This window comes from Homarus americanus, unplaced genomic scaffold, assembly GCF_018991925.1.
Source record: "Homarus americanus isolate GMGI-L3 unplaced genomic scaffold, GMGI_Hamer_2.0 scaffold53225, whole genome shotgun sequence".
In the NCBI taxonomy this organism is placed as follows: domain Eukaryota; kingdom Metazoa; phylum Arthropoda; class Malacostraca; order Decapoda; family Nephropidae; genus Homarus; species Homarus americanus.
The window spans coordinates 1,179,015-1,320,051 of record NW_024750875.1 but is presented as its reverse complement, the minus strand read 5'-3'; the positions used below and the strand labels follow the sequence as shown (position 1 = coordinate 1,320,051).

General features: G+C 40.1%; 8 protein-coding genes across 11 annotated transcripts in view; 6 read left to right on the top strand and 2 right to left on the bottom strand.

Moving 5' to 3' along the window:
* Nucleotides 1-1,008: 1,008 nt before the first annotated feature.
* On the top strand, nt 1,009-4,612 carry LOC121854451 (the record flags this gene model as incomplete). The annotated part of the gene is given in 4 exon segments (XM_042349125.1): nt 1,009-1,190; nt 1,545-1,683; nt 1,894-2,009; nt 2,471-4,612. Coding segments are annotated over 4 exon segments (635 nt in total), but the record flags the coding sequence as incomplete, so codon positions are not given.
* A 4,915-nt stretch (nt 4,613-9,527) lies between these two features.
* Nucleotides 9,528-16,688, top strand: LOC121854473 (putative uncharacterized protein DDB_G0282133). Its single transcript, XM_042349148.1, has 5 exons — nt 9,528-9,632; nt 9,680-9,865; nt 11,767-13,537; nt 14,220-15,822; nt 16,667-16,688. Exons 1-5 carry the CDS (start codon nt 9,528-9,530, stop codon nt 16,686-16,688), a joined length of 3,687 nt encoding a protein of 1,228 aa, XP_042205082.1.
* Nucleotides 16,689-21,197: 4,509 nt separating this feature from the next.
* LOC121854462 (probable serine/threonine-protein kinase DDB_G0282963) lies at nt 21,198-28,140 on the bottom strand (the record flags this gene model as incomplete). The annotated part of the gene is made up of 4 exons (XM_042349135.1): nt 27,872-28,140; nt 27,204-27,438; nt 24,224-26,374; nt 21,198-22,640 (listed from the first exon to the last, which is right to left on the bottom strand). Coding segments are annotated over exons 1-4 (3,834 nt in total), but the record flags the coding sequence as incomplete, so codon positions are not given.
* Nucleotides 28,141-32,548: 4,408 nt separating this feature from the next.
* LOC121854471 (MATH and LRR domain-containing protein PFE0570w-like) lies at nt 32,549-41,496 on the top strand. The gene is made up of 5 exons (XM_042349147.1): nt 32,549-33,205; nt 37,225-37,447; nt 37,940-38,109; nt 38,831-40,940; nt 41,249-41,496. Exons 1-5 carry the CDS (start codon nt 33,065-33,067, stop codon nt 41,494-41,496), a joined length of 2,892 nt encoding a protein of 963 aa, XP_042205081.1. The 5' UTR covers nt 32,549-33,064.
* A 1,935-nt stretch (nt 41,497-43,431) lies between these two features.
* Nucleotides 43,432-58,034, bottom strand: LOC121854450 (endoplasmic reticulum membrane-associated RNA degradation protein-like). 3 transcript variants are annotated; one of them, XM_042349123.1, is made up of 8 exons: nt 58,015-58,034; nt 55,064-55,287; nt 53,350-53,501; nt 52,705-52,815; nt 49,699-49,788; nt 48,559-48,759; nt 46,163-46,305; nt 43,432-45,144 (listed from the first exon to the last, which is right to left on the bottom strand). In XM_042349123.1, the coding sequence occupies exons 2-8, from the start codon at nt 55,236-55,238 to the stop codon at nt 43,734-43,736; spliced, it is 2,283 nt and encodes a 760-aa protein (XP_042205057.1). In that variant the 5' UTR covers nt 55,239-55,287; nt 58,015-58,034; the 3' UTR covers nt 43,432-43,733. The 3 variants fall into 3 exon arrangements, with proteins under 3 accessions (XP_042205057.1, XP_042205056.1, XP_042205058.1); XM_042349122.1 differs by having other exon boundaries at nt 57,920-58,026; XM_042349124.1 differs by having other exon boundaries at nt 52,705-52,785; nt 57,920-58,026.
* A 1,643-nt stretch (nt 58,035-59,677) lies between these two features.
* On the top strand, nt 59,678-69,813 carry LOC121854470. The gene is made up of 2 exons (XM_042349146.1): nt 59,678-59,982; nt 68,015-69,813. The coding sequence occupies exons 1-2, from the start codon at nt 59,832-59,834 to the stop codon at nt 69,811-69,813; spliced, it is 1,950 nt and encodes a 649-aa protein (XP_042205080.1). The 5' UTR covers nt 59,678-59,831.
* A 16,721-nt stretch (nt 69,814-86,534) lies between these two features.
* On the top strand, nt 86,535-96,173 carry LOC121854449. 2 transcript variants are annotated; one of them, XR_006086546.1, is made up of 4 exons: nt 86,535-87,677; nt 89,764-89,936; nt 91,739-94,071; nt 94,149-96,173. XR_006086546.1 is itself a non-coding variant. In XM_042349121.1 (3 exons), the coding sequence occupies exons 2-3, from the start codon at nt 89,765-89,767 to the stop codon at nt 93,106-93,108; spliced, it is 1,542 nt and encodes a 513-aa protein (XP_042205055.1). In that variant the 5' UTR covers nt 86,535-87,677; nt 89,764; the 3' UTR covers nt 93,109-96,173. The 2 variants fall into 2 exon arrangements, 1 of the variants encoding a protein (XP_042205055.1); XM_042349121.1 differs by having other exon boundaries at nt 91,739-96,173.
* Nucleotides 96,174-106,919: 10,746 nt separating this feature from the next.
* LOC121854469 overlaps nt 106,920-141,037 on the top strand; it is an 88,779-nt gene continuing 54,661 nt past the window's right edge. Inside the window, exons 1-33 of the mRNA XM_042349145.1 lie at nt 106,920-107,248; nt 110,953-111,104; nt 111,349-111,454; nt 111,791-111,859; nt 113,819-113,979; nt 114,363-114,466; nt 114,952-115,093; nt 119,812-119,964; nt 120,547-120,739; nt 121,779-121,924; nt 122,832-122,950; nt 123,072-123,206; nt 123,853-124,069; nt 124,820-124,953; nt 125,843-126,009; nt 126,808-127,029; nt 127,750-127,859; nt 128,055-128,210; nt 128,620-128,748; nt 129,411-129,598; nt 130,166-130,348; nt 130,460-130,745; nt 130,947-131,088; nt 131,918-132,091; nt 132,485-132,663; nt 132,831-132,974; nt 133,748-133,894; nt 134,750-134,843; nt 135,494-135,639; nt 136,257-136,442; nt 137,072-137,256; nt 140,060-140,149; nt 140,700-140,833. Of these exons, the coding sequence (XP_042205079.1) occupies nt 107,203-107,248; nt 110,953-111,104; nt 111,349-111,454; nt 111,791-111,859; nt 113,819-113,979; nt 114,363-114,466; nt 114,952-115,093; nt 119,812-119,964; nt 120,547-120,739; nt 121,779-121,924; nt 122,832-122,950; nt 123,072-123,206; nt 123,853-124,069; nt 124,820-124,953; nt 125,843-126,009; nt 126,808-127,029; nt 127,750-127,859; nt 128,055-128,210; nt 128,620-128,748; nt 129,411-129,598; nt 130,166-130,348; nt 130,460-130,745; nt 130,947-131,088; nt 131,918-132,091; nt 132,485-132,663; nt 132,831-132,974; nt 133,748-133,894; nt 134,750-134,843; nt 135,494-135,639; nt 136,257-136,442; nt 137,072-137,256; nt 140,060-140,149; nt 140,700-140,833 (4,939 nt within the window). The 5' untranslated portion in view covers nt 106,920-107,202. The remainder of the gene's footprint in view (nt 107,249-110,952; nt 111,105-111,348; nt 111,455-111,790; nt 111,860-113,818; nt 113,980-114,362; nt 114,467-114,951; nt 115,094-119,811; nt 119,965-120,546; nt 120,740-121,778; nt 121,925-122,831; nt 122,951-123,071; nt 123,207-123,852; nt 124,070-124,819; nt 124,954-125,842; nt 126,010-126,807; nt 127,030-127,749; nt 127,860-128,054; nt 128,211-128,619; nt 128,749-129,410; nt 129,599-130,165; nt 130,349-130,459; nt 130,746-130,946; nt 131,089-131,917; nt 132,092-132,484; nt 132,664-132,830; nt 132,975-133,747; nt 133,895-134,749; nt 134,844-135,493; nt 135,640-136,256; nt 136,443-137,071; nt 137,257-140,059; nt 140,150-140,699; nt 140,834-141,037) is intronic.

Here is a 141,037-nt window from a genome sequence, read left to right as displayed (position 1 = left end):
GAGAGCTCACAGCCCTTGTTGACGTGTGACGGTGCGCACGGTGGTGGCAGATGACACACACCGCTCCTTCCAACAGTCACGGCCTAAATTAATTTGACTGAAAACCCAAAGGAAAAAAACCATCTCACGAGCCTAAAAGACATCTTACAGTTCCATTGATTTAATAAACGTATAAGTTAAGTAATGAAAGAAATAAGCACAGTACTTACTGTGTCCAGCTTGAAGTGGGATACCTCCTATTTCTTCATTTTCTCTTCAATATATTCCTTTTTGTCTTTCTTTAGAGTTCTTCATATGTTTTAACACTTACACTTTTTTGTTAGTATGTATGACACACTTTATCACGAAAATTAACGACAAAACGAGTAATTTATCTGGACACTGTCGACTACCTGTGTGTTGTTCCGCCCGCCGCCATCAGCTTCTGTTCTGGCGGGAAATTGAACACATTGATCTTGATAATATAATCGTTAAATAAAAGGCTAATACTATCATACTATATCATAATAATAACATAATCCCATCATTATATCATCACAAATACGAATCATTCAAAATATATCTGATCTTAATTACCGATAATAATTCCGAAAATTAGCCCTGAAAACATTCAATTGGTGACATAAATTAAATTACTCAACATTTATTATCAATACGCGCAATATATTGGGAAAAAGAACAGTTAGGGGAAATATTTTAATTGCAATAGATATTTGATATATATAGAAAATGAAGAGGAAATATTTATTTTTATTATGAATCGTATATTTCTGTTATTATTTCCGGAGTATATAGAATCAAAAGCAAATATTTATGTTTTGTTATAAATCGTCTAATGTTTCAATTACTATCATTTAATATTTTAAATAGATATAAAGTGTTTGAAAATGTTAGTTAGAGTCAGGTTGAAGCATGGCTGTTTGTCAATATACCTTATCCCCTCTTATTTCTCCTTATTTTCCCTAATCTCCCTTCATGCAGCCTAATCTCTCCTCATTTCCCACACAGAGGCAGCGGAAGAGGCGGCGGGGGTAGCAGAGACTCAACTAGCATCAGGTAATGAAGGAGTCGACCACCGCCAGCTCTCCAACACCGTGGTCCGTCTAGACGCCTTAGAGCGCATGCGCGACGCCATCAGACAACTGGAGGAACTACAACAAGATGAACACCCACACGCTAAGAGGAGTGGGGTGAGTGGGGAGGAGGGGTGTAGGGGAGAAATAACATGAAAGATAGACAGACAGAGAGAGAGAGACAAAGAAAGAGACAGAGTGAGTGAAATGAAGATAGAGAGGTCGAACAAACATAGACAGAAAAACACATGAACATCCAAACACACAGACAGACAAACAGACGAAGGGAGATAGACTGACATAAAAACATATAGACATACAGACAGACATAGACAGACAAACAGACAGAGATAGACAGACAGACAGATACACACACACACACACACAGACAGATAGACAGAAACACACACACACAGACAGACAGACAGATATAAGAAGATTTAAAACTCACACTGTAATTATTATGGACAGGGAGTAAGTGAAGAGGAGAAGAAGCGATCCCAGGACTCAAGAATAACTAAGAGGAGGAGTGTGAGGAGGAGGCTGAGAAGAGGAGAAGAGGAAGAGGGAGAGGATCTTCACGACCTGTTTCTCGAGAATACCAGGGAAGGTAAGGTTACCCCCCCCCCCTTATACCTGACACCCATTAATGCTGTTCTATACTGCCACCCATTAATGCCTCCCTATACTGCCACCCATTAATGCCGCCCTATACTGCCACCCATTAATGCCGCCCCTACTACTCCCACCCACTACTCCCACCCACCACTCCCACCCACTACTCCCGCCCGCTCACTAATGCCGCCCACGCCGCCCACAGAGTGCCCGGTGCTGGACAGGATCCTGGTCAACTGTATGGGCGTGAGTGAGGTGGTGGGAGACAGAGACCAAGCCTTCCTCAACTCCTGCCTACGACACGAAATCTGCTATATGTGTGTAAGTATTGCCTGTGTGCACCTGTGTGTGTGTGTGTGTGTGTATGTACTTTTATTTGTGTATGTGTACCTGTGGTTGTGAGTTTCTGTGTGTACTTATATTTGTATATGTGTATCTGTGTGTGTGTGTGTGTGCTTTTATTTGTGTATGTGTACCTGTGTGTGTGTGTGTTTATCTGTGTGTACTTATATTTGTATATGTGTACCTGTGTAATAATAATAATAATTAACGGTTTATTGAAAAAGTTCTGCAGCCCGAAGGCTGTGTGTGTGTGTGTGTGTTCATGTGTGTGTGTGTATATGTATGTTTGTGTGTGCGTAAATACGTATGTGTGGCTTCATGTACGTGTGTGGCATCATGTACGTGTGCAGTATAATGTACGTGTGCGGCATTATGTACGTGTGTGGCATCATGTACGTGTGTGTATGTAAGTAATCAGAGGAGTACCATCTACCCCACAGGGCGCTAGCTTGGCAGTGAGCCGCCATGAGTGTGATGCAGTGTTGTCGTCGTCCCTGGAAGCTGACTGCGCCATTAACCTGGACTGTAAGAGTGCCGCGGGCAACACCTTCAACCTCCTGAGCAACGACGGCCGCTACGACGCCGAGGGCACCTGTACCCCCGACCCCTGCGTCAAGCGGCTCCTAGAACACCGCTGAATCCTTCACCACCTCCCACCCACGCACGCGGGGGGACGTGGTCGGTTCAAATGGGACTTTCTTCTTTGACTCTTGGTTGGACTTGTGGGAATAAGGGAAGATAAGGAAGGGACTTTTTATGAAACCTTTGCCCAAGACGGAAACAAACTCTTTGGCCTTTGGTATTTTGGACTTGTGGAAGGACAGATTTGACTTGTTATTTGCCGTACAGAAGGGACGTGCCCATGTCAGCTAGGATTGTTGTTACTTGTGTTTTAGACTTGTGAAAAACTGAGAAGGACTTTTAAGTGATGGTGGAAGATAAAGATGGACTTGTATGACCTTCGATGGGACTTGCTGAAGGAGATAGAGAGGGATAACAGATTGGACTTGTACTCTGACTGGTGACTTATGAAGGACTGTTGAATTACGGACTCATTTTTTTTCTCTTCTTTTGTCGGACGTACGAGAGACAGGGATAAATGAGAGACGTTGGATTTCTTAACATACGAAGTTTTTGATGTCGTGTTGAGATAGAGAGCGAGAGAGAGAGAGAGAGAGCGATTTTCAATTTATCGTCTGGGTCCCTTGAGAGTTGAGGCAGTGACAGGAGTCTTAGTTGTGTGATTATCTTTCCACTTAAGAGGTCTCCCGTTGACGCTTGTTCTTAGGGGTAAACATAAACAGTGCGTTGTGACGTTTAGTGAGAATGATGGAGGAAGTCTGGAGCAAGCGAAGAGTTTGATCGTGTGAAGTATAGGAATGTTTTTTTGTTTTTCATCCTCTCTTTACCACTGAAGGTAATAAATTAAAATGAAAACAGGTTAATAATTGGTGACTGGGATAAAGGGAAGATGAAACTAGCAGAAGTAGTTGTTGGTAAGAGAACTGAAGGATAATAGGTTTTGGTGTGATGAGAAAGGTTTGTCCCGGCGACCCACCGAGTACACAATTGTTTTTCTCCTTTTCTCTTCGTCACTGAAAGTAAACATAATAACAATCGGTAATCGGGATAAAGGGAAGAGAAATGATGGACAATAGTTTTTTGACGTTCTGGTGTTGATGGTGTGACCTGTTCCACAAGTGTAAACAACTACTATATACATACATAGATACAGTCCACGACTACGTTGGTTGACGACCTGAAATATTTCTCTCCTTTAGATGAGTGTAATAATGGACAATGTTTCAGTGTCTGTAGGAATATGTGTATTATATATCCCTGATAATTCAGAATACAGAGGTCTGTTGTTGACCAGGCCTTATTATCGGTGTTGACAGTCAACTTCTTGTGAAAAGATTTCCCATCTGTATGATGTAAACTTCCCAGCAGACAATGTCCATGTTGATGTGTATGTTACTTCCTTTTCTTCATGCTGAGTCAATAATTATAACACGATGCCAAAGACCAATCAGGAAGCCAATAAAACCCTCGAAATTATCTGAAAAGAACTATGTGTTCCAATAATATTTTGGGTATAAGTTTGTGTCCAGTGTCCCAGAGATTTGTATTGTAAATATTTCTTATAACTGAAGGTGTAGAAATGTATCCCAGTTGACTTAAAATAAATAAAATTAAATAATATAACAAAATTAATAATAACATTACAATAAGACTCACTCAACTAGACACATTCACCTAACACAAGATCGAGGAAATATTTACATTACGAACTGGTGAGATTCTGGTCCCAGGAAAGTTTATTTAAAGGTAAAAAAAATAATATTTCTTATATACATCTCACACCAAAAATTACTATTAGGAAATACAAAGGAATTCCTGTGTTTAATGCATTGTTCCTTTGTTTTGGAAATTGGTGGAAGGACTTGAGCCAATGTTCAAGACGAGTGTGTGTGTGTGTGTGTTAACAAAAACAAATTGTGTTGAGTTTAAAAGAATCTATTTATTGTGTAGGACAATTATCTCTGCGATATTCTTGGAAAAAATAAAGATATCAAGTGTTAGTAAGTGTTTCGTTATCCTTAAACACAGTAAATACTCTTATTAATGGAGCTATTGGAGCATTGGATCCTGTTAAGAGGTGAATTTGGGATCACCTGAAGATTTGGAACCCCAGATTATTTTGCCTGATTGACTTACCTAACCTAACCTAACCTAATATAAACTAAACTAACCTAACCTAACCTAACCTAACCTAATATAAACTAAACTAACTTAACCTAACCAAACTTAACCTAATTTAACCTAACTTAACATAATCTAACCTAACCTAAAAGAGCCTAACCTAATTTACCGTAATTTAACCTTTATCAGGTTAAATGTATGTGTGTGTGAGTGTACGTGTGTTCATGTTTGTTGTTGAAGTGGAAACAATTAATTTAGCCAAACAAATACAGATACAGAGTAAACAACATCAACAACAACAGGACTGAGCCAAGTGGGAGCCTGAGCTCTCTTAGTGGCATCTGATATATACTGTAAGTTTATCTCAAGGAAGTATTATGTAACATTTAGTATCATCTGGATAACTGTGTGTGTGTGTGTGTGTGTCAGTGTATGCATGTCTGTGTTTTTGTCTGTGTACGTACGTGTGTAATAATTTGTTTTTGTGCGTGTATGTGTATATACGTGTGTAATAGTTCTTTTGTGTATATGTGTATGTTTTTTATGTGTGTGTGTGTGTAAGCGTCGACCACCACAACCATCACCTCTCACACTTCCCCGGAGCTTATGACGTCATAGCTGCGTCAGGGAGGGAGGGAGGTTCACACTCTGCCCTGACACTTTATACCAGTTCCAGGTTTACTAATGTCCTCTCTCCCTGATACGTGCGTTCCTCCGTGCTCATATTACCCGTACCTGTACCTGCATTTCTATCTATCTATCTATCTATCTATCTATCTATATATATATATATATATATATATATATATATATATATATATATATATATATATATATATATATATATATATATATATATATATATATATATATATATATATATATTTTAACAGGGATTAGTCCACCCGGGCACAGGTCACTGACCCACATCGGGGCCTGGGGGGGTGGCGAAAATATACTAATAATAACAATAATAATAATAATAATAATAATAATAATAATAATAATAATAATAATAATAATAATAATAATAATAATAATAATAATAATAATAATAATAATAATAATAATAATAATAATATTAATACAGAACCATAAAGAAATACAAAAATTAAAAAAAGATCAAAAGTGTGAAATGATATACGGTATGTATGTTGTGTTGTCAAAGTAAGAGAAACAATTGAGACCTGCAATTGTGTGTAAATGAGGCAGAACGTTAGATCAGCAACCTGGGACTTGGTCACAATTTTTGTGATGCCATAGAGCAGCAGGGTCTACCATTAGACGTCATGGTTATAGGATTCATATATTGGTTTTTGTTGTTATAGGATGAATTACGATGTTCACTTGTTTGAGTCTGATGACAACAATAAGTGTTGTGTTAGCCTATTAGAATGTTGCCCTCTCCCCCTGCCCCTCTTGTCCCCTTAGTGAAATCGAATGTCCTCCCAGTGAGAATTTTCCGGTGACGCTCCTGTTCTGTAAACGTATTTGTATCTCTATCTCTGTTTCAACCTGTACTCTACATGTTCCTACACCTCTTGTATTTGGAAGCCTACAGAAACTGCTCCTGAACTGGTCTCCTGTTATTACACACACACACATACACACAGCAATTTGGCAATATGAAAACTTCCTCCACCACTCACTGTCTTGTCAGCTTTCTCGATTACATATACCGCCATCTCGAGAAACGAAAAACGTCTGTAGCTGTCGCCTTCATTGATTTCACTAAAGCATTCGACCTAGTCGACCACAATATAATCATCAACAAAGCTATTGACCTCGGGCTTCGGGGAAGTCTTATACCATGGCTTACAGACTTCCTCAGTGACCGAGGGGCTGTCTCCACCTTTCAGTCACTCACCTGTGGCGTCCCCCAAGGCACCAAGATGGGACCACTCTGCTTCCTTATGCTCATCAATGATGCCCTAAGAGAAACCCCTGCTCGCTGGAAATATGTCGACGACTCCACCATTGGGATCAGCGTCAACAATTCTGCTCCCGACTATACCGCCCTTCAGGATTTATTGAATAGTCTCCAAAACTGGGCCACCAACAACCATGTCACCATCAACCATACCAAGACCATGGTTATGCACATCAACCTCTCCTCCGACATTGTCCCACCTCCTTCCATTACTTTAGGTCCGAACACACTCCAGGTTGTAGATTCCACGAAGCTCCTCGGCGTCACCTGATAGACAACAACCAAATTGAAACCACACGTCAGTGAAATTGTCAAACTTCCAGTTTCTGTCTCCACCTCTCCGCTGACTCAAGTCCCTCGGAGTTCCTGCACCCGAGCTCCTTCAGTACAGCACAACATTCATACTTCCTGTTCACCCATGCCTCCCCTACCCGTCTTCTCCCCAAATGCCACACAACGTAAACACTCTAGAAAAGTAAAAAGAGGGCATGTAAGATTATTCTCTTCCCTTCCTACTCCATATATCGCTAGCGCTCAACACACTGACCCTTTCGACTCTCACTGACCATCACCACGACCTCATCTGCAAATTTGGTAAGAAACTTTGGCACCATCCTCGACACCGGCTCACTACCACCTTGAGATCCCAAGCCCGAGAATTGCTGTTCGACACCACAACCGCATCCAGCCCATACGTGCACGAACTGATCGCTATAAGAACAGCCCAGTCCCAACCATTGTAAAAATTATCAATAACTTGTAATAAACTAGTGTATTCACTCCCAGTAAATACTACTTCTTGCACTGTCACTATGTTGAAATGCACTGTAGTTTGAGCTTTTCCCCATCTAGTTATTATATATCTTATTTGTATCACTTATGTTACATGCATATTATTTGTAATTCGAAACCCATTCCCCAAATATGTCACTGTATATTTTCAGCCTTCTGGCTGCCAAGCTCTTTCAATAAACCATTAATTATTATTATTACACACCAGGTATCCATTGACGGGACGACGGAGTTTCATTGGTTACCTCACTAACCAATGAGAGACGATTGAGTAGAAACAAACATGGCACTCTAGAGAAGAAAGACTCAAACCTGCCTCCATCCTACGTCAAATTTGAGGTCATTGAGAGAGAGAATGGGGTGAGAGAGAGAGAGAGAGAGAAAGGGGTGGGGTAGAGAGAGAGACAGAGAGATAAATGAATCATATGTCGCGTCCCACATTCCTTTTGGCACACATTACCACCAGCACCATCATCATCAACCCACGTTAACCAAGACTGGATATTCACACAGCGAGTGACCCTCACCTAGGTTAAATTTACATCATAATGTCCTCAACACTCACGTCACGAAGCACCAGTTGACGGATGTACACAAAATAGAGGTACGAGTATGTTATAAAAGCCTTGTCACCCCGTCACCTTGCCTCAGTTTACGGTGTGGTGGTATGGGTGACGTATATACCAGTTGCCCGCCGCTGCACACTTCAACACAACCTAAGTCGTGTAATGAAGTTGGTTTAGTTAAGTTTATTGTGACCTTCGAGGATATTACTGAGAAATCGACCATTTTTTTGTGGTGGTTGGTGGATTAAGTTGAGACCAGTTTTAATATAGATAAGTCTTAAGCCAGTTTTAATATTACGTGGATAAGTCTTGCCAGTTTAATATTATTACGGATAAGTCTTGCCAGTTTAATATTACGTGGATAAGTCTTAAGCCAGTTTTAATATTGTGGATAAGTCTTGCCAGTTTTAATACGGATAAGTCTTAAGCCAGTTTTAATATTACGTGGATAAGTCTTAAGCCAGTTTTAATATTGGATTGTAAGACCTCAGACCAAAAATTAATATATAAAGCAGAAGACTAGATAATAAGACTTTCTAGACCATTTTCCCAGACCTAATCTACAAGCACTAGCCAGACCTAATCTACAAGTATTGGCTAGACCTAATCTACAAGTATGGCCAGACCTAATGAAATAGTATTGTCTAGGCTAATCTACAAGCACTGGCCAGACCTAATCTACAAGTACTGGCCAGACCTAATGAAATATATTGTCTAGCTTAATCTACAAGCACTGGCCAGACCTAATCTACAAGCACTGGCCAGATTAATCTACAAGCACTGGCCAGACCTAATCTACAAGCACTGGCCAGATCTAACTAAAATGAAGGATTACGTGACGCAGATAAACAAGGAGTGACACAGATAAACAAGGAATAACGCAGATAAACAAGGAATGACGCAGATAAACAAGGAATGACGCATATAAACAAGGAGTGACACAGATAAACAAGGAATGACGCAGATAAACAAGAAAATGCCACAAGAGATAAAGTGTTAAGAAAACAGCATCAAGAACGTCACTCATGTTGTAAGTAAAAAGGTAAAGTGTTATAAGTTCACTTTAGTTGTGTTCTTGATGGCGTGACAAGTTATACAGTAGTTGTTTCAGTACAGGTGTTGAAGATCATAACACTCAGGTATTGTCAGGTGTTAAGGATACCTGCCTAATACTCATAACCTTAATTTATTTTTCTCACTTTGGTCGAGAGTTTAATCTGATGTTTACATAGAATTAATTATGGACTTAAGTACAATGTCATAAGTATTAACCTAACTAAATTAACTTAACCAAACCTATAATAATAATAATAATACGTTGCTCTTGTGCCCTGAGATGTATAGTGTTGGTCACAATGTGGTCATTATCTCTTAATACCAGGTAACAGTATCTCTCTCTCTGTCATCAGTAACAAGTGTTGTGTCCGACAGATCCTTCCTGGTGGTGGCGGTCCTGCCTGTTGTGTGGTGCTCCCTCCTGCCTCACTCCTATTCCAGCCCCCTCACATGGGAGGCCCCACCTGCCCTCCACACAGGGGGCCCCTTCACCTGCCCTCCACGCAGGGGCCCCTACCTGCCCTCCACACAGGGGCCCTCCTGCCCTCCACAGGGGTCCCTCACCCCTCCACACAGGGGCCCCTCACCTGCCCTCCACACAGGCCCCTCACCTGCCCCTCCACACAGGGGCCCTCACTGCCCTCCACACAGGGGGCCCCTCACCTGCCCTCCACACAGGGGTCCCCTCACCTGCCCTCCACACAGGGGTCCCTCACCTGCCCTCCACACAGGGTCCCTCACCTGCCCTCCACACAAGTGGATCATCAGGTCATGGCCGCCATGTTGAGGTCAGTGTTTTGTAGACACAATACCCTGTATATCTACCTAATCTAACCTAACCTAACCTAGCGTAACCTAACCTAACCTAACCAAATCTAATCTAACATTAATCTTCAAGGGATTCGAAATGTGGTAAAAAAACTTATTTGTTATTATCAACTTGTGGTATGTATGCGCACAAGTCCCGGATGTACTGACAGACAAACGGACACGTACTCTCCACCAACTGCAGGGTGGCGGGGAACAATAAGCCTTAGTGATGGGTTTGTATATCAACTTCCGCCATACACCATGAGCATACACACACATACATACATACAGATATCAGTCCCATTGTGTGGCACTACTCTTGGCGCTATACCATCCAGGATGTTGGCACTATTGTGTGACTGTGTCCGGCTCTGTGTGTGTGTGTGTGTCCGGCTCTTGTGTGTGTGTGTGTGACTGTGTCCGGTTCTGTGTGTGTGTGTGTGTGACTGTGTCCGGTTCTGTGTGTGTGACTGTGTCCGGCTCTGTGTGTGTGACTGTGTCCGGCTGTGTGTGTGTGTGTGTGTCCGGCTCTGTGTGTGTGTGTGTGTGTGTGTGTGTGTGTGTGTGTGACTGTGTCCATGTGTGTGTGTGTGTGTGTGTCCGGCTCTGTGTGTGTGTGTGTGTATTGTGTCCGACTGTGTGTGTGTGTGTGTGTGTGTGATCAGGTCTGTGTGCGTGTGTGACGGTCTGTCTGTGTGTGTGTGTGTGTGTGTGTCTAGTGTTCGCTGGCTCTGTGTGTGTGACTGTGTCCGGCTCTGTGTGTGTGTGTGACTGTGTCCGGCTGTGTGTGTGTGTGTGTGACTGTGTCCGGCTGTGTGTGTGTGTGTGACTGTGTCCGGCTGTGTGTGTGTGTGTGTGACTGTGTCCGGCTGTGTGTGTGTGTGTGTGTAACTGTGTCCGGCTGTGTGTGTGTGTGACCGTGTCCACAGTGACTGTGTCTGGCTGTGTGTGTGTGTGTGTAACTGTGTCCGGCTGTGTGTGTGTGATCAATGTGTGTGTGATCAGTCCGGCCTGTGACTGTGTCCATGTGTGTGTGTGTGTGCACTGTGTCTGGTTTGTGTGTGTGATCAAACCGGCTGTGTGTGTGTGATCAGTCTGCCTCTGTGTGTGTGTGTGACTGTGTCCGGCTCTGTGTGTGTGTGTTTTAATTCTCCTCATTACTCATTCTATCCTCACTCACATCATCAAGCCACATCTTCCCCTTACTTCCCCTCAGCCAGTTCCCTCCCTCCCTCCTCCCTCCCCCTTACCCCTCCCTCACCCAGCGGAAGCAATATTAGGGTTACCGACTCGAGAACAATGGCGCTTTTTTATGCGTGTGACTGCATTATTAAACGTACAAACACAAGTGAATGTAACTGAATAATGAGAAGAGTTGTTGTAGTGGTGATTAAAGTCTTTGTTATGTCATTATGTAGGTCGTGGGTCGTTTTGTGTTTATTGTAATTAATGGAAAGGATTCTGGAACAAGGTTGGTGGTGTGTTGACGGGAGAATGTTTGTTTTTTTATTTATTTAATTATTTTTTTAAGTTCTATTTTATTTTTTTATTGTGTTTTGTGGAACGAAAATGGAAGAGAGAGAGACCGTAATACAAGTAGGAATTAATAGTGATGGATGATAAGTATGTGTTAGGAAAGTGATAAAACAGTACGTAGAAATATCCACACACGTGTAAACTTGTTCAGATCCTTGACTTAAATACATACGATAGTTCTGTTGTTAAAGGTCTTGGCGCTCTGTACCTGCCTGGTGTTAGGTATGTTCGTGTTTTACCAGGATATGTAAACAGTGTCATTCAAATGTCACTAATTAAGTATATTAAACTGTATCCTTCATCACTAATAATTTAAATTACGTTTTCCTATGTGTTCCTGCAGGACTCTGGACAGAGGACGGCGGAGACTCACTTAGGATCCTCACAGGAGACCCACACCAGCCATGACGTCATCTACGGACGCTCTCAAGGTGATGATGACGTCATCCAGCAAAGTTCTCCCTCTCACGACGTCAGTCACGAACGTCAACAAATCGATGGCTTCCTCGGAGGCGGCGTCTTTCGCCCCGTCATCTCAGCTCTAACTGGAACTTTGAGGAACTTGTGGTTGAAAAGTTCCTCAGACGACGCCACCAATACTCCCGTAGAACTTGTGGAGTTGGAAGCTTCAAGAGTTGAAGATAAGGCGTCCATCTTACCTGAGAGACCAACAGATAACAGAGATAATGTTGATGACGGCGGAGATAAAATAAACAACATCATTGGAGGAGCAGCTGATGGGAGAAGCCGTCAAGATGTAAACAAACTGTACAAAGGTTCACAAAGTTTGACCCAGAGTGAACCACAAGCTTCGAGCACCACCATCCTCACACGTGTTCGTCGACAAGATGGTGGTGATGGTGATAGTGGGGATGATGGTGGTGGCGATGGTGGTGATGGTGATAGTGGGGATGATGGTGGTGGTGATGGTGATTATTATGTTGATGAATATTACGAAAGTGACTTCGAAGGTGATGGTGCTTATGATTACGAAGATTATGATAGTGAAGATGATCCTGGTGATGGTGAAGGTGATAGTGACGTTGTTGGTGGTGAAGATGACTCTATCGATGGTGAAAGTGACATTAGCAATAACTATGATGAGTATGACGATTATTACAACTATGATGATGATGATGATGATGAAGATAACGATGATGGTGACAATGATGGTGAATATGACGTGGATTATGCTGAAGGTGCAAGTAACAGCTCGAGTAATAACGAAGGTGATGAAGGAGGAGATAGCATAATAGACAAGGAAAGTGAAGGAGGGAATGAAAATAATGATGAAAATGAAGGCAGTGGAGATGTAAATGATAATGTTGATGATGATGATGATGAATATTATGAATATGATGATGAATATTATGATTATGATGATGAATATTATGAATATGATGATGAATATTATTATTATGATGACGAGGATGATAATGGTGATAGTGATGATGATGATAATGATGATGAATATATAACGAGCGGTAATGAAATCAATGAAACTGAAGATAATGAAGGAAGTAACAATAATGATAATAATGATGAAGTCAGCAACAATGAAAATAATGAAGTTAGCAACAATGAAAATAATGATGATGATGATGATTATTACGTTTATGACTACGAATATTATTATGATGATTATGATGACACAGACACCACCGAAGATGATAATGAAAATGGTGATGAAGAAGAAGAATTAGAAACAAGCGAACAAGAAGAAGGAGGAGGAGGAGGAGGAGGAGGAGGCGAGGAAAATGACCAAGGAGACGAAATAACAACAGAGAAAAATGAAGGAATAACAGGGAATGACACTAACTATGACAATATAGCAGATAATGACAATAACAATGAGAATAATGAAGTTAATTATGGCAGTCCTTATAACGAGGTTGTAAATCCTAATAATAACTCTAATAATGAGGTTGAAGTAAATAGTCAAGTTAATGGTAATGGTGTGGTCTACGTACCAATTATTCTCCCTTCAGGATACACAACACCTGCACCGCCTTCTACAGGAATCAACGTTAATGGATTAGGCACTGTACTTACCACAGGTCAAGTGCCACAAGGCGTTCAGGTCACCCCAAGTGCTGACGGAAACACCGCTAACACCTCCCCACACTCACGTCCCCACACACGCCACTCGCCCCCACACACACACGCCTCCCACACACGCCCCCACCCACCACGCCCACACTCACCCCACTCACCCCCACACACACCCACATACCCCCCCACTCGCCCTCCCACACACGCCCCCACCCACTCACCCCCACCCCCACTCACGCCCACTCACCGTGACCTAGGTTGGGCAGGAGTGGTTGTGGTTGTATTTTTCCGATTTTTTATTACAACTGTGAAATAAATTTGTTTTAGTTACATGAGTAGTTGTGTTTAGATAACTGTTGGGGATAGATAGATAGATAGATAGATAGATAGATAGATAGATAGATAGATAGATAGATAGATAGATAGATAGATAGATACATAGATATACAATGAACAGATATTTGTAGATAGATACAATATATGCCCTGTAGATAAGGGATAGATAGATAATTACACAGGTAGATAGATAAATAAGTGCACAGGTAGATAGATAGATAAGTATACAGGTAGATAGATAAATAAGTGCACAGGTAGATAGATAGATAAGTACACAGGTAGATAGATAGATAAGTGCACAGGTAGATAGATAGATAGATAAGCACGCATGTATAAGGACAGGTAAGCACACAGGTATGGGGACAGGTGCCATCAGCCACTAACAACACACTGTACCGTTCCTCCTACAGATCCCGCCAGGCCTCAGGTGGGTGGATGTGAAGGACTCTATCGTGGACAGGGCCGCCAGGAAGAAGTGGCGTAAAATCTTCCTCTCCGTCAGGAACCTTCGTCAGGAGGAGATGTTGAGGACTCAGGTGCTATCCCCGAGCCCGAGTGTCATTGCTGTAGACTTGGCACTGCCCTCAGCCGTGACCTTGACCTCGACACGAGACGCCATAAGTAGGATGCCCATCAATGACCTACAGAGTACTCGGAGGCGCCTCAGACAGCTGCTGACACAAGTCCGCATGAGTCAGGAGAACATGAGGTTGAAGGTGTCAGGAGGGCTGACGTCTGCCCCAGCAGGAGTGATGTTGGTCACGGCCACAGACGGCACTCAGCTCGTCACTATCCCCAACACACTCAGGTGGAACCACGTCAAGAACTCCTTCGCCAGCCCTCAAGAGCAGAACATGTGGAAGCAATTATTTGAGAGTCGTGATGCCAACAAGAGGCTGATGCAGGGCAACTTGTCAGAGATCAGGCAGAGCATCTGGGCCGTGACTGACAAGATCTCACAAACATCACTGGCAGAGAGAGGACTCGAGTCAGGGAGTAAAGGAAACAACAAGAGAAGAAGGAACAATAACAGAAGGGTTACATCAGGTGGTAATAAGAAGAGAAGAAAGAAGAACAACGGAAGAAACATATTATTATACCCTAACAAAAACAGGAATAGAAAGAATAAGAAGAAATCAAACAATTTAACCACAACAAGGAATAACAAATCAAGGAAACGTAAGAAACAGAAAGCTAAACGTCGTAGAAGGAAGAATAAGAAGAAAGACAAGAATAAGAATAAGAAGAAAGACAAGAATAAGAATAACAAGAGAAGACAGAATGACAGAATGATGGTGTTTCCCGAGACGAATAAAACCGAAGTCAACAACAACAACAACTCCAATAATATCCTGAAGACAAAGAGAGAAAGTGACATAAATAAAATGAATGAACAAGAAAAACTGAAGAAGAAGATAAACAAATTGATGAAGAAAGTACTAAAGTCTAACAAGAAGAAGAAGATGAGGAAGAAACTGAAGAAAACGGTGAATGGCAAAGTGAAGATAAACAGAAGAAAGAAGAATAAACGTCAGAAGAACAGTGAGAAGAAAAAGAAGAAGAGGAAGAGGAAGAACATCAAGAACCAAACTGGAAACAAGGAAAAAAACAATAAGAAAAAGGAGAAGAAAACGAAAGAAAATGAGAACCTGGTGAAAGAGAGAAACAAAAACCTATCGAAGGAGATGAATCAAAACAAAAACTTCAATAAACAAGAGAATAGAGAGAATCCCCAAAAGCGAAAGACGAAAGAATTGAAAAAAGTTCTTGAACCATTTAAGAAAATAAGGAAGAAGAATCCGAGGATAATGAAAAAGATGAATAAAGATGAAAAGAAAGAAAATAAGAAGATGGTGGCACTGAATAAGGCAAGCAAGAAAAGTGATAAACAAAGCATCGATGTAAACGAAAGCAATAAGGAGGAAAAGAAGAAATTGACAAAGAAGAAAAAAATGAAGATGAAGGGGAAGAAGAAGAAAATTAATAAGAAAGAAATGAAGAAGATGAAGAAGATGAGGAAGAAAGAGAAGAGGAAGAAGAAGGTAAAGAGGAAGAAGAAGAAGAAAGAATTGAAGAAGATGAAGAAGAAGAAGAAGAAGAAAGAAATGAGGATGAAAGATAAAAAGAAGAAGAACTTGGGTTTGCATGATGGTGCGTTTACCGTCGGGGCAAACACAAGCAAACAAGATAAGGGTCAAATTAACTGGTTGTCTACGAGTGCCACTGTGCCAAGTCAGACGGCTCAACAGAATAACAATGCAAAGAAGAACAAGAACAAGAATAAAGGAAATAAGAATGTAAATAACGCTAAGAAAAATAATAAAAATAATAAGAATGATAATAACAATAATAAGAATAATTTATTTTGGTTTTAAAGAAAGATGAATAGAATTATTTACAAGGATTAATCAAAGAGACGTTGAATAAAACGAAGGAAAAAATTAATTAAAATATGTGAAATAAAAGAGTGATTTTATTTAAGAGTAAAATAGAAAAAATGGGATTGTACAAGAATCTTCACTTGGTACAATTTGTCGTATGAACATAAAGTAAATATTTAGAACAACTTAACGGTAGAAAGATGTTATTTTTCCCAGACGAAGAAAAATAAAACATAACAACTTAACGATAAACAATTAAAGACAAAATAAAATGAATAAATAAAAGTTGAAAAAAGAAAATAAATCAACTTTTATTATCTTAATTTTTATTGTTTTACTGATAAGAATAATTCACGTGTGTTAAGTGTCATTCACAGAAAGTTTTTAAAAAGTTTACTAATAAAAATCTTACCTGTGTGACAGTAGTTTAATACTTATAAACTTTATATTGTGTTAAGAAACTTTATATTTTAGATGTAGTGAAAACTTTATTTAACGGACTACACGTGAGAGATTAGTTCATTATACACGACACTTCCTTTTAACGGACTTTATGAGAGATTAGTCCGTTATATAATACATGAAACCTCTATTTAACGGACTTTATGAGAGATTAGTCTGTTATATAATACATGAAACCTCTATTTAACGGACTTTATGAGAGATTAGTCCGTTATATAATACATGAAACCTCTATTTAACGGACTTTATGAGAGAGATTAGTCCGTTATGTAAAACATGAAACCTCTATTTAACGGACTTTATGAGAGAGATTAGTCCATTAAATCAAAATCCGGTATATGGGGGTGTCACTACTGTATATTAAAAATTTATTGATGAGTTTTATCTGAAATTTGAATAATAAAAAAATAAATGTATCTTATTGTATTTTTAATTTATCTCTAAGTTGTATTTTAATGTTGTTTAATGTATGAAAATTAACACATACAAGAAGACTAATATAACATTTTGTTGTAGTTGATATAGAAGTTAGTTCATATAGCTTACAGTTTATTTATATAATGCGAGTTACATTATAATATCATCAGTACTTGGTGTCTCATCTATCTATCTATCAGGCTCTATCTATCTATCTATCTATCTATCTATCTATCTTTTTCATTAATTATTTTATTCTCTTCTCTAAGGCTGATGGTCTCCTAACTATCTATCTGTATGTCTGTCTGTCTGTCTGTCTGTCTGTCTGTCTGTCAACATTTTATAAGTTAATTTTCACTGTTCAAGTTATATGATAATTATTTATAATGTCTATTCAGTAATAAATAAGCAAAAGTCCTCATTGTGTCATTATCTTGAGTCAGTTGTGAGTCGTTTGTGAGTCAGTGGTGGGTTAGTTGTATGTCAGTTGTGAGTCAGTTGTCAACATGTAAAGATAAATTTACATGACATCCTTTGACATCATCTTCTGTATAATGAGTTCACACACACACACACACACACACACACTATGAAAAATAAAAGCAGTCTTACGGCCATATTATTAAACAACATCTTCCCTTCAAGAATATCTTCATGTCGAAAGCCGTATTTTTAAAGGCGAAGAACCTTTAAGTGCAGCTCATGAAAGAGTGTGGTGGCATTAATACTAACTAATTGCACCTAACTTTGAAGAGGTGGCTATGAGCTGCTTTTCGTCACCCTCTTCATAACTATTTTGTTAGTTTTATTGAATATTTATTGTCAATATGATTAACGTACAAAGAAACACGTATTGGTTATTTTACAAATGTATTTTTTTTTATATTATTGGTTTTACGGCCCATATTATGACAGTGCTGGAGTCATCCCATCTTACTAACGCTAGTATTAATCTGGTAAGCACATTTACGGTAATTTATTAAACTTTTTAGCAGTTTTATAAGTGAGTTTCTGTCAGGAAAATATAAACTAGTGACGTTCTTGCCTAGAAATATTCCAATGGATAATAGGCAAATTTTACTGGGAGAAAATCATCTCAAAACTTTATGTTGCATATATTAATAAATTAAGTCCATTTAAGTTATTTAATGCAACATTTTAGCAGTTTTATAAGTGAGTTTCTATCTGGAAAATATGAACAGGGGAGGTTTATGCCTAAAAATATCAAAATGGGTAGAGGCAAATTTCACTGGGAGGGCATTTTCACAAGGATGGTATAATATTACATACTAAAACACCTTTCATACAGTGGATTATGATATAATATGTAAAATACTACAGGCTCTAATTTTTCATCACCAATTACATTATTTCGTTTTGGTAAACTTCCATTTGGGTGAATTAGGTGCATAATAAAACAAGTTCACTGGAAGCTGGAGTTTGATTATTTAATGAAAATGTGCCTTAAGCCAAATTAGAAGTCTCTACCTCCCATATAACTGAATTAAGTTAGTTGTCTCAGAGATTATAGTCGTATGCACCCTCTTTAATCAAACCTACTAAGCTACAAAATATATATATAGTTTTTTTTACTTACTTTATTTTAATGCGTTCCCAAATCTTCTTCAACTGTTCTTCTGTTCTATCCCTCAGCATTTAAACATATTGCAATTCGTAACCATGCTTGTTTCTTAAATGTAACAAGCTTCCCACAAGTACTTTTATTTTGCCAAATTTTCTCCTCCCCACTCAAATAAACTAAGAAATCCCGGGAGACTTTGGAGGAAAAAATATCCATGACGAGAGCTGCTACAATACTAAATTTGGCGCCAACGAAGGTAAACAAACACACCTGTATTTCCCACAAGTAAAAATTATTCACCAAAGGTTAGGTTAGGTTAGGTTAGATTAGGTTAGGTTAGGTTAGGTTAGATTAGGTTAGGTTAGGTGTAGTATCTGGACCACCACTGGGCAGACTAAGATGACGTGGACTTAATATAACTCCTTATGATATGTTATTGAGCCGTTATGATCTGGTTGTTCTAGTTGTTATATTATTTTATTTAAGAACACACCTGGTAGAGTCTATAACACACCTGATAGATAGATAGATAGATAGATAGATAGATAGAGAGATAGATAGATAGATAGATTTATTTTTATTCACTAACATTATCATACACACAGTGGCGGCTCGTGCATAGGGCTGCAGTCCCCCCAGACACTCACTGCCAGGCGTATGATTCCTTTAGAGAGACAGCTGAATAATACACTACCAACAAATATATCATTTTATATGTTATTTAATTATTTTCAATACGTTGCTAAGTGAATTTTCATTAAAATCAGACCAAAATTTAAGTTACTTTCATAGTTGCTGTCAATGCTGTACGATTCATGTCTGTTATCGCCGCCGCCGCCACACCTGAAGCAGCTCAGTCTCGTACAACGTGTGGACGGTGTGGTTAAATCGTGCTTTCTTTAATTACCCTTTGACGATGGAAAATCGAGTGAAGTATTTGCAAAACATCAACTTTTCCCAGCTGACATTAAATGAAAAGACTGAAATCAAAGCAAGAGGAAGACCTGCTGCAAAGGAGGTCTGTGACGTAATTTTGCTGCAGTGCAGAGAGAGATTCAGCTTTACTAATCATTTGGAAGCAAGCAAGTTACTTTTAGTGAATAATTTTCCAGTGTATACCAAAAATTTCCCTAGTAATGAACTTGAACAAGCAGTTGCAGCATATCCCATGCTTGAAAAAGACAAATTGAGAACTGAACTTACTGTACTGTACACAAGAGAAGATTTGTGTAAATCAGAAAGTCTCATAGACTTGTTGGAGATGATGAATGACAATAATCTACAGTCAACATTTTCAGACACTGTCAAGTTGCTGAAAATTTTAATAACAACTCCAATGACAACGGCAGAAGCAGAAAGGTGCTTTTCAACTTTGAAGAGAATTAAAACTTTTTTGCGCAGTACCATGGTGAATGACAGACTGTCTGCTTTAGCAGTGATATCCATTGAAAATAAAATGATAACAGAAATAAAGGATTTTAATGAAATAGTAATAAACAATTTTGCTACATCAAAGAGCAGACACGCCGACTTTATTTTCAATTAATACTGGTCCATCACCACCAACACTACTACCATGCCCTGGGAATTCGTGGACATCAACTACAACTCATACCTGAGGTAGGTCAAATTTGTGTATCCTACTGTTGTGTGAGGCTTGCAGTCCCTCCATTTTATTTTTCACGAGCCTCCACTGCATACAAGTATACAATTAATTCAGGTTTACATTTTGGTATTATATTTTTCAACTTATATTAATTTAATGTTAATATTTTGTAAGTTATGTTTAATTAAAATTGATAATATTTTTTTGCTATGTGTTTTTGTTTCTAGTTTATTCTTCATTTATTTAGTTAATTTGTTTCATTGCTACCAGAGAGAATTGTTATTATTCTTATTTTTCTTATTCCTTCTGTTCTTATTTTTCTTTCCATTCTTCTTATTTGGTTTCTTATTATTCCAAACTTTATTGCTATTGTTTTTATTCCACTTATTATTTCTATTGTTATTCTTAATAGTCTTGTTCGTCTGTTTATTCCTGTTCTTTTTTCTATTGTTATTTATTCTTAAGTTATTTTGTTCTTTCCTTGGACTTGCATTCATAGTTATCCAGTTAATGGGACTTGTGTTAGGAAGACCAGATGTTAACCAGTTAATTTGGTCTTTATTGGGGTCTTTGGTTGATGTTTTCAATGTTAACCAGTTAATTTGGTCTTTATTGGGGTCTTTGGTTGATATTAACAAACTTCCAGCGCCATCAAGTGACGATAAACTGTTCGTTTTTTGTTTTTTCACTTTTTTCTTTATCTTCTTGTTTACTCTGCTATTTTTTCTCTTGTTTTGTTTATTTTTGGTGAATTTCGAGGCATCAAACATTATTTTATTTTGTTTTTGTGTTTTATTGTTTTTCTTTATATTCTTGAACTCATTTTTCTTGTTTTTATTCTTACGTTTATTGCCATTTTTCTTATTCTTCATTTTCTTTAACATATTCTTCTCCTTCCTCCTCTTCTTCTTCTTCTTCTTCATCTTTCGCTTCTTCTTCTTCTTCTTCTTCTTCTTTTGTTTTTGGGATTTTCTCTTCAATTTCCTTTTCTCTCTTTTGTCTGATAGTTTCCTTTGCTGTATATTTTTCATTTGGTTTGTGTTATTCATTGTTTTCTTATTCCCATCTTTCTTCGTCTGTTTAGTATCCTTCTTTATCTTCTTAGTCATTTGTTTTTTGGTGTTTATCATCTCAGGTTCTCCTTTGTTCTTCATTTTTGTTATGTTAAATTTTTTTTTGTTCTTATTATTATTGTTTATTTTGTTCTTGTTATTCTTGTTCTTATTTCCAATTATTATGCTCTTTCCATTTTCCTTCTTCTTAATCTTTTCAATCTTCTTTATGTTCTTGTTAGCTTCTTTATTCTCTTTGTTTTTATCTTTCTTATTATTTATCAATATATTCTTCTGATTCATACGTTTATCTGTAGTTGCTAAGTTATCGTTCTTTATCTTATTCCCATTCTTCGTCTCTTTGGGAAACAACACATGACGATTATTGGAGTTTCTGTCTTTATCTTTATTGTTGTTTCCTCTATTTCTTCTTTTATTCTTCTTGGATTTATTCAATTTCTTCTTTTTCCTTCTTCGTTTGTTCCGTTTGTTCTTACGTTTCTGAGATTGTTTGTTTTTCTTGTTTCTCGCGTTATTTGGGGTTTTCTTTTTCTTCCCATTCTTGTTCTTTTTAGGGAATAATATCTTTCGCTTCTTTACCTTCTTATTCTTCTGCCGCTTGTTATTCTTTTTCTTCTTCTTATTCTTCCTTCTTTTCTTAGTCTTATTTGTATTCTTTTTTGTCTTATTTTTTCTTCTCTTCTTATTACCACCTGATGTAACCCTTCTGTTATTGTTCCTTCTTCTCTTGTTGCTTCCTTTACTCCCTGACTCGAGTCCTCTCTCTGCCAGTGATGTTTGTGAGATCTTGTCAGTCACGGCCCAGATGCTCTGCCTGATCTCTGACAAGTTGCCCTGCATCAGCCTCTTGTTGGCATCACGACTCTCAAATAATTGCTTCCACATGTTCTGCTCTTGAGGGCTGGCGAAGGAGTTCTTGACGTGGTTCCACCTGAGTGTGTTGGGGATAGTGACGAGCTGAGTGCCGTCTGTGGCTGTGACCAACATCACTCCTGCTGGGGCAGACGTCAGCCCTCCTGACACCTTCAGCATCATGTTCTCCTGACTCATGCGGACTTGTGTCAGCAGCTGTCTGAGGCGCCTCCGAGTACTCTGTAGCTCCTCCATGTTCATCCCGCTGATGGCATTTAGTGTTGAGGTCAAGGTCACGTCTGAGGGTAATAAAGGGTTCACAGGAGAGACGTTGGGGTCAGAAGAGTCTTGTTGACGCAGACGCTTCACCGCTTTGAAGATGCTACGCCACATCTTCTTGGCTTCAGGGTCCGAGATGGTGTCCTTCACGCTCTGCCAAGTGACACCTGGCGGGATCTGTCAAGTGGGGTACAAATTATTAGCGTCTGGTGTTGTGGTTAACATGGAAAGAACATGACTTACGAATTTCGGTTCATATATCTAGAATACAGTACAGTATAATGCTGGGGATAATAATAATATTAAAATAACAATAATAAGAGGAAGACAAAGGGTTACATGGTGTTGTTGCCCAGTTAATAAGAGTCAGTTAAGCAGTTTGTTAAATAATGATAATACTTGACAGAAATTTGCTCAACTTCGCTCGCTAAGAATAACAATGGAACAATGGAAGGACAGTATCACTATTTATTCAGGAGCACGAGCTAAATATAAGTGTTTGTATCTGTAGGTGTGGTGAGGGAGGGGAGCCGGGTAACACGGCCACACATTGATGCAGTTAATTGTTCTATACTATCAATATGATGGCAGTGTAGTAAACAGTAAACATTTCTGGTCATTCGAGAAAATAATTAGTAAGAAGCAAAGTCAGTAACAGGAACAAGTTAAGAATAAAAAGTAACAAACATGGAGAAGGAAGAGCATCCCCCCCTCCCAAGTTAACGTTTGGGAAGTAAACGTGACTACTGTGAGGTGAAGTTCAATATAATCGTCAGGTTAGATGAATCCGGGAACACTAGAGCTTTCCTGAACACGTTTATTCCCGTGGTTATATATTTTTTAAACTTGTGAGGAAGGTTCAACGAAGGAATTTCATGTACTGTAGAATATGTTATTTCATTCCTTTACGCTAGGATGTACGGAACAAGCACACAAATAAATAAATAAATAAATAAATAAATACACAAATAAGCACCTGAAATGTAAATCAAAGAATGTAATTTTGATTCAGGAAAACTTTTAAACAATCGTACAAAGTTGTGTCATAAAGAGCAACATTGAGTGTGTTTTCTACTGGCGCTGTGACTGAAATTAACGCCACTGAAAAATATTACCAACTAAACTATCTTAATCTAACTTAATGATCTTAGAATATATTGGTGTTAAGTTGAGTGAGGAAGGTTAGGCTAGGTTAGGTGCATTTAACTATACAAGGCATTTTTGTATAGTAAAATGTATTCACTATTGACTTCAGAATATCTCCTAATATTAAGTGCGCATGGTTTCAGAATGGCCTCAAAATGCCCATGATATTGGTTAGATTTCAAAACGCCCAACTGGGTGGACTCGGTGCGCTCGAGCATGTTCCTCCACCCACAACTTCTTGGACCCCCCTCTTTTGATATTCCTGGATCCGCCCCTGACGTTGAAGCGGGAAACAAAACACACTAAGGTGACTGTGCAGGTGAAGGTTAATTAAGTATAACCAGATTCTATCTAGATGTAACAGGTAAAGAGTATGCTATAAATTGTTCACAGAAAACGTCAGGAATATTGTGGGGGTAACTTAATAAACCTGATTCGTGCCTTTCAACTGGTTTTTAGTGGAAGTATAAAGTTAAAACAGAATCAGTGAAGCTTAAAACAATAATTTGGTTGATTTAACTTAAGTCATCCAGATAAAAGCCTTTTTAAGCCTCCAGTAACAAGAACTATTTAATGTGCGAACCTTTGTGAATCTAGATAGTTGATTATCATACCTGTATAACGATCTCTCCATTGGAACCTGTGATGACGTCAACACCAGGGGGCGCTCCACCCACCTGAAGTCCTGCACCGCTCACACTCAAGATGGCGGGCGGGGGTTGAGTGGAGAAGCCTGGGGGTAAGGTCAGAGGCACATTCACAATACCTTTACTGTTGATGTTGTTATTATCCAAACTAGTAACGACGTTATTGGTGCTGGTCGTTGAGGTGATGGAGGAACCCACAGCAGCAGTGACTATGGTGGTGGAGGAGGGGGTGGTGATGGTGGAGGAGGAAGGGTTGGTGATGGTGGTGGAGGAAGGGTTGGTGATGGTGGTGGAGGAGGAAGTGGGGGTGATGGTGATGGAGGGAGTGGGGGTGGTGATGGTGGTGATGGAGGAAGTAGGGATGGTTGAGGGTGACGATTCTGAATTTGTGTCTTGTGTGTTTTGGTCGTTAGTACCGTCACCAGAGCTCGTCCCACCTGTAGCTGTCCCTGTATCTGTCCCTGTTCCGGCACCTGTATCTGTTCCGGTGACGGTATCTGTACCTGTTCCACCTTCATCAATCGTCTCTGTTCCATTACCGATATCTCCATCCACGGTAGTATTAGTTGCCCCACCTCCACCATCCTGTTGGCTGGTTTCTCCTTCTCCTTCTTCTACTCCTCCTTCTACTCCTTCTCCTTCTACTCCTTCTCCTTCTATTCCTCCTTCTACTCCTTCTCCTTCTCCTTCTATTCCTCCTTCTACTCCTTCTCCTTCTACTCCTCCTTCTCCATCGTTCACATCATTGTATTCATTATAATATTCATATTCATAATCGCCCGTTCCACCATCCCCACCGTCTTGTTCACTCACAATATTCCCCTCATTCCCATCGTCCACAACCTCGTCATCTTCACCACCATTATCGCCCACAGTCACGTCATTTTCTCCATCAGCATCATTCACATTGACATCATTTTCATTAGTGTTCCCCTCATTTTCATAATCGTAATAATAATCTGTTCCATAATCATTTTCCGTTCCTTCTTCATTTTCATAATAATTGTAATCGTCTGTTCCATAATCATTCTCAGTTCCCTCATCCACACCTTCATCATATTCATCTGTTCCACCACCATCACCTGTGTCGTCATATTCACCATCACCTGTGTCGTCATATTCACCATCACCTGTGTCGTCATATTCACCATCACCTGTGTCGTCATATTCATCATCACCTGTGTCGTCATATTCACCATCACCCTCATAATCATACACGTCATCCACACTTTCACCAGCATCCTGACCGCTTGTTTCATAATCAGAGTCATTTTCGTTGTCATAATATTCGTCATTATCTTCAGTGACGATTCCAGTGTTTTCACTTTCTTCCAGATTAACTCCATCTTCACTATAATCATCTTCACCCCCATAATAGTAGTCATCGTCAATATAGTAGTCATCTTCACCACCAACAACGTCACTATCACCTTCACCATCACCAGGATCATCTTCACTATCATAATCTTCGTAATCATAAGCACCATCACCTTCGAAGTCACTTTCGTAATATTCATCAACATAATAATCACCATCACCACCACCATCATCCCCACTATCACCATCACCACCATCACCACCACCATCATCCCCACTATCACCATCACCACCATCTTGTCGACGAACACGTGTGAGGATGGTGGTGCTCGAAGCTTGTGGTTCACTCTGGGTCAAACTTTGTGAACCTTTGTACAGTTTGTTTACATCTTGACGGCTTCTCCCATCAGCTGTTCCTCCAATGATGTTGTTTATTTTATCTCCGCCGTCATCAACATTATCTCTGTTATCTGTTGGTCTCTCAGGTAAGATGGACGCCTTATCTTCAACTCTTGAAGCTTCCAACTCCACAAGTTCTACGGGAGTATTGGTGGCGTCGTCTGAGGAACTTTTCAACCACAAGTTCCTCAAAGTTCCAGTTAGAGCTGAGATGACGGGGCGAAAGACGCCGCCTCCGAGGAAGCCATCGATTTGTTGACGTTCGTGACTGACGTCGTGAGAGGGAGAACTTTGCTGGATGACGTCATCATCACCTTGAGAGCGTCCGTAGATGACGTCATGGCTGGTGTGGGTCTCCTGTGAGGATCCTAAGTGAGTCTCCGCCGTCCTCCGTCCAGAGTCCTGCAGGAACACATAGGAAAACTTAATTTAAATTATTAGTGATGAAGGATACAGCTTTCTCTACTTAACACAATTTTTCAGTGGCGTAATATGACTAATATATACAATTATAATATTTGCATTAATGATAGGAACCTGTACTAATGATATATGCTAATGCTTTATAACTACCTAATCTAACCTAACCTAACCTAACCCCCGTAATATCAAGGTATTTAATCATAAGGGGGGTAGTTAATCCTCAGGTGATATGGTTTAATATAAAACAATATTATATAACTCAGAATATATAATAGAGATTCACAAATACATAACGTTACTTAATAATATAGCCTGTGTCCCGTTACAGAACACATAACTCACATTCACTGTAACGCAACATTATGCTTTTGTTACCCCAATGACCCCGTAGAGTATATAAAAGCAGAGCGACGTGTTTCCTTTTGTTGTGAGCTAAATAGCCACGTGTGCTTTTGTTTGTCCGTTCTTTTTCAACAGTATGTCAGGCAGTCAGTATAGTCACAGGTCCACACAGGCGCCATTGTGACCTATACACATTGTGAGTGAGGTTAGGTTAGGTAATGTGGGTTATTAGAGTGTATTGTGTGTGTGTGTGTAAGTTGGGGTCACTGTAACACACACACACACACTCACACTCACGCAGGCACACACACACACACACACATAGTACACAATAGGCATCGTCCTGTATACGCAGTAACAGGTCAGGGTTAAATCCTTTTGTTACAACATTATGTTTTAGTTCTTTGTTTTGTATTTCTGGTTAACACACACACACACACACACACACACACACACACACACGTACCTCAACATGTTGGTCGTGATCTGATAAGCCACTTGTGTCTTGTTTTACACCCGGAGACCTGACACCCTCCTGTCCTGTGAGGAGGGCAGGTGAGGGGCCCCCTGTGTGGAGGGCAGGTGAGGGGCCCCCTGTGTGGAGGGCAGGTGAGGGGCCCCCTACATGTAGAGGGCTGGAGTAGGAGTGAGGCAGGAGGGAGCACCACACAACAGGCAGGACCGCCACCACCAGGAAGGATCTGTCAGACACAACACTTGTTACTGATGACGAGAGAGAGAGAGAGAGAGAGAGAGAGAGAGAGAGATACTGTGACCTGGTATTAAGAGATAATGACCACATTGTGACCAACACTATACATCTCTCAGGGCACAAGAGCAACGTATTATTATTATTATTATAGGTTTGGTTAAGTTAATTTAGTTAGGTTAATACTTATGACATTGTACTTAAGTCCATAATTAATTCTATGTAAACATCAGATTAAATACTCGACCAAAGTGAGAAAAATAAATTAAGGTTATGAGTATTAGGCAGGTATCCCTTAACACCTGACAATACCTGAGTGTTTTGATCTTCAACACCTGTACTGAAACAACTACTGTATAACTTGTCACACGCCATCAAGAACACAACTAAAGTGAACTTATAACACTTTACACTTTTTTACTTACAACATGAGTGACGTTCTTGATGCTGTCTTCTTAACACTTTATCTCTTGTGCCATTTTATTGTTTATCTGCGTCATTCCTTGTTTATCTGCGTCATTCCTTGTTTATCTGCGTCATTCCTTGTTTATCTGCGTCATTCCTTGTTTATCCGAGTCACAAATCCTTTCGTTCAACTCCTCGACAATACGGTAAACTAGATAAGGCTTTTATATTGATATCCACCCAGTGATGATCAAACGTGTCTAAGTGGTCCCCAGCTCACCAACACCACCCTCACTAGCCACCACCAGCAGGAACTGACGCAGGTGAGGGGATTAGAGGTATTATAAGGCCACTCTCACTACATCCGCCAGGCACTGTGACGTCACTTGATACAATGATCACACACAAACACACACACACACACACACACATACACTACACTGGATTATTCAATAGTCAAGGTAGAAACAAACATTAATGTGGTATGTGATGCTAATTGTTATAACCACTCGTTGTCCCTCGATGTTTGTGTTTATAGAGTCCCTCGATGTTTATGTTTACAGAGTCCCTCGATGTTTGTGTTTACAGAGTCCCTTAAGTTAGTGGACATGACGGCCGATGGAATACAATACAGTGTCTGCTCACATGGTGTTCTTTGGGTTGTTGCTCCATGCCCCTGGTACTCCTCCTCATCCCTATACATTTGGGGAAGTGGAGGCGGTCTAGTGCAGTGCTGGCCATGTTGGATGGATCCAGGAATATCAAAAAGGGAGGGTCCAAGAAATTGTGGGTGGAGGAACATGGCGAGCTTTACTGCATAAAAATATCAATCATTCTCACAATATGATCGGGATCACCTGAATATCCCCTCCCAGCCTATTACACCTGAAGATTAAACAACTTTACATTAACCTATGACCTATAACATCCCTCAAATAGTGTCAGGATGGGAATTCTTCAGGTGAAATAAGTTAAGGGGAAGAATCTCCAGGCGATCATTTGAAAGTTCTCTCTGGCACGCCATGTTGTTTAGATTACCGCTCCCCTCCTATTGGTTAACGCATCAGCCAATCAGATGCCGTCTTTCAGTTAATAGATACCAATGTTTATGCCATCACGGGGCCAGTGACGTTCATACTAATTTAAGGGATCATGTCACGGGTTTATGGCTGTCACTTGACTCTCTGTGTGTGTGTGTGTGTGTGTGTGTGTGTGTGTGTGTAATTAAAGCGTTCACATTGTGGCTAAGGGTTTAGTTGATTTAGAGAGATATATTTTTACAATATTCCTGAGGATCTGTTTAAGTTTAAAGTTGCCATGACTGAGGATGTAAACAACGAACTGACTAAGTTGAACTAGATACAAGAACTTGATGAAACAAACATAACAAAGATTAAGATAAGTTAGGATGGTTAGGTTAGGTTAGCGTTAAATTAGGATAGCGTTAGGGTGGTTAATCTTCAGGTGAAATAAACTGGCATAAAGCTTCAGGATCACCCAAGTTAACTTTAACAAATATGACGATAACTCCGATATCATAACGTAAACCATTTTAACTCTTACGTGGCTTATTTAGTGTATGAAGACGATATTAACACTAATTGTATCAGCTTCTTGATAATGGTAACATGTGACCTTGAGATGACCTTCAGCGATGACCTTGTGATTGATATCCTTAATGATTTATGTAAGTTAAGTGAACTGCCTCCCGTAATGGATAGTTATAGAAGGACCACAAACAGGATGAATCATTTATTTATCATTGTTCTGACAATTTCTCTGGGGTAGTTAGGTCCACTTTTACTGATCTGAAACAATGATTTTTTCCACCGTCGGGTAGTCTTTCTCCAATGTAGCTTAACACACCTAATAACCAATTTTTAGTAGCATTTGTACGTTTTTGGCAATTACCGTAAATTTTATTGTTTCTCCTGTAATGTTTTTCATTTTCTTTTAAGATGTGTTATCCATTTTCTAAAGTTACATGTCTACCTTAGTGACTAACATGGCGAAGATGTCAGCCTTCAGGTCCCCAATATTTCTTCGTTTTTAAGTGTTGCTGCTCATTTCAAACTAACTAATTACTGATATATTAACTTATGAAGAAAACCTCAAGGTGTATGTGTCACCGTGATCAGCTGAAGTTAGCGTTAGATGACAAAAGGAGTCTCGGAGACGAAGTATTTCAGCCCCGCTTCCATGCAGACGACCTTCAGAGGTTGGTCAAGTAATGTGTTGGTTTCTGTTTTTCCTCACCAAACATCCTGGTATGGTCTCAGTTTAGATTCATTAATGTTTATGTGATAATATACGAGAAGTTGTTTAAATTTACACAATTATACTGTGTTTAGGTATGTTCCTGAAAATTAGGTTGGAAAATTTTAATTATTCAACCACTGCGTTTCAGACTGTCTTGCCGCTTAGGAATATTGTTGCACTTGGTGGCTTTGCACTCTTTTTAGACCTACCACTTCTTCAAATGCTTCACCATAGTAACACCACTTCAAAAGACTTTCGTGTATTGAGAAGACTTGTTAATATACTCTGCTGGTTAACATATAGAACATTTACCAACTGTCTTTAAAACTTTATACATTCATATTAAGTTTTACAGTATCAGTTAAATCTGAAGCACATCTAAATACGCCAGAAAAACCTTTTCTCATGTCAAAAACCTATGACAGCCACGAATCAAATATTTACCGCAGTAACTTGTTTTTGTATCGAGAGATGATGGTAATTTTGGGGTAACTATAAACTTTTAACATCATTATCCTGTAATTTACATGGATATTTGAAAACGCTTAACTATATGAATGCCATGATCTAGAAATTTCAAATAGTGCTATAGGGTTTAATAAAGATGCACTTTAGACTAACCTTTACAAAACGCTTCACATTTTACCAGACAGATTGGCAGTTAGGCACCAGTAAATATTGGTTAAAGTTAGTCATGGTTATCAAAATAATTACTTGACCAGTTACAGTACTGTTTTGTGAGAGATTAATCAGATTTATTTTCATAACAGAGTCAAAGAAAAACAATATTTATAAAGAAAATCACTCCATAGAATAAAGTTTGTTTTGGGGGGATGAATACCGTAGTTAGCAATTTGTGGCGGTTGTGGTGCTTGTTTACACTTATGGCTCATTATCTTAGACTGAGAAATATTTTGATGACCCCTATTGATGACCGTTTTCGTCGTACTGCTGATGTTAATCATACAAGAGGTGATTGTTCATTCGAAACTATAACCCCAATTGTATTCTGATATTCGAGTGGATAATCCTATCACTTTAGATTTCTGCTCTCGTCAACAAAAAATTAACACATCTTCATCACCCATCAGCAGTGAAGTTGGCCGATATTCACATTAATATCCTTCCAATCTCTCTTTTGATGAGTATTCGTTCGAATCACACTGCTCCGTTGCCAGTTCCACTGTGTGTGTTGGTGGGAGGGTCAGCGTAGTGACCTATCGTCCAGGAAGGGTACAACAGATTATGCACCCTTCACCGCAAGTGTACCACGAACGGAACTGTACTATCGTGGACAAAAGTTCGCTCCTTCCCAAACTGAAGCAGTATCGACCCGCACAGCACACCCGCACCAGATAACAACCAGGGTAAGTCAGTTCGGAGACTCATTCCCGCGTCTCAGTTTCACTACAGGGAGCGAACTTTTGTCCACGATAGTACAATAAAAGTACAGTTGGTTTAGTTGTGCTCCTAATGTAAAGTACAATGCAGTATTTCCTTTTATTATTATTATTATTATTATTATTATTATTATTATTATTCGACTGTTATGTAGTTATTTAGTGGCACCTCTCTCATCAACTACTGTACCTGTACCAAAAAGGTGATGATGAATATGCAAATTTGTCTTCCGTTTGTGTGTGTGTGTATACACCACAGGTCTTACACAATACAGCTCACACAGACCCACCCACCCACCCACCCCTACCCACACATCATTCCTGGCTTTGAGTTCCGGTTCGCAATTTTTTTCCTACGTCATAAGTTATATAGTGGAGAAAGGTAACAAATTATGACTATTTTAACTTATCCTTGACATATCTTAACCAAGCCTAACATTCACTAACTCACCCTAACTTAATCTAACTTTCCCTAACTTAAGTCACCCTAACTTAACTTAACCACACCAGAATTAACATACAGGTATTTGTGTTGCTAGAGCGTTTCACATGCTAAATTCTCTGGCTGAGTTCGAAAAGGGCCAATGTCAAAAAATGCCAATTTAGACTTTGGCCCATGAAACCTGGCCTCCCCCTCCCTCCCTACCACCATACTGCCCCTCCCCACCACACTGCCCCCCTCCATTACCACCACACTACCCTCCCCTTCACCACCACACTGCCCCCCCCCACCACACACACACCTCCCCTACCACCACACCTCCCTTCACCACCATACTGCCCCTCCCCACCACATTGCCTCCCTCCATTACCACCACACTGCCCCCTCCCCTACCACCACACTGCTCCCCTCTCCCCTACCACCACAAGCGTCATAACAGTGGTGACATACATTAAGTGGGGTGCCGTCACCGTTGGCCACGGGAACAAGGACGTGTTGGGTAACCTAAAAGTAGCGGAGCGGGAGAGTGAGTGAATGTGTATACCTTCCGCGATGACACACATGTATATCCGCCTTGGTGTCAGTGTTGGCTGGTGTACCACAGTGGTTGGGTGACTGATGCTTCCGTCACTGATCCTCCCGTCTGTTGTAATCTCCTAAATAGTTCTTGTTAAGCTCCTTTAGTGAGTGAATTTGACGCCCGGAATCGAAGAAATTCAACTTGTAGCTTCAAGAGTGGACAACCCCATATGGTAGTTGTGTATAGCAGTTGTACGACTGAGTCATCTCCCCGGCAGCAGCAGAAGGCGACCAGCAGTTATCACGACCACTGACGACTAAAGATGGCGACTGAGTTCAGGATCTTAGTGTAGGACTGAACTTGCCCGAGTCAAAGGAATTCCACCTGTCCTGAAGAGGATTCTTACAGCATGCCAGAGAGACTCACGTAGACGTCCTTCGTTGTGTTGACTCAAACTGACGACTGAGCCTTTTGATGAGTGTGTTATGAAAGACTCAAAGTGGCCATTGAGTCAGGAATCCCTCCCGGTGACTTAATCCTACACGACCCAGCCAAGCAGACTTAAACACGTGTTGAGGTGAAGAGGGTGGTGATGGGTGGGGCCATCGGGGGTCCATGGTGGGTGTTGGCGGTGGGAGTACTTCTTCAGGCGGGTCCTGGTCACCTCTACCAGTTCAAGACGGGCCAGTGTCAGTCAATCGCCCCCACAGTATCCGATTTCTCGCTGCAGAAGGTAAGAAGAGTGACCGGTCAAATAGGCCCCAGTCCTTGGGCTCACAAGTGCCATTCGTAATAGACCAAACCATAACATGACCTTTAGGGCCGGGAGTCTGTCCTTAATGGGCCCGAATAATAATGGTTCGATTAAGGTAGATTGGGTCAGCCATTTAGTTAAGATTATTTTTTTAGGCTTGTCATCCAATCAATCCGTCAGTTCGCCAGTCTCGTTACGTCGTAGTCAATTAAATCAGTTAATACTGTATGTTAGTTTATTAGTCTCAGCTAGTTCGTTTGTCAGTCATTTAGCGACTCGGTATAGCCAAAATACTGTACAGTACTCTCACTGTAGATCGTTCATTTTGATACGATACTGTATACAGTATGTGTGTAAGAGTGTGCGCATATGTATGTGTACGTGTGCGCTGTTTGTGTGTGTGTGTGTGTCTGTAGGCCTAAACAACAGCGCCATGCTTTGAACCCCTGGCATTACCTTTAAATTTCTCATACTTAAAATGTAATTTAAACAAGCATGACTAAGAACTGGTCAAGGCTTCATTAAGTTACCAAACATCGCCAGTTTCCTCCTGTACTAACCTAACGCTGGACAATAAAGTTCATAACAAAGAACAGACCACCGGCTGAACTGAACGGCTAGTAAGCTGGTACCGGTAACTGGTGAAATGATGTATTAAATCAAATGCAGCGTAGAATATGGGGCGTGCAATGGACCATCATCATATTTTAAATAAAAAATGGCGCTGCTCCATCACCTCATTTTTCTAGCGCCAGTATCGAGAATTATCATATTTGGAAGGAATTTTAAATATTGAAAATAAATCAGATACTGAAATAGTGGATTATAAGCGCATGATTTGTTATTTACAGGATTCTAAGTGCAAAATAATGTTGCTCATTCAGGATAAAAATAAATTAACACATTAACACTTTTTCGTATGGTGAGAGGGGCCTTGCGGGAATGTCCAATGTCCTCCAAACTGAAGCTCTCCTCCCCCTCCACATACGGCGCCATCTTGTCAATTCCTTGGCTAAACACAACACTTTTTATGACATGTAATTGATTCTTATCTCACCGTTGCTCTTTGATGGTAACACAAGCTTATGTAATTATCTAAGAGGCTTAAAACAATTATTATGCAAGTATTCCATCGTAGTATTAATATAACTGAGATGTCATATGTGGCACCACTCCACGGGTTAGGGCCCTCACACTGACACAAACCTCGTTTTCTTTAATACTTGTCGAGGTATAACTGACTTGAATATTAAATTTACTATTTTTTACTTTACTTTTATCCTCTTCGCCACTGATCGGCTTGTTAGCCGCTTGGGCGATCGGTCACGTCTCTTTTCATTTATATTCTTCACCAAAAGATCGGCTCGCTAGCCGCCCGGGCGATCGGTCACGTCTCTGTCACGCACTGTTGGCAAATACTGGGCATGCACCGGCTCCTGAATGTACCTGAACCCGCTCCAGTGTTGGTCAAGTCTTCTCTTGAAAGAGCTCACACTCGGTGCCGTCACAACACTCTCTGGTAGATTGTTCCAAGAGTTTACAACCCCTCCGAAAAAGTTTGCCCTCACGGTTTTCTGGACTTGCGGCTTCCAATCTTGAGCTGTGACCCTCAGGGGCGAGCGTCCGCCAGCTCCAGTAAGGACACTCAACTGAGTAGTGCCCCTGAGATGCTTATACACCCTCAACTAGGTCCCCTGCCCGTCTGTAGTATAGGCAAGTTCAGGCGCTCCAATCTCTCAGGGTAGCTGAGGTGCCGAAGTGCAGGCACCAGTTTGTGGCCCTCCTTTGAACATTTTCAACCAACTGACAGTCCCTAGCATATCTCGGGGACCAGATGGGGTGACAGTACTCCAGATGGGGAAGCACTTCACTCCTGAAGATCGTCACGAGGGACGGGCCGTCTAGATATCTGAACGACCTTCTTATAAGACCCAATAATTTATTTGCCTGATTTACCTTCTTCTCACAATGAATATTTAATATTAGGGTATCCGAAGCACAAGGGGCTGTGCATAATAAGCAACATAAGTTCAAATTTCAGATATTTAACTATTGATTACGATGTTAAGTCTGGGTTTTCCGATACTATTATTCCAGTTAAGAATAATCACATAATCACGACCAATCACATAGTAACTCCGCCCACCGATTACACAGACAAATAGAAACCAATAATTATGTAAATAAAAAAGTTATAATAATGTAAATAAACTGAAAGGCAAATTCGACTGCTTTGAACCAAAACAAGCAAGTGAAGGCCCAATAGCTACTGATTTATGGAAATACTGTTGCCTATCTTACTCTTAAATACTAAATATGTTATAGACAATACGAATGTTAAGTTACTGCTTTCTTATCTATTTTATTTATTTATAAACAGTGTATAAAAGGAATAGAAAATACACCGTTTGATTACACACCATACTGGAAATACATTTTTGCGTATTATTTTTTTTATCTATTATCATTAAATTTGTCATTCTATATATTCATGATTTCATCGATCGTTGTATTATTTTAATCATAAGTTCACTATATCCTTCCTGCATTGTGTCATGTGAGTGTTTCTTTCTCCAAACACATTTTATTCATTCTTCCTTTAGTCACATTTCTATCTTTCTTCCATCATTCATCACATTGTGTTCATTTTCCGTCTCCTTCACTCCTTCATCTTTTTGACACTGAGGATGGTATCACTTCTCACTGCCACACAGGACAGAGGTTCATACACAAAGGAATATATCATAGACCAGACTTGACCAATACTGGAGCAGGTTCAGGTACATTCAGGAGCCGGTGCATGCCCAGTACTAGCCCAAGCGGCAAACGAACCGATCAATTGGTGAAGAGGATAAAAGAAAAAGAAAAGTAACAGACGTGACCGATCGTCCAAGTGGCTAACGAGCCGATCAGTGTTGAAGAAGATAAAAGTAAAAGTAATAATCATTAGCAGTATATATAGGTCAGATTCATGTGGGTTGATGTCGCTGTTCACTGCCATGCAGAACAGGTTCGTACACAAAGAAATACATCATATTCAGTAGTAGTATATACAAGTGATCGTGGGCACTTCGTGCCCGGTGGTGAGTTCGGCTAGCGCGCAACCTCAGGAAGGATGGCAGCATACAGCGACATTGTTTTCCAGCGTAAATAAAATGGTTAATTAATGCCTTCCTAAAGAAACCTTCGACATGGGACCAGGTTTGTTCCTTTCTACGATTTTTTTGCGATTTTTCCACCAAGTTTGATGAAAAACGATTGTGCCGTTTCGGCTGCCCAGAACAGACACACACACACACGCCTAGTCCTATAGTATATTAGATAGGTCAGAGTCATGTGGGTGATATCACTGTTCACTGCCATGATCTATTCCTTTGTGTATGAACCTCTGTCCTGCGTGGCAGTGATACCACCTTCAGTGCCAAGACCTGACTGAATTACTCAGAATAGGCAAACAGTACTCCAAGCTTTGTCAATAAATATTATTGAACTAAAAACTTCATCTTTTTTATTGTTTACGTTCGTGTTTCTCAATCCTGATCTCTGGTAACGTCCATCTGTTTAACATCGAAACGTCCCCAGCCAAACCTAGCTAAAACCACCTTAGGGGTCGTTAGGCTAGATTAAATATACTTGGCTAGGTTAAATTAATTATAATGTATACTTTAATATAGGTTTAGGCTATAGGGTGTATTCTTAATTAAGCTAAAGATAGGTTATATTAAGGTGGGTTAAGTTTGTTATGGTTAGGATGTTATGTTTAGCTTAGGTTAGGTTTGGTTGGTTTAAGTTAGAATATAATTGTCTTAATTAGCAAAATAACTATACTGTACTATGCAACCCACTCTCTCTGCCCCCCCCCCTCCCCACACACACAGTCCCTTCCCCTGCCACCCTCACTCTCCATTTCCCCTGCCACCCTTACTCTCCATTTCCCCTGCCACCCTCACTCTCCCTTCCCCTGCCACTCACACGCCCTCTTTCACTCTCTTTTACAGTTCCTGGGAAAATGGTATGTGATCCAGGGAACCAACGTGGCCTCAAGGTGCTATTCCCTGACACTGAGTGAGTCGACCACCTCCCCTGGCAGCTTCTCTCTGGCGGTGGACAAACAGCTCTTCTCCTTGAGGGCGGCGGGGGTGGTGCACAAGTTTCGCTACGAGGCACAGATCTTCCCCAACCCAGAGAATCCTGCCTCCATGGTGCTACGTCTACCTTCCCGTGAGTGTGAGAGAGAGTGAGTCGTGTTCTAGATACATATACAGTATCTCCCTAACACCCGAGTATTTTTGTACGTGGTAAATTTGGCAGGACATTAATTTTTAAAGCCCATTCATTCACATATCTCTATAACTTAAAATATGCTTTATAACCATTCAAATTTATATTCTCCTTTGTTATATAGGCCCTATACAAGAGTGTGTGCATTTATCTGGCCACACTCCAGTTTTAGTGTATAATTCCCATGATGATGACAGGTCCATCACAGTCTAAACTTGTCACAATTATCCATGACTTCCACAACCATGGGTGTAGTAGGTGTACGTGTTGAACCTATACCTAACAGGTTCTAATAGGGTGTAATGTGTACGTGTTGAGCCCATTTCTAATAGCTTATAACCTTTTTTTTCTATACCTAACAGGTTCTAATAGGGTGTAATGTGTACGTGTTGAGCCCATTTCTAATAGCTTATAACCTTTTTTTTTCTGTAGAGGTGTATAATGATGTGAGTCACGAGGTGGTGGGAACAGACTACACCAACTGGGCGGTGATGTGGAGCTGTACGCCTATTATGTTCGGGCACCTGGAGTCTGGCCTCATCCTCTCCCGCACCGCCACTCTGCCCCTGGATAACCTCATCGACATCAGGACCACTCTGCAGGTGACACACACTCTCCCTCTCTTACTTTCTAATTCTCTCTTCATATATTATTATCATTATTTTAACTAGTACAAGTATATAGGTGTAACGGGGAGCAACAGTGACCCCCTACGATGTAGTTAACACAGTCTTGTCTACATAGTCATTAATTAGCACATTATAAGATAAACCAGGAACAGTCACTGCTCTCCACTTTGCTTGGTGACGTGACTGACCCCTCAGAAGTGTAGCTTAATGTATGAATTGAATTTTGCCGCAGACACCAGCTTGTTTATTGTGTACCCCATACTCATCCTGTATGCGTTAGTGCAAAAAAAGGATTACCGAGTAGAAGTCACAAAGGGTGTTAATCAGACCCTAGTAGTGAGGTTATTGTGGCATTGAGTGTTATAGAGTATTTCCATTACATAGTTTATTTAATTCACTACAGTACTAAATGTTTATGTAAGAGCGCTGGTCACAGAAAGGGTATAACTGTATACAGTATAATGGAATCCTGTTTTTCCTTTTCTCACTTTTTCTTTTGTAGTTCTTACTTTTATCTCTGGCCTGTATGATGTGTCTGTGGTCTCCTGATATGATACAGTATAAGGAAGACTTTAAATCTTTTGAGAATACAGTATTCTCTTGATCTTAGTAAGGCATCTTGGGGATAAAATTAAGGGATTGTTATTTTGTCCTTTTTTTTTCAAGTGTATACTAAATAAAGACTCATTGTCAGGGCCTTGGCATGGACTTGTGGGAGCTGTCGACAGTCCAACAGGGTGACTGTAATCCAAAGTTAGGAGGTGGCTTTTTCACCCTGGAGCTGGCCCCTACACTGTCCAACACGGCTGTAGATTGGGATGTCCTTATTCCTGTAGAAGACCTTCCTGCCCTCTCAACTACTGGCTGCTTTGTCCAGGAGGGCGACTTCTACTTGTACTTTGAGGTATGTCCGCCAGGTAGCCAGAATGTGATCTTTCAGCCTAGTGAGGAAGGCAACGACGACTCCATTCCTAGAGTGCCGGGGTCTACAACGACGACATCTGGGGGGTCTGAAACAACCTCTGGAGGGACTGATGGAGGTGAGGACTTGGAGTATTACTACTATTATACGGATGAAGGAGAAGACGAAGCCATCACAAGTCCCCTGGAGAATGTGGATGTTGTTGACACGAAGGTTGAGATAAGTGATGAGGACTTGGAGGACAACTTGAGTGATGATGATGAATATTATTACTATTATGATTATTATGAAGATGAGGAATACGATGATGAGGAAAATGATGCTAAAATTGAAGAAAACAGCAGTAGTGATAAAGAAAAAGACAAAGAAAATGATGACAATGAAAATAATGATAGCAACAGTAGAAGAGGTAATGAAGATACCAATGATAATGAGGATGGTGATGAGTATGATTATTATGAATATTATGATGATGAATATTATGACGATGAATATTATGACAATGACGATGAATATTACGACGGCGACGATGAATATTACTATGACGATATTTACTACGATGATGATGATGATGGATACAATGAGGAAGACACTGAAAAAGACACTACAAAATCAGTCTTACCCTCGTCATCCAGGGTAAGGAGAGCAGATGACGACGAAGTTGATATAGAGAGAGAGGGACCCACTGCCACCCGCATCACAAGAGACGCCCGACACAACGTCATCAAGACCTCGCCTCCGACAAACGTTCACGAGGCGCCGGGAAAAGTCGTCGAGAAAATGGAAAAGTTTAAACAGATGGGAAAAACAGAGGAAAAACAAGAAAATTTAATCAAAGATACTGGAATAATTAGGAAAATTATTTGGACTACAAGAAATATTTATAAGAAGAAGAGGAGGGAGAAGAGGGACCTGAAATTAGAGAAGAAGGATACAAAGATTAAATTAGGAAGTGGGAAGGATTCAGAGAAGAGAAAGGGGGGAGAGAAGAAAGACAATAAGAAGAATGATGTGAAGAAAGATGCAAGAAAGAACACACAGGGGGAGAAAAACAATGCAAAAAAGACAACCGAAGTGATGACAAAAAATAATAAGAAAGGAGAGACAAAGAAGAATGAAGCAAAAATGAAAAGGATGATAGACAATAAGATGAAGATGAAGACAAAAACAAGAAAGAAAACCAGGAGTAGGAGGAAGAATCAGAACCCAGTGGTAGCTAAATTGATCATGGTGTCAGCACCCCTTCAGAGGTTCCTCCTGCAGCATAATGTGAGAGTTAAGCGCCTTCCCGTCAAACTCCGCTACACCGACCTCAGTGCCTTCTTCAGCGACCCGGACGAGCAGCGCCAACTACAACGGCTCGTCCGGGGCGCTGGGAGGAAGTGGAAGGTCGTACAGAGGATGAAGACACTCAAGAAGAATGGGAAGAAAAATGTGAAGCTCATTAAGAGGAAGAGGAGGAGGAGGAAAGGGCGTCCTGTGATGATGAAGACACAAAGACAGAAGACAAAGAAGATGGGGAAAGTTAATAATAGAGGAAAATTAAGAAGAATGAAAAAGATGGGAAATAATAATAACCCAAGGAAAAAGATGAGAACCAGAAGGAAACAAACTGAAGGAACGAAGAAAGGAAGAAGAAAACGAAGGAGAAATAGGAAAATTAAAAATAACAACAGTAAAGACTTAAATAAAAGGAATATGAGACAGAGGAGAAAGGGTAAGAGACATAGGGTGAATAAAAAGAGAATGGAGATAAGAAAACGTAAAACACAGAAAAATGAGTTGAATGAAAAGGATGGAAAGAGTAAAAAGGATAAAGGAAAACTGAAGAAAGGTGAGGAGAAACGTAAGAAAATTAACAAAGTAAAAGAAGAGAAGGAAAGTGAAAAGAAAGGAGGAAATATAGAAAATAGACAACTAAAGAAAGTAAAGAGAGAAGAAAGGATAGAGACAAAGAAAGAAAAGAGAAAAGAAAGGAGAGAAAGGAAAGAGAAAAAACAAGAAAAGAGAGATGAACAAAGAGAAAGAAAAGAAAAGAAGAAAGAAAAGACAGAAGAAAGGAAAGAGAAAAAGGAGTAAAGAAAACAAGCAAGAGAACGAATGGCCCAAAAGAAGAATAGTTAAGAAAAAACAACAATTGGAAGACAAACAATAACACAAGTAAAACGTGAACTTGAACTTGGGAAACAGCCAGAAGTCACAGGCGACAAGATCTGGAGAGTATGGGGGGTGGGGGGGAGCACTGGGATGACATGCTGTTTCCGAAGTTCATGTTGAACCTCAAGGGGAAGAAGATCATGGACAGAGCGGAGATCCAGGGCACATCACAGGTGTTTTCCAGCCTCACCAACAAGGACTTCCAGATCTGCTTCCAGAAGTGGGAGGAGGGGATTCAGCATTGCATTGAGGCTTCTGAAGAATATTTTAAGGGTGATTAAAGTTTCACTGTAATATATTGAAAATAAAGATTTTATGAAGCCAGTCCGGGAACTTTTGGATCACACCTCGTATACAGTACATTTACTGTATATGTAAAGCCTTGATCATTGTCACTCAGGCTAGTGTTTACAGCATCTACAGGGCATGGTGTGAAGGTGGTGTCCGTATTATTTGTTTTACCTCCACATATTGGTGTGTCTGTATGGCAACATCCCAATTTGTTTCCTCTTAGAATGATTACTGTTCCCATTATGTTTACTTTGTGGGTACAGTATTATGATTATACTGCAGACAACACTAATAAACTACTGTATACTGTAAAGATAAAATAAAACAACAAATAATTAACATGTATATATTCCTAGGCCACAGATTCAAGGGAATCAACAACAAATCTTTACTTGGAAGAACTTCATCTGCAGCTGCTCAATTTGTTTATCCATCTGTTGTCACTTCCTCTGCTTCTGGATTGGACGTCCTCCACTTCTGAGTTTTAAGTCTTAACTTCAACTGCAGAGAGATCAGGTGGTAAATATTAGGATGTTACCAACCAGAGACAGTTCATCTTCTTGTGTCAGTCCTCCAGGTGGCTGTTTGTGTGTTCTACTGTGGAGTGAGTTATTCCATTTGATGACTTGAAATTCTGAGGTCCAAGTTAGTGAGAATTGTTTTACAATGACAGCTGATGCTGACCCATACAAGTAGGCGCAGTAACTAAAGGAGGGTTCTATTTAAGTAGGCCACAGATGCTGCAGCTGCACAAGATTGCAGAAATCCTTGTGCTCATTATACAAGACTAAATGGCTGCTGTTTTGTACCCATGTCCATAGACTCTGTGAAAAGTGAAAATAGCAGGTGACAATGTAGCTTCACTGATTGTAGTGAACCTATATCTACCAGAACATGTGGTGGGCGAATTAAAATGTCTAGGTTTTGGAGCGCTTTATTCAGTAAGGTAAAGGACCTATTTTAATTCTCCCTTTTCTTGTTGGGAAGGAGAGTATATACTATTGTAGTGGAGAATGTTCAGGTATGGTGGCATTCACTGTAAACAACTGGAAAATACTCTAGTCAAGGACACGCTGCAAATGTTCCATCCATGTAGAATTTTGTCTGTGGGAATATTTTTTATCAGTCATCCCTGACATAGATCAGAATCTTGTCCTGGTCACCATTCATTCATAACAGAAACCTCTGTTTGTGTCCACTGTCCCTGCAACTCAACACTAGCTTCAGTACATTGCTGACTGCTATCATCATATCCCTGGAATCTTCCTCAAGTGACAATTAACCAAGACCATTGTTAAATAGCTCCAGGACAGAAGTAGTCTTATTCCTGGTGTCTTCTCTGAGTTGGGTCTTGATTTTCCCTCAGCATTATTTAAATTGTCTTCAGGATGATGATGGGGAATAGCTTTGATAACACATTGGAGGAAGGCTTACTGTTAGTGAAATTCTGTATATTTAAAAACATTGCTGCCCCGCCGCACACTCAGTTATGAATGGGAACATGTGAGTGACAGCAGCACACCGAGTGGCCAGATTCATGCATTTTAAATCTGACACCATGTGGATCTTGTGGTTTTGTCTTTTGAGTTTGGGATTAATGTTTTTTATCTTTGTTTTTTACCTTATGATAATAATTTATTTTTATTTTTTGGGCAATTCTGTATGAACAATTTTGTGTGGATGCGACAGAGTAAAAAAAATAAAAATACTTATAGATACAGTACTTGGAATTATGAGTTAAAATATAACAATAACAGAGCGTTGCCTCGAAGGAGGACAGGTAAGGTGATATACCTACGGTGACATCTAACTTGGCAACCTGCTAAGTCCACACAAACGCACGTTCATTATGTCGGGCCTTACTTAGGTACTTCACACGAGTGTTTTTGTCCCATGCGGGAGAAGGCATGTAATAATAATAATAATAATAATTAACGGTTTATTAAGAAAACATGGCAGCCTGAAGGCTGAAAATATACAATGAACAGAGATGATGAAATTGGGGAGTAAGCAGGGTGTGCTTTGCGAATATCGAATAGGGTATTAAAATATAAATTGCGGATCAGCGGGGTTGCAAATAGCAAGGTATTTCTGCACAGTAATCTAGGAAGATGTGAATAATCACAAAAAGTGATCAGACCACCTTTTATGTTTCTTAGTTGTTACCTGTAAACACACAAATACAATGTATACAGTATAGTAATTATGGTATTCAACAAAAGAATGTTTAAACTGAATATTTCTGTCTGATCACCTTCATGTTTTGAAGAGAGATACACATGGCTTCATCCCAACGATTAGCATTAACATTTGTTTGTGACACAACATTCTCCTGAACTTTGAGCACTGCCTTGAGCACCTTGAGTAAGTTATGGACACAAGACTTACTCAACTGATCAATTCTGTTAACAGAGAGGAAAAGCAAGTGAATAAATTGAACTGTAAGATAACAGTTCATTATTACAGTTGGGATAGCATTTAACTGTCTTCGATATGTTTCTCTTTGCCTCGACCGAAGCTGTTTTTGTACATAATGGGAATATTTTATTGCTAAATTTTCACAAATATTATCAAGTGCTGACTGAACATTTAAAATAATTCTGTGAAGCATAGATACCACTTCAATCTCTGGCTTTGGTCTGTACAGGACTTCATAATTAATACTACAAATCTGTGAGATAAATTCTTGTACATTATCAAGACTTACGACCTTGTGGGTAATATTAAAAGGAGGAAAGGTTATCATCTGTGGTAGTTCTAAACTCACACTTATCTGGCTTTCCCAGTCATCATAATCTAACTCACTACAGTCTGCCCTCTCCCATGTCCTCCACTCACTAAGTTGGGTTACAGAGGACAGCAGTTTCTTGTGAAATATAGCTGTTGGGTGGTAAAAACTCTTATACTTTTCAATGCATCCACTTAGAACTTTAACTAGATTGATTAGGTTCTCTGATGCCTCACTTACAGCAATGGAGTCAAGATTTATACCACAAACACACACATTCATTTCACAATTACCTGTACCTGCTTCTTTCTCATTATTCTTCTGTTTCATATCACAACACATTTTGTCCTCTCCAGGTTCTGAAGAATCAATATTCTTAGTACTAATACAACTTAGAGTTTTACAAATTAAAGTTCTTTTACATCTTGATCTCCAATTTCCGAGGGAGAGCACAAGCAGACTGAGGTACAATGTGTGGTGAGCTACACTCTGAGGTATCTGGTCAAATTTAACTTCCCCGTGGCTCACTCGGTCGCGCACACGAGGGCCTTGAACAAAATTTAAGAGGTCGTGCAGTGCTTCATTAAGTTTCTTCCCAACAAAATGCAATACAAGATTACTATTTAATATCTCTACCATACCAACTGTGAGCGGCGGCTTATCATGCTGCTCAGCTGAAGTATCAATGTTACTGCCACTGTTTCTATGTGATGAGTATTGGTTGTGCTGCTCCACACTTTGATTATGGATCACTTTACATACAGTAGGTTGTAGAATTTCATCCAATGTAGTATATAAAGTAGAATTTTCAGCAGTTAAGACTCTGTCCGACACTTCATTAGCATATGCAAACAGGCATCTCAGAGAACACTCCAGCATGGGCAGCAGTAACACCACACATAATCCCCATCTGGAAAGATATATTGTATAAAAAATTATAGTCACTTGATTTGCTGAAGTGGTTTGGCTACATTTACAGACTAACAAAAAGAGAGTAAGATTCAGAAGTACAGTATATGGTATGAGGCAGAGGATTAGACCAAATAAGAGATGCATTATAAATGTGAGCAAAAGAACATCCAGGAAGCAACTGTGTGGGTGAAGAACAGCAGAGCAAGTGATGAGCGATTTTAGGATATGGATGTGATGCTGGGCTGGGTGAAGCAACTGTGGTAAACCAGACAGATTTTTGGGTTCTTGTTATGGTAGGAGAAAACTACAGCAGAACACATCTGTTACAACAGTAAGTGATTAAATGACAGCAAATAAAATGGGTACATAGTTGTCTTGCTTCTAGCCACATTATGACATACTGTCGTGGGAAATGTTTTAAATGAGTGACAAAGTGAGATTATTTGAAATAAATGATGATAAATACAGAGTTGAAGTTTTATCATGAGTTACTATGTTCCAATGGAGACTGAAAATAACTGAATTATCAGTTATCTAATATTCTGCATAAGTTCGTTCCACAAACTCTTGCTCATAAATTAGTAATTTGTTAAAATGCAATACATTTCATTGAACATTAAAATAATAGTGTTTTACCTATACTGTGCAGTTCAGTATTACTAGATTTTACCCGTTATGGTGCAGGGTGGAAGGGGAGGCAATGATCCCCAGATTCTTGCCTTAACTTTTAAGTTAGTTGATGGTCCACCCATCGGAAACTCCCACCATTGTTCAGCAACTTGTAGGTCACTCCATTTCCTTGTCAGGAAGACAGTTGACCTACGAGCTACTACCATCACCACCTGACAGTGTACTGTACTCACTTTATTGCTGGGTGTAAGGGTCAGAGTGTAAGGAGGGAAACATATCTGCTATGGTTGGATTCAAACTTAGACCATCTCCTTATTTACCTTTAGTTAACCTTCTAATTTATTATAATTATATTTTAAAATGGCCAAAATATTTGATCATCTTACTTTTTAGCAGTTAACAGGTCAAGTGCCTTCATCCAGGCAGGAGTCATGATGGCTGGCACAAGGGGAGACTTAGTTATCAACTCCTCCATCACTGGTCTGGGAGGGATAGCAACCTCTTCAAATACACTGCTCAAACTAACTGCCTGAAAAGTCGAAAAAATTATTGAAAAATATAAAATATATGTATTATTAATGTTTCAAGATTATTTTGTAATGAGGGAAAAATTAATATACAATCTCTCCTCAACTTACGACGGGGTTCCGTCCCGACGACCAGGTCGTAAGTCGAATTGGTCGTAAGTCGAAAAGGCGAAAATAATACACAGAAATTCTAAAATGGGTGTCTCTTTTTCTTCTCAGCACCATGAAAACTCTCACTTTTACGCTTGCCAGCCATTTTAGGAATTACAAACGAAAATTTTGTCAGTACGCAGCGCGATCACTAACGTCAGAACTCAAAAATACGTAATGTGAAAAATATTTTAAACGACCATGGCCATCGTATGTCCGGGTTGTCGTCAGTCGAATATGTCGTAAGTCGAGGAGAGACTGTACAATTTCCGCATTCTTTATCTACATAAAGAAATGATGAAAGTTAAGGAAAGAAAATGGACCCATAAATAATTGTAATATTCCTCTCAAAATACTGCTCAGTGATCTCCCAATACCAATCTATTGCATACTCATATGTATCCCTCATTTAGTGATAATTCGCTTTAGTAAAAAATTTGATACCCTTTCTCACTTAACACAAAGTCAAAATTCTGCTTAGGGATAGGTTGACTCACTGGGATGGAAGAAAAACTGGGGGTGACGTGGCCTGCGAGATGGCTTAATAGGTTGCCATTGTTACACGTAATGAAACTATAAAAGCTGTGGAAAAATTATTACATGTACAGTCAGGGTCAAAAGTCTTGCACACTTGACAGTATTTGGCATTTAAGTACCCGAAGATCTTAGGTATTAAGAAGTTTTATCCCATTTTGTGGTTCAGGCATAATATGTGATGACAAGTCGTGTTATTAGTATATCCCAATCATAGATGTATAACTCAGAAGTAGATGCCAGATATTGTTACGTGTTCAAGACTTTTGACCTCGACTGTACAATACCGTACTCGAATGCGCTTAGAAATAAAGAGTGTATAATATAAAACTATAAAATAAGAAAACTGAAGAGCATGTGTGTGAATGTGTGGGAAGTGAACGTATGTGTGGCGGCAGTGGGTTGTAACCATGTTGCCAGCCCAGCTGTGCTTCTTCCCCAATGGCATACACACAGCACAGCAGCAGCTACACACGTCTGAGTCAGATGGGTGACTGCCTGGCTGAACTGTGTCTCTTCACCCAGAGGATAGTTTGGGTGTGGAAAGAGCTTTTTTCACATAAAATATGTGCTATTTTATGATATGCTATACAGTATAGCAATTTTATTGTTTAACATAGCAATTTTTAATAATTTTTGACATAATTTAAAATTTGTTTGATTTAGACTCACCTCGTGCTCACTAAATTGTTTAACTCTGAACCACATCCTCTATATAGAATTTTTGGTGTTAATAAATCAATCATTTAACTTCAAAACCATTTATAACAAACTCGTTTAAAGGAGGGAGTACTGTTCTCAGTGTTTATCACCCTGGCATTTGAACCTGTTGTTCGCCCTCTGTGCTTCTTTGTTATCCTTCATTTAGCGATATTTTTGCTTAACTTTAGGTTTTCTGGAAATCAACCTCACCGTTAAACGAGAGATACAATACCTGTAGTTATCATAGTTGACCTCTTATAGGAGGTACAGTGGAGCTGCAACAATTCACAAAATACACATTCACATTCTTGAATTCACAGGTACAGGTGCCTCTATTACTAACTCATTTTTAAATTTCGCTGTCAAATATTCAAAACTTCCAGCGGAACGGCAATTGCTGCAATGTTTATTTACATCATAAACCAAAAAAGTTGTGAAAATATCATTTCAATGCTTTAATGTGACTTAGAAATAAAGAAAATATAAAACTACTATAAGACATGAAAATGAAGAGTTGGAACTGAATTATGGGTGGGAGAGATGGAAGGTTGGGTGGCTGGACTGAGTGGAAAATTCCCTTCCTATGCTCCAGTAGGCTCAATCACCCCTGTGACACCTTTAAAATGACTGTATGGAATTTCATCATAATTCGAATAATATTTAAATTCATTTGATGTTATAAAATAATCCACCCCCCACCCCCATCCAAACATCTTGTAGTGACACATCTACACATCTGGTTAAAATCCACTGTTACTTGTTCACAATTCCTGTACACATGGACAGATGCACAAACAGAAAGTATGCATTCCTATGTTCCTCTCCCGGGATGACAGGAGACAGAAGACCTCTTAAGGCAGCCATCTTACCTCTGTGAATGACATCACTGGTCTACAAGGAACATTTACAACTTGGTAGTCTCTGAGGAGTCTACCACAGTCTGCAAGGATAATGATGATGGTGGCAACAAATGCTGGGTTTGCTTCACAAGGACTGAGGAAGCCATGCCAGGCAATGTTACGCAGGTTGATGCCCAACACTGAACCAAGCAACACTCTCAGTACCTGGACCTGGCAACAAAATCAAGTGTTACTACAGTTTGAACAAAAAGATATATATTGGGCCACATCACAATGTTCCTCACATTCCTGAATCTTACATTTTTACAACTGCACTTACCCTAACTGACACCTAAGGCCCCTAAAAGATGTTTCAGATAAAAAAAAAGGAAGGTATTTTTTTTTCAGAGTTGCATTCATTATCGATGAATGTAATTGTACAGTTTATTATTGTGATTAATATTTGGCATATAAATTTGACATTGTGATTTTTATATTTCATTATTCAATTATACGATACTTGTGGTGTGATGATGTGTACAGTATTTATATCTATATGTGGGTAAATGGTTTCCACACTGATGTTATTTTAGTGCCACCAACCCCAACGTAACCTAACCGACTATATTTTCTTTTTACTCAGTATATAAATAAATGTAAAAATTTTATATTATAAACTCAACAAAATCAGCTGTAAATAAAAACCATCTTAACATCCTTTACAATGAGGTCATTTGACTGTTTCACTATGGACTGGGAAGATGGGGTATTTCATATAGTAAAGTACTTGAATTAAAATTAAAACAAAAACCTGTTATTAGACAATATTATGTTAACAGATCTGTCTCTGCTCCCTCAGCCTCACTGTAGTCAAAATTGGCAGGTGGGGTGAATGTGTCTCCTGAAATTGCCCATTTTTCTGACTTGAGTGAAAAAGAAACACACAATGATGCTGTCACTCCCTGGGATTTAGTGTTTAGGGTCTCAGCAGGTATATTAATACTGTATATGGAAATTCTGTTGCTTAATTTCCTTTTAACCAGTCAAAGAGAAAGAGTAGCCAATAAATAAAGAACAAGTGAGGATGACCACAGTACTGGCTGACTGACTGTATGCTTAAAATTATTATTTATTTAAGCTGAACTAATACAGCATCATCTAACTCCTTACCCTTGTTGGCCCCAAGATCTCCTGTAATTCTTCTGTAACAAGAAGGTCTCGGAGTAAAAATGGAACTTGTTCACGTTTCGTCAGAACAAGCTGAAAGAACACATCATATTAATTATATAACAATTCATTAAGCTTTACATGTATGGACTATCAACAAAGGATGGGGGTGAGGGAGGTACCACAGGGGATAGACATGTTTACCCAGGGAGTCTAATAGAGTCAAGTAGCTTTTAGGTTTGATGAACTTACTGGTACATGATGCTGGAGTGTTGTATAAAGCCAAGAGGGGCACACCAGAGGCCTTGTTGTGGAAGGGTACAACAGCAGAAACCAACTAAGTAAGGCAATTAAAATGACAACAGATGTGGGGAGATGCGTGTTAATGTTGATTCTGGCCACTCTATGCCATCATGGGAAAATCCTTACAAGAATGAAAATGAATAAAGTTTGATGGAATAATGATCACGGTGATAATCCTGTGTTTGTGGGAAAGGTTAGTTGCTTCAAGGATAGATGAAAAAAAAATATATTAAATAAAATATATCCATCATGAAAACCTATGCAAATTACAAAGTCCTGCTGTAAAACTTTGGTAAAAATGTGTTAAAATGGTTGTCGTAAAAACTCTTCAGCTGCAAGAGACACGACTCACACCGTTATATCTTATACGACTTATATTGATTTCCAATGAATTTTAAACTTATTATATAGTGATGCCAAACCCTTTGTATGCTATGTTAATTAGGATCTTCTCTGAATATTAGTTCTAAGTGTAGATTGTTGTTCTTATAGTAACTATGAAGGGAATTGGTGACTGGTGATACTGTTATTCTACTCGACATTATGTTAAGCCTATCCCAACTGTATACATGTAAAGTAACTACTGTACTGTACAAGAGCTAATTGGAACTGATTGAGAAGACTATCTATCGGAATATGACAAGTTCAAGATACATCATCCTGAAGTCAGTACATGACACTCTGGGTCACTAAGCTACTTGTTTAGGCAAAGTTTTATTGATATTTCTCCATTTGTTAAACAGGTTCTAAGAAGATGTTTTTAAAAGATGTCCAAACTGACAGACAATGTGACAACTATATATATCCACGCATTTTGAGTTGTAGATGGTGTACTCCTTGTGTCTCTCTGTGCTGAATAAAATTGTCTGGCATTAACAAAATATTATATTACCAGGAAAGGTGATGTCCCGTAATGAAGGGGATTATAATGAAGTTAATACTGTACTATGCATTGAACTGATTCTTTTAATAATATTTTCAATGATAAGTTTAAAGGGTTAGAACACTTGTTTCATAATTAATGTTGTTATAATGTTAAGAAATTCATCTACTGTATCTCATACAACTTTACCCGAATTACTTTGTTCTGAATGTGAGAAATGATAAATTTTGTTGAAGTTGTTACTGTTGTGTTAAATGGAGCAGAAAAACTATATACAGTATACACTCCCCGGTTCATGGAAAGGTTCCAGTACCCTGTACTGAATCACAGATGGCATCTCCCAGGGGGATGCACTCAGCCGCCTTACACATAACCCTCCACAAACAGTGTTGTTACGCCGTACTGGTTACCTTCCTTAATAACAGAAACTCTTGTGCAACCTGAAATTTTTTATAATGGGGCTTATGGGAGGCATTCTGTATCCTCGACTTTCTGTAAACTGTGTGTTGTGTAGCCCAGGGAGTGTCTGTACTGTATTGCGTGGTGCTTGAATAACTAAGGTTTTCAGCATGTAACAAGGTTAGAAATTAAATTACTGTAGTCCATCAACAATTAACTCTCTGGGCGCCAGACAAATTTATCCAACTGAAGCGAACCCTTAGTCATCAGAGGATGAAAAAAATATCAAGATAAATAACTTTCCATAACAAATACTTATTATTGGACGGATGAAGACATAGATACTTACAGCTCCTCCCCGACCTAAGACCTACTCGACTTACGACCACCCGGACATACGACCGCCTCAGTCGTACCAAAATTTTGTCAAATTACGTATTTTATAGTCCCAACGTCAGTGATTGCGCTGTGTACTGACAAAATTTTCGTTTGTAATTCACTTTAAAATGGCTGGCAAGCTAAAAGTGAGAGTTTTGTGGTGCTGAGAAGAAAAAGAGACACCCATTTTAGATTTTCTATGTATTATTTAAGCATTTCTGACTTACGACCTGGATTTGGGTCCCTAACCCAGTCGTAAGTCGAAGAGGAGCTGCACATACTGTACAGTAATATCTCTGTTAGTCGGAATCCCTCAAACCCGGAACTCTCCGATAGCCAAAATTTTAATTTTCTCGGAAAATTGTTCCCAAAGCCGGAATTTTCCGGAAAATTCCGGCTTTGGGAACGATTTTCCGAGGGGCACATTTTCCGGAAAATTCAGAGAAAATTTTCCCGATACTCGGAAAATCCCGGGGATGGGGGAGTTTTCTTGAGAGATAAAAATCAGGCGCATTTTCTGGAAATGCTGAAAAAAAATTTCCGTTACCCGGAAAATTCCGGCGATGATGGATATTCTTCTGGGTTCGAGAGAGTATGTAATGGGCAATTTCTGGAACTTCTGAGAAAATTTTTTTGTTACCCGGATAACTCCGGGGATGACGGATTTTTTCCGGCTTTAAGACAGTCGTCTCGTTACCCAGAAATCTCTCATTCCCGGAAATGCTCTGCACCAATTGTTCCGGCTAACGGGGATATCACTGTATTTGTACTATACATTACCTATAATAATACAAGCACATATACAGTACATACAGGGTGCACAGATATCCGATGATGTACTGTATGTGTAATGACAAAAAACATGAATGACCACATCCCCATAAAAATCAATTGTCTATGTTGAAGAATATTGGGGCTACAAAGAATAATTTTAGAGGTCAGTGAACACAACCTTAGTGCCCCTAAGGAGGATATTCCTGCCACCTCAGGACACCTAATGAAAACAACCACTACATCTTTCCAGTCGACAGCAACTGACCACTTACATTTCCTAAAGCTCTCTCAGTCACAGCTGTGATGGTCAGGAGGGCCACAAGATGGCCACTGTTACAGCTACCTTCATATATCTGTTTCAGGCAAACATTAATGTCATCTTCCTGAAAAATACATAAATTTTATAAAATGGTTCTTCACTAACACTTGAACTCAAAAATGAAAAATAATATTTTTATAATCTTCCTGACAAGGTTATACAGTCCAGGCGGTCCCCGGGTTATGAACGGGTTCCGTTCCTGAGGACATTCTTAAGTTGGAACATATGTGAATACCGTACTTACAGAACAATGTTTAAAATCCCACTATATCCTTGCCTAAGTCCTTATATAACTCTAAAATAAAGTAATTTAAGAGAAAAGAAGAAATAGAAAGACAAAATACAGTGAATGAAAGTAAAAAATATATAATCATCAGGTAAATAAAATACTGTAAATTTCAAGTTTAACCCCGTTTGTAAGTCGTGGGCCCCATGTAGTTACTTTCAACAGCTTTTTAATACAGGTATACTGTATAAGTAGCCTTTGTTTATGCTGGGCTAAAACTTGCATGAACTGTACCTTAAATGTATGCTTTTTTATAACGTATATCTACAGTACTCTGAAATTTGATAGGTATGAAGAAATATGTATTTGTACCTGATTTGTCCACTCCAAGAATGGGGAAATATTGACACTATATTCATCTTGTGTGAGATTCTTTAATGAGTTATGGCAGTGACCAAAAAGTGAAGCCATCTTGACAACAGCCTCACAGAACCAGATTTTACTCCCATTTTCTTCTTTTATGTCTGAAAATAAAGATCTCAAGACAGTAAAGTTGATCTGGACCATGTATGAGTTGCTGCTTCTCTTGTCTCCACATGAAACAAACTTTTGAGGATTTTACATAAAAAAAAACATAAGGCTGACTGCAAACTGTGTGCAGCCACACTTTTATTGAGTATTAGTATTATGGAATTGAACATGGAGAAAAACATGCACCAGATGAGTTGTTAGATAAGTAAATAATTTTTTCTCATTCTGTTATTCTACATGCTTGCCTGTAATTTCATAAGAGAATCAACTACATTCTTAAGAATTAAAAAAAATCACCCAGTTATTGTTCCATGGCCACAATTTAAGAGTTAAGAAGTGGTGGATATGTCTTTGGGGCGCCACTTTTGGAAAAAAATATGTTATTAACCTTTACAGATGAATTAAAATATATTAGTTACACAAGTGAAAACAGTCAACATACATCAGGAGCTACCTTAAAAATAAATGGTCTTTTATTATAAATGTTGCAGGATGACAGAAGCACAAAGTTTCAAGATCAATACACCTATTTAGTCATTGAAACTAAAATTCACTTGTATTTTTTCTCCAATTTTTTTTTAGCTTTGTATTGTATGAGGTCACAGCCATTGACTGGGCACCAACCTTGACTCTAAACCACCAGTTGGCAACAGTATAAGTTCACACTGTATGGATAAGAAACACTTCATAATTTGTCCTTTGACCATTCGGTGTCTTTGAGAAGGTTACCTTTGTCATCCCATCTCTGCTGACTCGCTATGTGTTAGGCCTCTAGTGAGTGGTCATTAGGTTTTTTTTTAACGGGAATTAGCCCACCCGGGCACAGGTCGAACGACCCACATCTGGGCCTGGGGGGGGGGGCAAAAAAATAAGAACAGAAATAAATTACTGTAACACTTTTAGAAGTTATCCTTGAACATATTTTAGCAAAAAAATCTAACTCTGAAATTCAAGTACAGTACAGTATGGTACAATACAGGATGGTACAGCACAGGATGGTAAAGTACAGCATGGTACAGTACAGTATGGTACAGTACGGTACATTATGGTACAGTACAGCATGATACGGTACAGTACTTTACAGTATGGTACAGTACAGTATGGTACGGTACGGAACATTACAGTATGGTACAGTACAGTACGGTACAGTACAGTATGGTACAGTACAGGATGGTACAGTACAGTATGGTACAGTACAGGATGGTACAGTACAGTATGGTACAGTACAGTGAGATAGCAAAATGGTAAACACTACGATAATATTGTATGTAAATTCCTGTACTGTATTCATGGTTTGTCAATTAATTATTTGTTTATTTAAAGTTCACCTCCAGGAGATAATGAAGGAAATAACCAGGAATGAAATGTTTGACATGGAGTAAAGTTACAAACTAACACTAAGGAACATCCATTCTGACCACCCTGTACCTTACCTAACAATATTAAACACATAAAAAGTCCCAGTCAATGATAAGGAAAGTTGTATACAAGCAGTGCAGTAGAATTTAATAGACTATACTATATATTATATATCAGATTTACTGTAGTACTATACCTGTAAACAGTTCCTCGACTTTTTGCCAAACTATCCCACAGTCACGACGGATCCATGAAATAGAGTTTGAATCTGCCACCTGGCCACTGCTGGCAGGTGTTGCCTTCTGCAGTAGATCTTTTACCTCAGGGGAGAGGAAACTTGACTGACTCATAATCCATGACAAACGCATCATTGGAACTTGAGGGAAGCACTGCCTCTCAAGTGTCACCCTTCATTAACACCTGAAAAATATATTTATAACAGTATATACTGAATATAAATTTTTTTACGGGAATTAGCCCACTCGGGCACAAGTCGAAGACCCACAACAGGGCCTACGGGGTGAAAAAATAAGACCAGAAAGAAATTAAAAATAGAGAAGAAAAAGGTTATACGTACTGTGTTAATCTACACCATGAAGATGCTGGAAAAACCAGCTTTTTAAAGTGAGACAGATTGTATGAGTATGGAAACACAAGAAGGCAGAGCATTCCACAGTTTGGCTGTGTGAGGAAAGAAGGATGTACTATAACAGGTTATTCTAGTGTGACCGACATCCACAGAGAAACGGTGGGCACCGCAGGCAAGACGTGTGTTATGAGCCCATGGCCTTGCCGGCGGTACACAGGATGCCAAATCCACTGAACATTGCCTGTTAAAGTACCTGTAAAAGAGAGAGAGTGAAGCAACATTGTGGCCAAGAGAAAGGGAAGAAAGTTTGTCAACTAAAGGAGGAGAGTTAATCAGACGAAATGCCTTTGATTCCACCCTATCTAACAGTTGGACAGAAGAACCACCCTAGATATGAGAGCAGCACTCCAAGTTAGGACGAATGAATCCCTTATATACTTGAAGCAACTGCTCAGGAGTGAAGTAGCTACGGCATCTGTACAGCATTCCCAACTTTCGGGAGGTAGCTTTAGCTATGTTGAGGATGTGTGATTTCCATGACATATTGGAGGAAATGGTGAGGCCTAACATATCCATTTCAGATTTCGCAGAAGGATAGCATCCTGAAATGTAATTGGTGGGAGATCATCTAATTTACAAAGTGTAATTGGTAAATACTGAGTTTTATTACTATTGAACTTAACCAAGTTTCTACCTCCCCATTCAGAGATGCTGCACAGATCCGCATTGATAGAAGTAATGATATCAGCTTTAGAAAAGATCTAGTTTGAGAGTTTGGAGGAAGGGGAAAATGGGGAGGCGAATAAAGAGTAGAAACATCAGCGTAAGAATGGATAGAATTAGTTGTAGTGTGAAGTAAATCATTGAAAAAAAGAAGGAAGAGAGTAGGTCAAAGAACAGAACCCTGTGGGACTAATATATTTCTTGATACTGTGCAGGACTTTTTTTTTTAACACCATCACCTGGTCACTGATTCTTTCAATCTTCACTACAATAACACAACTTCCCTCACAAGTAAACAACACTCTTTTGTCATATTAAGAAAGGCATACAGTACATTGGTTAGACTACAGCATTTTTTGGCATGAATGGACAGTTTTTAAGTTGATGGTCATGAGGTAGGAGACATACAGTATACTTTGAGTTCGAGCATTCACTCAACACAGTGAATACTCGAGTCTCATATTAGGGGTTTGGATACATTAAAAAAAAATTTCGAGTAGCATTGGATTCTAAGTGAACTGTGTGCTCCTATGCTTCTTGTCCTTCCACGAGCCATTTTAAAATTTAACTGTAGATATGGTGCCCTGTACTGGTTATTGTTAATTGCATCACAAGTTATCTGTGCTTGTGGAGGATGAAGACAATCTGCAAGGGTACATCTGTTAGCATGAACTAGTTGGCAAGATGAGCAAATGTTCAAAATGCAGCAGAGAACTGACAGTGAAGAAGAAATATCGAGTACTGCACTGTATGTGTTTCAGTGCAACAACCGATAAACATAAAATTAGCACAATGCTGCTTCAAGAAAGTTGCTCCCATTGGTACCAGATATCAAGTAAGTTCTTTCTGCTTATTATGTGTGTATGGCGGGGGGGAGGTTAGGTTAGGTTAGGTTAGGTTAGGTTAGGTTAGGTTAGGTTGGGTTGGTTTGGTCAGGTTCTGTGCATTGTCATCTCCAATTTTGTGTTTTGAATCATGCCATTAGTATCTCCAGAAATTTTGGTCCAATTACATAAGTTATTTTTACTGCTAACTGTGTTCTCCAAATTTACTGTACCAAATAATGAGCAGTAATTATGGAGTGAAGGAAGTACCAAATAATCTATTACCGTATTTTCAGAGAATGACTCAAAATAAATGTTAGTATGATGATCCACAACTAACTAAAATCTGGGTAATCCTGGAGCAGATAGTTAACACCAGAACGTGGAGTTCAATTTCGTTAATTTTTTCCACAGAAGTTCTTTGGATGATAATGACTAATAAAAATTATATGACAATGTACAGAACCTAGTAGAACTTGACCTAACCAAAGAAACCTACCTAACCTTACCTAAAATGTCTGTTTAATATGGCTGGGGGGCAAAGCTGGCTTGGAAGTTAGGTAGATTTCTTTAGGTTGTTTAGGTCAGGTTCTATTAGGTTCTAGTAAATGTTACATATTTTAAACTAGTTACTATAATGATAAATACATCTGTGGAAAAAAAAATTAAGGTAGCTGTATTCTCGTGCATTACATGGAGTGATAGTTGTTATCAATTTTATTTACAGTTTCGTTTTCATGAGTTATCGGTTTATCAAGACTAAAGATGATGGTTACATAAATATATAATTTTAAACAATTATAATGTATTTTATGATAGTGTCTACACGTTTGGAAACACATGTTCTTTACTTTAGGACGAGACGGTTTATATAAAGTGAAACTTATTTAAAATTATGTCACTGTAATCTACACACTATTTATGTATTTATTTTCCGTCAAAAATGGATTTCATGGTTTTCATAAATTGGTGTTAAAGAGAAAGTGTGAAGCTGAACAATAGTCAACAAACTACAATAGTCCAGAGTTGCCAACTTAGCGACTTTGTAGCTAGATCTAGCGCTTTTTGTTTTTTTCTCGCGACATTTTAGAGCGATTTGCGACTTGTGGCAAATCTAGAGATATCCACAGAAATCTAGCGACTTTCTGGATACTTTTGGACTGTCCATGAAAACTCGGTTTTCCTAATTTCGAGGGCAGTGTATTGGGCCTGCTGTTGTTTTTTTGTTTCATAAATGACATGCCTGACGTTGTACACTCCCCTATACAAATGTTTGCCGATGATGGCAAGTTATTTCGGTAAATTAAGAACCAAGCGGACTGTGGAGAGCTGCAGAAGGACCTCTGTGGGCTCCAGGAATGGTCGAAGGAATGGCTGCTGAGATTCAATGTCACGAAGTGTAAGAGGATGCATCTGGGGCGTACCAACGGTAAGGAGGCGTATCATATGTCCCAACGAGATGAAGAAACTGCACTAGTTGAGACTGTGTGTGAGAAGGACCTAGGTGTGTATGTTGACAATGAGCTGAAGTTCTCGGGCCATTGTGAGAAAAAGGTAAATCACGCAAATAAATTATTGGGTCTTATAAGAAGGTCGTTCAGATATCTAGACGGCCCGTCCCTCGTAACGATCTTCAGGAGTGAAGTGCTTCCCCATCTGGAGTACTGTCACCCCGTCTGGTCCCCGAGATATGCTAGGGACTGTCAGTTGGTTGAAAATGTTCAAAGGAGGGCCACCAAACTGGTGCCTGCACTTCGGCACCTCAGCTACCCTGAGAGATTGGAGCGCCTGAACTTGCCTAGCTTATACTACAGACGGGCAAGGGGGGACCTAGTTGAGGTTTATAAGCATCTCGAGGGGCACTACTCAGTTGAGTGTCCTTACTTGGAGCTGGCGGACGCTCGCCCCACAAGGGGTCACAGCTCAAGATTGAAGAAGCCACAAGTCCAGAAAACTGTGAGGGCAAACTTTTTCGGAGTGAGGGTTGTAAACTCTTGGAACAATCTACCAGAGAGTGTTGTGACGGCACCGAGTGTGAGCTCTTTCAAGATAAGACTTGACCAACACTGGAGCGGGTTCAGGTACATTCAGGAGCCGGTGCATGCCCAGTACTTACCAACAGTGCGTGACAGAGACGTGACCGATCGCCCGGGCGGCTAGCGAGCCGATCAATGTTGAAGAGGATAAAAGTAATACATTTGAACGGGTCGTGGTACAGAAGGAGGGACACGTCTATTTCCTGATCACTTGATGTCAGCCCGTCCATGCATCTAACACCCTAAAATTGTGGTCAGAAGTGGCAAATTACAGAGATGCAACAGGTGAAAACCCTTACCATGATCTGGCTGAAATTGCACTCGCTGCCTTATCTCTTCCGCATTCAAACGCAGATGTAGAGCGCACATTTAGTAATATGAACTTTGTGAAATCAAAATTGCGCAACAAAATGAAACTATCGACATTACAGGCAATTCTTACAATAAAGTATGGGTTAAAAAGACAGAACACCTGTTATGAACTTCCTAGTGATATTTTAAGAAAGATATAGGGACTGTGGAGGCATACAGTTACAAGAGAACCTGAACCAAGCACTTCACATGCTTCCAGCTCTACAGTTGTTCACACTACGGAGAGGACTGGGATGCATCAAATTACTGAAGGGGAGGAAGGAATAATAGCTAGCGACTTTCCATGGAAGATTTAGCGACATTAGCTACTTTTAGGTCCCAGCCTAGCGACATTGGCAACCCTGGAATTGTGTTGTTTATACTGGTCACAGCAACACACGTGGATGGTCTCCTGGAGCTGTGTTGCTGTTGTGTTGTGTCATGGAGAAACAACACTGGTCAACACCCATCTGGAATTTGGATAAGAATATCCAATATAACAATAAGGGTCGACGTCATTATGTATACCCAGACTGGGGTAATGTAGGGGCCGGGTTGGAGGTCGACCCCCAGCAACACACTCCCCTTCAAGGTACAGTATAGGGGTACCAACAACTTCAGGTCATTAACAAAAATCACGTATTTTACCTCTAGTTGGAAGCCTATAAGGTTAACAACTTCAGGTCATTAACAAAAATCACGTATTTTACCTCTAGTTGGGAGCCTATAAGGTTAACAACTTCAGGTCATTAACAAAAATCACGTATTTTACCTCTAGTTGGGAGCCTATAAGGTTAACAACTTCAGGTCATTAATAAAAATCACGTATTTTACCTCTAGTTGGGAGCCTATAAGGTTAACAACTTCAGGTCATTAACAAAAATCACGTATTTTACCTCTAGTTGGGAGCCTATAAGGTTAACAACTTCAGGTCATTAACAAAAATCACGTATTTTACCTCTAGTTGGGAGCCTATAAGGTTAACAACTTCAGGTCATTAATAAAAATCACGTATTTTACCTCTAGTTGGGAGCCTATAAGGTTAACAACTTCAGGTCATTAACAAAAATCACGTATTTTACCTCTAGTTGGGAGCCTATAAGGTTAACAACTTCAGGTCATTAATAAAAATCACGTATTTTACCTCTAGTTGGGAGCCTATAAGGTTAACAACTTCAGGTCATTAACAAAAATCACGTATTTTACCTCTAGTTGGGAGCCTATAAGGTTAACAACTTCAGGTCATTAACAAAAATCACGTATTTTACCTCTAGTTGGGAGCCTATAAGGTTAACAACTTCAGGTCATTAACAAAAATCACGTATTTTACCTCTAGTTGGGAGCCTATAAGGTTAACAACTTCAGGTCATTAATAAAAATCACGTATTTTACCTCTAGTTGGGAGCCTATAAGGTTAACAACTTCAGGTCATTAACAAAAATCACGTATTTTACCTCTAGTTGGGAGCCTATAAGGTTAACAACGTATTTTACCTCTAGTTGGAGCCTATAAGCAGGTCTAAAAATAAGGTTGGGAACAACTTCAGGTCATTAACAAAAATCACGTATTTTACCTCTAGTTGGGAGCCTATAAGGTTAACAACTTCAGGTCATTAACAAAAATCACGTATTTTACCTCTAGTTGGGAGCCTATAAGGTTAACAACTTCAGGTCATTAACAAAAATCACGTATTTTACCTTTAGTTGGGAGCCTATAAGGTTAACAACAATCAGGTAAAGAAGAATGTCCAAAATAAGGCCTTGTGGGACCCCTTTGATGACTTGTCTCACAGAACTTGTAACACCATTGATAACCTTCATATTCCGGTAAAATTTTAGTTTCAGTCATCCAGGGAATCTTATAAATTTAACGATTGGAATCAGTAGTTTAGACAATTCTATGACTTTAGGGTAAATTTGCACTTGTACACCACACTCTGTTAGAAAGTCAAAAATATATTTCTCTAGTGTACCTATTTGTGTGTGCTTAGGAAAAAAATAATGGCAAAATACACCAAAAAACACTAGAAAACCAAAAACCAAACCTAACTTAACTGACTCTCACCATGAATCACCTATTTCTTACCTTATTGGCCTGGTCCTTGTTCGTCGTTGGATTCTGAGATTCTTACACAACGTCACATATGTTGGTCTTTGCGATATTTACATTCAGTCTTGCTCTTTGGACTTTACTGAGGTTGGAAGAACACCATGCGATCGAAAAATGCTATAGTGTCTTCGTTTTTTTTCCCAAAAACTCGCAATCAGCTCCTTATAATTTAAGTGACATCCATCGCAGACTTCCATGGTAGGAACTGAATTTGAATTTCGAAACATGAGAGACCCAAAATAAAACTTGAATTTGATTGGGCCGAAAATACCGCGAATTAAACCCAAAATCATTTTAATTGGTTGCAAGAACAAAAACGCTTTTTATCGGCTGCGTGACATGTACGGGAACGCATGCACGTGATGATTTATGAAGGAGACACGCCGTGAGGGAGGTGAGGTACAGTAGGCGATAATGGCGCATGATTAATGGAAGAAAATAGAGAAAATTTTGGATATATATATATATATATATATATATATATATATATATATATATATATATATATATATATATATATATATATATATATATATATATATATATATATATATATATATATATATACAGTATCTTGATAAACTCACACGGGAAAAGGGAAACAACGGAGCCTCTGAAGATGTCTTGAATAAAGACGAAAGCTAAGGTTCGTTGTTTCTTTTCCATGTGATTTTATCAAGATTTATCTTATCCATGTTTTCATTGTGGACTTTAATATATATATATATATATATATATATATATATATATATATATATATATATATATATATATATATATATATATATATATATATATATATATATATATATATATATATATATATATATATATATATATATATATATATATATATATATATATATATATATATATATATATATATATATATATATATAGTTATAAATTCATTTAATCATGTCAATTGAACTCCAGAGGGTCCTGCGAAGTGAAACCGCTAAGTGAATAACAGAACATATGGGATTAATTAATAGAACTCCAGCCCTACCCCCAAACTCCACTTTTGACGACAAATAACTATGTTGTGTTGTAGTAAAAATTTATCTTAACTTTATGGTGGCATGAAAACAAGTAATATAGGAAGAGTTAGAAGAAAAGAAGGTTAACAGTAGGTGAAAGAATAGGTTAAAAACGAAAAGTTTTAAGGAACACTCACGGTAGTAGAAGAGATGGGTCGTATACGGGATGGAGGTTGTCTCGAGGCAGAGGCAGATTATTGCCTCTTTCAGGTGAATCACTATTACTAGGTGAATTGAATATTACTAGGTGAATCAATATTTGATTGTCACTTACAGTTGCTGCTACTTCCGATAAATCCCCAAAATCACCTCTACTATCATCATCACCGCCTGGCTGGCTGTGGTGGGTTGCGGGCGGAAGAACCCGGCGAGTGCTTGGCTGACGGGCTGGCTTCTAGATGTTTCTATGATACACCGCAGGATGTACGGCTCCAGCCTGCACCAGTCGGTTATGAAGACGCCATGCTTCATCGTCAGTGTCGCGGGAAACGGCGGATCAATTTTTTCTGTTAACCTATGACACACCTCTAATATCACTTCATGACTCTAAACCAGGTTCTTCGGAGAATGACGACCTTCTTTCCTCCTCCTCTTCACTGGCGGTTCTTCTTCCAACATCCTTCGCCGCCGGCAGTCACTTCCAGGATCTCTGAGCACCCTCCATGATGTCTTCGCTGGTGGTCTCGATAGTTTTCAGCTGTAACAGTTCATGCGAGCTTCTGGCAAGGTTCATCACATTGCAAGGTTCGAACCTGACCAGTCACAGGTTCACCTCCTCTCACCTGGTATGCTATGCAACATGTCCCCCACAGCGTGATTTAAATCGTGAGTAATAGACAGCAGGATCCATGCCCACTCAAGAAGTCTATAGCTTGTTTGACGTTAAACTTCTTCCAAAATTGTTTCTGATTTATAAGCCCTGAGACGTCAGCTCTTGTTCCTTGTTCTTTCGCTGCTTATTCTCGCTGTCGGTGTCACCCAGCTTACGAACTCATCCTTGGTGCTGGTGGTAGAGAGTCGTTTCAGAGCTTGAATTTTTGCCGAAAGTATGCGTTTCTTTAATCGCCAGTAGATTAACTCCCTGGTCCATAGTAGGCTGGATTAAGGACGTGGTGTTGGGAGGGAAGAAGACCACTTTTACGCTAAGACGATCCATTAGTAGGGCGAGTGTCCAGGGGCAAGGTTATGTCGGCGACAGCACAAAATGTTGAATGGAAATATTCTGTTGCTCGTAGAATTTCTGCAATGCCAGAACAAAAAAAGTTGTCAAACCAGAAGAGGGACAGAGAAGAGGACATCCACGCCAGCCGCAGGAAGAAGCCAGTGACATTGCTTGTTCCGCGTCTATATTCTTTAGGCGGCGGTTTATGGAAGCTTGTGAATCATCATAACTTTGTTTACAGGTACCGGAGGCATTGGTGGTAAACAGGACGGTGATGCTCTTCAGATCTTCCGCCTTTTACCTTGCTTCGCAGGACTGAATAAACGAAGGTCTTGAAGGTAATTTTTCCATGAAAAGACCAGATTCGTCTATGTTAAACACCTGTCGCCAGTGTACTGTCCTTCCTCCATAATCTCACGAAAACGGAGGAAAATTCTAGCCGCCGTGACGCAGTCAGCACTCTCGCTTCACCAACAATGCTGATGTTGGTGACCTTTGTTCTCCTTCAAACCTATGCAGCCACAACTATGGAAGTATTGAAGGGTTTAGTTTCTGCAATTCCCCAGTTTACTTGTCACTGCTGCGATAGCCTACGCAGTATGCGATTTCGCACTGAGCGCTGTCCACCGCTTTACGTTGGCGCCGCGCCTGACGACCAAAATAACCTACCAGCCACGCCAGCACCCTGTTCTGGCAATGTTTTATGCTGAAGCACCTCGCAGACTTTGTGAGCTTCTTATGTGCCTTTACTTCTCGCTGTATCCTTCTTTATTGTATTTAACGGTGAGATTCGACGCCATGCTGGCTGCTTAGACTCAACCTTTGCTGCTTTCAAATTCGAACAATCGGCACTTCAGCCCGAAAGTTTAACGAACGCCGTGGTCTTTGGTTTAGTGCCGCTGTCCATGTATGGTGTTGCCTTCTGGTGGTGAATCGCCAGTCATTTTTACTTGAACAATGGATGCGCGTTATCACGGCGTGGCTTGAGGGATGAAACTGCCGCCGCCAGCTGCCGCTTCTCCCCGGTAGGCCACGTCATAATACTTTAAGCCAATTACAGCCAGGCAGCAGAGGGGTAGGGCTGCAGGCCAATCGACAGTCCGAGACGCTGGTATGACGCCAGTGATAACGCGAATAAAGACATACACTGCGCAATTCCACCGCGCGCCATTGCCCAAGGAGGGAGGAGGAGGAGAGGCAGGCAGCAGGTGAGGGCGGGGCGGCGGTGGGCGCGTGGTCAAATTCAAAAATAGTATCCGAAAGCCGGATATCACCGCGCTGCTGTGAAAACCGCGTTAAGTAGAAAGTTCAGCTTTGGCAAGGCACTGGCGATATGCAAACGTTATGGCGAAAGCGCCAAGTATGGGTGTAATATTGTATATATATATTATATATATATATATATATATATATATATATATATATATATATATATATATATATATATATATATATATATATATATATATATATATATATATATATATATATATATATATATATATATATATATATATATATATGTAACCGGTCGGAATTTACTAGACTTTATTTTCCCACTTGACTTGGGGTTCATTAAAGATTATTAGATGGTAATGGCAGTGGAAGTGCCCCTTTGAGAAAAATCCTGAACCAGCACATGTACACTTAAATCTACTAAACAAAATGAATTGTCCGTGACCCGTGGAAGGATAGCGTCTGTGACTGGGATGAATGAGACACACTGTAAAATTTAGACACTTATATTCCCTCCAACACTACAAACACAAACAAATAATGGTACACCAATATGCACACCTCTTAACTTGAACTTAAAACACTACTCTGGGGAATAAAAGTTATACATGATATAGAAATTATTAGAAACTCAGGCAACAATAAATTTGAAGTATTAAGAAATGTTGCTTGCACACATGAAACAGGCCTTAAGGGCTTTCAACAAAATAATATCCAGCACTGAGAAAATGGTATTCAAAAATAAGAAATTAATAACTCCACAATGAATAGGCCTTAAGGGCACTCAATATAATATCAGTCACTGAGGAAATGGTATTAAAAAATAAGAAATTAATAACTCTACAATGAATAGGCCTTAAGGGCACTCAATATAATATCAGTCACTGAGGAAATGGTATTAAAAAATAAGAAATTAAATACTCTACAATGAATAGGCCTTAAGGGCTTTCAACAAAATAATATCAGTCACTGAGGAAATGGTAATAAAAAATAAGAAATTAAATACTCTACAATGAATAGGCCTTAAGGGCTTTCAACAAAATAATATCAGTCACTGAGGAAATGGTAATAAAAAATAAGAAATTAACAACTCTACAATGAATAGGCCTTAAGGGCACTCAACAAAATTATATCACCCCAACAGATGCACACTTCCTAACCTAACTTAAACACTACTCTGGGAAACAAAGGTTATACCTGAGATCGGAATTATGAAGAAAAATTAGATGCATTAAAAGAATCAAATCACAGTATCACTCTGGTTCCACTTAGTGACACAAACATTCAAAAAACAATACTATCAAAATTGTTTAAGAAATATTAAACTACACACGTCACGATAATATCAGTAACTGAGAAATGGTATCAACTACACCCAAATATATTGTCACTATTATTGGTTTGTTACTGGGTCCACCAATACCCGTGAACCATGCTCCACCCAACTCAACATACACCCGTAATAAGGGAGATAAAATGTTCCTCTAGGTATCCCCTAGACTCATGGTCTCAGTGTGCGACCCTGTATCACTCAGCTGGCCTCACTTTACCCCCAGTACATCCATAAAGCGGAAGGGAGTGAGCCAATCAGACCTTGTACAGTTGAGAGAAGCTTTAGCTTCCCGTTAGCAAGAGGGTTTCACTAAGCTGCTCGAGACATGTGGGGTTGTGAGCCGAGGTAGAGGAGAGCTGATGACCCCAACGATCGTCCCGTCGTCAGCTGGGCACCCAGACGGCTAGATTCCCTCAAGAGATCCTTTGATACCCCGCTAAACAGTGACAGGCCTACACTGATCGGTCCAATGGCGACAATCGCCACCCTCAATCATCAACGGCAGTCTCAAACGGCAGTCAATCTCACGCAGTCAAACTCCGGTCAACTCCGGTCAAGTCAAGTGGGTTCTGGCGGAAACCCTGAAATGAACTCACTGTTAGCTCTAGTTTACTTTACCACTGCCCTATCTAACCCTGTCTGAGATCGAATGAGACTTACTTGTTATACTGCAATAGTGCAACACAGGTGACTAGGCCACGTGACTATTTCTGTGACGGACGCGCAGGGACGTCTTGTTTGTCTAATGCTTCCCCGTGACTGAGAGAGAGCCCGCCTCGTGTCCTCTCAAGGCGTTAGCTTAGGCCTATGTGACATATTTTCCGCCTAACTAATAACTCCTTGGGACACCCATAACATTATTCAGACTGATAAACGATCTATAATAATTTCAAATTCAATAATAGTCCCTTAACTTCATGAATCGCATCATTATTAATTCGGCAAATTACATTTAATATCATATAGGCCTAGTTCCACAACCTCCCACTATGTGCGGGGAGCGCTCTCTTCCCTCAGACGACCTTGAACGCTCAGTATCGCCTAATGGCGGGGCATTTGAAATTTCTGAATATTACAATCGACCCCCCTAAAAAAAGACAGCACTGTCCTCATGTGCTGAGAAAACATGCATACGACCCCCCTAAAAAATTGTTCTAAGAAACTGCATCTTACCCCTTTAACGTGCTAAACGCAGCATTCCCGTCTTCTCTTCTCTCTCCCGCTAACATATATATATATATATATATATATATATATATATATATATATATATATATATATATATATATATATATATATATATATATATATATATATATATATATATCATGTAGATCCACAATGAAAACGTGGATAAGATCAATCTTGATAAAATCACACGGGGAAGCCATTTAGAATGGATAGAGTACAGTTTTAAGAGCAAAAACACTAAAACACGCACGAACGCTGTGGAAGCCTAACAAAGACCGGCGACACTTGGGGACGCTCCGCAAGTGAGAGCATAGCGCACCAAGATGGGAGAGGGTGGCGACATTATACTGAATTGGCGGGACATCCAAATCATGGGTATCTAAAGAATAGCAATGTTATAACGAAACAACATTATCGGGGTCAACGTTAAACGAGGACTTACTATGCAGTACTGTACCTCCAGGTATGCTTGTATGATATATGTTTAGGTTAATTGAGTGAGTAATGTTGTTATATGTTGAAGTATGAAAAGTAAAACTTTTTATTTTTCCAGAGCAACTTTTGGAACACGACCCTGAGTCCACAAGGCAGCTCACTAAATATAGATACAGGACACAGAAGGACATTGAGAGAAAGTTCCCCTTGAAGAGGACCTTAGAGTTTGCCTATCCCCTTCTCTCACCAAAGAAAATAGTCTCTCCTAGTAAAGTGATTAATAGTAAACATTCCGTAATCGGAAACTGCTTGGATATGATGGAGTTGAACGGCATAATTTATTTGATACATCCGGTGTGGAAAAATGACCAGCAACAAGTTGTGGCCTCCAGACTCAGTCAAGGTGGCATCTTTTGTGAACCAAGTGAATCTTTGGAAAAAAAAAATTTTTTTAAGTTGAAAAAATTTGCTCATGTGTCTCAAGATGAAACTATTTCTCAAATTGTGTCAAAAGAAGTGAACAATAATGGCTATATAGTAATTCAGTCTCAAAGAAATGCAGAGCTTGTTTCTCTCGGTGAAAGACAAGAGTTTACAAGTTCTAAATGTGATATAATAAATAATTCCTTGATAAGTGATGTAGATTTGAATGACACTCTTCCAGGTGTTTGGTCATTGGCTTCTTCAAATGGGGAGATTTATCTGCATGACGCTAATGTTGAACGCTGTACATGGAGCATCAACTTAAAAAACAAATGGAATGAATCTGATTTGTCCAACTATCAATGTAATTTTGGTAGGCATCCAATGTCTCTTATGGTAGGTAATGAGTCTGCTATTTGGGTGTGTGATACACGCATCCATGTTGATGCCATTCATAAGAAGCAACACGGAGTTAATGATAATACTTTACGTACATTGTTAGAAGTTAGGGAGATGAAAAAGTATTTTGCAGATTTTGAAAAAATAAGTTCTTTCTCAAAACTGGGTGACATGCCGTATGTTTATGTAGTGGCTGGAAGTTCTGTGTTTGTGATGGATGAACGGAATTGTAAAATGCCCATCATGAATTGGAGACACATGCTATATGAAATGCCATCCTATACAAGCAGACTTAAATTTGGTGATCTGGATTTCCTTATGTTGGCAAACAAACAAGAGAAGAAAGTAAGTGTAATTACTAGTGAATGGATCACAGACAACTACAACACTTGGTGCCGAGGTGTAAGTTTACCCAAGCATTTCTCAATTGCCTGTGACACACTAAACTTTGCCCACAAACAAAATCTGTGGTTTGGAAACCAAGTGCAGGAACGGTTTGACAGCAGCTGGGCAGGTGTGACTTCATGTGTCAACCCAAATGACAAAGCTGGCATGTTGTTTTTCTCATTGTATGGAAATGGTGACATTTTTTCACAAGAATTTAGAGTTGATCAAAATGATACAGGTTTGCCACACAGTGAACCTGAAGACATCACTCAATATGGTAAGGATATATTAAGTAGATGGGAGGAGAAGACTGTTGAAGTAAGTGTAAATAAGTTACCAAACAAAAGTTTCTCCTACTACAGTGCACTACCATTTTATCAGAGAGTAACCAATAAAACCATTTCCAAGGAATTGGATGAACTGTGTGGCAGTGGACCAGACTTTGATGACATACTTGAAGGACTGCCAGATATTGAATTTGGTGACTCTGTTGATGGCAAGTCAGGCAGTAATAAGATGGAAAAAGTCAGTGATATTTGGAACGTGAACGAGTATGTTTGGAATCTGATATATTCAAGGAAAAGAAAAAATGTTGGCAAAGGGCTTAAAAATGATTTTCAGCATAAATTGTGGCTAAAAAAAATGGTGGGTGACTACATCTCAGATGACAAGATCAGAAATATGAAAGTTTTACCTGATTCTGGTTAGGGGATGAGGGAACAAATAGCAACAGCAAGGGAAAACGCAGTTCCTTACACAAGACTGGGTACTCTTACTACACTTCGCCCTTCGATATCACACAGTTACCAAATTTGCCGTCTAAACTACAGCTGGAGGAAGAAGCTAATGCCTCGGATGTTCCTGACCTGGAATTTGACGATGATGTTTTAAATAGTTCTCGGACGTCAAAAGAGGCTTTCAGATTTTCTCAGTCTCTTCCGTTACCTTCTAGGGGATCAAAGACGCCCAAGAGAAAAGCCAAGAAACAATGGGTTGATGGATTTTAAAGTATAACATGAGTAATTTTATATAATGACCATTTTACCTATACGTAGTACTATAATGTTACTGTGACTATAATAGATACAACTATTTTTATTTCTGGTCATATATAGTCTCGAGCAGAAAGTTGATCATGCTGTCCACACATCAAAGAGTTCAACAACCTAGAATACTCATGTACAGTATCTTTCTGGCTTCCTTGTGAAACTGTACAGTATTTTAAAATTTTTAATGAAAACTGAAATATATATTTTTTAGTTTTGATTAAAGTGTAATAGGGAAGATGATTATGTCCATTGTAGGGTTTTATTAAAAAAAAAAAATATGCAGTATATTCTCAATAACACTGTTGAGGGGGCCATTACTCATTAATTGTCAAGTTTGATTTGTTTATATGTAGTACTGTATCTTTTCAGCTCACTTTAGTAGGGTTTACCAGTTGTGTTCTGTATATATATATACAGGTTGACAATCCTTTATCCGAAATCCTTGGGGCCAGAGGCATTTCGGTTTTCAGAATGGTTAGGGTTTTTTTTTTTTATGTGTATTAGCCCACCCGGGCATAGATCACTGACCCACATTGGGGCTTGGGGGGGTCGAAAATATAATAACAACTATAATAATAATAATTCATAGGTCTAGGTCGTGTTTCTCACTTTTGATCTTTTTTTCATTTTTGTATTTCTTTACTGTATTATTTTATTATTACAGTATTATTGTTATTATTATTATTATTATTATTATTATTATTAATTTTATTATTATATTTTATTATTATTATTATTATTATTATTGTAATCATTATTATCTTATTTTGGTGTATTTTTATTAAAAGTTTTATTTACTATGAATAATTATTATTATTATAATTATTATTACTATTACTATTACTTTTTTGCCCCCCAGGCCCCGATGTGGTCAGTGATCTGTGCCCGGGTGGGCTAATAATCCCTGTTAAAAAAAAAAAAAAAAAAACTCGGTTTTAGAGCTTTTCGGTTTTCGGAATTTCGGATAAAGGGTTGTCAACCTGTATGTGTATATATATATATATATATATATATATATATATATATATATATATATATATATATATATATATATATATATATATATATATATATATATATATATATATATATATATATATATATATATATATATATATATATATATATATATATATATATATATACTATATATATATATATATATATGTATATATATATATATACACAGTATATGAAGTTACTGATGGTAGTACTGTAATACAATACCAGATTTTTACACAAAATCTTGAAGTGGATGAGTTTTTGTGTCTTATATTACTGATTATTGATTGTCTTTAACTCTCTCGTGGTCTTTAGATGCAAGCTGTGTTGCTGAGCACGGGAGTGCTGGTGCAACCCCATCTCCTTCAGCCATAACTCACACTAAGAGCACCCCTCCCATAAGCAGAAATGCAGGAGCAGTGGACTGACCCTATCAACCACCTAAGTTCCTCCCATTAGCCTCATGGACTGGTAGCTGCATCTCTAAGGGTGCAATTTGGGTCTAGATCACCCTACTCGATGTTTATTAAAATGGAAAATCCATTCCTGTTACCGACACAACCTGCGTCTAAAGACTGCGAGGAGGTGAGATTTCCGACCATGGCCAGGGATGCCAGAGTGTTGATGATGATCCATCAGAAATAAACACCATGGTCAGGATCATCATTGTGAAGGTCTATATCATCTGAGGCACTCTGGGCGGAAAAAATACAAGTGACAAAATTAAAATAATGGCAGAAAGTGCAATTAAAGTTTAGAAGGAAGTTTGATGGGAATAATGGTGCAATAAATACATCTTGGGCCAGTCTTGCCCTCGTCTGGAGCTCCTCATATACACTACAGTATAGGTCAGCCCTACACTGAACTAATATGTTATGTAAACCTGTACTTCCAGCATAGCTACATAGGACCATTCATTTTACCCTATAGTTATCACACTTACTTCTTGTACACAAATTGTTTTTACAACTGTAGATCATCTCTTACTCATGAGCTTTATCTCTGGCCTGGACCAAGGTGGATGATAAGGCTTGGTGGATTTATCTTGGGACACTCACAATTCACCCAGCTGTAAATGGGTACTGTACTGTACTACGGTATATATTATGGGGAAGTGAAAGAGGTCACACTTCTGACCATTGCTGCCTTCTTGTCCCTAATGAGCCATCATGACTGTGGGGCCCACTTTCACTATAAAGGCTGGGATATGATTTATTCCTTTTTAACACACCATGTTATGTGGATCTTTACTTGAGCTGGATGATGTCTTCATGTAAACAACCTAAAAAAAATTACAATAAGGAGGGAAAACATATATTGACTTAATCTTATCATTTGTTGGAAAGTGTCATATTTGATTGACCAATGGTGTAGTGAAATGTTTGTATAGGGTATTTGTTCAATAATTAGCAACTTAATCATTGCTGGTATCCATGAGGAAGAGTGAAATTTATTGTTTGGCATTAAATGAAACTTCATTGGTGTACAGTATTTATATCCTCAACCATATCCTCAGCTGATACAACAAGTTCTGATACAACAAGTTTTGCTTCATGAAAACATCAAATTATACCGAATTAACTTTTTGGTGGTTTAACTGCTGGAAAAATCTCTATCTCTCTTTTTTAAACATTGCTATTTTAATATTATAAATCAAAAGTTTCATTAATCTTTTTAAGTACAGGTACTAGATCAAACGAAAGTTGAATACAGTACTGTACTTGTACTCTACTCAACCTGACTAAATATCCTTCCTTCTAGAGACATAGTCCTGCCACTTGACATTATTAGGAACCTACCAGAGATACTGTATCATCACAAGCTGTGACCTTAACATTTGAGCCCTGAAAGTTCTAAAACATTACAGCTACAGAAGTTGTCATGGTGAAATATTATGTAATTAGCATAATACCTGATGCACAATATCCTATAAGAAAAGTCTGACAAAAATATGTACACCATAAAGAGGTCGAAGCAGCACATTACACTACACATGGAAATATGAAATATATCTTGGAAATATCATACTGTACAGTGCATGGAAGAATGTCATTATGACCTCTATTTTTTAAATAACTGCAAGTAGCCACTGTCAATTAGTGACAGGTCCCACAAGGTTCTGTTTTGGGATTATAAATGTGATTTACTTAAATTAATAACTTGCAATTCTCTTCCATTTCACAACATCGATTCTGTAGCCATCCCTTTGGCTGCTCTTGAAGCTGATACAGATCTTTCTGTAATGTGTCACAGTCTGTTGGTAAACTTTTCTGAATAGCTTAGTATTGTTTGTTAACATTAATATGGAAGTTTGAATAGCAACGAGCTTACAATTTATGAAACAAATGAATTGCATTAATCAAAGCACACTGCCCTTTGGTACACCATTTGTCATGGGTACAAATGACAATTTGTGCCATTAATCACCACATACTTTGCAATCATAAGAATGTCTCCATTTCATGTTAGGATAGTCATCCATATCCCTCTAATGTGATTTTCATAATTTTATAAGGTACACTCAGATTCCTTGGCAGAGTCAAGGTATATTACCAACATTTACTGCCAAATGAACACGAAGTGTAACAAAAATTTTATGTCCCTAATTTTAATGTAACATATTTTATGTAACAACTTACTCTTTCATTGTCTTATCAATTCTTTATATTTACTCTAACTCTATTTTTTTACTTATTCTTGCTATTCTTTCTCGGTACACTCATGAGAGGTGGAGAGGGTGTGGGGTTATGCGATATTGGTTTACACTCAGGATGGGTTAGAGAAAGGAAACTCACAATGTGCTCTCTGTATACATATTGTATTGGATGTACACTGCAGCTTGGTGCTGGGGGGTGGCAGCGTGAGTCCAAGCGTGATGTAGAGAGAGCTGGTTGGTGAGGGTGCTCAGAGGAGGACAGGCGGCATAGTCGCCGGCGGGAGCGAGGGCCACCAGGCAGGAGCGGAGGAGGAGGAGGAGGTGTTGCTTGCTGGTGGCTGTAGGTAGAAAGAGGTAGGTCACGGCCACGTGAGGTCTTATATAGCGGGGGTAAGCGTGGGTTGATAGTTGACCTACGGCGCTGGTTGCCGACCTCGACCACGAGGCGCAGGATGGGGAATTCGAAGAGGGTCGGCTACTCAGCGACAAACGGCGTTTGTAGGGGAGGAATCCACTACAAGGGTGAGGGAGGTAATTGTTTATGGTTGAGGTCGGCTGGTGATATAGGCTTACAGTTGGTCCTCCCACACACACCAGCCAGGGGAGACTTCACAGAGGAGAAATATAGGATAGTTAATAGCTATATAGGACTCACCGTATATCATCTTACACTTCATGACATTGAATCTCAGCTGCCATTTCTTCGACTATTCTTAGAGCTCACAGAGATCCTTCTGCAGCTCTTCACAGTCAGGTCAGGATATTAATGTAGTCAAGAAAATAATAAAACAACTTAACGGATATTGTAAATTAAATAACGCCCCTATTTTGATCAAATTACATTGTTGTTAGTTCTATTTGTCGTTTGACACAACTCCCTGCCTCAGGATTGGTTGGCGAGGGTTGCCTGCCATCCCTCCCAGGACGGCCGGGGGAGAACACTGGAAATTTTCTTATTTCTTTTCCAAACTCATACGAGGAACCTGAACACACGAACACACACACACACCGTGCCAATAAACAACGCTCAACCAATGAAATGAGAGCACACGTGAGGACAAAACACATGTTTACTAAGGTGTTTTTATGTTGTGTCACGTGTGTGTGGGGGGGAGGGGTCCTGGCCACTAGTCGTCTTGCCAAAGCTCTTCTCATTATAGAATGACATTGTTATATCGCAAGTAAACTCTCAATATATTGTTTCAAATATATTTAAACTTATTCTCTACCTATTTATATATTATATACTCATGGCAGCATCAGTTGGTTTGTTAGACAATTAGAATTCGTAAATGTAGAAAACAGTGAAGCAAGTACCTCACTTATCAGGTTAATTATAGGAAAAAACTGGGACATTGATAGTTTGTTTGTGGTGGTATTCTTAGCTCGCGCCTCGGCTCCTCTGTTAACCCCAGTAGCCAGGACGGTGCCTACGACCACTTAACCTAACCCAACCTAACCTTATTTAACTTAATGTAACCAAACAACTCAACCAAATGTAATGTACTTTATGTGTATACCTAGAGAGTGCAGGTATAGGTATACAAACAATGGTAAACAGTAAACCAATTCGTCCATATATAGTCTAACAAACCCACCAGATGTTTATTACCAGGATACCCTATATGTCTCTTGCTCAAACATGTCCTCCTTTCATGACTTGACTAATAATGTTTTCCCGTGAGTGAGTGTTGTTGCTTGTCCCAAATGTCCCTCCCAACACACAGTCTTGTATACAGTTATCTGAAATTTAGTGGTGTTGGGTAGGCTATGGAAGGCTATGTACCCAATGCTCGTAAATTTTACCTCATTATCTTTACATACAAACAACTACAATGTCCTTAAATGAGCACAAAGGTATGATGTCCCAGGTGAGTTTATCTGTCAACAAAAACCCACTAGGTTAGAGCTGCCAGCCTCGCCCCTGCCAACCTTCCCTCCATTAAACATTACGTCAAAATGTTGATGTTTTTAGGTCCTTTATCTGCTCCAACAACTATTAAAACTCAAGGTTGGTATATTCTTGTTGTTTAAGTCTGTATCGTCGTCCCCATCAACATTTATTAATATTTTACATTATTAAGGTTAACTTTGAGTAAAACAATTAAAGTGAACACTGGATAGATATTTTTTTAACATTAAAATAATTAAACTTTTTTTTTACTGTATGCAAGTCCTAGTTTTCAAGACCTTAACCACTCTTTTTGTCATATCTTATGCACAATACTTCATTTACTTGTTAATCACAAATTAAATTCTTAGTAGTACAGTATTCTTAAAATTCCAATAGTCCGCCAGTTTATTGATAAATTTACAACAAACTTGCCAGTAAAAGAACATATTCATAATCGCTTTAGGGGTCCAATTTTGATAACGATGAAATAAATGGGACGGTAATGAACGACAATGAATGCATATAATTACCTTCATCTAGTAAACTGCGAGCCTAAACCATTAATAAAGACTGTCCAAAAAAACCTAACCTACACTAACTTATTCCGATTTAACTAAAATGTTACAAGATCAATGAACTAGTTAGATTTGGTTTGTTTGTATCGTTAGTCGTCATAAGTAGGTTAGGTTCGCAGTCTCCCATGTTTACAGGATGGAGGTACAGGCTGCTGAGGGTTGGTCCCTCTCCAAACTTTTCACGGAATGTTCATTTCCGTCCCATTCTCCCACGGTAAGCATGTTAATGTATTACCATTACAGATGCCATGTCTGGAAAAGGTTCCCAAGCTTGCATATACACTAGCCTCCAGGTCCTAATTGACCACTGATAATAATATATCTATGGGCTGAATTTGTTCCAGCATTATCTATTATTCTAAATTATTATCAAAACTTCGTACTTGCATTTTCTTTGTCGTATGAGGACAAATCCAATTATTTACAGTCTCATTATATTATTATTATTACATAAGGTATGAAGTGCATGTACGGTTTATGGAGGCAGACCAGCAGCCAGTGAGCGTGCGAGGCTGACACATACTTGAGGTGCGATAAAAAGTACGCGACCCATTTGTAAGATCAGCTGTGAGCCATTTACAGAGCGTTACGTTGGCTGTTTACCATCTCAGGGTCACGGGGTTCCCATACCCTCCGGGTGACAGCTTGACTTTATGTGTAATGATTAAACCTGGCGAAACTGGTAGTGAACAGGGTTGGATTCTCTCTAATGTTTGTACAATATATTTCTGGTAAATGAACTATGTCACAATCCACCTGACGTTATAATATCGGCTTCAACATGTACCGGGTAACGGCCGTAAGCGCGTACATGTACATGTACTATACACATGAGCGGTAAAAGTTATGAGATATTCAACTCTCCTCTACCGTTAGACTTCAATCATTAGAATGACATACGAACATAATTCAAAGTTTCTAAGCTCTACAGTCTCCCTGAGGAAGAACAGCTGTTGCCAGATGGACACACGCGGTAGGAACTTATACTCTACGTTCAATATGAACACAGGAGCTGTTCCTCTCCATATGCTGCCGATACACATACAGTTGGTGACCTTGACTAATGACTTGTTGATCCTGGTGAACACAGCAGCTCTCGGGGTTGTCATTGTGTACACACACACATACGCGCACACACGTTATTTTTACCGCTTTGAAAGGGAAAGGAAGTCGGTAACTTGCTTAATTCCCCCATTTATCCTGAGAGGCGTGTCCTTATTTGTCCACTGTTAATACAGGAGGAAACCAGAGTAACAGGGAAAAACTTGCCACGGGAACTGAACCTGGGACGCATTGGTGAGAGGCAAGTGTGCTATTGTTCTGCCAAGACCCCAGGTGGCATAATGACAAGGAAGGACATACTGCGGACATACCGGTACTTATGTAACTGACAAGGGTTTATAATATACAGTATATATATAGATACGGCCCTTCACCTTGTACCGCGACCTGCTGGCGAGAATTTCAGGAATGTGAGGCGGGCGGTGTGAGGGTTGACAGGTGTGGATCAACAGTGGTGGACGGGCACGCAGTTGACACTAGGCTGTTTTTGTGACTGTGTGTGTGTGTGTGTGTGTTCTGTGTGTGCTTACAAAACTATTAGGTCAACTTAGAACGGCTGAACTTATGTACATAACTCCTCATGTTTGCTGGCTACCTACTGTTCTTTTGGTCCAAAGACATTAATGTTTACTCCATACACACATAATGGCCGCCCCATGGGCCACCTAGGCGTGAATTAGTTTAAGGTGTAGAAGCTGTCGCCAGCTCAACAATCACACCCCGAGTTAACGAGCTGCATGACCCAGTGAAAGGGAATAGTCCGAGAAGACCGGACGCCAACTGCACTGGCTAACCATTACCCCGGAACACGATCCGCAAATCGATTAACATCCAGGTTCCCAATCACTGCTGGGTAGACAGAGGCAAATGGCGTAAAGAAACTTGCCCATAGTTTCACCCTGCCCGGGGATCGAACACGGGTCCACTCGCTTACGAGGCGAGCATGCTAACCACTACACATACATACATATATATATACATACAGGTCCCAATCACAGTGTGGAGCCAAGAGTGACCCTCTGATATATGACCTATTAACTCTAAATATCGTCCTTAATGCCTGGGTGGTGGTGACACACGATGCCAGCGGTAATTTGGTTGCTCCTAAACACAACATGAATGTTTGTCCTGTCTTGTGTATGAAGATGGCGAGTGTTAGTTTGTCTGGCACAACTCCATTGTTGACACGAAGAAATTTAACTGACTCAGAATTACACACCATGTAGCAGAAACAAGAGTGTCAGAGAGTTGTCTTTAATTTCACTAAGTCTCATTTGAAAAACATCCCTCAAGCAGGTAAAATTATTATTAGCCAGGTCATGAAATAAGGGAATTGAACAGATTAATCACAGCCAAAACAAATGTTTCATCCATCCATTGGCAGTTAAAAAGATTAATTTCGTTTCACACCTGTAAGAAATATGTCACGTCACTATTTCATGTGTAAAATTATACTTCACGATCTCGTAATTTGTTATCGTTGTTGGACTAGTTAGTGTATTTCTAACTACTGTAGACTACGCGCTTAAAGATCTTCCTTGTTGACGCGGAGTAATACTACTTTGCTGTCACTCGGAATCAAGTATGACGATCATCCAGCTATAATACAATGATATGAGTTATTAAGGATGTCACTTTCGTTGGCGAGCTCTGAGGTGACCAAAGAGGCCGATACGGGACCAGTAGGGTCGATCACAGATGTTGCACATGTGGGGGGCTACATCTAGTGCGGGAGGGGCGGCGGTAGCGTCTTTCCGGCGTTGGTGCTTGTCTGCCTCGGTATGCAGTCGGGCTAACTCGAAAGTATTGACACCTTCTTGTGTGGTGCTCCTCCAAGCATTACGGTGTGAAGTAATCGTCTCCCAGGTGAGGGGGTCCATTTGGCACTTTTTCAGGTTTATCTTACGACTATCCTTATACATTTTCAGTTGCCCGCCAGTGTTACGTTTACTATTCGTTAGGTGACTGTAAAGTAGCTGCTTTGGCAGTCTACTGTCGTCAACATGGACTTGGGGCACGTGTGACTGTATCCGTGTGATAGTGGCTCACTTTTTAACAATATTTGACATTTGATTTTAAAATCTGCAAAAAAAAAAAAAATACAACTTGGCCCGCGAGTCACAACGCAACGCTTCGCCTGGCGTCAGCTTTGGTCGATGATGACCCACACACATCTGTAACATGTTGATATCCTGATATATTTACTACGTTCTACTCTCCTCTATTATTGTTTTTATTATTATTTATTTACATCTCTGTTTACATTTAGATGACAGTATACTCAGCTGGGAGGGAGGGAGCATGTCCATAAGGTGATGAGATATAATTGTGTTATGATGACTCGGTAATAAAGTGTTGATACCCTGATATATTTATTATTTTCTACTCCCCAATACTCTTGTTACGATTATTATTTTTTGCCTTTCTGCAGTTCACCTTTATGATAAAACTAAATATTTCTTACAGCATTACCACCGTAGGATTCGCTAGGGGCCCCGGGCGGTTGGTCTTCGTCAGGATGTCGTCGCCTTTACCGATCTGTGGTAATGTACAGGTTTTTATTGATCTTGTCTTAATAATTCCAGGTCCCCAAAACAGTATAGCGCCAATTTTGAACTTGTTATATAACCACTTGACTCTTTTATCACAAGAATAGTGGGTGAATAAACATATTTTGTTATTTTTGTTATTCCTGATGTTTTATTTAAGTGGTACAGCTTTTATGGGAGTATATTCATGATTAAATCTGTAAGTTAGTACCAGGGTGTGAGGAAGTGTGCTTGGAATATTCTGTTTTTTCTTCATATTCTTGTTCTAGTAACTTTTGTGTCTTTTTCTACACTTGTTTCGCATCATCTTTCTCCACCATTTCCCTCCTTTATCGGGGATTCTGTTACCCTTGATCCACCTCAAGTGAAAGTATAGTCAGGGAAAAGACAGGAGACAGGAGACAGGAGACAGGAGGACAAACAGGCAGTTGGTAACAGGACAGGCGAACACAACAGAGGAGGTCACGTACCAGCTATTTTTAACAGGTCGTTCAACCAGCAGTATAGAGCAGCAGCCGCCTCCCTCCCCCACCTGCACCTCCCTCCCCCACCTGCCTCCCTCCCACCACACAACCTTCCCCCCCCCCTCTTCCCTTTCGCACATAAAACTATTTCAACCTGATAAATATAATGTCGTAGATTATTAAAACAAAATACGTAAACTTTTTCAATCTGCGAAGGTATGTTTGTCCGGGTCACATGAAGATTGCCTCCCTAGTGTATTTTACCCGTGGGCTTGGCACCTTCAAACTATGGGGTGGGGTTAGGTTAGGTTAGGTTAGGTTAGGTAAGCGTATGTTGTTTTTAATCATCTGGTGAAATAAGCTGGGGTTTCTCATCTTCACATGATCCGTGTATTCTCCTAACATATTTGATACCGTAGTAAGAACTAATACACACACACACACACACACACACACACACACACACACACACCCACACCCACACACACACACACACACACACACACACAGACACACCCACCGCTTCAGCATTTTGATAAAAGTTGGTGTAGTAAGTAAAAACGCTTCTAAACCTTAACACCGAACAATAACAGGAAATGCCGCTATAGTAAGGTCAGTAAATCACAGATACGTAAAAGATATATTTACTTGGTGATAAATTCAATGGTAAAAACATGTGTCCCTGGCCTCCGACAGACAAGGCTATCCCCGTGTCTACCATTGTTTTTTTTTACCCACTTTACTTACGCACACTGCATGGACACTATAGCCCCGCGTTGTCTCTGTACATGTTAAACTGTATACCTGCATTGTCTGTATACATGCTTCCTGTCCATTAACATACTAATACTCAGGCTGTCTTTGATCACGGAACATATACTTTTAGAAAACATCTCAACCAAGTTCATTCTCTCTATTGTGTAACTCATCTTATCTCACTTGAATCTGGTAATCCGTACTTTTTTTATAATCATTGTAAGGAGTTATATGGAGTTATGACCCCCTTGGATTGCTCTTAACCTAATCTAACCTAACCTAACCTAACTTAACTTCAATAACATTAAGCGCACCATCTAACCCCGTCACAATACAAACACAATAAATGCACCATCTAGAGGAATTTATGCAAGCTTCATCTATAGGGACTTGGTGAGTGGGTGATGGTGTGCAGAATGTTGGTGTGTGTGTCGCTGCCCCAAACGCCTGGACGGTGGCCAAATTGTGGTGTTGTGGCAGTACCTCTTGTCCTTCACTGATGTGTGTGTGTGTGTGTGTGTGTGTGTGTACTGTTTTTATTCCCTGACGCCCTGAGAAAAGGATTTAGGAATGCAGGCTATCTTTCTCTGCGTCTGGGAGTTGTCAATACGATAACTTTGAACAAATAATACCATAGCTTTAGCGAATGAGCTATTTTAATTTGGCACAACGAAATCTAGCACGGGTTTGGGAATAAATTTATGTTCTTATTAGAAAGTTATGGCTTGGTGGGGACTAATAATCAGTGTTATAATTGCAATTATTATATGACGCTATCGGTCATTCTTAGCTACACATTACCTTGGGTGGTTATGTTAGCTTCGTTTAGTGAGTGTTGGTTGATGTTATCCTGTGAGAAGTTTTATTTCTCACCGATCTCTATTTCGAAACCTAAGTCGCCTCGCACTTCAACTAATGACAAGTTGGACGACGGGCGCGCTCTAGCCGCTGGATGATATTGTGTACTCATGTTCTTTTACCAATTCCGATAACACCACAGTCGTACCGAGATTGTCAATACTCGGTAAACACACCCGAATTGAACCTAATGTAACTGTTACCCCTTGAGACGCTTTACCAATTCCCCTGGGCATAGTGGGTTTTCCTTGAATACGATGACTTAAGCTCTTTAAATACAATGACCTGTTCTCTTGAGTACGATGATATTGAGGTTTAGTGTTAAATCATTGTTCTCAAGAGTTAACGATTTACTAAAACTAACTAAAATCAACGCTGAAAAGCAGTAGAGACGGCCACACAGAAATTCGTTAGATTTGGGGGCCCCGTCGCCTCAGTCCAGGAGGAAGCTTGTCGATTGAGGTACCGACGGGGGGTTTGAAGCTTCATGTATTACCAGCAAAGCCTATCGCCCTGAAGCCTCTAAACACAGGTTCTCGTCACCTGGACATAACTCTACTTTTGGTCACCTGCAGAATCTCCACCACGGCTTATTTCGCCTAAAGATCAACCTAACCTAACCTCATCCCCCTGTTAGGTGGTTAATCTCTCGGGCAGGTGCAATAACCTGGGGTGGAGATTCTTCAGGTGTTCCCTTATGTAATATAGACCGTCACCTCTCCTGCCCACAGCGTCGGAAGGGTACACGGACTAACACTCACCCGGACAAGTTAGATATCATAATAGTAACTTTAGATTAGGTTATGTTGCCGTCAGGTTAAGTTCGAGTTATCTTATGATGAAGTAAACAGAGGTGCCCAATCTTCACGTGATCTAAACCAACAATTTAGGGAATATGTAGAGTGTTCATAGTTCACATATGGCACTGTGTGTGTGTGTGTGTGTGTGTGTGTGTGTGTGTGTGTGTGTGTGTACCTTGGCAACATTAAACAGGAGATAATATCACTAAAAACAATTCAATTTAAATGTCCTAACCCCAGCTAGCACCAACCTTTCAATGATGTTTTGATGGTAGAGCGCGCCACACCCGGACGATGGCGATGAGAGATGACCCTACCATCTCTCCCCCTCCCGAGCCTGACCCCTCAACCCCAGACATTCATCAGGCAGACAAACACAAAAAACTGTATCCTTCACAACACACCCACACCACACCACACCACACTACCACACCTCCCATCACAACACACACACCACAACACCACCCACCCCACAACACACCACCCACACACCACACCCACCACACCCCACACACCCCACCACACCCACCACCACCCCCACCACATCACACACCACACACACCACCCACCCCACCACACCACACCCCTACACACCCCCACCCCCACACACACCCCCACACACCACAACATCCCACACCACACCCTACCACACCACAACCCTCCCATCACACACCACACACAACACCCACACCACACCACACCCACCACACACACCCACACACACACCACACCACCACACCACACCACACCACACACCACACACCACAACACCCTCACCACACACAACACCCCACCACACACAACACACACCACATCCCCACCCACACACACCCTCACCACACAACACACTCCCACCACAACACCCCCAGCACACCACACCCCTACCACATCCTCACACAACACCCCCACTACACCACACAACACCACAACACCAGAGTGTTTATAATACACACATACACCACACCTCCACCACACCTACAGTACAGTACAGTATGAGTGTAGCGGTCACTTGAGTTTGATGATTATGATGAGTAAATATTAGTAGTGGGAGGACACGGGTAGGTTAGGTTAAGTTTAGGTTAGGTTAGGTTAGGTTAGGTTAGGTCAGGTTAGGTTAGGTCAGGTTAGGTTAGGTCAGGTTAGGTTAGGTTAGGTTAGCTTAGGTTAGGTTAGGTTAGGTTAGAGAAACAATCTTTAAAGTATTCGGTGATGAAAGACAACACGATCTAAGATGAGGATATGACTTTGTGCGTCACTAACCAGAAGGTGAGTTACCACAACTATGAACCGTCGCTCGCTGGTCTGACATAAAACACAAGTAGAATTCCATATAAACAAGAACAGTTAATTATATCCATACACGATTATTTCTGTATCACACACGTTGAGGTCAAAAACACACATGAGGTTTATTAATACAGGAGAGAGAAGTATGTATCGGGATGTAAAGGTAAACAATGCAACTCGTGTTTAGTCGGCTATCTTAACTAGTACAGTCCACGACCCTAACACCAACTTAACACGAATAAGACGGGTATACGTAAAGGACTAACAAGGCTAACTTATGACGTAATATTACAAGGCTAGGTAATGACGTAACATGTACAAGACTAACTTATGACGTAATATTACAAGGCTAGGTAATGACGTAACATGTACAAGACTAACTTATTACGTAATATTACAAGGCTAGGTAATGACGTAACATGTACAAGACTAACTTATGACGTAATATTACAAGGCTAGGTAATGACGTAACATGTACAAGACTAACTTATGACGTAATATTACAAGGCTAGGTAATGACGTCACATGTACAAGACTAACTTATGACGTAATATTACAAGGCTAGGTAATGACGTCACATGTACAAGACTAACTTATGACGTAATATTACAAGGCTAGGTAATGACGTAACATGTAAGGAATAAGAATAACACAGAACACAACAGATGAGATTCAATGTAAAGTACTCAGTATAGTAGATGTAAACAGGGAAACCAGATACTAGATGAACAACGATGTTATTGAGAAATCCGACTGTGAGAAAGATTTAAGAGTAATGATAAGTAGGAATCTTAAGCCAAGTAAACAATGTGTATTTGCTCGAAACAAGGCTAATAAAGTACTTGGGTTCATACAAAGGAGTGTTAGTTACAAGACTAGCGAGGTCATCTTAAAACTATATCATGCGCTTGTGAGACTTCACTTGGATTACGCAGTTCAATTCTGGTCACCGTATTACAGAATGGATATAGAATCCTTGGAAAGAATTCAGGGGAGAATGACAAAACTAATCCCGGGCATTAGGAACCTTGAGTACAGAGACAGGTTAAAGCATCTTAATTTGCACTCCCTCGAGAGACGTAGAGTGAGGGGCGACCTGATAGAGGTGTATAAATGAAAGTCAGGGCTAAACAAAAGGGACATTACAAAGGTACTCAAACTATCCAACCAGGAGCGAACTCGTAACAATGGTTTTAAATTAGACAAACTTAAATTTAGGCGCGAAATAGGTAAACATTGGTTTGGAAATAGAGTAGTGGATGAGTGGAACAAGTTACCAAACATCACCATTAACTGGAACACGCTGGATAGCTTCAAACATAGGTTGGGTGGATATATGAGCGATAGGGGTTGGGTGTAAATAGGACTGTCCAGTATGGGCCAATAGTTACTGTTTCCTCCAGTCTTATGTTGGGACAGGTACTACACCACGTTGCCGCCTATAAGACACGTGCAGTCCAGAACATAACAGGTATTGGACACGTTCATCTCACACAGCATACGCATAAACGCGAACTGTACACAACTTTGGAGAATTAATAATTTTCCTTGATATAAAACACCTTGGAATATTGTATTAATAAGTTTAGGAATATCAGACCGGGAGTACATTTCATTAATTAAAAAATATATCCTTAAAAAATGCATTCTAGTTGATAAATAAATACGTATCAACTTTTAAAACTAATATAATCATAAACAAATCACAATAAAATATAGATTATTAGGAAATATTTACAATAAAACACATTTGACCTTATGAGAAAACTATATAATATTAGCGAGAGAAACTGATCTAGTCAATCGCGAATGCTAGTGGCAGAGAATGTTGCCAATGCGTAAATTTAAAACATTTTCCAGCAGCAGTCACTGAGTCAGCCAGACAGTGAGGCACACGAAGTGAAGACGAATGTGACGTTAAATTAGATGACACGAACAGTTTAGAACAGTGGATCTTAAACTTTTTTGCTTCGAGCCCCCTCCTAGATCCCACGCCCCCCCAGAACCCAAGCCCCCCCCCCCACCCCCTCATTCAACCCTTGGTTATTATAGAGTGGGAGGGATGGGCAATCGTGTACAAGACGTGTTCAGTTCCTGACCAGACTTTTCTCTCTGACCGCTCTCGCCCCCTCCCCTTGGAATCGCGCCCCCAGTTTAAGAACCACTTTAGAATGTTAAGTAAGAACGAAATAGATCGGTTGGCTGAGTAAAACGAATGCAACATGAGCTGAACAGGTAAGATAAATGAGTAAGATTTGTCTGACAGGTAAGACTGATGAGTAATGAGTAGAACAAGTAAAATAAATTAATAAGATGAGTGTTACAGGAAATATGAGGGAGGGTGTGAGGAGGGGGAAGGGGGTAGTGGCACCAGTCTGGACATGTGGGAGTGAAGGGGAAGAAGGGTAGTTACGGGGGGTGGGAGGAGGGGTGTTGGCACTGGCTGGTGGCACCGTGCCCCGGAGGGCTGCAGGTGTTTTCAGTGCCAATTCTGCCCTGGCCGGCGCCACCACGGAGCAGCACCCGGCTCGATCCTCACACACGGCACCCCCTCCGCCGCCACAACTGCTGACGAAGCTCTCGACGAGTTCTCCGTGTGTGAAGGTCATGTCTAGAGACTGAGGACAAGACCAGAGTGTTGCCACGCCCCGGGGACATATACACTCGAAGGGGACAACCAAACCTCGACCCCTTCTTCAGGATGGTGCCGCCGTACGAAGCTCTTTGTTCTCACGTGACCTTCAGCCACCTGTGGAGAAAACTGTGAACTATTTACATATAACCATCAAGTGTCTTCCTTACGTAAATAAACTTCCTTTGTTAACAAGTGCCTTTGTGATGTTTACGAGTGACCTTATAAGTAAACGAATGCCTATTGTAACGTTAAACAAGTGAACTTAAACAAATGCATTTATTACGGAATCGAGTACTACCTTTGTGATGTGTTCAACAAATAAGGAACGGGGAGAAGGAATTCGACGAAGTGATAAAAACTGAGGGTGCGTGTGGCATTTGTCCAGTGTACAGTGAAGAACAAAAAAGATCAACTCAGGAACTATAGTAACCTGATCTGACGTCATCAAGTAACTGGTGTAAATTAATTGCAAAGTTATGGGGAATGAGAGCCGTGCTGTGTGAGGTCAGGGCTGTGTACTGTGCCTCCACCATAGTATAACCCTTCAAGGGGGACTCCTCGTATACACACACACACACACACATGCCAGTTCCACACACTGAGTCAACAACACGCCACCAACCCTCACGCTGCACCTCCATTTGCCTTGCCAAGAACTCGCCTCTGAACGTCATCTCCTTACTATACACCACCACTGTCTTGTGAGATAACTTAAAACACACACACACTCACTCACACCACCACCTCCTCCATCATCTTTACACACCTGACGAAGAGGCCCTCGTGGTCAACGGTGACCAATGAGGGTGAGTGCGGAGCAAGGCCGAAGGGTGAGGGTCGTCCACGCCCCTGGCCACCTGCTGGACCCCCACTCCTCCCCCACCAGGTAGTTGTGTCCTCTACACTAGTACTGGCACTTTCCTCTTGTGCTGCTCCGACTGCTGTTGACCCCGCTACTGCCACACAAATCATCGCTGCTAAACAAGTAGGAAAGCTTCAACTCTTGTAAATATTTTATCGTTGTTAAGTAGACTAATCATCTCCCCTTGTTGACCCTCGTGACACTACTAAACATGATAGCTTCTGCCGGTGCTTCTGTACTTACTCTGGTAGATGACCCTCACTGAACCTCTTGGGCAGCTGGCGGGTCAAACAGAAAAGAGCACTTCGTGAGGGTTATATAGATTAACACAGCAATTAATCAATGAATCAGTTCCATCCATCCATCCATCCGTGCGTTTGCTATATATTAGGAACTGGAACAAAGCATAATGGATTCTCACTAGACATCATACGTAAGGGTACTGTACATCCCACGAGATTTAAAAAAAAAATATTATCTTGTGTCATTATTAAACAGAATTATGGCCCTGTGGACTTTGTTATGGCGCGGCGGGGAACATGTGGTGACAATATCTCTCTCTCACACAGTTTGGAGAAGTTATTAAACCCTTCATATCTGCAGTGATGATACACCTTATGATCTGTTGTTGCTCTACCCCAGCATCACTTAACCTAACCTAACCCTCCTCAAGTGTTCTTCCAATCCCTTCTTGATCTTTTCCCAAAATCAAGGGACTCTGTAAACACAAACATCAAGGTATTCTGTAAACACAAACATCAAGGTATTCTGTAAACACAAACATCAAGGGACTCTGTAAACACAAACATCAAGGGACTCTGTAAACACAAACATCAAGGGACTCTGTAAACACAAACATCAAGGGACTCTGTAAACACAAACATCAAGGTATTCTGTAAACACAAACATCAAGGTATTCTGTAAACACAAACATCAAGGTATTCTGTAAACACAAACATCAAGGTATCTGTAAACACAAACATCAAGGGACTCTGTAAACACAAACATCAAGGGACTCTGTAAACACAAACATCAAGGGACTCTGTAAACACAAACATCAAGGGACTCTGTATTCTGTAAACACAAACATCAAGGGACTCTGTAAACACAAACATCAAGGGACTCTGTAAACACAAACATCAAGGGACTCTGTAAACACAAACATCAAGGGACTCTGTAAACAAACATCAAGGGACTCTGTAAACACAAACATCAAGGGACTCTGTAAACACAAACATCAAGGGACTCTGTAAACACAAACATCAAGGGACTCTGTAAACACAAACATCAAGGGACTCTGTAAACACAAACATCAAGGGACTCTGTAAACACAAACATCAAGGGACTCTGTAAACACAAACATCAAGGGACTCTGTAAACACAAACATCAAGGGACTCTGTAAACACAAACATCGAGGGACTCTATAAACACAAACATCGAGGGACTCTGTAAACACAAATATCGAGGGACTCTATAAACACAAACATCAAGGGACTCTGTAAACACAAACATCAAGGGACTCTGTAAACACAAACATCAAGGGACCCTGTAGACACAAACATCAAGGGACCCTGTAGACACAAACATCAAGGGACTTTATAAACACAAACCTAGAGATTAATTACCGTAATGCTAACCTAACCTAACCTCTATGGTGACCGTCTTACAACAAGTTTGGGTTAACTTGAATTAGATTAAGATTTAATTTAGGCCAACTAAGGTCAGATTAAAATGAAGTTAGAGTAGCTTGGGTTAGATTAAGTTTAAGTCAGGTTAGCTTGGGTTAGGTTATGTTTAAGTCTGATTAGCTTGGGTTAGGTTATGTTTAAGTCTGGTTAGCTTGGGTTAGGTTATGTTTAAGTCAGGTTAGCTTGATTTAGATTAAGTTTAAGTCAGGTTAGCTTGGGTTAGGTGATGTTTAAGCCAGGTTAGCTTGGGTTAGATTAAGTCTAATTCTGGTTAGCTTAGGATAAGTTTAAGTCTGGTTAGCTTGAGTTAGGTTCTGTTTAAGTCAGGTTAGCTTAGGAAAAGTTTAAGTCTGGTTAGCTTGAGTTAGGCTATGTTTAAGTCAGGTTAGCTTAGGATAAGTTTAAGTCTGGTTAGCTTGGGTTGGGATAAGTTTAAGTCTGGTTTGCTTGGGTTAGGTTAAGTTAGAAGACCCTAACTCTACCAAACCAAACCAAACCTAACCAGTTGTCGGTATTACAGGATGGCTCCGCGTCGTCAGCCGGGGTCCCTATACCAGCAGTGTGTGGGGCGCCTGTCTCACTTCCTGGACGGGTTATGTAGCACTCACGTCCACGCTCCTGACCACCCAGAGCTTGTAGCCGTCGCCTCCTATCTCGACTCCCTGCTTCCGGTACCTCTTCAGGCTTCAATTGGTCAGTGTAATGCCATTAACTAAGGAAACGTTTTCTTTACACACACACACACACACACTAGCATCATTAGTTAACTATATCCCTGTCATGATATAGGCTATAATAATAATAATAATAATAATAATAATAATAATAATATGCTGTGTTAATGGTTGTTAGTACCTTATATAACAGACTACCCACTCGTGTTAATATCTTATGAATGTGTTAAGTAGCTGTTAGGTTAAGTTTGGTTAGGTTTCGAGAAGGTAAGTTTAACATGGACTGGTTCCCTGTCGATCTCATTAAGTATGTCAACAACAGGTATAGTCTGGCAAACGACGGCTCTGATTGGCTGATTCATTAAACACTGTAGTATTTTTCTTAACTCTAAATTACAGTGGTCGCCAAACTCTTCAGCCTCACGGACCAGCGGAGAGTGGAAAAAAAAAAATAGCGTTGCGTTAATCGGAAATTGTAAAATTTTATATAGTAGACCCTCTGTATTTCGTGAGATTGGGACTGGTATTTACAGGGATATATCGATTGTGTGATATATTACTGTACATTAAGGAAGACGAGGGTACAGGACCAGACTAAAAAATAAATAAATCGTACACCAAAGAATGCATTTAAGACGTTCAGTAAACATTGGTTATCTGCACGGGTGTATTGGTTATCTGCACGGGTGTATTGGTTATCTGCACGGGTGCATTGTAGGCGATTATACTTTAATAAATAGTAATTAATTAAGATAAAGCAGAGAGGAGCCCAAGACATTCTATCCACCTGACCGACTTACCAAAGACTAATCGAATCGTCACTTTTGTCATATGCGGATCCGTCTTCCCTCAGGCGTCAGCTGCCACAGATTAAATATAAATTAGATTTTGCAAATTAACTGAGCACAGTATTATTATTATTAATGATCAAGAAGTATAAGATAATTATGTTTTGCTTAGAAACTATAAATAAAATAAGCCATGGTAAAAAATCCAACGGACTGATCAAGTATAATACAATATAAAGTGTACTGTATAATGTACGAAATTTTGTTATAAATACAATTTTCTGCTGCAAATCAGTCTCGTTGCCTGACGTACAAGGTATGTTTAACTAATTTATAACTTGTTGCGTATTTAATGAACTGATCAGTGAAATTTACATGGACGTGATTATTTACGTAAAATATACAGAAATAATCACAATAATCGTGGTTTTAGTTGATGTTAGCAGATATGGAGGAAATATATTACAGCAAGATAGTCGTTGTTTCACTTCAGCCGCGAATCAACCAATCAGACGCCAGACTTGTTTATTTTTTTTTAGATTTATTGAGTGAGATAAACATGAGAAATTACCTAAATTTTTTCGCCTGTCTTGAGAGAGAGAGAGAGAGAGAGAGAGAGAGAGAGAGAGAGAGAGAGAGAGATTTCAAGTCAAGGTGTTTCGATAACATTCTGAGACACAGGTGCGCTTGATGACTGTTCTTGGTGACTGTCACTGGTGACTCACTGGCGACTGTTCCTGGTGACTGTCACTGGTGACTCACTGGTGACTGTTCTTGGTGACTGTCACTGGTGACTCACTGGTGACTGTTCCTGGTGACTGTCACTGGTGACTCATTGTTGACTGTTCCTGGTGACTATTACTGTTGACTGTTCCTGGTGACTGTTGCAGGGAATTTTGTCCTGACCATTGTACTGGTATACAGTATGTGTCAGCTTCTGGGGACCATCTCTGTGGGCCACTTGACTGACGTGTTGCTTCATAATGTTGGTCTTTGTGGATGTTAACTGATGTATATGTTTGTATATTGACAGGTGAGGCTGTGTTGGCCATCAGTGACAGGCTACAGATGACGCCGTCACCGTCACACGTGCGGCTGTTACTGCGGCTGCGGGTGCGGCGGGTCTCCACCAGTGGTTCCGTTGTGCAGTCTGGCGTGCTGGAGACTGCCGATGGAGGCTTTCTGGAGAACTTGTCTTTGTTTTACGCCGGGTGTGGAGACCGAGCCACCAAGCTGTACAACTTCCTGCACACCGCCACTACCCTCACCCACCTCAGCTGCACAGACTTCTGCAACAACCACATGATCGACATCGTGGCCAGGACCTGTGAGCGACTCTACTGCATCGACTTACGAGGCTGTTATGACGTCAACGACGACGGCGTCCTGCGGCTGTGCGGGCTGCAGGACGGCCTGAGGGACAACATCGAGGTGTTGAGTAAGGGCGGCATCCTTCAGCCTACTTCACGCTGTGCTCGCTCCCTCAAGGAGATCAAGTTCTCCATGACCAAAGTGACGGAGGCCGGCGTGGCCGTCATCCTCCTCGTCCTCACCAACATAGAGATCCTTCGCGTCCCGGATATCAAGATGGAGAAAGTGTTCAACTTCCTTCAGACTATCGACCACAAAAATGTTCAGTGTAACTTGAAGGAATTCCATTCTCGTGAGATCCTGAACGAGTTCCAGCTGACGGTGCTGACGAATCTGTGTCCCAACCTGGAGTACATCCAGGTCTCCTTCATCGGTAACTCGGAGATGGACCTGACGCGGCTACAGCAACTCGCTCGTCTACAGAAGCTAAAGCGAGCCAAGTTCGCTGACGTGAACTGCGACGCCCTGGTGTGGTTCTTACAACAAGTGGGGGACAGAATGACACACCTCTTTCTGTACACCTACCACACTCGCTTCTCCCAGCAGAAGTTGAGTATCACCCGCAACCACCTACAGTGTCTGGCCCAGTACTGCCCTTACCTCGAGAGTCTCTGCCTCGATGGTTACCTGCTGGGGGAGGACATCCCTTACCATCTGGCACCCGAAAACATGCATTACTTCAAGGCTCTCCGCTCTCTACAAGTGGCCTCCATGAAGCTCTCCGAGGACGACCTCAAGGTGTTTCTCAACAAGTGTCAGAACATGAGGATCCTGGAGCTGGTGCTGCAGAACCCCCACGTCCTCTACGACCGTCTCATATGTGAACTCCTGGACGCCGGGGTGTGGCAGAACCTGGTCAAGATCCGGGTGCTCAACTCTCCCCTCACCAGCAAGGTGATGCACCGCCTGGTGAAAGAGTGTCCGCTCTTACAGGAGGTCGGCTGCCTCTACAGTTGGCTCGTTTCCAAGGAACAAGTTTCAGAGTTCAAGGAGAACATCAGGCATCAAAATTTTGACATTGAAATTTATTGATGAAATCCTGCGTTGTTTAACAGTGTTACAGAAAGAAGACAAGTGACCGCTGAAACCTGTGCGCCGCCTGCCGGAGCTTCTCTACATGGCTATAAGAGGCGTGGGTCACCCTGGTTCATCTATTGCTGCTGTTTTATCTTCGGGGTTTGCATGTAAGCGAGGCTGCAACTGATGTTACCCGGGCAGTGTTGGTACATAGCTGGAGTGTGAGAGTGAGGGACCCACACACTCTGGACCAGTAACGCTACTTTAACCACCTGTGTGTTGGCCGCCCCAGGACGGACACCCACACACCACCACTTCATGCTCGTGCTTGTAAATTGCACCAAATCTACTGTTTGTTTTGACCTGGAAAGCTTTTATAAACTGACAGACGTGAAACAGTGACCTGATGATGCTTTAAGATGAGTATTTTGCCAGAGAGATTAAGTAAAATGTCTCTATATTTTATATCTATTTTTCCTTACAACCTGTCCCAGCAACTCCCGCCACATCCTTACTCAGCATTTTTTATGTTATTGTAGTTTTTTTGCGGTGTGCTCACCTGCAATGTGGTTAAGAGGACTGCCAAGAGGATATCCGTTGGTGGGGTGCCAGGCGGGTGCCAAGCGTGCCTCCACACCCCCCCCCCCGCCTGATTCCTGGCCTAAAGGGAAGGAGCACGGCTGCTAATTTTGGCCCAGAACACAACAAAGATCATTTACTTGAGAGTTGCAGATAACAGAAAGCTTTAGATTCCTCGCAGACTGTATTTTTTGTTTTAAGTTGGCAGTTGTTACGGTGATGTGGGCGGCCCTTATACTGCCGCCCACTACCACTGCTTCACTCCACGGGAACGTTTGCACCGTGAAAACTGTGTCCTAGAAATGCGAGGAGATTTATTTCACGGGCCATATCACCGGCTCAGAGTCAGCACATTGTTGTTTGTGGGACCTGTGTGTGTAAAAGACGTTAATTGTGTGTGTCGGTCTGAAGATCAAAATGGTACCAACTTTAAACACTGGACTTAAATATGTAGAAAATTCACGTTCTTTGGGTAGATGTTTACATCTCTCCAATACCGCTGAGGTTTTCTTTTAAGTTCAGATGTTCAGTGTTGGTAGGAGACTGATATTTAGACCTACACACACACACGCACATAACAAACGCGTCCTTTTTCACAAACACACACAGCTTCCAAAATAACACCATGCCAGCTCTGAGACTAATTTGTTCCCTAAACCAGTTCATGCTATTATTGATACTCCCTTGTGTGGTGAAGATTCTCGTTCAAAAGTAAATTAATATCAGAGAAATCTTGGGAATTGGTTCGTAGAGCACCGTTGGGGAAACATCAATCCCCAGCATACTGTATACGTAACACTTTCCTGTTGTCGCCATACTTGTGAAATGTTGGAACTTGCATTTTGACTTTGATTTAGAAAGCGTTGTGTAAGAAGTTTGTAATACTGTAGTTTTAAGAGATAATAATAATGTTGAAGATCTGCTCCAGCTGCATAATAAAATGATAATAGTTATAGAAGAGCGAGTTGTTGACATTTCTGTGAGGAGAACGTGACTTATAACGACGGAAAAGTTGGTGGAAGATGAAAAGAAAACAGTTGACTCGGATAGAAAGTGAAGGAAGTATAAGTTGGAAGTTATGGAAAGTTTAAGTACGCATTGATGGAAAGAATAAGTATGGAGTGATGGAAAATGTCAGTACGAAGTTATGGAAAGTGTAAGTACGAAGTTATGAATTTGCCACATTTAAATCTAACTTAAACCGACCGAAATTGTGTCGGTTTGTCTGATTTTTGCATCGATAACACCTACAGTATGTTCTCAAAAACATGTCAACAATTCACAGTAACTTTTAGTTTGTTTACAGTTATTAGCCGGGTGGCGGGCGGAGGTTTTCAATAATCCTCCACAAGAAAGTGTATTATTTATGAGACTTAAAGTAATATACAATAGTCAGGTAATCTTCTTGGAATAGAATTCTGACTTTAAATATATATATCAATTGTCTTCATGTGCAGATTATATATTTGGGTAACTAACTGTTGATCAGTGTCGCGGGCCAGCAGCTCACTGATGGCCATAGAGGCATCATGCACGTCTGCTAAAAGTCAAGAACACGCTAACTAAACTCAACCTAACGTATGTCCTCTCTATGATAGTTAGCTTAAGATGGGTTATGTTAGATTGGTAGGTTTTATCTGTTTTAAGAGTTGGTTTATTAGATTTTCACCAAATATTAAAATCCAAACATACATAGTTTATCAGTTATATGTTGCTATTGGATAAGTAAAACGTTGCTTCCGTGATGTTTGTAGGGAAAAGAAAACGCCAAATAATGGGTAAAAAATAAACCGCGATACTGATCTACAGGTTGCCTTTATATCAAACTGGGTGATACTTTGGTGTCTTATCCTCGTGTTGTCGTCATCCCACGTCACAGTTTCTGGCCAATGGTTTCATATATTTTGGAGGCGTAAGTGTGGTCGCCCCATGACTATAGTTAGGATTCCATTCACGCGTTAGCACTAGCGCCAAAAATAGATGACATTGAAATGTGCACGGTTGTTTCCATTGGCACGGTTTTGTTAGCGTTATGCGTTTGCAGTATACTGTCCATGCCAATCGCTCCCTGTAGCGACTGAAAACGCGTGAATGGAATTATAGCTTTAGGGTCCGTTCGTTAATACAGATGGCAGTGGATCATGACGTCACGTAATATGCAGAAGTATGTTAACCATGTTTCATTCTGGGTGTTATGATGTCTTGTGAGTGTTAAACAAGACTCAAGGATACGTTTGCTCAATGCGCGTGACATTCCCCCTGCCTGCCTGAGGAACACAGCGGACGCCATTACTCAGTACCTGTCTCCCTGGCCGTGTTGTTGACGATGCTCCCGTTCATAGACACAGTTAAGGTGTCTGTGAACGGCACCTCTGTGTATGTTCTTCCTGTGAGTGCGCGTGTACAATACAGTGACACACATCGCTGTTGTTGTCATTATATCCAACATTGTCTTTCAAAAAGTTGTGAATTGTTTCATAATAAATAGTTGATTTTTCCTATGAAAGTCACTTTATTTTGAGCGAACCTTAAAGAGTTATTATTACAAGAGGAATTCAACGCTGATGAATTGAAGTTTTGACTCCATCAGGTCGGTAAGTCTCCAGATGTTTCTTAGAAGTACACGAACACAGTACACAGGCAAACACAAATACACAATATCCGTACACGCTTACAGACACACGCATCCATACTTACATACAGAAACGCCCGCACACATACGCAGACCTTGAGGCAAGTCCTTCACCCCTACTTGATCCTAAGTTACGACAGGTTAGGTTAAAGGCGGCGTCATAATTGCACTTTTTCCATCAAATTTCTCGGTTTCCGTCGTTTATTTCCACGAATTGTAAATTTTTTTAGCTCGTCACGCTGGAACGAAACGTGTCGTTTCAGCCTGACTGGGTAGCGCCAATTTCTGTGGTCAAGATCTACAGTATACTTAATAATGAGGATATTTATATAAAATAAATATCGAACCATGTAAAACAACTCGATTTAATTAAAAAATTATTCAGTGTTGCAATTTTAATAAACTGCATAAGTGTAATTGGATCATATGAAGATCTTCCCCCCCCAAAGTATCCAACTGAAGATCCTCCCCCCCAGGCTAGATCATATGAAGATCCAAGTAGGTTTGGGGGGGAGGTTAGGTTAGGTTTGGTTAGGTTAGGTTAGGTTAGGTTAGGTTAGGTTAGGTTAGGTTTGGTTAGGTTAGGTTAGGTTTGGTTAGGTTAGGTTAGGTTTGGTTAGGTTTGGTTTGGTTAGGTTAGGTTAGGTTAGGTTAGGTTAGGTTTGGTTAGGTTAGGTTAGGTTAGGTTAGGTTTGGTTAGGTTAGGTTAGGTTTGGTTAGGTTTGGTTAGGTTAGGTTTGGTTAGGTTAGGTTAGGTTAGGTTAGGTTAGGTTAGTTTAGTTTAGGGGGGGGGGGTGGATCTGCAGATGAGCGCGACTGGGCTTGATCATATGAAGATCTCCCCCCAGGCCAGATCATATGAAGATCCTCCCCCCCAAGTAGGTTTGGGGGGGAGGATCTTCATATGATCCGTGTAATTTTTTTATTGATGTTGATATTCGTAAATACATCTGATATTACTTTTATCCTCTTCGTCACTTTTTTGGGTGACTGTACCTTCGACCCAGTAGTGCCCCTGAGATGTTTATAGACTTCGATTAGGTCGCCCCTTGCCCATCTGTAGTATAACCTTGGCAGTAGTTTCAATTTCAATTTCAATTGTTTATTCCTTGAAAGAGGAAGCGGGATCCTAGTGCTGTCACTAGGTACCCCTGTACAATGACACCAGAATCATCTGGCAAGTGTGAAAAGTATATACAGTATAAATATTATAAAGGGGCTTACTAAAGCCTAAGGAAGGAAGGATGTTCCTTTAACACATAATCAATATTATTTACAAAATATCTGGCCAGTATTGGGAGGATCATCGTGTCTCCGTCAGGGGGTCGTGGAGTGGTGGTCCAGCAGGCGTCACGGAAGCGTTGTGTGTGGGGACATCTTAGGAGGTAGTGAATAAGGGTGCGGCTGTCGGGTCTTCTGCATAACGCACAAGAGCGTTGCTCAGGGGATGTGGGGATACCAATCTCCCAAGCAAAGTCATACCCAATGATGATACGGGCAGCAATCACGTCCCCCTTCCGCGACCCTTTCCCGTAGACGTACGAGAGGTCAGGAAGTTTACGGAGGACATCGTACCATGTGGGCGGGGAGTCCAGGGGGATGGCTGCTTCCCGAGCTTCTCTCTGTTTGCGGCGGATTTGGGTCCTAATCTGTAAGAGTGTTCGAGGAACAACGTAGTCAGGTGTGGCCTTGTTGCAGCCAGTCTTGGCAAGGTCATCTGCTGCCTCATTCCCTGGCAGTAGTTGTAGGCGTTTAATGTCTTGGTAACTGAGGTTCCGTAGAGGTGGCGTTTGTTTACATTGAGCCTTGTGTTCAACTTCACGGCCTCACTATTCCTGTGTGGATGCGTCTGTCCGAAGAATAATTGACAGACAATATTATATCACTTCGTTACCTGTGGGACCCAAAGGACGATAGATACAGTAAAAAAAAAAGGAAAGGAAGGCATACAAAGCCATTTTCTTCCATTACAATTGACGAACGCGGAAAGATTGGCGTGTGTGACAGGGAGCGCTCAGAAAATTTTAATTTTTTAGAAAATTAATGCAATTAAATTATGAAAAAAAGTGCTAGCGTGACGCCATCTTAAGTCAAGGTTCGGTTAGGGCGTATGAGGACGTGGAAAGACTGGGCCCGTGAGTGGGAAAGACTGGGCCCGTGAGTGGGAAAGACTGGGCCCGTGAGTGTAAGAGTTATCACAAAATTCCAGCCACAGATTACATTGTTTACATCTATAGTGAACAGGTAATGTGTGAACGGTTGGGGTAACAAAGGAATAAGCTCAAGTCTCGTGGTGTTATAAAACGTCTGGAGTTCAGTGTTCTATCAGTACCTGAGTGTGACGTGCATTGTGCTGCCATTACGCAGTTTGTGAAGTGAACCTGGCCACCTTGCCTCCCTGTGTATGGTCCCACCCAAAAGTTCGTTAACTCTCCCAGCCAGCTATTGCTGCACTGCCTGCTTCAGATGTATGAACTTGAGTCTGTTACTTCGAACCTTTAGATTCACTAGTTTTGGTTTCATGTTCTGGTTGGTACTGAGACAGTTTCAAACATCTGAAGCAGGCAGTGCAGCAATACCTGGCTGGGAGAGTTACCGAACTTTTGGGTGAGACTGTACCGAAGGTTTGGACCATTTTTTTTTTTTTTAATATTCGAGGCAGCATATCTGAAGAGCAATCCCAGCACCGGGTTACTTTTTAGTAACCCGACATATGATTCGTCAAATTCTAATAGCAGCCAATACATGCGGGTTGCAACAGTAACCGTAATGCTGCAACTCGAGAGGGTTGGTAGGCCTGGACAAGATAAACAAACTGACTAACCTGCTCGATTTGACAGACGCCAACCTTGAAGTAGAAGCATAAGTGGTGGGTGTAAAAGTTCGTGTTCAAGGGAGAAGGCAACTCCCTTGAGAGAAACTCAAAAGAAAACTCTAGTTGACACGATCAATGAAGATAAAGTTATACAAGAAAGGACACACGACCTCAACGCCATCAACAAGAAGCATATGCTTGGGGGCAAGTGATGGTCAGTTGTATTGCCATGTACAGCCCAGCAGTCTCCTCCAGTTAATGCGAGCCCGGGAATACATCGGAAAGAAGTAAGAGTATATTAGTTTTAGTGTGTAATTGGACTATACATGATACAGTATATACTAGGAACAACACTAGGACAATTCTCGATAATAACCATGCTTGTAAACGCTGCCCCTAATAGTCCGTCATACAGGACCCACTGCCTTTCACAACGTACAACACCTCGTTCATGTACGAGTATGTACAGCAATTTTGTAAGTGATAAGTGTACACTATTGTTGTGGGTTGTGATAAGTGTACACTATTGTTGTGGGTTGTGATAAGTGTACACTATTGTTGTGGGTTGTGATAAGTGTATAAGTGTACACTATTGTTGTGGGTTGTGATAAGTGTACACTATTGTTGTGGGTTGTGATAAGTGTACACTATTGTTGTGGGTTGTTGTGCAGGATATATATATAATGACTTTAGACGGAAACAAAAAACAAACTAAAAGGGGTCCTTCTAAAATCTGAAAATCAACTATATAGAATATGTAAACCAAATGATATGGATAATTCCTTTGTTAAGTTAAATCTTTACGTTTCGTGGGTAAATGCAACATTATCACATTGTTATGGTTCTTTATTACCTTTAGCTGGTTTTCGGTTTTCAGGAGAGCCTGGGGAAGGGAGGTGAGGGGGCCCCGTCCAGCAGCCAGCGGGGCCCAGGTGTTGGCAGCAGTGAGAGGCTGGCCAGGGTGGGTCACGCGCTGATGCTGGCACCCACATGTGGCCTTAACCACCACCCTCCCTGTCCCGGCCGGGGGGGGGGGCAGCAGATTATTTGTTTATTTGTTACTTATATTTTTGCTGTGGGTGAAGGTTGTGGTCTACGCCTGTGTCCAGAGCTTCGTGTGGTTGTTTAACTGTGGTGGTGTTGTGGTCACATTTTTGGACAGAATTCTTCATGGTATATTTCTTATATCTTAATGGCCGTCTCCCTCACATGGCCGTGTTGTGGTACACCTTTGGTGGCATCTTAAGTTTTCTCAATCATTGGTGGTAACTTGAGCTCCCCAGTCCGGGTAAGTTACTGCATGTATCTGAATACTTTCAGTGGCGTGGAAATCTTTTATCGTGTGTGGATGTTCGACTACTGACACAACACTGAGTATTACGCCTCAGTACACAATGAGGAAGTGTGGCCGGTACCAACACTTCCCCAAAAGGTTGATTTTAATGGATGCGAACCAACGACCATTAGCACCTATATGCTGTACTACATTAACACTTTAATATGAGAGAAGCAGAGGCCTATAGACCTACCTGATGGTTCCTTTATAATATCAGTGGTCGCTCTGGTCATAATGTGGAGATGTCACAGTATTATTGTCCTGGTCATAATGTGGTGATGTCAGGATGTTATTGTCCTGGTCTTGGGGAGAGATACCCTGAATTATTTCCCTGACACGATAGATAGATAGATATTTAAATCATACTGAATTTTAAATCTAAAGACACTAGAAACGTCGTCCTTACTAACACACACACCAGACATAACCATTCAACATCTCGTGAGAGGAAAGGAGTAAGGGAGAGGAGGAGGAAGAGGAGGTGGAGGGGGGAGAAAAGAGGAGGTGGAGAGGGTATGAGAGAGGAGAGGACAGGAGATGGGAGGGTGTGTGGGGGGTACAAATTTCCGGGCTGATAAATTAAGGTTTCTCATCAAAATGTAAATACAGTATATATGAGGTAAAGGCTTTCTCAGGCCATCTTTGGTTTAATCAACTCACTATTTACCAGTGTTTGCATATCGTCACTGTCCATGTACACAATGCTGAATTAGAGTGAACTTATTTTTGGTTAATATTGACGATACACCCATCGCTGTGGAATTTGTTTTGATGGACCTTTTATTATTATATTTTCATCACCGTGTTCACTTATGATATTCACTTCTTGGGTAAATGCTTCACTTGGGAGATAATTGGGCCCCTAGGATCTCACTAGCAGCACTACCTTGTCTTTCACGGAGATAAAACAATACGGTGGTCCGATCCATGTTCCATGTTATCCTCTCTCTGTTTATAAACCCTTCGGCCGTTTTCTCACGTCCACAAAAAAAAAACGTAAAATTACACCATATCATAGTTTCTTACCAACTAAGGTTAGATTAGGTTAGGTTAGGTTTATTTTAGAAATAACCCCATTTTAACAAATTTGTTCAAACTACGACAGTTTCCACTGCAAAGAGTGAAATTGCGGCAACTTTAAATTAAGTTTCTATTAAAAAATCGGCGAGGAGTATGTCGTCAATAATTACCCTACTGCATATTTTTATATATTCTCTCTCTGTCTATCTTTTTATATATCAGTCTATCTATCCATCTATCTATGCTTATCTATCTACAGTATATATCTATCTTCACTCTATTTTGACTAGGGCCCATTAGGACAGGGATCCAATCCTAATGTTTATACTGAGCTGGGAGCTATTAGAGCTGGGACTCACTTGGCCAATCAGTGATAAGCAGCACTGGGAGGTGTGTTACTCACTACGGTACGACAACACGCACAGGGCAGAGAGCCAGACGTCACATGATAGTTCCCCTCACGTAAAGTCCTTGTGTCAGATTCATACATATTCATACCATGAATATTCCTTGTAACTGACTTCGTAAGAGTAAATCTGACTGGTGGTGTTAATATATAATTGGCGCCACTTATCAGCTTACTAGCCTTTCGGGTGGTCCAGTATTAGAACCAGAGGCCTGGACTTCACCACTGTCCATTTAAGATAAAATATTAAGAACATAAATATTACAACATAAAACTCGCATTCTATTAAAAAAAATCTCGCTTGACTGTCAGGTGTTAGAATTTTGTTTATAAACCGTCGGAAAAACGAGGAATTTTGTTTCTGGAGAATAGAGGTCAGTCAGTCTGTTGTTAAAGAATTAATCGTTCATATGAATCACCTGAAAATTAGCCCCACCTAACCTAACCTAACACTATTACCACAAAAAGCGTCCACCTGTATGATTAACACAGACGAACATTGGGCTAAGTAAACAACATATGACTTCCACACTGTCACGTCGCGATGGCACTGTGACAACACCTTCACTCACATGTTTCCTATAGAAAAGTCCCACTTGGCAACTATCACTTATGACGTCACCAGGCTGCTGTGACGTCACGAACCTAGTGTGTAAATCACGGGTCACCAAAGTCCTTTATTTTAGCTTTTTATTATGTTTTATTTTTACATATTCATATACAAACATACATACACATATTTATATACATAATATTATTCACATACTTATACTCAATTATACGCTGGGTGGACTGAGGGCGCCAGGGTCGAACAGGTGATCTCTAGGAAAGGAGTCGAGTGCTGTATCCACAAATATACATACACATTAATACACAATCATAAATACAGAATTTACATAAACCCATACAGTAACATATGTGGATACAGAGATATATTTAAACATCAACGCACATATATTAACAAACAAGCATACTGTACATATACTAATACACAACCATATACATATACTGTATGTATTTTAACGAATAAACAAATATGAATATAAAACACACATACACATGTAAACACATACATACACATATCAATTCACAGACACATACAAGTATTAGCTCATAAACATTTCGTATACATTATTACACAAACATATCGAAAGAATGTAGTATGTGAAATAACTAGATTGCACTTGGGTTACGGGGAATAACCCACCCGGGCGCAGGTCACCCACACACAACGGGGCCCGGGGGGGGGGATAAGAGTAAAAAAATATAAATCAGAAGAGAAAAATAGTATGCTAATGAACACCACGAAGATACAAGAAAACCAGCTTTTTAAAGTGAGACAGATTGTAAGAGTATGGAAACACAAGAAGGCAGAGCATTCCACAATTTGGCTGTGTGAGGAAAGAAGGATGTACTATAACGGGTTATTCTTGTGTGACCGACATCCGCACATCCACTGCCAAATCCACCGAACATTGCCCGTTAAAGTACTGTTAAAAAGAGAGAGTGAAGCAACATTGCGGCGAAGAGAAAGAGAAGAAAGATCATCAACTAAAGGAGGAGAGTTAATAAGAAGAAATGCCTTTGATTAAACCCTATCTAACAGTTGGACAGAAGAAGAGCCACCCCAGATGGTGGTCAGGGTACCAACTTGAGCGCGTATAATGGAATAGTAAACACTTATCATCAACAATGGGCTTCTATGGTGACTGGTGCTAGATGTTCCAGTTTGGCCACCATACCTTCCTCGTATGCGTCCAGCGGTTTGGGTGTTTGCTCTCCTCTGTAGTGAGTCGGATCTTTAACATGTTGGAATAGAAAATTGTCTCTCAGAGTTTCTACGAAAGTGCTGGCTGGATCATTTTGGTAGTTTGGCGTGGATTCATTTCTCCAGTCGATGTCGCCACAATTAAAGTCCCCCATGACAAGGAGGTGGCTAGCGTTGTGCGCCGTTACAATGTCAATTAAGATTTTTAAGTTTCTTTGGTTTAATGCGCTACAGTTTGGGGATCTGTAGATACACCCGACAATAAGTAAGTCTTTCCCATTTAACTTAATTTTACATCATTTTCATTCTTCAAAAACATCCTCTCCCTGTACCCTCACCTGGCTGGCTCTAAGGTCTTGCCTAGCATAGATAACCACACCCCTCTTGCAAGTTGCTTGAGAAAGGCTCGTAAATGAGTCATAATTGTCTATGTTGAACTCGCATTCCTCCTGCTCGATTCTCCTGTTCTTGTACAACAGTTCTATAACGCCTACTATATCGGGTTGATGTACCTTCAGTAGTGTTTCAAACTCCTCTCTCTTATCAAGGAACGTGTCAGTATTAGTGTACATGACATTCAAGTCGGAAGTTGTTCTCGGTAACGTCTCTGCTCTTGGTAACTCCGGCCCCCGTCATTCTCCGGAGCTGCAGCGTTTACTAAATACATTGTGTTTTGTGGGGTGTGGTCAAAGATGGCATTGTTTATATGGCGCTCGCCTCCTCCTGGGTGGGAGGTAGAGCGGGTGGGGGGTGTCCCGTTGTCCCTTGGTTCTGCACTGGCGCTCTTGCTGCCACTACCCGTCCCCTGGTACGTCCTCCCCGGGGCCTCTTCATCGAATCCCCCCCCCCCCTCTTCTGCTTCAAGTACCATAGGAGTTTGTGTACTGTTCCTCTACAGTCTACATCAATATACTGTATACAAGAAAATCTCCCCAAACATGCCAAAATAACTGTTGCTTGTAATAGAAAATAATAAAAACACATAGTTCACAAAACTTATAATTCTAAATTATGCCTTGGCACAACAGTATGTTTAATCATTGTGTCAAATCTGTCATGTCTAAATCATCTGTAAAAAGTTTATGTTTCATGTTGTTTATGCTGTGTATAGTTTGTGTATATGTTGGACAGGGTAGGTTAAGCTAGACTTGGTTAGGTTATGTTAGGTTAGGTTACTCCAGGTTAACGTGAAGTTTATTGAATGTTGGGAGTTCTCTCCTGATTAGCCTAACCTCTACTCAACATACACTGCATGAACTGGAACATTTTCACATTGCGTACTGTATATTAGTCAGGCATACCGATAATTCTGATACCAGCTATATACAGTACTTGAAAGTATCGATACTAATTGCTAGGTGTCGAGTATTTTGAGTACTTTAACAGCCAAATCATTGAGTACAGTCAAGTGATTGTACTATTACATGTAAAGTATACAGTGTTCTCCTGTGCACTGATTAGACGGTAGGGAATCACGTCTGTTGTCATGTCATCTTAGCGGGATTAGCTTTAACGGATTTTTTATTTGTTATTAATTTGAAGATAAACCAATGGAAAAAAAGAAAGGGGATATTCTAATTCATTAGTAACATTGATGTAAATAGCAATGCATATCCCTTAAAACTAAAATATCTCATTATAGATAACCGAGTCCATAAAACACCCAGCAACTGCATTTTCTTTTCCAGCAGAGTACTCAAGACAACCTACTTGTATACTGGGTTCACCAGTTACCAGTACTTAATACCACCGATACTAGCTTAACTAATACTGTACTTGGTAACATAAAGGAATATTATTACTCGTATCGGCCGTTACTGTTTTTATTATACTGTATTCGTTGCAGTTATTTGCCTTCATTCCACGAGGCTTTCCAAAATTTAGTGATACATAACTGAAATAAGACGTTAAGTTGTATATAAAATTAGAAAAGATGAACATCGAAAATTTTACTTTAAAATTATGCTTTAATAACAATTATGTTATAATTTTAATAAAACTTATACACTTATGATAGGATGTTACAGATCTATAGAATTTTTAATTTATATTTTTACTGTTAATAATATATTTCATATTTATTTTCAAATTAGTTTAGAATTATGAAATAACATTGTGAGGATTGGGGAAACATTTATTGTTCGAGATTGTTATTTGGTTATGTAAGTATTTGTGTTTGTTTATTGTCTGTGGTGTGTGTGTGTGTGTGTGTGTGTGTGTGTGTGTGTGTGTAATAATAATAATAATAATAATAATAAACTGTTTATTAATAGAGTTGCAGCCGGTGGCTGAAAATATACAGACTTACATTTGATTTAGACATAATGATATAATATGCATTGAATACATTTACAGGGCTGTGCAGTACATAAATCAGGAGTTGTTTATTATTTTAACAATAGATGGGATGGTGCTGTTCTTATATCTATCGGTGCGGGCTCTTATGGGCTGAATATTGTTGTAGTGGCGGACTGTGCGAGTTGGGTGGGGGGCTGCAGGTGGCAGGAGGTGGCGATGACGAGGGTGGTGCAGTAGTCCACTGCCAAACCTTTCCAGTGCATGGTGGTGGAGGTCACTGAGGGATGGCATTTCCAGGATGGAGAGAGCGTTGGTGTAGCCGGAGTATTCTGCGCCGAGCATGATTCTGCAGGCCCTTTTCTGTACCTTCTCTAGCTGACGTTGTTGGGTGGAGTTGAGAGAAGACGACCAGGCTGGTGACGTGTGTGTGTGTGTGTGTGTGTGTGTGTGTGTGTGTGTGTGAGTGTGTGTGTGTTTGTGTGTTTGGAAATACATATTTATATATCAGTGTATAATACATGAGTGTTTCGTGTAAACTTGCACTGTACAGGTGTCGCAGTATATAACAAACTGTAAGGTACTTCAGAAAAATGACTATTTCACCGCTTGTGCGATCGGTGCCAGAAGCTGTACAATACAGTACAGTAGAGTACAGTGGTGAGGGAGACAGTACAATACAGTACAGTGGTGAGGGAGACAGTACAACACAATACAGTGGTGAGGGAGACAGTGCAATACAATACAGTACAGTACAGTGGTAGGGGGAGACAGTACATTACAATACAGTACAGTACAGTGGTAGGGGGAGACAGTACAATACAATACAGTACAGTACAGTGGTAGGGGGAGACAGTACAATACAATACAGTACAGTGGTGAGGGAGACAGCACAGGTAGGAAGATAAGGTAAACAGACTATCAGTTATCTTAGAGGACCAATGGTCAAGTGGTGGCGCCGGTAGCAGCCTGCCCTCAGTTACAACCTGGTGTGTGATTAATGAGGCCACGTCCCTCACACTCCCCATTACTGTGAGCTCTATATGTTGAAGGTTTTATTTTCATCACTTAAGTGGCTGAAGATCAAGAAGAGTAGTGTAAAAGTGGGTCATCACCTCACCACGCCGAGGAAAAGTGAATAGACCTGAGGTGTTTGTTTACTGCGTCCTGTGTGAGGGGTCATCTAACGCCACGACAAGGAAACACTCTACCTGAGAAAACCTTTTGAGAAATATCCCGTGGACATGAAAACTTGTATATGATGGCACCTTCAAGACTGTGGCTGGTGCTCGCTTTTATTTTAGGTAAATACACAAAATATCATTATATAAATCTTTCCTGACCTTACTGATAATTGTCTTTACCGCGTGAGGAGTGTTTTGTCGTAATTAAGGCTTCTTACTACCAGCGACTTCTTGTTGTTATTGATGATTTTATTGTCTTTTGTATGTAGGATGAAATTTAGAATATTTGAAGTGGATTAAGTTAGGTTAGGTTAGGTTAGGTTAGGTTAGGTGAAGTGGGTGGGGTAGTTAGGGTCGGTTAGGTAGGGTAGGGTGGGTTAGGATAAGTAGGGTGTAGATTAGGTAGAATGAGTTAGGTTAGGTTAGGTTAGGTCGGGTTAGATTAGGTTACGTAAGCTAGGTTAAGTGTGACAATATATGGTAGGTGTTCGGTGGTGTTTAACAGGAGAGAGAGAGAGAGAGAGAGAGAGAGAGAGAGCATCCACAAAACAAAATTGAGTAATAACGGTGATACAAATACACCTTGGTGATCCCTGTGTGTGTGTGTGTGTGTGTGTGTGTGTGTGTGTGTGTGTGTCATTGTTTTTGTTGTTATTGTTGTTGTTGGTGTGTGTGTGTGTGTGTGTGTGTGTGTGTGTGTGTGTGTGTTTGTGTAGATACATATTTGAAAAGATTTTGTATGTTAACATCGTCTCTCAACTGGTGTTAACTGTTAACTGACCATATAAATTTAAGACAGTTTCAGGGTAATTTTAATGTCTGTTTCGTTAAAAGACTGAATATTTTTGTTAACCGACTGACTGTTTTGTTAACCGATTGACTGTTTTGTTAACCGATTGACTGTTTAGTTGATACTTTTTGTAAAAGTTTTGTTAACTGGCTGTGTGTACCAAGTGACCTTGTGCACACAGTAAGGAAGGTCATACGTGTGGCTTGGACACAACATATAAAGTATGTTTCTTGTGTGTATGTTTACGGTATTTGTTCGTATCTGGTGTGAATGAGTATGTATCATATGTGTACCTGTGTATGTACTATATGTTGATTACATATGTATATTGTGTACACAACTTTATATCACACTTGTACATATATATCTTGCTTACACGTGCATGTATATATGTGGTGCACCTGAATATGTATTGTTCCACTTGTGTATTTTTATACTCTTGTTTGCAGTATGTTATGTAGTGTACATTTGTATGTATGATGTAAATACGTGTATTGTATATTTGTGAACATATGTACTTATATGCATGTATGATTTTTTGTACATGAGTGTGTATTATGTAAAAAAAAAAATATATATATACAGTATATATATATATATATATATATATATATATATATATATATATATATATATATATATATATATATATATATATATATATATATATATATATATATAATTTTTTTTTACGGGGATTAGCCCACCCGGGCACAGGTCACTGACCCACATCGGGGCCTGAGGGACGAAATATAATAATAATAATAATAATAATAATAATAATAATAATAATAATAATAATAATAATAATAAAATAATAATAATAATAATAATAATAATTAATAAAATAAGTAAAAAGTATAATAATAATAAATAAATACAAAAATTAAAAAAAAACCAATCAATGGTGAGAAACGACAAGAGAAACAATTGAGACCCTGCAATTGTGTGTCAATGAGGCAGAAAGTCAGATCATCAACCTGGGACTTGGTCACATATGGCAGCAGGGTCTACCATTAGACAACACATTATGCTTCCAATATCTTCCCAGGCGGTAGTACCTCCCTGTTTGATAGCTGCCTACTACCATGTGTATCTTGTTTATGCGTCTGTTTGTTTTTTAAACAGTTGAGTGCATCATGTGAACCACTGCTTGTCTTTTTCCCCCCAAAATTATATCTTTAAAATAATAATAATAATAATAATAATAATAATAATAATAATAATAATAATAATTAACGGTTTATTGAAAGAGCATGGCAGTCGGAAGGCTGAAAATATAGTTACATAATTGGGGAATGGGTCTCGATTGCCTTCATAGGGTAAGGACGTGTGTAGTAGTCGCTGCCCGCTCACGCGGCCGTGGCCTCTTGACCATGGAGACAGCTGCCAGCCTGGTTTGTCGGCCCCTCCCCTTCCCCATCTCCTCCCCATCTGGATTTATCAACATCCTCCCACCAACAGTACAGTGCAAAGATTGACCTTCAACCCACAACTGATATACAAAAGTGATAATTTCAACTCGAAAGGAAGAAACAACTGTTGGAGCGACAATCAGTGAAGCTTGGCCATCCCGGTGGGCATGCAGGTATATTTCCTGTCGCAATTTAATGGACAGGTTGCCGGCAGTATTGCGTGTGCTAGAAGAAATAGCTGGAGAGCAATGTGGAGAAAAGTCAGTAGATGCTCGGGGCTTGCTACTTCAAATTGACTCGGAGTTTATTGCGTTTCTAGCAACGTTTAAAAAACTCTTGGGAGATACAAAATTCCTCTGACATTCTCCAGTCTTCATCGCTTGAACATAAGAACATAAGAATGGAGGAAACTGCAGCGGGCCTATTGACCCATACTGGGCAGTCCCGTTTACACCCAACCCCTATTGCTCACATAAGCATCCAACCTATGTTTGAAGCTATCCAGCGTATTCGAGTAAATGATGATATTTGGTAACTTGTTCCATTCATCCACTACTCTGTTTCCAAACCAGTGTTTACCTATTTCACGCCGAAATCTAAATTTGTATAATTTAAAACCATTGTTACGAGTTCGCTCCTGGTTGGATAGTTTGAGTACCTTTGTAATGCCCCCTTTGTTTAACCCTGGTATCTGGTTTCCCTGTTTACATCTCCTATACTGAGTACTTTACATTTATCCACATTGAATTTCATCTGCCATTTTTCAGACCATTCGAAAAATTTGTTTAGATCTTCCTGTAGTTTTGCGGAGTCCTCGTCAGATTTAATTACACGTCCTATTTTAGTGTCATCATCAAATTTACTTATGTTGCTGTCTACGCCGATATCTATGTTGTTTATGTATATAATAAATAACAATGGTTCAAGTACTGAGCCTTGCGGAACTCCACTAGTGACGTTGCTCCAATGGGATTTAGTGCCGTTAATGCTCACTCGCTGTTTTCTGTCCTGTAACCACGCCCTAATCCATTTTAGAATATCACCATTAATGCCATGAGCCTCCACTTTTCTTATTAGTCTTTCGTGGGGGACTGTCGAAGGCTTTGCTAAAGTCGAGATATACCACATCATAATTGTGCCCCTCGTCCACTGATTCGAAAACAGATGAAAAGAATGTTAATAGATTAGTTAGACATGAACGCCCGCTTGTGAAGCCATGTTGGGAATCATTGATCAACTTGTGCTTCTCCAGATGACTTCGAATAGAGTTTGAAATGATTGTTTCCAGTAATTTGCAGTTAATCTTTATGTTGACTCTATGTTTCTTATGTTCTGTATTGAAAACTTTTGTCAATCAAGTGACCCACTCCCCGATTTCACCATATGTAACTTATCACCTCTGTTCATTGTATATTTTCAGCCTTCGGGCTGCCATGTTTTCTTAATAAACCGTTAATTATTTATTATTATTATTAGTAGTAGTAGTATGTGTGTACTACCTTGCTAACGTATGAGTATGTGGGTGTGTGGGTTCGTACTTGGCTTTCTAATATACGCGACATACGTATATCTTGCTTACACATCTAAATATGTCACGTTCATGAGAATTTCTGCTACAGGTGTGGTGGTGACGGTGGGCCAGGCCGAACAGTGTACCAAGGACCAGTTCAAGTGTAGGGACAGCGGGGAGTGTATCAATTTTGAGTGGGTGTGTGATGACTTTCCTGACTGTACCGACGACACTGATGAATTTCCGCTGTATGACTGCTCGGTGAGTCTTAACTGCCACTTATAATAATAATTAATAATGATAATAATAATAATAATAATAATAATAGTAATAATATAAAAATGAAAATAAATATGAAAACATTAATGATGATGATAATGATAATAAACCAATCACAACAATGGGACTTACTAGAGGACTCAGTTAACAATAATTCCAAAAGATATCCATCATGTATGAAGCAGTGACTCACACAGCTTTGCCCCTCCCTCCCCTGGTTACACAGAACAAAGGTAATCAACCTGCTGTAGGAGGCGCTGATGTAGAGGAGGCGGTGGAGGTTGATGAAGTTGCTCCTCCATCATCACAGGATCAAGATGACGACCAACAACGTAAGTGTAATTTTCATTATTGGAACCCTCTTATTGTGTGGTGATGTGAAATAATAAATGATGGTGTGTATTGTGTTAGTATTGTGTCGTAGTATGTTTTCTAGTATCTCATATGTAGTATCACCATCATACTTAGCGAAATGTGATTAAACAGAACAATGTGTTTTCCTCGCTCATATTGTCTTGTAAAATGTTTTCAGTATAGGGTTTGAAGATTTTGTGATTATAGGTATTTTTCACTCTTGTATTAGATTGTTTTCATTGTATTTTGTTAATTCAGAAACAACAGTAGAGGGAATATGATTAATAATTTGTGTTTCTTCTCGTATACCACAGCTGCAGAAAATATACAAACTCCGCCACCAAGGGAACCCTGGGAAAGATGTGCCCTTAAGAAATGCCAGTGTGAGTATCCTTGGAGGCATCACGGGACCATTGGTGGGGGGGTTCAGGGGTTTCAAACAATATTTTGCCACTTTTGAACCTCTCTAATAACTCTTACTGAGGCAGAAATAACAAGCATTGCTCCTTACTCTGGCTGACGCTATTTGGTCAACTAGTGCGGAGGGTCCAAGCGAAGCGTAATACCGTTGAGTGGACGTAACAGGAGTCACCTTTGAATGTTGATAAAATCTGTACTTTAGGATTTACCCCCAACTGATACAATGGGAGAATGCTTCCAACTGTACCACCGAAACTACAACACAAGAAAGAACTAAAATATTCCTTGGAAAAATTATCCCTAACTGAAGAACTAAGAATGCATTAAACTAACTTCTTTTTATTTGGCAAAGATGGTCGGGTTAAAGTATGGAGATTTGATCATAACTATAGATGTAGAGTCTTACCATAATTACAGCAAATTGCAATGAACCTTTAAAAACCCATCATTGTGCTTTAGGTTAACTGTGTCTATATGAAATGCCCTTCCATCTCTGAGAACGTATTTTCTTTGTAGTGTAAGACAATTAGTGAAGTTCTCAGATGTTTAGGTAAGGTGAAAACAATTTAACTTACAACCCTTTTGAGAATGTGGACCCTGATACAGGTAAAGATAAGGTAGTAATTGACTCTTGACCCTTTAATACTCAAGTACTAACCTCATTCACCTGTACTGTAGATGATGATTCTCCTCGCTTCATGGGGCCAAATCTGAATCTAATGGTTGTTACACTTATCGTCTTTATGCTCGTATGTCTTTAAGAGATCATATCAGGAGTTCAAAGTTGATATGATACTGATTTGTAGTGTGTGTGTGTGTGTGTGTGTGTGTGTGTGTGTGTGTGTGTGTGTGTGTGCGTGTGGGTGTGTGTTACCGTATATATACAGTTTCTCCAAAATACTTGAATTTCTGTATTTGTTTTTGGCTAAGTATACAGGTTCAGAGTTAGCATAACATTTGCGTTTCAGATCTGTAAACACTCTGTATAATATAGACACACACACACACACACACACACACATACATACTTAAATAAATACTTAAAAATCACTTGTATAACGTATTAATTGTGGAAAATATTACGTACTTCAACATCTTCTAGTTATGATAAGTGAATGTATATAGTTAATGTTAAAATGTCATATATAATGGTAATGTTTTAGTGTTTTAGCTGAAGTTAACCAGTTCGATGCACCCTTACATTTTAACTGATGATATTATTGTTATTTCAGATAGTAATGAGAATAAATAATGTATAATTTAGGTTAGGTTAGATTATGTTATGTTATGTTTGTTTATTTAAGGTTAGATAATTTAACTTAAGTTGATTATGATAACTTAGTTTTGTTTGTTAACTTGGCTATCCTATGTTAAATTTCCGTTTCGTTTTGTTTTTACAGGGATTAACCCACCCGGGGCCTGGAGGGGGGGGGGTCGAAAATTTAATAATAATAATAATTCATAGTAAATAAAATTTATAAAAAAATAATAAAATAATAATGATAACAACAATAACAATAACCCTGTAATAATAATAACAATAAAAAACTATAAAGGAAAACAAATATTAAAACAAAATCAAAAGTGAGAAACAATCTATGTATGTTGCAATTGTGTGTAAATGAGGCAGAAAGTCAGAACATCAACCTGGGACTTGGTCACATATGGCAGCAGGGTCTACCATTAGACAACACATTATGCTTCCAATATCTTCCCAGGCGGTAGTACCTCCCTGTTTGTTAGCTGCCTACTACCTACCCATTGCTGTGATGTTAAGCTTTACCCCCATTATATACGTCCATGGATTATTGATATAATTTTTATGATCTCATGGGGGTAAAAATCATGTTTATTTTCCTGCGTTTGTACTTTTATGAGTTTCCATGGGTGCAAGTCTCTATTTCCCTGTTGTCTGCGGTCAGTGGGAAAGAAGCTCCGACTGGTGGACGGACGGACGTATAAATACCAGTATGTGACGCAGACGCAGACGGAGGTAGTGGGGTCTTCTCCGTCTGTCACCTCTCTTACTATGGACGCCAGCCTCGCTCTCAACGTGCTGACGGCCTGTGAAATGGAGTTAGTGGTATGGTCTCTCTCTCTGTTCTCTTGTTCTCATTCTCTCTCTCTTTCTTGTTTCGTCTCTTGTTTTTCTCTAACTCATGTTTACTCTCCCCGAAGAGTTTAATAATAATAAGTATTTTGTTAATATTATATATAATTATGACTACTAATGACTCCCTGTGAACCTGACCACCTCTAGTTACAAGTCTGTTTCACTAACTATTGAACAAACCTAATCTAACCTAAGGGGTACAAGAAATCATGGAAAGTGGATCCAAAATATTTAGACTTATTAGTTAGTAATGCAAATTTTATGATGTTCTGCACCTGAGATGCCTAGTTCATATTTCACCCACCCACTTGACCTGGTTTCGTTTAGCTGAGTGACTGAATCTTTCTTTGTAGGTTGAGAGAGTCGGTGTAATGTCCAGCAAGAGTGACAGTGGTGGACAGGAACAAACTGTGGAAGACACTGCATTTACAGCAGCCCTCACCAAAAACCCGTTAAGGTGAGATAACCAATGGATGTGTAAGTCACGTAAGTCCTGTTCCCAGTAAGTTTCTATATTGGACCATTCATAACATGCCTCATTTTCACAGAAGGCAATATAATGTAAATATACTGTTATTTACTAAAACAAAGCCTCAAAAGTACAGTAGGTTTATATAGCATGTATGAGTGCTGCATGAAAACACTGTTTTCAAACATTCATGAATACAGACTTCATTACTATTTTTAGATAATACAGTATTCATAACTTTATCAAACTAAACAATCTTCTTAACCAAATTTAACCAAACACAACCTAATCTAACCCTCTTAAACTAGTTTTATTAACCTAACCTTAACGTGTCTAATGTAACTTGTCTCAACCTAATCGAACTTCCCTACTACATCCTAACCTAACCTAATTGTATCTAACTTCCTTTCTTATCTGAATCTAACGTTTCTAACCTATTGTAATATAACATAACGTAACCTTCATTCACACAGATTCGCCTACCATGATGGAGTGGTGGAGGAAGTCTGCCCTTCACCAGACGAGGACCCAAGGGCATTAAATTTCAAGAGGGCTGCCATCTCCCTTCTACAGAACTCTATGGTGCGTCTGGACCTGGACCACCGCACACTGGAGGTAACGTATAACTTCTCTCTTGATCTCTCGTGGACACCTGAGCATTCTTCATCGTCTCACCTAACCTAACCCACAGCTGCGGTACAGAACTATTTATAACGGCTTAACGAATTTCTGTGTGACTTTGGCCAAATGTGTTTTCTTATTGCATCAAGTAGTAGACTTGATAGTTAGGAGACAATATCTATCTATCTATCTATCTATCTATCTATCTATCTATCTATCTATCTATCTATTTCTTCCCTCGCTATATATTCACCTGTCACTAAATCTATCCATCACTCTATTCATTTATCTGTCACTCTCTCTGTTACTCTATCTATCAGTACATTTTCATAGTCTATCCATCTCTTTTGTCATCTGTTTATCTATTAATCCGTATATATCTATCAGTTTATCGCTCTATCAGTCTATCCATCCATCTATCACAGCATTTATCTATTTATCCACCCATCATTCCATTATCTATCTATTACTCCATCTATCTGTGTCTAACCTTTCATTTAATTATTGTTATTGGTGAATCACGTCAGTTGTCTCCTCAAGATAAGAGGTGGAGGGTTTTGATAGCGTTGACAGTGACGCTGCTACCATGACCAGTGGAAACCCTCCATACGTTCTGGCTCCACTTAACATACTACACTGTCTGCCCACCAAGGCCGTGTTCAAGGGGGTGGGGTCATGGGAAACGGACCCCCCCTTCCCCACCGAAATTTCAGCATATTTTCGGAAATAGTGAACTTTTAGTATGTATGTAAATCTAGATTATCATAATTATGCTTCTGTTGGTGCTAAAAAGGGTTCTGTCAATTGCAGAAGGAAAGTATTTGCATTGTTGCTTTGGTAGACAGTGAAAGGAAATGCTAAGTAGATGAAATCATGCCACACTCCTTATAATGAAAACAATAGTTCTGTGTAGTCTCCAGCTAACACTCTGAGGTTCTTATGGTGGAATTATTGATGTTAAAGCAAACAGTAATGAAAGAATTCTCTGCTGAGGTTTCGTGTAAGTGCTGTATACTGGGGACATTACTGGAGAAATATCTTAAAACTAGAAGTAAAAACTACAATTCCTACCATTCAAAATTATATAATTAAGGCTTGTGGGTAAGTACTGTAGTTCAAGACCAGCTAGTGACGAGAATCAGGTCTGCAAAGTGTTTTACATTCCTAGCTGATGAGATGACTGATAAGAGTGATACAGCAGTACCTCGTGCGCAGAACAACTCTCACTGTGTGTCCGATACTGTGGTGATGTTTGTAGTGGAATTAGGGAAGATTTTGTTGAGTTTGTACCTATGTATGGTGTTACTGATCATTGTCTTGTCCAAGTAATTATGAGCCAAATAGAGAAATTGAACCCTGATCCAGAATAAAATTGTTGGCGAAGAGTGTGATGGGGCAGCTACCATGAATGGGCATTTGAATGGAGTTCGTGCCCATATAATATTACAGTATTTAAAGACTCTCTGTGTACACTGTGTAGCACATTCTCTAAATCTTACTGTAGCAAAGTCGTGCGCAACTGTATAGGAACAATTGGGACTATTTGGTTAGGTTAGGTTAGGTTAGGTTAGGTTAGGTTAGGTTAGGTTGAGCTGCCACAGGTTAGGTTGCCGGAAGCATTAGCTGGATTGGGGTTGGGTTGGGTTGGGTTGGGTTAGGTTGGGTTGGGTTGGGTTGGGTTGGGTTGTGTTAGGTTAGGTTAGGTTAGGTTTAATTTTAAGGTGAAATAAGGTGGTGAGGATGGGTAACCAGGGTATCGGGGCCGGGCGGTGGTGCTCATTATCCACCGTTGACCAAGAGAGATAACACAAGATAATCTGTTGGAGACTTGAGGGAGAAGTAGAGCCCCTTGTAAACCTGTGCTCTGGCTGCTGAGTGGGTTAATAACATGTTTGTTTACTCCAGCTCTTTAAACAACAACAACAATCACCACCACCACTACCAATAACAAGACAACTACCTCAATCACTACCACCGATCACAACAACAACATAAAAGTCCTGTCGTACATAACTGAGCCAAATGACTACAGTGTATTAACTAAGAATGAATTAAGTGAGATGTTTACAGTTGATTTGATTTTCTAGCCGTCGACAACTTGGGTCATTACGAGAGAGAGAGAGAGAGAGAGAGAGAGTGAGTGTGTGTTTGGGCACCTCAGCCACATAGAACTGTCCCAAGTTAATTTATGTCTTAAGGAATTCAGTACTTTCCAATATCTGTCTGTCTTTGAGTCTATTACTTGCTAACATACTATTTATATAATTCTTCTAAAATATGATTATTGACCCAATCGGGTGCTCTGCTGATTTTTTTGCTGATTATTGGGCACTCCCCTACATCCTTGTGTAAGGTGAAGCGCAGAAGCGTTTACGGCGCCCAACAGGGAAGCATACTAAGTTCATGCTTGCCTTTATGTCTCATGAGTTAAGGGCGTAGAAGCCTGAAGAGTCAAGGGCGTAGATGCCTGAAGAGTCAGTGGTTTATGTCATCAAGTTATTGGAAGCTCCAACAACTTTCCCTGAATACGAATTCGCAACTTTCGACTTACAACAGGTACCTACTTTACTGCTAGGTGAACAGGGACTAATGGGGGCTAGGAAGTAAGTCCAAACAACTTCCACCGGCCCGGGAATCGAACCCGTGACATCTCGCTTGCAAGGCAAGAAAGGTACCGCTTCTACCACCGGTCCCCATGGGTACTTGTTTACTTTATTTTTTCATCCTGGGTCATTTAAGAAGGTCACTGGTAACTGTATCCCAAGGTCCAGGGAATAGAATATATATTGTACAGTCACCCACCTGCCGCCTCTCCTCCTGGCTCCTGAACCACCAACCCAAAGATTCAGACTCGTGAACCCGAAACGTTTATGGCTAGAATAATACACCAGTCTCTACTGCTTCGGGTTCACGCACCAGAAATATTATTTGTTTATTTTTCAGTTTGTTATTTTCACCATTTATCGACTTACTAGCCGTTCAGGTGGTCGGTCTGTCCTGTTACGCGAGACCTCTTCAAACTCAGTGGCCCTATGTTGATATGATGAGTGTGTGTGTGCAGAGATAATCATCATATATGGAGGTCAAGTGCTGTTGTTTATCAGTCAGTGATTCACCGCCTCCACCATACGAGTATTGTGAACCAGAAAACTACGTATTATTTACGCGTGCACACACACGCACACACACAAAGACAAACACACACACACACGTGGACACACACACACACACACACACTACTACACAGGTAGTAGGTAGTACAGTAGTAGGCAGATACCAAACAGCGAGGTACTACTGCCTGGGAACATATTGGAAGCATAATGCATTGTCTAATGGTAGACCCTGCTGCCATATGGCATCACGAAAATTGTGACCAAGTCCCAGGTTACTAATCTGACTTTCTGCCTCATTTACACACAATTGCAAGTCTCAATTGTTTCTCTTACTTTGACAACATAACATACATATATTGTCTCTCACTCTTGATTTTTTTTCATTTTTGTATTTCTTTATTATTATTATTATTATTATTATTATTATTATTATTATTATTATTATTTTTATTATTATTATTATTATTATTATTATTATTATTATTATTATTATTATTATTATTATTATTATTATTATTACATTTTCGCCCCCTAGGCCCCGATTTAGGTCAGTGACCTGTGCCCAGGTGGGCTAATCTCCGTAAAAAAAACTAAAACAAAAAACTACTACTTTGCTGTCACTCGGAATCGAGTATGACGATCATCCAGCTATGCTATAATGATACGAGTTATTAAAGATGTCACCTTCGTTGGTGAGCTCAGTCACCATTGTTTTCCACAATGTATATTTAATATGTTGTAATCAAGAGTATGATTCCTTTTGCCTTGGAGTCGGTTACGATTCCTTAAAAAAATGTGGTAATCGGTTCCAATGATGACGATTACAACATGTCTGTTATAGAGCAGTAAAGTAAGTTAAGTAATTCTCAAGAGAATGAAACTGCACAGTAAATGTTTTTGTTAATATCTCAGATTTATTGAATTCTTATGTTCTTAATATTCCTGTGAGCTGTGTGTACACGCAAGTTCCCCATCGGGAGATTATAATGACCAGTGTGAATAAGTTCTCTCTGTCCCAGTGTCATCAATCAATACTGTACAATGTATATGTTGTTGTGTGTTCGTATGTATGTATTTGTGAGTTCATGTGTAAGTATTTGTGTGTGCATGTGTATATGTGTATCTGTGAATGTGTTCGTATGTATGTCTGTGTGTTAATAAGTATGTATTTATGTGTTATTATCAATAAAATAATACTGTCAACATTATCTTTCAACAGAATCTAACACACACGATTAATTTGTCACTAACTACAGGTCATTAGTCATTAGAGGTTCATTAGAGGTCAACAGTATAGACCTTATACTATATCCCACCATATTCTCTTTCTATGTTACACTATGTTACTCAGTACACTAAACAAAACCCTTCTCACATGTAACCTGGCATCGAACCTGTGACACAGTAGAGAGAGAGACTACAGCTATACCACCAATACACCCGCTGTACCTTTCAAAATATTTGTATTATGATTTTGGGGTGAAACTTCTGATGAGAGAGAGAGAGAGAGAGATAGAGAGAGAGAGAGAGAGAGAGAGAGAGAGAGAGAGATGATTGTCAAATGAAGTTAAATCGAACTACTTGGATTCTTCTCAACAGACAGACGTGGTGGGAGAGTGTGAGGTGAACTACCAGGTACAAGGTAACGCTGGCACCAGACTGCTGATCCAGAAGACCAGGAACATCCCTACCTGTACCTCCCGCTCCTCGACCACCTCCATCATCCAGGGTGTTCCTTATGCCTTCGTTGGGGTGAGTATCAGGTTCCTTATGCCTTCGTTGGGGTGAGTATCAGGTTCCTTATGCCTTCGTTGGGGTGAGTATCAGGTTCCTTATGCCTTCGTTGGGGTGAGTATCAGGTTCCTTATGCCTTCATTGGGGTGAGTATCAGGTTCCTTATGCCTTCGTTGGGGTGAGTATCAGGTTCCTTATGCCTTCGTTGGGGTGAGTATTAGGTTCCTTATGCCTTCGTTGGGGTGAGTATCAGGTTCCTTATGCCTTCGTTGGGGTGAGTATTAGGTTCCTTATGCCTTCGGGGTGAGTATCAGGGTTGGGGTGAGTATCAGGTTCCTTATGCCTTCGTTGGGGGTGAGTATTAGGTTCCTTATGCCTTCGTTGGGGTGAGTATCAGGTTCCTTATGCCTTCATTGGGGTGAGTATCAGGTTCCTTATGCCTTCGTCGGGGTGAGTATCAGGTTCCTTATGCCTTCGTTGGGGTGAGTATCAGGTTCCATTGTGATACTTTAGGGAGAGTAGTTTTTATTCCTTTTACCATTATTATTATTTAACACCAAGCTCGTGCTGTCAGATGAAGTAATTTATGAACACTTACAGGGGCTTCACACCATCCCCTTGTTGAACAGCAGCAGTAGTTGTGTGCAGGAGATCGGTGAGAGGCTGGTGCTGGGAGCTTCCTGTCTGGAGAAGCACCGCTTTACTCCCTTCAGTTCAGAGCACGGAGGCCTCGTCACCACCGTCACCCAGAACCTGACCTTCTCCACCCAATCCTTTTCACGAGCTGTGATGGGTGAGTGTTCGGTGTATTTTCAGTGAAGTGTTTCTCTGTATGTCTCTTGTTAATTGTCTTACAAATAACGGGTAAATTTAGTAACACTCCGGGGCTACCAGCGAGTAACTCACATTGTACCTAACTAGTTTTTCAGAAGCTTAGTGTTCAAAGGCGCGTTTACAGGGTGTTAGTGGCAGCATGCAAACTCTCATCATGGCTCGTCAAGACTAATGCTTGTGACTGTTGATAAGTGACGGGAGTTAGTTAGTTCAAGACAAGGTGAATTGAAAGGAGAGGAGAGCTGGAAGCTTCACTGGCTCTTCTGAATGAATTATATATTGAAGATTCAGAGACGTACTGTACTTGAATTTATTTAGACTGGATAAGGCGCAGTTTGATGTTTTGTTGAGCAGAGCGAGCCACCTTATACTGAAGGCTACCGCTGAACCTAAACTACCGGTGCTTCCTCGTCCCACTTCAATGTCTGATTCTGGCATCTTTTTTTATTATGTTCATTACTACTGTCACAGATGGTACTATAATCCACTAAAAACAATATAATTATCTCTATTGACTATCTGTCTACTCCAGCCAGATCAGTAAACATGCTGCAAGAACAAAATACATATATAATAATAAATTTCTAACTAATTTGTACACGTTAATATATAAATACACAGTGCTGCTGCTCTTTACAACCGTCGACACCACTTGCCTGAGTCACTGAAAAAAGTTCACTGGCCTCTAGCTTATGTCTGAGTGAAGACCGCCAGCCAGCGACCACGAGTTAATGACGCTGCTATTGGTGCCGTTGACAGGACGAGAATAAAGCCTAATATATTCTATGACAACTCTCGTGCCAGGGAACTCATATAAAGGCACCTCAAGATACTTTAACTCGATTATTGATCAAGTCATTGTATAATTGATCAAGTCATTGTATAATTGATCAAGTCATTGTATAATTGATCAAGTCATTGTATAATTGATCAAGTCACTATAGTATTGATGAGTTTCTGTATCTGTTTGAGTGATGGTGTGTGCTGTACTTACACAGGCGCCATCCACGGGAGAACTGACCTCAAGTATGACCACCACAACCACATTCACGTCGAGGGGCTGACTGCTGACCACATGGATGATGCCCAGGTGTGGAGGGCCCAAGCTGACACCCTTCTAGACCACATTGCTGACAACATGAGGGTATGTATGTCATATAACTGACAGTGATAGGGTGTGTATGTGTCTGTGTGTTATAGCTGATAGTGTGAGGGTGAGTGTCTTATAGCCGAGTGTGTGTGTGTGTGTGTGTGTTACTCTTGTTTATTTCTCGACCGAATCACATTTGTTTAGTTTTTGCTTAGAAATTTCCTTTATTGTACCTTGACCAGTTATGTTTTAGTAGACTGTTCCATACATCTACCAGCCTCTGCATGAAGAAGTATTTCCTTACGCTTGTTCTGCATGATAACTTGGCGAGCTTGTAGTTATGTCCTCTCGTGTCGGTGGTGCGTGAGATCGTGAAAAAAATGCCATGGATTGTTAGTCTTAAGGTCCCCAGTCTACTTGGATAATCGAGATGACATAGTTCAGGAATCATCTTAGTCGCTCTGTGGTGTACCTTGTCTAGGGGTATTAAGTCTCTGTAGGTAAGGTTTTCCTGCTTGTATAGAGTAGAGTAATCCAGACTGTGACGTACGTAGATTTATAAAGTTGAGGGAGTATTTTCCTCTCTCTGTGTATTCGAAGGTACGGTTTATGATTCCCAAATCTCTGTTTCCATATGAGAGTGTTAGTAATAGAATAATTATGAATAAGGTCGTTGTAGCCGACTTGCAGTCTTACATTAAGTCGTGTTAAAGAGCATTTGCTAGTCTCGAGACCATTTGAACAGCTCATGCAGGTGGCATCATCTTGACTTGCTACCTTCCCAACTACCTTCGTGTCGTCCGCATCAGTCAGCCCAAAGACCAACTTTCCTCACTGACTAGAAATCCATTACCCATGAGAGGGAACTGTTGTATAGTATGGTGACACAGCAAGTGGTCAGCTCTTGGTCGCTGCTGTTGGTATTTATTGTATATTAATGAAATAATTTTTATATGGACAGAATGAAGGAGTGGCCAACAATGCCCCGAGACTGTTCAGAGAGTTGGTCCAGGCACTAAGACACCTAGACTTCAATCAGCTGTGGGCCATCACCGAGGAACGTACCTGGGGACCTGAGAGGTAATAATAATAATAATAATAATGATAATGATGATGATGATGGTGTAGTAACTTTGGGTGTGTGTGTTAAATTAATATAAATGATAGTACTAATTTTCTCAATATTATATTTCAATTTCAGAGCAATGTTTGACGACGCCCTGCCTATGGTGGGGACGGGAGCCAGTGTAGGGGTGATGAGGGACCTGATGGTACAACACCAGGTTAATGATATAATTACCAACACCTGGCTTGCCTCTCTCTCCTTTATACCCAGGTGTGTGTGTGTGTGTGTGTGTGTGTGTGTGTGTGTGTGTGTGTGTGTGTGTGTGTGTGTGTGTGTGTCTACCAACGCTACCACTATTGTCAACGTAGCTGCACTCCAAACTGACAGAGCCCTAACGTGAACAAGATATTAAGGATTCATAACCTCTTCCTGTTAAGAATTTCAGCTAAGTATCTGACAGTTACTCGTAGGTGAAAGGTTGAGGTGGTGGTAAACTTCTCTTATACTGAATTAGTTGAGTAATAAAGAGAACGATATTTTTAGGCAACACTTTCGGTCATCAGAATTCTTTAAACTTCACAGAATATTAACAAACAGGAACTTATCATATTTAGAGAATTAATATATATAAAAACTACTTCATAAATCGTACTAAATACATTTGAGTTGTATTAAAAGAACAAGAGTTAGTGATAAAATAACTTTGTTTTTTTTTCTGGTGTGTAGCTACGGCACACTAGGCCTCTACACAGTGTAAGGAATCACTTTACTTGACTGCCTTCACTTCCCCTCACAACTATAGCCTCACTGTCTGTATTCCGGGCACAAATCATCAACTCTCTAGACAGGAGGCAAAGTATTGTATCTACTAGGCCGCTGCATCCTAACATAATATCATTTATCTTTCCCTCCACAGGCCAGATCTGGACACCATAACAGAGGCGGCACCTTTACTGGAAGCTGAAGGACCTATACCAGCGGACGCCTTCCTGGGGGTGGGGTCCCTGGTACACTCCTACTGCCAAGATCATCCCGGCTGTAAGGACCTTCCACCGGTGCACCGAGTGATGGTTGCTCTCCAGGGATTTGTGGCTTCTGGCTGTAGGGAGAACACCAGTGAAGACAAGATCAAGGTGAGTGTGTTAACGGTGGTGTGAACATGTGAAGACTGGGAGCATCTAAAGGTCTGTCTGTGAGGGCATTTAGGGGTATGTCTGTGTGGGCATTTAGGGGTCTGTCTGTGAGGGCATTTAGGGGTATGTCTGTGAGGGCATTTAGGGGTATGTCTGTGAGGGCATTTAGGGGTATGTCTGTGAGGGCATTTAGGGGTATGTCTGTGAGGGCATTTAGGGGTATGTCTGTCTGAGGGGCATTTAGGGGTATGTCTGTGAGGGCATTTAGGGGTATGTCTGTGAGGGCATTTAGGGGTATGTCTGTGAGGGCATTTAGGGGTATGTCTGTGAGGGCATTTAGGGGTATGTCTGTGAGGGCATTTAGGGGTATGTCTGTGAGGGCATTTAGGGGTATGTCTGTGAGGGCATTTAGGGGTATGTCTGTGAGGACATTTAAAAGTCTATATTAAAGTGGATTTTATATCATTGACCTAGAGTAACGGGGTCAATAGAATGCTACAGTGTCCAGGATATTAATACAACAAACAGATAATTAGGAAGTTTTTATCAGTTACTTTGTGTTTAATTATGGCTGCTCAGAAGATTGCCTGGGTGTATTTACACTTAAGTGGTACAGTTCTTATGTGTACTTATACTACCCATTTACTCTACACTTTACTGATACTTAGGTGTACTTTTATACGATTCATACTTCAACCAAAAGAACCAATGCAGTATTTGTGTGGAATAACAACACAAGACTTGGTGCAGGTGCTGATGGCGCTGAAGGGTATCGGTAACGCTGGCCTGGCGGTGACTCAAGACATCCCCGAGAGCTTGGCCAGGTGCCTCTTCGACCCCATCAATGAAAATGAGATCCGGCTGGGAGCCATACAAGCCTTCAGGTGAGGCCAACCTCCACGTTTAATTTACTTTAATTTATCCTCTTCGCCATTGATCGGTCTCTTAGTCGCTTGGGTGGTCGGTCATATCTGCTAGGCACTGTTGCCAAATACTGCTGGGCACGTAATGACTCCAGAATATCTGAACCTGCGACTTTTTTACATATCACTTAATCTCCTTTCAGATTACTAGCCATTCGTATGTTCTTTGTTGTGAACTTTATTGTCCAGTGTTAGTACAGGAGGAAATCTGTGATGTTTGCTTCTCACATCTATCCCTGGCCAGGACTCGAACCCAAGACAGTCATTAGAGATACGGACGTTGCTATCTGTAGTATAAATGACGATACTGTAGAACTAACAGTAGCAGTAATGATAGTATCCGTTATAGTTATGATAATATACAGTTGTTAGTGCAATGGGTGGTTGGAACAGTGAGTTATCAGTGTAATAGATTGTAATAAAATGGGTTCAAATAATGCACTGTTTTGTTACATTACTGATTTGCTTAAATTGGGTTGTTAAGAGAGTAAGTTGTTTTAATTAGAGTATTAAGAAAGTGGGTTGTTTGCATTTTAGGTTTTGAAGGCAAAGTTATTATAAATCCGGGTTAATAAGAGAATGGATCATTAAAAGCTTTGTGTTGTGTCCCCTGTGTCATAACAACCCACAAATAGGACACAACTACAACTACTTTCCACCTCTTGCTCAAAACACCTTAAAAACACCTTAAATACACCCTCAATACACCTTAAATACACCCTCAAAACACCTTAAATACACCCTCAAAACACCTTAAATACACCCTCAGTACATACGAAAAGGGTTAAATGACACCCAGTTTAAATTGTTTGGTATATTCCACCTAACCAACCACCACACTCGTCCACAGGCGATTCCCATGTGACGTGTCGAGAAAACCGCTTCAAACTATGTTCATGGATAGAGCGCAGGACTCCGAGCTCCGCATAGCTGCATATCTGGAGCTGATGCGCTGTGCCGACTTCCAGATCATCAAACTCGTTAAACATATGTTAATCTATGAGGAAGTTAATCAAGGTAAGTTAGCTTATCGACTAAAACTCTAATACAGGTATATATATATATATATATATACATATATATATATATATATATATATATATATATATATATATATATATATATATATATATATATATATATATATATGCAAGTAAATCACTGTAGGTGCGCGTGATCTAGGTATATGCTGATAACCACAAGGAAAGAAGAAAACACGAAGTTCCCAAGCAATAATAATAAAGAACCATAAAGAAAAAATCAAGGGTGTAAAACAATATATGTATGTTGTGTTGTCAATGGTATGAGAAACAATTGAGTCCCTGCAATTGTGTGTAAATGAAGCAGAAAGTCAGATCAGCAACCTGGGACTTGGTCACAATTTTCGTGATGCCATATGGCAGCAAGGTCTACCATTAGACAACACATTATGCTTCCAATATCTTCCCAGGCAGTAGTACCTCGCTGTTTGGTATCTGCCCACTCCCTACACACTAATCTGGGTGTGTCTGGTCAGGTGACAGGTGTACTGGCTGGAGGGTTGCTTCTTGAGTAACACGGTCATGTCGCCGGGTTAGCTAATGACGCGGTGGTTGCACAGTATCATGCTTGAAATAATTCTAAAAACGTAGAAATTATCTCTCGTCAGCTCTCGGGGACAAGAATATCCTGTAGAACTTGGTATCCTTGGTTGTAAATATATGAAAACAATGTAGCTGATAAGTTTGTCTCTTTGTTTACAGTGTGTAGTGTCTCTTTGTTTACAGTGTCGAGTGTCTCTTTGTTTACAGTGTCAGAGTGTCTCTTTGTTTGCAGTGTCAGAGTGTCTCTTTGTTTACAGTGTCGAGTGTCTCTTTGTTTATCTGGGGGTCGTTCGTGTGGACCCATCTGGAAACCTGAAAGAGACAGGCCTACCTTCTAGGACAGAGATACAGGGACTTCTCTCAAACCATGATATTATCTCCAAGTTCACAGTTGGATGTAGGAAGTTCTCCAGAAGCATTGAATGGTCAGAGTTCTGTGACAGGCTTAATGTTGGTGAGTACATCAATGTGTAATGATGGTGAGTACATGTTAATGATGATGCGGTAAAGGTACATGTTAATAATGATGTTTGGGTACATGTTAATAATGATGTTGAGTACATATTAATAATGATGTTGAGTACATGTTAATGATGATGGTGAGTACATGTTAATAATGATGTTGAGTACATGTTAATAATGATGTTGAGTACATGTTAATGATGATGGTGAGTACATGTTAATAATGATGTTGAGTACATGTAAATGATAATGGTGAGTACATGTTAATGATGATGCTGAAGTTAATGATGATGATAATAATAATGATAATAAATAATAACTATGCTGATAATGATGACAGTGATAATACCAAATAGGAAATGCTTTAGGAATATTTGAATTGAACATACATGACTAAAAAGAAAGCAGGATTAGGTTAGGTTAGGTTAGGTTAGGAGTATGAAGTGATTCTCCTTACTGTGGCACCTTCAATATTTGTCTTGCATCTCTACCTATCTTTCTCCATTTCCTCCTAGTATGAATGGAGTCAAGTTGATATATTAAGGGAAATAGATTGATAAATAGATGGATAGGTAACTAGGGAGATAGATCGATAGTAAGATAGGTAAATAGATAGATATATATATATACATAGGCAGTGCATAGATAGTTAACTTGCTAGCTACATACATATATACATACATACATACATAAAGTGTGTGTATTGATGCAGGTGGCGGGACGGACGTAAACATCATTTTTTCCCAGAACTCTTACATTCCCCGTTCAGCGACCTTCAACTTTACCGCTGATCTGTTTGGCCACAATCTCAACCTACTGGAGGTGAGTGAAACCTAACCTAACCTAGCCTGGTGTCGTGGGTTAATGGAACTGATGCCACACTAGCGTCTTTCTCCCTGTGTATTTATTAATTAATATTTGACTTAAATGGCCCATACGTCAAGCTCTTCAAACTATTACTTCTCGTATCTTGAAATTCTGGATCCATCAATGACTTCGGAATTTATTTTGGGACAGTTTGGAGCTCGGGTGGAGGGCTGGGACCGCTACACAGACAGCATCTTTAGGGCCCCACAGGATCGAGAAACGCCACCAAGCATCAAGAATCGCAAGGCAGTGGAACTTATCTCAAGGGCGGGGAAACAAGGTCACTATCTCGACAAGGAAGCTGAGGTAATCCACGTCTCTCTTTTGTTTCTTAATATCCGGGAACACGTGTTTGTATTTCTTTATCATTAGTCATTATCAGTCCATTGCTGGATAAAGGCTTTCTGTGTATACTTCATTGTCATCGTCACCATCATCATAATCAACCTTCATCATCATCATCATCACTGTGGCTAGCAATAGAATCGTTATCGTTATCATCACTATCATCGTCAATAATAATCAATCCATCATCATCATCATCATCATCATCATCATCATCATCATCATCATCATCAGTTCTTTCTGGGTATAGGATAAATCTAATAAGTTTATTCATGATTGTGTCTCATCTCTCGGGATTCATCTTAGAAATTTCATCACTGACAATAACAACTTCACATTCTAGCCCACCTTTTCCCCGTCCTGTTTCCAGTTGTCAATACACATGAAGACGTTTGGTAACGAGATTTATTACCGTCACTTACACGGCATGGACAAGATCATGGAGGCAGTCAACACACTCGACCCAGCTGAGAGGATACGACTCTTGAACGAAGGCCAGGTGAGGGGGGTCTTAGTGAGAGGGGGTCTTAGTGAGGGAGGTCTTGGTGAGAGGAGGGTCTTAGTGAGGGGGTCTTAGTGAGGGGAGGGTCTTAGTGAGGGAGGTCTTGGGGGAATTCTGCTAATTTTTCCTTTAAACTCACCCGTCTCCCCCTTATACTCACCTGTCTCTCCCTTATACTCATCCGTCTCTCCTTTATACTCACCTGTCTCTCCCTTATACTCATCCATCTGTCTCTCCCTTAATACTCACCTATCTGCATCTCTGTCACTTTTACATTATCTTGTGCAGAAAGAAATTAATCGAAAATAACTTTTATTTACTCTTTTTGCTTCGCTCTTGTTCAATCTTGATGATTCACTCTTGTTCAATTATAAGGATTCACACTTATTCAAATATAATGATTCACTCTTGATGTATCATTTTCATTCACTTTTGTTGATTCACTCATATTTACTTCTGATGATTCTCTATTGATGATTCACTCTTATTCAATTATAATGATACACTTTTGACGATTATGATGACCATTCTTGATTATTCACTCTTATTCATTCCTGATGATTCGTTCGTATTCACTCTTGATGATACACTCTTATTCACTCTTAATGAATCACTCTCATTCGTTACTGATAATTAATTCCTGGTTTTCACACACACAGGCCATAAACCTACACAAGTCTTGGCTGGCGGCAGAGTCAGCTTACATCATCCCTACTACAGCTGGGATGCCGCTCAACCTCAGTTTGACTGCTAGCGTCGCTCTTGATCTGCATGCTAGTGGTTCAATTGACGTCTTCAACTTCTTTGCCACAGGACATGGTGGAATTAGTGGCAGCCTTAAACCTAGGTGTGTGTGTGTGTGTGTGTGTGTAGATTGTAGTGTAGGTGGTATGTGTGTATGTACAGTACAGTATGTGGTGCTGGGTTCGATCCCCGGACATATGACGCGATAGATAAGTCTCATAATGTTATCTGCCTCCGTCTACCCAGCAGTAATTGGGTTTCCAGGGTGTTATTTGGTCGCCATATTGGGTTCCTGGGTAATGATTAGCCAATGGTTAAACAAATTGGTGCCTATAGGTGGCAACCATTAGGTTCAGATAGGTATGTGTACTGTAGGTGGGTGTAGGAAGGTGTTGGACTGTATAAAAAGTGTAAATGGGTGTAGATGTCTTCAGTAACATCAAGTGTGTCAAAGTTAGAATAAATTTTAGGTTTATTAATAAAATCATCAATTATGTGAGCGACAATATGAAATAAGTTTATGTACAGAATCTCCAAAGTTCATCAATGTTAGCCTATGTATTGTTAAGTCTAGATATTTAGCGGAGTTAGTTACTGTATAAACAATGTGAAGTTTCTCTGCCTTTAACTGTGTGTTCTGAAGTGAGTGACAAAATCTGTGTCGGTACAGTGTGGGCGTGGAGGTGTTGGGGTCAATGCTGGTTGATGGTCACGCAGCACAGTCCGGGGCTCAGCTGGTAGCCACACTCCACTCCTCCACCGTCCTGGATGGAAGATTTGAGATCGGGGGATCAGAGAACATCCGTTTAGACATGAAGATGCCCAGAGATAAGATTGATATTGTCAACATTACGTAAGGGAATGCCATTGTGTTGTTACTAAAAAAATGGATATTGTAGTAATAATAATAATAATAATAATAATAATAATAATAATAATAATAACAACGACAACAACTCTCTAGGTCGACTGTGGTACTGATACATGGGTCATCTGAGGCAGGAGCAGAAGGTTCTCGGGAAGTTATGGAAGGAGTCATCAGTGATCGCATGGAGTTGACCGGCTGCTCTGAACACCACGATAAGCTAGGCAGTAAACTCTGCTGGAACGTACAGTACCCTAATGCCTCCAGGGTCTCAGGGAGTCCTTTTTACCCCCTAACAGGTCCCTCACAGCTTCAATTAGCCTTACACAAGACTGACCCTACCTTGACCACCTATCAGTTACGGTACACATGGGAGCGTAGGCCCGTGAGTACACTTACCCTGTTTCTTGTGTGGGTGTGTGTGGGTGGGTGGGTGTGTAAGCAGTTGATTCGTAATGGGTTATATACTTTTGTATTAAATGATAAATATTCTGTTCACTGACAAAGTCAAAGTGGTTACTAGGTGCAGGTGAGGGGTTAGTTAGCCTGTATGATATTTGTAATACTTTGTGTTTTGTTCCTACAGGATTATCGTATGTTCTTGGTGTCAGTCAACACTCCTGGAACAGCCACATCTCGGGAACACAGTGTGCGGTACAACATCAACTTCAGGTCGCAGAATATATTCCTGGATCTTCACTCACCTATTACCAACGTGTCAGCGCGAGGTATGAGAGAGAGAGAGAGAGAGAGAGAGAGAGAGAGAGAGAGAGAGAGAGAGAGAGAGAGAGAGTGCTGGCGATCTGAGTTGGGTGGGACTGAAGATAATTGCAATGAAGTTATAAAGGTTATTACAGGCTGTTCAAAATATATTAAACCAATTTATTAAGTATTCAAACACTCTGAAGCTGATATATAGGGTAATCAAATAGTTTAAAACCCATGTAACGGGTGTTTGGTTAGGTTAGGTTAAGTGTATACTATACGGGTGGGAGTGTGGTAATGTAGGGATCACAAGCGGGTGTAGTGAACGTCACCCTTGCCATGTGTTTTGATCTTACAGTCTTCCTCAGAGGAGTAAATGACAATGAGACCAACTGCTACTTGTACACCTCCCGGGTCCTCTGATTGTTCTGCTGCAGTTGTTCTCTCCTCCTTGATTCTCCATCACGTATTGTCATTTCTGCTGATGCTTTGGTCCATAACATGCCGCGTTGATGTTAGGTTGTAATGTGATGTGACTTGATTCCAAAGCCTTTCTGGTCTTCCTTTCCATGCCTCGTTGTGTAATTCTAGTTCTTTGTTAGTCTTTGTGGCTGACTAATGAGTTTTGAGTGTGTGGTGACAAATATCAGCCGTGTGATCGTGAACTCTTGTTGCTAGTTAGACCAATCAGAAGAGTCACGAGATGTGTAATTGTGTATACTGCCAGTGGTCGGTCTCAGTGTGGGTGAGTGGACGCTATTTATATCATATCCCATTATGAAGAGCCTATTCTTACACCATGGAATATCATCTACGTAAATCATTCTATCTTTCTGTCTGTCTCTCTGTCAGGTCGATACGTATGGACGGATCTGGACAAGCGACTGGACTTGAGTCTGTCGCTGGACAACCAAGAGACTGCCACCTTATCGACTGGCCTTACGTCCTACAGAAAGTCGGGAAGTGACGTTTTTACTCCCATCTTCACAGCGACTTACCTGGGTCAAGACATCGTCAAAGTGTCAGGTAAAGAGCTAGAAAAAAGTGGTTAATTAAAATGTTTTCTTCTGGATTTTTGGTGTAAGAGTAAGCGTAAAAAATATTTGTACTCTGTACTTTTCTTACATCATTATCATGGCTTAACTGATGTTTCACTTGTTTACTGTTGATTCATACCTCCAGTACTGTACCTGTCTTAGCAGAATATTAACACAAGTTTTAGCACCTGTATAAACTAAACATTAATATCTATTTCAACACCTGCATTAGTGGATAAATTAACATGTGTTTCAACAGCTATACACATGTGAATGTTATGTTAAATAATTCAACACCTGCATAAACTGAGCATTAACAAAACCTCTTTATGTATCTTTACAATAACATAAATATCAACACCACTATAATATGTCTACACAGGTGTGATAGATGTACGGCAGAGGCCAGAGGGTCGGTACTATGAAGTGAAGATGCAGGTGGATTATAAGGTGCCGGTGGGGAACAACAGATGGATCGACTCTACTGGGGCGATCAAGGGAGAGCTGAAGGACAGTGGCCACGAGAGAGGAGCCAAGCTGAATATTTCCTACACTCCCTCGGTACTGTGTTGTGTGTGTGTGTGTGTGTGTGTGTGTGTGTGTGTGTGTGTGTGTGTGTGAGTGAGCAGTTGATGGCCACTCTGTCTTTATATGAACTGAAAAAAGTCTTACTCCACAATCCGCCAAGTACTAAGTGCATTATCTGAGTGTTAAACATTTTCTTCCAGGCCGGGGCATCAGAAGAGTACATCAGGATAGAGTGTCGGGAGGCAGATCTGTCCTCTGACTCCGACATGAAGTTTGAACGTACTTGGCTGTTTTACTTCTCCCAGTTCGAAAACATCAACTTCAAGGGTCTTTGGCTCCATAAGGTGAATGATGCCAAGGTTCAGTCTCTCAAGGGCTTATATGGGCGAATGTATCTCAGTGGTTGACTTAGATTGAAGCAAAAACAAAATAAAACAAAGCAAATAATAAATTCCGCCTTAGTGTTACTTTCACTAAACACCAGACGATATTTTCCTTATAGATCCACTGCCTGGGTTTCATCTCCTAGCTGGTGTTTCATTGAGTGCCTAGTTAAGAAAGTGTCTTAGTATGGTTTTACTGTCATTTTTGTTGAATATTTGTGTTTTATCTTAAATTAATTATAAGGAACAATCATCCTGTAGAGCTTTGAGAATTTAAGCTTAAGTTTGGGGGTAATGTTAGACAGTGTGGAGGCCAGTTCTCCTGAGTTAAAGTTACCTCCAACTGTTTACTGGTGACGACTGGTGATTCTACTGGTGACTCTACTGGTGACTCTGATATCTAGACGTATAAACATTCTTGAGGTCATGTAATTGTGAGGATCGTTAACCTGGAATAAATATTGTTTGGAATATTTAGTATAAAACCATTTCTTCTGTATGACATCAACACAAATATTGCCCATAACTAAGCAGTACACATAGATATAACCAGTGTATAAATACGAATCCAATGCATTTTTTAATCTCACACAAAATATATTACAGTTACCAAGGAATTTTCAGACACATCTTCGTTATCTTATGAAGGTCTCAGGGATATCTGGATTATATCTACCAAAACAAGTGTTATGTGAGTCAGCTGTGTTTTGTTAACTTTCTTTCTTTCTTAACAGCGTCATTTCGGGTCGGTAGAGAACGATCTACAGGTCAACTTTGGTGAGAACTACGAGAACCTGCAACACCGAGTAGACCTCTATCAGGCCTTAACTGTCTATATGGGTGACCTGAGAACCACTTTGAACTCTACCGTCAGTGTCAAGGTACTACTCGAATGTGTGTTGTTGGGACGAAGCTAAATCAAGATCTAAGAATTAACCTCAATTATTTACTTACGGTGATTCTACGTAACAAGATACATTAACTTAGCTCCAATTACAGCACATCACCCTGGCTCCAGTACTCACAATTTTACCTGGCAATACTTGGTGGTCAGTGGGGCGCTGGTGAAGGGATACTGCATGCCATTATTGTGTCAGTTGAGTTTATTAAAGTATCTGCCTTCTAACTTACGTCAAATTATATTATATACAGTAATTCTCACATTGTAAAGGATTAATTCCACCATTAAACACTCAAGACTAAATGTGGAACATATATTCTTGAAATCTGATGTGAGAATCTTGTGTCAGCTGTGGTTGTAGTTGCGATGGCAATTCATTAATATACTTTTCTTCATTATTTAAGCAAATATACGAACATTTGGAAACTTTTCATGATCTTAAATAATGATGAATAGTTCATTATAATAAAAATGTTACCTTAGGAATTTTTTATATTTATCCTGACAGTGATACAGCCGTTACATATAGCCCTGGTTCACTAATTATGGCCAGGTGAAATTGTGAGTATGATAGCGAGGGAGGGTGGATGCATCTTTGGTTGACTGTACATAGAAAATAAACGTGCATAGTTTAGTATACTGTATATAAACTATGCAGGTATATCGTTTAGTATGTATACAGAACGTAAATAAACAAACTCTTTCTTTCTCCCTCCGTCCCTCCCTCTCTCTGTGCTGAGAGAGAGAGAGAGAGAGAGAGAGAGAGAGAGAGAGAGAGAGAGAGAGAGAGAGAGAGTTTTGTTCAGTCAGTAAGCTGTCGTCCTCTTGCCCACAGCACCGACACAGGAACCTGGACTTGAAGGTTGGAGGAGATTGGTTCCATGACGACCACGTCCTCAACACAGGGTTCCTCGTCCAGTACGCCACAGGTGAGCAACCTGCTCTCTCACACTTTACCTGATGTAACTTAAGCTAAACTATCATGACCTGTTGTACGCTGGCAGTAGATAGATAGATATGTAAGATAGATAGATAGATATTTAGCAAAATAGTCATACAAGTTTACAATATATATATATATAGCCAATGCAGGTATGCAGTTCAGCATATACTTAGACTGTGGGAAATATCCCATACTCTTACATCCCCTGACACTCCTGAGGTAAAATCGGGTGTGAACAGTTTAGGTGAAGGATCATATTAATGTGTATGCTTTATTCTCGTGAATACGTATCATTTAATATATAATTACGATTAAAAGTCATAATGTAGATACTCATATTTATTTATTAATATTAAAATTATTTTTGTGTGGATCTGAGAAATTGACGGCAGACATCATCCTTCCCATATATAGCCAATGCAGGTATGCAGTTCAGCATCCTGTATAATGTACAGGGTGTATAGACAATGCAGATATTCACTGTACATATACCGTGCTGGTATACAATCTACAGTCTGTACCTATAGACAGTGCAGGTGTAGAGAGATAAACAGTACGATTATTTAATCAAGGGAACAGACTGGTGATACATGGTAGCAGTGGTGTCATGACTCACAAACATTTCGTCTTCTACAGATAAGCAAGTCGAGTCTCGCCTCCACATGAAGAATGAATTATCAGGGTTTCTGGATACACAAGGTTTCTGGTTCCTGAAGGTGCCAGATGGAATCCACTGGGAGGTCAGAGGCCAAGTGAAAGAAAGGAGAAGCAAGATTTACAAAGTGAGTAACTCGATGTTTTGCAGAGTATAAACCAAGCTTACCTTCAAAGATGTTACACTATTTCTTTCTCACTGTGTTCATTGATGGATACAAGTGTTGATTGATGGATGCAAGTGTTGATTGATGGATGCAAGTGTTGGTTGATGGATAAAAGTGTTGGTTGATAGATGCAAGTGTTTGTTGATGGATACAAGTGTTGATTGATGGATACAAGTGTTGGTTGATGGATACAAGTGTTGGTTGATGGATACAAGTGTTGGTTGATAGATGCAAGTGTTGGTTGGTGGATACAAGTGTTGGTTGGTGGCACTCGACTCTGTAATACTAAATGACAACTAGAGTACTTAAAGGTTCACTTGTATTCCCAATATTTTTGTGACGTTATAATGTAATAGATCGTTACCCCAGAATCTGTTTTGTTGATGCCATTACTACATATAAGTTACTAAACCTTTCATGTATCATCTTATTATTACTACTGTACTTAGTTATTATTATCATCATCATCATCATCATCATCATCATCATCATCATCATCATCTTCCTGTTACCAGCACCACATCTAAACCTGTACTTCCACTGGTAATTCTGACTAAGACAAGTGACACTCTTCTCAGTTTGAGGGTGAAGCCATGTCAGGGACCAACTGGCGGGTGGAGGTTAGCGGGGTGTATGCTGACCTGTCCTCACGGCTAGAGAACGTCCACAACCTGCTCCTTGATGTAAAGCTCCCCGCCTATGGCCTCACAAGAATCAACTCCACGTTTCATGCCAATGACCGCCAGATGAGTCTAGATACCCACGTAAGTTTCTCCCTACGACAGTAGGATTTGTATGGTAAAATGTTCCTTTAATACTTAAATTAGATTATTAAAAGTTAAATTGCAGTAGCTAATTATTTAGATACGGTATACAATACAATTTTTGTCAACAAGATAACATTTACACAAGTTTGATTAGGGAAACTGCCAGTTGATGGAAAACATCCAAATGAGGGCCACCAGAATGGTGCCTGCACTATGGCACCTCATTAGCCCAAGAGATTAGAACACCTGCAACTGCCTAGCTTATGCTATAGGGGGGCAAGGGGTGACTTAATAGAAGTCTGTAAAAACCTCAGAGGACATTACTCACTTGAGGAAATAGTGTGTTTTAATAGTTAAAAACATGTATAGTAAGCTCGGTGTGTTGCTTGGCACACCATGTTGTGGACTTTATCAACTGCCATGCTGGGTCTAGTCAATAACGGACAGTGTTCCCAAATACTGTACAGTATTTCGGCAAAAAAGATGTCCGTTATTGGGAAGTACTGTACTTGTTTTGTTTTATATACTCATAGTTTCTTAACCGTCTTAGATACTGACAGTTCTCATTTTTGCTTTGGGTATTAAAAGTTTTGTTATAATTAGTTACTGACATTTTCTCATCACAGGTCCTGACAAATTCTGGACGTAAGTATCAGGCGAGAGCAGCGTACAGACACGGGGAGGACCAGCTTCACGCCATGGGTTACATGATCAACCTGGAGCTTCACCTACCTAACCAACTCTATACAGTCAGTACAGAGATTAACACTGGCTCTGTCATCACCATCACTAATGACCTCCACTTGGACAGGTGAGAGAATGTGAAAATTAATAATAAGCTTCATAGAATAAGGTCATACATTACTTACCAATAATAAGATTCACTTTGATGGGTGTAATTGATTAATGTTGTTATTGACCTTCATTTGGATATTATCTAGTTTATTTTCCTCACTAATGGGTCCCAGTTGGGTGTTAGTGATGAGATCTAACTTGGTAAAACTCATTAATATCCCTAATGGCATCCAGTTGTACAGAAAGGTTCATTATCATCTCTAATGAACAGCATATGGACAGGTAGGGTTTATTTTCTGCTCCAGTGATCTCCATTTATACAGGTGAGAATGCATCAAAATCTTTAATGAGCTCCAAATGAACCAAAAAGTAGGGGTTTATTTTTTATTTATTTTTTACTTTTATCCTCTTCGCCACTGATCGGATCGTTAGCTGCTTGGGCAGTCGGTCACGTCTCTGTTATACACTGTTGGTGAGTACTGGGTATGCACTGGCTCCTGAATGCACATATTGCACTGTATTGTACAGTATTACCATTGTTGCATGTAGGCAGAAAATCTTGGATTACCTCTGAGAGTTGTTACCCAGTCTTGTCAGCTAACAGGGTCCTTGGAAGCCCTACATATAATGCCCAGTTCTCAGTCTGTGAAAGTGGATTGGTGATAGGAAGGACATCCAGCCTGCTTCAGAATTACCTAACAGCAACTGGGACACCAGGGCTGTGTCTTCCCCAGATCTCTGCTGCATTTTCTGGGCTAATGTCTTGCCTGAACAGAGTATACCAGGTGAGTGTTGCACTGCCTGGTGCTTCTGCTTGATAACGCAGGAGCCTGAACTCAGTTGTGCCCTGAGAGCCTACTTCATCATCAGGCACATAGTGCTGTGGTGAAATTAGTGCCGTGTTGTGCATGGAAGGGTGTTCCTGAAGCTTGTTATGGTGGGTCACCCAGAGGCCACTGGACTGCCTCTTGCGATGGCATCAGGTTTGTAGTGCATTAGTTACTGGGTTTGTGGTGGTGAGTGATAGGAGGGTATTTTGCTTTGGTCAACACCCATCTCTAAGTATTACTTACATATGACATTGTTTATCCACATAAGCCTGGAAAGAGGTCATAAAATGGCGATGAATAAATCCCCTTTAACAGTTAAGATTCATATCTGTCATTAATGACCTCTCATGTCTCTTTGGGATGAATGGATGAGAGTGATTGAGAATCCCTTTGAGCTAGATTTGGACAGAATGGCTCCTTACTATTACTGAATGACAATTATAATGGTAAAGAGCATTTCTCTCACTGATGACTTCCACTTGATGAGATAAAGGTCATTACTTTCACTTATTAAGTCCTGCTTAGACATGAAAGTTTTATTTCTATCACTAATGAGCTTCATCTAGACAGGTGTGAGTACATGGAAGTCATTAACGAGGTAAATTTGGATTGTAGGATTCACTACTGTTATTAATGGTTTACATTTACACAGATATAGTTCAATTATGTCCATTAACTCTTTGCCCTCGAGGGAGGGGCTCATATCTGGCGAGTATGGGAGATCCTGAAGTATTGATACACTCCAACGCTATGGCTTAGATTGTGAAAATATGGTACCTTTTAGGAACATATCCAAGCATTTTGTGTATGCAATGGCACAACTTTTTATCTCTGATGGAAAGATAACTGATACAGTATAGTAAAGCAATAATCACACTTCTCAACTGGTACTTAATAACAATTCTATGTAAATAAACAATGTACACTGGATATACTGTACTGTACTCTGTAACACTGAATGTCATAATGTCATGATCACTGGGTCGGGTAAACACCCTTTGTGGCCTCTACTCTGTAATCCTTTTTGTACTAACACTCACAGGATGAGTATGCGGTGCACAATAAACTAGCTGTTGTCTCTGGCAAAATTCAATTCAATACAAATATTAAAATTATTGGCAGCGAACCAGGAGATAACTCTTGGGGTCAGTGTACCTCCATAAAGTAAATACAAGTTTGGTATATTTGTGGACTGAGGACATGTATCTGTTTTTGGAGCATGGGGTGAGCTCATCTGTTCTGAGCTCTGGTTATGGCTTACTTATATACTGTACTAAAATTATCTTGGAAGGGAAATCCCTTCATGTTAGGTAGCACTTCCCATGTTGTCCAGAAGACGACTGATGTTTGCTCAAGAAATTCTTTGCGGCTGCAGAGAAGATGTCAAACGGTAATTCTAGCCACACGGGAGTGAGCTATAACAGGTCTGATGTTCTGGGCCACACGCTCACTGCACTCATAGGATCATTGAGTTTCCTCTCTTGAGAGAAGCAGCTACCTCGTTCCAAGCCTTTCTTGATTGGGTTTGGGGATTGCAATTGTTTCCCATGAATAAGAAAGTCCCAGTGTGTAAGTTTAAGTCATCAGCTTACACTGGCAACATCTCTGCCGTTGTACACACCGGCCATAGCCACTATTGCTACAGTTATTTAGTGAGACCTTCCATCAGACTGGTGCTGTCAAACAAATAAGTGAATCTGTTGTAAAATTTCTCCACTAAAATTTAAACCTCATACAAGTTAACGAGAAGGTTCTCTCCAAGAACTTAATACAAACTTAATTTTGTAATTTACAGTTTTTGTAACTTCTGTAATGTGTGACTCACTGACTCATGACTGACAGATACAACTTATCTCTGACTCACTAATTCAAGCGGCTAACGAGCCGATCAGTGGTGAAGAGGATAAAAGTAAAAAAAAGTAAAAAAAAAAGTAAATTTATGGCTCAAGAACTCGTGATGCATGACTCACTTGTTTATAACTAACACAGGTACCGGGACATTCACATGAGCGTGACGGCGGACATCCTGCAACAGAGACAGCGAGGCTTCAAAGCTCTCCTCCGCTGGGATGATAACAGGTGGGTGTCTACTGGGATGATAACAGGTGGGTGACAACTAGGATGATAACAGGTGGGTGTCTACTGGGGTGATAACAGGTGGGTGTCTACTGGGGTGATAACAGGTGGGTGTCTACTGGGATGATAACAGGTGGGTGTCTACTGGGATGATAACAGGTGGGTGACTACTGGGATGATAACAGGTGGGTGACTACTGGGATGATAACAGGTGGGTGACTACTAGGAGGATAACAGGTGGGTGTCTACTGGGATGATAACAGGTGGGTGTCTACTGGGATGATAACAGGTGGGTGACTACTGGGATGATAACAGGTGGGTGACTACTAGGAGGATAACAGGTGGGTGTCTACTGGGATGATAACAGGTGGGTGTCTACTGGGATGATAACAGGTGGGTGACTACTGGGATGATAACAGGTGGGTGACTACTAGGATGATAACAGGTGGGTGTCTACTGGGATGATAACAGGTGGGTGTCTACTGGGATGATAACAGGTGGGTGACTACTAGGAGGATAACAGGTGGGTGACTACTGGGATGATACCTTCCAGGGATCCCAGTCAAAAGATGGACGTGAAAGTGATGTACCAGACGCCCAGCGAGAGGGAGACCTCCTTCACCATGGACGGATTCCTCTTCTTCCTTGGCCAGGAGTATCGTGCTAACTGGAAAACCCATAAACATTGTAAGTACCTGGGACACACACACACACACACACACACACACACATAGCTATTGGTAATAATCTTTGTACCATTTTTATTGTATTTCTTTGTTTATGTAATACACTACAGTACATCGGTTTAATTGTGTATTTTATTGTGTTTCATTTGTTTTCTTTTGTTTTTATTAATTTATTAGGTGTTTTTTTCTTATTGTATTTGTGTTG

Bases quoted from the DNA above. Each gene is read 5' to 3' on its own strand.
- LOC121854473 (XM_042349148.1), top strand. From the start codon at position 9,528: ATGGGAGGCCCCACCTGCCCTCCACACAGGGGGCCCCTTCACCTGCCC. The intron at 9,866-11,766 runs GTCAGTGTTTTG...GTGTTCCTGCAG, and splicing joins GTCATGGCCGCCATGTTGAG to GACTCTGGACAGAGGACGGC. The intron at 13,538-14,219 runs CCTCCCCACACT...CGTTCCTCCTAC, and splicing joins TGACGGAAACACCGCTAACA to AGATCCCGCCAGGCCTCAGG.
- LOC121854471 (XM_042349147.1), top strand. From the start codon at position 33,065: ATGGGTGGGGCCATCGGGGGTCCATGGTGGGTGTTGGCGGTGGGAGTA. The intron at 38,110-38,830 runs GTGACACACACT...ACTCATTGTCAG, and splicing joins ACATCAGGACCACTCTGCAG to GGCCTTGGCATGGACTTGTG. The intron at 40,941-41,248 runs GTGAAAAGAAAG...CTTGGGAAACAG, and splicing joins AGTAAAAGAAGAGAAGGAAA to CCAGAAGTCACAGGCGACAA.
- LOC121854450 (XM_042349123.1), bottom strand. From the start codon at position 55,238: ATGATGCGTTTGTCATGGATTATGAGTCAGTCAAGTTTCCTCTCCCCT. The intron at 49,789-52,704 runs GTAAGTGGTCAG...GTGTTCTTTCAG, and splicing joins CTGAGAGAGCTTTAGGAAAT to CTTGTTCTGACGAAACGTGA. The intron at 48,760-49,698 runs GTAAGGAGTTAG...TTTTGTTGCCAG, and splicing joins AGATCTTGGGGCCAACAAGG to GTCCAGGTACTGAGAGTGTT.
- LOC121854470 (XM_042349146.1), top strand. From the start codon at position 59,832: ATGGAGAAACAACACTGGTCAACACCCATCTGGAATTTGGATAAGAAT. The intron at 59,983-68,014 runs GTACAGTATAGG...TTATTTTTCCAG, and splicing joins GCAACACACTCCCCTTCAAG to AGCAACTTTTGGAACACGAC.
- LOC121854449 (XM_042349121.1), top strand. From the start codon at position 89,765: ATGGCTCCGCGTCGTCAGCCGGGGTCCCTATACCAGCAGTGTGTGGGG. The intron at 89,937-91,738 runs GTCAGTGTAATG...GTATATTGACAG, and splicing joins ACCTCTTCAGGCTTCAATTG to GTGAGGCTGTGTTGGCCATC.